This window comes from Dioscorea cayenensis, unplaced genomic scaffold, assembly GCF_009730915.1.
Source record: "Dioscorea cayenensis subsp. rotundata cultivar TDr96_F1 unplaced genomic scaffold, TDr96_F1_v2_PseudoChromosome.rev07_lg8_w22 25.fasta BLBR01001817.1, whole genome shotgun sequence".
Classification (NCBI taxonomy): Eukaryota; Viridiplantae; Streptophyta; class Magnoliopsida; order Dioscoreales; family Dioscoreaceae; genus Dioscorea; species Dioscorea cayenensis.
The window spans coordinates 4,651-127,008 of record NW_024088208.1 but is presented as its reverse complement, the minus strand read 5'-3'; the positions used below and the strand labels follow the sequence as shown (position 1 = coordinate 127,008).

The window sequence follows — 122,358 nt, the reverse complement described above, 5'->3', positions numbered from 1 at the left end:
AAACTCATGTGGCCTCGGAGACTTTAATTCCGCCCCACCTGATTTTCAAGGTTGTGCAAAGAGGCGCCAGACGCGGGCGTAGCCTCAATCGATTCAAACTGCAGACGGCAAGATTGAACAACCCAGCTGGGTGCTTCTAAATCCATCATCATTCGCTCCAAGCGAAATTGCCCACTTGAGGCTTGTTGTTAGCAGCTAAAACCCATGCACCCCATGGCCTTTTAAAGTGGGTCCTCTTTGGATTACTCCATGAAAAGTTGGGATGATTCTTCCAACTCCGAATTGTGGCATTGCTACATAGGGGTTCCCTTTGAGGTCTCATGCCATTACCTACAAAGTCAACACACATTGACGCACCCGGGAAACATCACCAATACCCATCGGGCAATCGAGGGAGCGATGTCCTCCACCACAACCGGTGCAATTGGTCAGCTGTCAACTCTATTCGCTATGAGGATCTAGCCTTTACTAAGACTCTCTACTATGCGCCGCCTGTTTCAATGAGGTTACTCGAGATCACTCTACATGGAGACCGCCACTTTTCTTTCTCCACAAGTACTCCCACTGGTAGCTATTTAACCTCATTTCCTCAATTAATCGACGAGCCTCATCGAGTTTTGCTACCTAAGGTACCTCCCCGCTGCAGTATTCAAGAGTTACTCTTGTACTTGGGTTCAAACCATTGTAAAAGGTTTGAACAATCATCCACTACGGGAATCCATGTTGCAGACACTTTCTCAGGAGCTCCTTGAACCTTTCACATGTCTCGAATAGAGACTCCAATTCCAACTGAACAAAGGACGGAGATTTCATTCCTAAGCTTTGCTCGATTTTTCCTCGGGAGGAAAAATAATGGGCTAGAAAAGCTTCTACCATCTCCTCCCATGTAGTGATTGATGCTCTAGGTAATGAGTGTAGCTATCGCTTCGCCTCCCCTTCAAGGAAAAATGGGAAAGGCTCTCAATTTGATGGCATCATCCGTCACCTCCCATTTATCTTCGAAGCATATCGCACACCTCGAGAAAGCTCTCTATGTATTGCTTGGATCCTCATTGGCCAAACCGCTTACCATTGTCGGATCTAGCTGCGAAAGATATGGATGAATGCCGGCTTTAGCTCAAAGTTCTGAGCTATAATCGGGGGATGCACAATACTCGATTGTGTCCCCAACACCAAAGGTCTGGCATAATCAGATAGTGTTCGGCCGTTGCTCATTCTATTCTCGCCATGTTTTCAGTTCTCTCCTTCCAAATCAGCCGAATTATGTTGTTCTTGCACAGGTTCTTTCCCTTTTCTTTTAAGTGTATGTTCAAGCTCAGGGTCTCCTTCAATCAATATTGATGGATTCCTCGGGTCATAACACGGAGCTTCACCAAAAAGAAAGATCGAATCGATGATAGAATAAGAAGACGTGAAATAGAATGTGTGGTGAAATAGCTAAGAAAACAAAGTTCAAAGTATTTCTAAACGCCTTGCTCCCCAGCAATGGCGCCAAAAACTTGATAAGGTCCCCTTGCGTATATCCCACAAGTGCACGGGTTTGTCGAAGTAATAATCCCTCGGTGAGCTGGGTATCGAATCCATAGGGAGTAGGGAATTAAAAATACTTAATTCGATTCTTAGCTATGTAAAAGATCAATGATAATGAGTGTGACAATGATTCAATTCCTCAACAAAAAAAGCAACAAGTAAGAGAGCAAAAAGTAAAGAAGGGGTAAGGCAATCGATAAAGATGGGGTACCCGAATAATGCTCCACCTAGGATAATTGTTTCAATTGCAAGAACCCTCTATTATGCTTCCTAATCAATGCAATGGTGAGTCATGGAAATCCTTAACTACATAGTCCCAAATCTAAGGTCAACTATGCCTAACTCTATACATGTCCCGGAGAAGAAATCGAACAATCTCAACAATCTCAAAAGCCCAAGGATCGTATTCCATGGGACTAAGGAGCTCCTATTACTCCTCCATCACTTACTTTCTAACTTTACCACTTAAGCATGGTACACTACTCTAATACATGCAAGAATGTAAATAAAACACAAGTATGACAATTCCAAGGCGAGCAAGAAAATCATAAGAGCAATGATGATAAGAATAGGCCTAGGGATGAGGATTCCCAAGAGGGGTCATCATGATGTATGGATGCATAATAATAAAATGGCAAGGGTGATTTAGACCGACGGTCCTCAACAATAGTTCAACCCCAATTTCTCGGCGGTTAAACCCTAACCCTGTACAAATGATGATAAGGGTCTCTCCCTAATCATATTCCTACGATTGCATTAAGTACATGGAGATCATACAATAAGGACGCTCTTAACCTAAGTTTATCCTCATGGTTCGGAGGGGCTACCTACATCCAATTTCTCAGTATGTTGGTCAAAGATGACCCCTTTTAGCTCATTAACGATCTAGTACACGCGAGTAGGTCACGTCTACGTGTACAACTCAAACAAGAACTAAGGATCTCTGCAACTAATAGTTCTAGGCATGAAACACAATGAGCCAAACCATAAATCACACCAATGCATTCCAAATATAAGTGTAGCATCCAAAATACATGATGAACCCCCCAAGGTTTACCTATATCCGGTGGCCTTGGGGGTCTAGTGTGCCATCATACAAGCAAGTATCTCAAACTCAACAAAAATAAGAAGTAAATGCATAAATGACACTCCCTAGTCCGAATGATGATGAGGATGGAGAATGTCGGTCGAATGACAATTCCTCTAACCCAAGGAAGGCCAAATGCTCCTCCTCCTTTGATGATGAAGCTCTCCCCTTGAAGTTGAAGCTCTTGATCTCTCCAAGCCTCAAAGCCAAAACACACCCAAGAATGATGTCTTCCGTGGTGTTTCCGTGCCCTACAAAGAAAATAACACGATTAAGCACAAAACGGGCATCAATTCTTACAAAAATACATGTTAGAAGCAACAAATACATATACTAAAAGCTTCCCCAACAACTATTGACAAGGTCCCCTTGCGTATATTCCACTAAGTGCAGGGTTTGTTGAAGTAATGATCCCGGATGAGCGGGGTATCGAATCCACGGGGAGTAGGGAATAAAAAAATACTTAATTTGATTCTTAGCTATGTAAAAGATCAATGATAATGAGGTGTGACAATGATTCAATTCTCAACGATGAAAAGCAACAAGTAAGAGAGCAAAAGTAAAGAAGGGGGTAAGGCAATCGATAAAGATGGGGTACCCGAATAATGCTCCACCTAGGATAATTGTTTCAATTGCAAAAACCCTCTATTATGCTTCCTAATCAATGCAATGGTGAGTCATGGAAATCCTTAACTACATAGTCCCAAATCTAAGGTCAACTATGCCTAACTCTATACATGTCCCGGAGAAGAAATCGAACAATCTCAACACCTTGCACTTGCATAGAGTTGCAATGAGCTCTAGGGATTCCAAGTGATAAATCTCTTCCTAATTATAGACCTAACCCTTTGGTCCAGGTGGAAGGTCCTTAACCACAATTGAGTCCTAGATACTAAGATCACCTCAACGCTTCACTCCATTGCACGCGCAACTAAGCCGCAGCGGAAGTTCATCCCTTAGACCATTTACTCTATTATGGTCGCAAAGAACTAAAGGAACGGAGGTAGAATCTATCACGCCGGAGGGAAAAGAGGACGCTCCTGTACCTCTCGACTCACCCTCTCAACCCTCTCCAACCAAGCTTTGTCTAACGCTCGTGGTGTGTCACTCACTCACAAGGTTACCAACAAGAACTCTCAACCCTAGTGTCATTCTAGGGGAAATGTTCATACAATCAAGCATTCAAGGTTGGAACTCACAATAAACATCAATTTATTGAAAGCATAATAAAGAGGTTCAAAGAAACAAGTACATCCTAGGGTTCACAATACCCGAGTACCCACTAAGGGTTTAGCTCTCCATGGAGCTAAGTATAATCAAAGAAATAGAATGTAAAAGCAATGAATCCATAAAGAAACCCCCTTGATAATCATGTCGATGGTTTTGTGGAAAGTCCTCTACTTGTCGTCCAAGGATTCCCTTGTCCGGTATAGGATACGCCTCGATGTAAGCTCCCCTACCAACCTTCTTCCTAAGGAATGACGATGTCGGAGTCGTAGAACCTCTCCAAAACCTTGGCCACTACCCCTCAAAACCCTAGCCGAAGCCCTCTCTCAAGTTGGGAAAAGATCGAGAAAAGAATACCAAAATCGAGGCTGATTCAGCTTTAAATAGGGCTGGAATCGGGCGACTACACGGTGGTGGAGCGCTTGTTCTATGTGCATAAGTCAGAATGCTCGAATGTGACTGCCTTTATGTCCCTCCAAATGGATGTGCCCACTCGAATACGAGGAGGTTGGTACACACCCTAGCATCTCACACCTGACCTATGTCTTCGCGTTTGAACCTTAGCAAGATTTCCTCCAAAATTGGTGCATTATGATCCACATTGGCCTATTTCCTTCATACTTGGCCTCACAACCCTACCTGTATAAAAGTAACATAAAAACACACATATTAGTGTAAAAACCCGAGAAAAGTAATGCTCAACATAAAGAATGAACGCTTTGCATTCGTATCGCACAAGCACTTATCAACTATCTTCCATGAGAAATGTGGTGTCGAATCCGTAGAACCACTCCAAAAGACTTGCCAATGCCTCTCTAAACCCTAGCCACTGGCCTCCCAAAAGTTGGAGAAAAGATAGAAAAAAGGATGAAAGGTGGATCCCAAAATCGGTACAAATTGCGGCTTTATAAAGGGCTGGAATCGGGCATCCAGACTAGCATGTGAATTTACACACGCCCGTGTGGATTTCTGGAAATCTTCTTTTCTGCGAGCTATGAACAGTAGATTACTACAGTGATTTACTGCAATAACCTGCTGTAGTACTCCACCAAAATACTCCCAAATCCACACTTTTCATCGAGGCAACATAAACGGGCACACGTCTATGCTGTATATTGCGTCGCTTCTTCAATAAAAGCACTTATTGGTGAAGATCTTGCTATCATTGCACAAGTCGTGATACGCAAATATGGCTACCTTTGTACCACTCCAAACCATTATAATTACATGAGCACATGAAGGTTGGCACACATTCAAGTATCTTGAATCACAACTTGTGTCTTCACATTTGTTCACTCCAAGACTTCATCAACAAAGTACAATCGCAATCCACTTTGGCTTCTTCCTTTCATATTTGACTTTACAATCCTTCATACACGAAGGTTCATAAATGCACATGCATTAGCGCTAAAACCTGATAAAATTAATCCTCATCATAAGTAAAGAATACTTCGTATTACTAACACACAAGCACTTATCAAACACCCCCACACTTAAGCTTTTGCTTGTCCTCAAGCAAAAATAAAGCATTGAATCATAGAAGAAGGAAATATTGAAAGTGCTTCGGCTTAGGTTCACCAAAACATGCAAGGGAAGCATTCTACAAGTAAGGGAAATTGACACGCGTCCGAATATGCGTGTAAACTGCAAGTGCACGGGTGTCGAAGTAATAATTACCCCGGTGAGTGGGTAGTCGAATCCACAGGGAACATGACTACTAGTACTAATTTCTTCTCTGCTTTCTATCCTAATCATAAATGGAAAGGTGTAATGGTGATCTAATGTGCGAAGAAATGAATACCGAAGACGAATATGCAAGGGTGAAATGGAGGGAGATCTCAATCAGTAAAAGTGGGGTATTCGGGCAATGCTTCCCCTAGGATTTAGGTATTAGATACCGGATAAGCAAAGTGTTTCTATGAAGAGTAAGTTAAGTCATGGATATCCAAATATAATCGGATCCGGCCTCCCGATCACCGATACTAGTCCCCTATGAGGTCCCAGTGGAGAAATTGCTCAATCTCAACACCTCACACCACATATGACCGCAAAGCACTCTAGGGAATCCAAGATGTGTATCCGATTCCTAAAGATTGATACAACCCTAATTCCCGGCGAATGATCCTAACCCCCTACAAGGTCCCGGCGGAGAAATCTCTCAAACTCACGCCTCACACCAAATATGGTTGCATAGAACTTAGGGAATGGAGACATAATACACTAATCGGAGGGGAAAGGGGATGCTCACTATCTCATGGCTCGCCCTCTCAACCCTCTTCAATCTTGAGGTTCTAACCCTAATGGAGACCTCTCTCTCACCAAGGTAACAAATCATGCAAACAAAATAACCAAAAGATCAATAAGGCAAGCAAGCATTAGACAATCAAGATTAAAACTTAATCAAACTCGGATTAAATAGAAACACTAAGCAAATCCACAAAAGATGAGAATCCTAGGGTTCACAAGTCCAAATACCTTCTAGGGTTTTAGCTCTCCATGGAGCAACATACAAAACACACCATCAATGAATGAAAGTACATTAAAACCATAGAAATAAAGCCCATTATATATGAACTGATCGCCTTGATGGAGAGCTTCGACGTCTTGAAGGACCCACTCCGAAGCTAGGTTCACCGGTGGCTTCCTTGATGCTATGACGGAGGAGGAATCGATCAAAGTTGGTGACGAAGCGCCTCCAAAGCCGCAAAGACCTTCTCTCCAAACGCTACCCGTCTCACCCCTTAAGAGCTGCATAAAAGATGAGAAATAATAGGGCAAAACAGCTATTTATAGGCCTTAGATCACGACTGTCACGTGCCCTCACGCGCCCGTGTGGATTTTCCATGCCGCCGGGTGGGCTGCAGAAATTGTTACAGTAAAATTGCTACAGTACTTTTCACAAAACGCGGTCCAAACACTCTTCTCTTGAGGCCACATGTCTGGGCAGACGTCCATGTGGTAGGCTATAAAACTTTTCTTCATCGACGTATCTTTGAGAGGTCTTGCAATCTCCACAAAGAGAAGGAACATGAAGATGTGGCTGCCTTTGTGCCCTTCCAACTCGTAAATTGACTTGAATCTTTTTAGAAGTTGGCACATATCTACACGTTTATGAACTCCTCTCGTGTCTTGGTCCTTGAATTGAATAAGAACTCCCAACATTGTGTCTTTATAGCCCATCTTTGCTTCCTTTTTACTCTTCAAGGCATTCACAACCTATATGCATAAAAGAACACCAAATACACAATATGAGACATAAACCATGGCAAAAATGATGCTCAATGCATGTAAAACATATATAAAAATATGTCTACTCAAGCTCTTATCAAACTCCCCCACACTTAAGTCTTTGCTTGTCCTTAAGCAAAATTAAACATTAAACTTATGGAAAGAAAAGAGAAGTGCTTGGCCTTAGGTTCACCAAATGAGTACAAGAATAAAATTCTACAGTCATGGAGAGAATCAAACACTAGACAAAACAATCAATGCTCTAGCAAACAATCCAATCAAAAATGAATGTTATAAAATCCGAATGCGTGTGTGTGTGTGAAAAACTCAACTCATGTCAACACTATGTCCACTACAAAGTTCTTATTAACATGGGACTTATTTATAAACAAAAAGAATAGGTAGTAGCTTAACACAATCCTCTAAGGTAGCCTTTTCCCAAGATGCCTCCCGAGTGGCTTTCACACTTTCGAGGTGGTAGCTCTTTCTACCAAAGATGGTAGCTTTCACACATCACATGAGATAGCTCTTTCTCTCATTAGGGCATAACAAGTATCCAACTTATGAGAGTAGCTACATACATCATGGGTGGTAGCTCTTTCCACCCCCTATGTACAAACAACAAACAATTTCCAATTCCTTTTTTTTTTCAAAATTTTCTGATTTTTCTTTTCAAATAAAAACTAGCACACTAAAGTCCCAAACATAATGAACTAGAGTCTTCATAGGTCTAATGAGTGAGAAAAGTGCACAAAGAGCAATCAGACAAAAATATTCAATAAAATTGGATGAACACTAGAGCATGATAAAATCCATGTTTATAACCTCCAAAAACTAAGAATTAAACTCTTAACTCTAAGGTGAACCTTCATTGGCAACAACAGCATGCTCATGAAAACACAAGTTAAAGTCATGTATAAGGTGAACCCTCCCCCACACTAAGATGTACATTGTCCTCAATGTATGCATGCAAGCACAATAAAAATAATAACAATGGTAGCATAATGTATGTGGGAATGCAATTAAAACAATAATCCCCTGAACTCCTCATTAATCATTTGGTGAAGTCTAACTTATGGGCTTGTTGTATGGGTTGTGAAGCTCACACGACCATGTGACAATATCACATGATCATGTCTATTACTAAAACACCATCAACATCACTCTCAAGGCCATCTGCACATAGACAAGGGGTTCAGTGAAGCTCAACAAAATAGAAAAGATGTACGAGTTCTTATAAGTAAACACATGAAGTACAAACTCACACAAACAAAACAAAACACAAAGTTAACTAAAGTCTAAAATAAAAAATAAAGAAAAACTTAAAAAAAATGAAAACAAAAGTAAAGGAAACTAAAGAATCATGAGTGGGACGCCTCAAGCATCGACATCCTCTTCTGGTGTTGTCGGTGTGCCAAAAGAATGTTCTTATCCAAGGTTAACCGTATGAAATCAAAGCATTTTGGAACAAGTTTTTTGGTCCTTGGTGCCATACCTGCAAATAAAGCTTCAAAAGAAGTCAGTTAAGCATGAATTTGATGAGTACAGGGCTCCACGCGAGCGTGGAGGGCAAGCCAAGCACTTTACTGGCCTTATTGGGTGCTTTTCCAGCCCACGCGGGCGTGTGGGGAAGCCACGCGCCTGCGTGGGCGTGTTCTGGTCTCGGCCAGGGCATCACCCGAGCGTGTGGCACCAGCCCACGCGGCCGCGTGGGCTGGCCGCGCGCCCGTGTGGGCGCACAGCCGAATGGCTGGCCAGCCCACGCTACATTCTAAAGTGGGACATGAAGAGTGTAAGTGATGAAGATAATGAAAAGTGACCCCTCATATTCTTATAAGCCACATGGGGGTGTGGAAATTCCACACCCCCGTGTGGGTATTGTACACGGCCGCGTTGAAATTCCACGGGACCGCGTGAGCTACAAAATTTCTGCAGACAGTCCACGCAAGGCTCCAAACTTCAAATTAACACTAATTATTCAACTATAAATATGAATGACACCCTAAACCATGCCACATACACAAAAATTCATCAAAGCACCCACTCATGAACTTATTACTGCAAAAATGAAAATCTAAACTAGTAAACATTTAAAAACTTGGGTTGCCTCCCAAGAAGCTCTTGTTTTACATCACTAAGCTTGACGTACCTCTTCCTTACCTTATGGGGGCTTGAAAAGAGTATGTTCCTTCCAACTAGACATTGCATAGCTACTTCCTTTAAACAAAGAATCTAGTTGTCGGGTTGGAATATTAATTGGAAAGTCCAACCATCTTACTTTTGGCTTCCAAGAATCTAGTTGTCGGGTTGGAATATTTTGCCAGCCCACGCTTCCAAAAATTTTCATTCCTTACATTCTAAAGTGTTTCTACAAAATTTTCCATGAAAAACAACACTTATAAACCAATAAAACTTCATGGATTGGCAAAATAATAGCATGGAGAAAATGGGAGAAGATGAAGCTTACCGGTGCAAATTGGTGAAGGAAACTTAATGCAAATGCCGGCAAAGCACTTTTAAATCTTAAAGGAGTTGAAGAAACTTAGTTTTGTGCTCAAAAGTTTGGATTCTTGAAGATGGAGAAGTGGGACATGAAGAGTGTAAGTGATGAAGATAATGAAAAGTGACCCCTCATATTCTTATAAGCCACATGGGGGTGTGGAAATTCCACAGCCCCGCGTGGGTACTGTACACGGCCGCGTGGAAATTCCACTGGACCGCGTGAGCTACAAAATTTCTGCAGACAGTCCATGCAAGGCTCCAAACTTCAAATTAACACTAATTCTTCAACTATAAACATGAATGACACCCTAAAGCATGCGACATACACAAAAATCAATTTAAATCACCAAAATTTTCCATGAAAACTTCAACACCAACAAAAATTCATCAAAGCACCCACTCATGAATTTATTACTGCAGAAATGAAAATCTAAACTAGTAAATATTTAAAAACTTGCGTTGCCTCCCAAGAAGCTCTTGTTTTACATCACTAAGCTTGACGTACCTCTTCCTTACCTTATGGAGGCTTGGAAAGAGTATGTTCCTCCCAACTAGACATTGCATAGCTACTTCCTTTAAACCAAGAATCTAGTTGTCGGGTTGGAATATTAATTGGAAAGTCCAACCATCTTACTTTTGGCCTCCAAGGAAACAATTTGGGTTGGGAATTGTCCAAGCTTAGCATAGGTGGGTCATTGGATGGCTTCAATCTCCTACCCACATCTTCTTCCTTTCCCAAAGTCTCTTTCTTGCATTGTAAGAGTTGATCAATCCTAAAGAAAGATGCTTGTTCCATAACCTTAGTGTTTGCTTCTTCTAATGTATTTTCAACTTGAGAGGAGCATGACACTAGCAAATCCCCTTGAAAATTTTCTTGCTCACAAGCACAATCTTCAGTCACACAATCCAAAATCTCAAGATGATATTCAACTTCTTGCTTTTCATTATCTGCCCCAATGTACTCAGTTTGCCCAATTTCTTCCATGTTGTTCATGGCCTCATCATGTCCCGGAGATACTTGCCTTGCTTGTTCAAATTCTTCTTTTTCTTTAGCAAGCATGTCCAAGATCTCTCCTAATTGATGCTCAATGTTTTTGATGGAGATCTAATGACAACTTAATGTGGCCTCAATATTTTGGAAACGGGCATCGGTTGCTTCAATAAATCTCGGTAACACTCTTTCCAACCAAAGTACATCTTCTTCAACTTTCTCATCCCATTGAGGTTCTTGTTGAGGTGCTTCCCATTGTTGTCCATCAATATCCCATAAGAGGTTTGGGTAGCTCCTTTGATTTGGATGATAGTTGATGCGATATGGATTGTGTTGTTGATGAACATTGATAAATTGATCAATTTTTCTAGTGAGAGCATCAACCTGAAAATATAAATCTACAACTGGATTAATCATCATTCAAGTTCCAAGCAAGAAAAAGTAAATAAGACAAAATAAAACAAAATAGAATGGTGGAAGAAGATAGAGTGAAAATGATGAAAACAAAATAAAAACCAATGAGAAAGATGGAAGAAAAAGAAAGTGTGGAATAGAAAAAATAAAATGAACAAGATAAATGTCTAGAGCAATAATGTCCTAGCATTCCTAGTATCGTGTTCCCCGGCAACGGCGCCAAAAACTTGACACGCGTCTGAATATGCATGTAAACCGCAAGTGCACGGGTGTCGAAGTAATAATTACCCCGTTGAGTAGGTAGTCGAATCCACAGGGAACATGGCTACTAGTACTAACTTCTTCTCTGCTTTCTAGCCTAATGATAAATGGAAAGGTGTGGTGATCTAATGTGCGAAGAAATGAATACCGGAGACGAATATGCAAGGGTAAAATGGATGGAGATCCCAATCAGGAAAAGTGGGGTATTCGGGCAATGCTCCCCCTAGGATTCAGGTATTAGGTACCGGATAAGCAAAGTGTTTCTATGATGAGTAAGTTAAGTCGTGGAAATCCAAATATAATCGGATCCGGCCTCCTGATCACCGATACTAGTCCCGTACAAGGTCCCGGTGGAGAAATCGCTCAATCTCAACACCTCACACCACATATGACTGCAAAGAACTCTAGGGAATCCAAGATGTGTATCCGATTCCTAAAGATTGATCCAACCCTAATTCATGGCGAAGGATCCTAACCCTCTACAAGGTCCCGGCGGAGAAATCTCTCAATCTCACGCCTCACACCAAATATTATTGCATAGAATACACCAATCGAAGGTGAAAGGAGATGCTCACTATCTCATGACTCTCATCTCAACCATCTTCAATCTTGAGGTTCTAACCCTAATGGAGACCTCTCTCTCACCAAGGTAACAAATCATGCAAACCAAATAAGAAAAAGATCAATAAGGCAAGCAAGCATTAGACAATCAAGATTAAAACTTAATCAAACTTGGATTAAATAGAAACACTAAGCAAATCCACAAAAGATGAGAATCCTAGGGTTCACAAGCCTAAATACCCTCTAGGGTTTTAGCTCTCCATGGAGCAACATACAAAACACACCATCAATGAATGAAAGTACATTAAAACCATAGAAATAAACCCCTTATATATGAACTGATGGCCTAGATGGAGAGCTTGGACGTCTTGAAGGACCCACTCCGAAGCTAGGTTCACTGGTGGCTTCCTTAATGCTATGATGGAAGAGGAATCGATCAAAGTTGGTGACAAAGTCCCTCCAAAGCCGCAAAGACCTCCCCTCCAAACCCTAGCCATCTCACCCCTCAAGAGCCGCACAAACGATGAGAAAGAAAAGGGCAAAACGGCTATTTATAGGCCTTAGATCGCGCCTGTTACGTGCCCTCCGCGCCCGTGTGGATTTTCCACGCCGCCGTGTGGGCTGCAGAAATTTCGTGTGAACAGTAATTTTGCTACAGTACTTTTCGCAAACCACGGTCCAAACACTCTTCTCTTGAGGCCACATGTCTGGGCAGACGTCCATGTGGTAGGCTATAAAACTTTTCCTCATCAACGTATCTTTGAGAGGTCTTGCAATCTCCACAAAGAGAAGGAACATGAAGATGTGGCTGCCTTTGTGCCCTTCCAACTCGTAAATTGACTTGAATCTTCTTGGAAGTTGGCACACATCTCCACGTTTATGAACTCCTCTCGTGTCTTGGTCCTTGAATTGAATAAGAACTACCAACATTGTGTCTTTATAGCCCATCTTTGCTTTCTTTTTACTCTTCAAGGCATTCACAACCTATATGCATAAAAGAACACCAAATACACAATATGACACATAAACCATGGTAAAAATGATGCTCAATGCATGTAAAACATATATAAAAATATGTCTAGTCAAGCACTTATTAGAAATTTCAACAATAAATACGAAAAAGTCATTACTCTAGCTAAAAACTCAAATAAAAAAGGACAACAAACCCGAAATAATGTAAGTGTGTGAACTCACTCAAATCAACCCAAAGTATACTCCTCAAAGTTCTAAGCATAAGGGGCTTATTTATATACAAAACAAAGTAAAGAGGTGGTAGTAGCTTCACACATCCTTAAAAGTAGCCCTTTCCAAAGCGGCCCATAAGATGACTTTCACATTTTCGAGGTGTACCTCTTTCTACCGGGGTAGTAGCTTTCACTCATCTTATGAAATAGCTCTTTGTCTCATTAGGGCATAACTACTATCCGACTTATGAGAGTAGCTTCATACTTCATAGGTGGTAGCTCTTTCCACCCCCCAATGCATAACTAAAACAAGTATTTTTCTCTTTTATCATTTTTTAAGCAAAATAAAACACAAGAAATAAGCTACTTAGTCCCTTAAATACTTACTTAAGTTTCCAAAAGAGTTTAATGAGTGAGTAGTGCAACAAGTGTGAATCGGGCAAAAATTCTTAGCACTTCAAGTAAAAACCAGAGCATGAGAACATTCAATGTTAAAAATTCCCCTAAACTCAAGAATACAAACATTGCAACTGAGGTGAACCGCCATTGGCTATATGAGCAAGCACAATCAAAGCATAAGTGTAGAATATGTGTACATTGCCCTCAATGTACACATGCAAGCACGATAAAAGATATAACAATCAAAATATATGTGGGAGTGGGAAATTGAAACAATACTCCCCTGAACTCCTAGTGGTACGTTTGATGGAGCTAAATTCCTTGGGAGTGGAGTTCCAACTGTAAAAATACATTGACCGTGCCCAGGACTAGTTCTCAATTTTCATACTAACAAGACCATCTGCATACATACGCAAGGGGTTCAGTGAAGCTCAACAAAAACAAAATAAACTTGAGTATATAAAAGATAGAGCAATGGAATAAAACTCGAGACAAAAATAAAAGATAAACTCAGAAGGAAGATCCCTTTTGAGTGTACAAGTCCAAAATGAAATGCAAAAGTAAAATACGAGAAACAGAAGAAATGAAAGACTAAAGATGTCTCAAGCATTAGTGTCATTAATAATCGGCTCTATTACTACTGCTAAGTTGAACGATGTTGGCGGATCTAGTGATGGTGATGCTGGCAGAGCCGGAGGGGTCAGGGGTCTCATAATGACTGGTGAGGCGACGTCGCGCTCAAGTAGCTGCTGAAGAATATTAAGATGTGACATTACCTCTGTGTGCTGTATGGCCTGTGTCACTCGAACCTCTGTAATCTCAGTCTGTAGGACCCCTACAGCATTCTCAAGGATCTCAAAGTGATCATATGCTCGAGATGGGGAGAACATGTGCAGTAGGGGTGGCTCCTGTGCTGCTGGTGGTGCGTTGGTCTCCATCGGCTCTGGCTATTGCTTGGGAGTAGGCTGAGAACCCTCTGTTGCAACTCTGTCATCCATCTATGGATTAGGTACAATCAGTATATACACTCGCGGCCCATACTTGTGAAGCATCCTTATCTGTATAATCGTCTCTATACCTAGGGGAGCAGGTATGATCTTCTTCTCGGTCCCTCTAATAGCGTCCCATAGACCCATTCCGATGATGAACCTAGTGATGTATGGGCCGGAGATGAGGTCACCGATCCTAGCAGACTGACCCTGATGCCTCAGGTATTATGCTAGTATGTGGCCAAGGTGAACTAGCTGGCGATGTACCATGGAATATAAGTAAAGAAGCTCATGCCGACTCAAAACACCTACTCAAGACGGCGTTCATGTATCTATAGCTCGGCCAAGACAAACAAGTCGCCTTTGACACCCTCAGCTCATACTGACCAGGGCCACATAATGCTCGATATGTGCACTGAGGAGTCAAGCTACCCTGATAAATTGTAGGGAGCTGCTCGTACTCCTCAGTGCCGTAAATTCCTCATCGTATAACCCCAAATGAATCGAGAACTGTGTGACGCTCATACTATAATGATGCCCAAAGACTCTAAACTATATGGCATTACCACTATCAAAACTGGAGTATGATCTATCAAACTCAAATGATGCCAGTACTTCCAGTGTCGGCATCCGGATTGCAGGGTCACGAATAGTCAGTAGTCTACGCCACTGCCCAAGACCAACATTTCTTCAATCTCATCTGCCATATGATCAGCCAACTATATCTCATGCACAACTCTCAAACCTGGGAACTGCATTAGACCAAACTTAAGTTTGGAAAAACGCTCAAACTGAGCTCGGTGCTTGGGTATAGTAAACTTTATATGCTCGGATTCTGGAGAGTCCTCTCGAGGACACTTGCCAACTAGTGTCTTTGTCCTAGGGGCTATGCCTGCAAGATTGGAAAGGAAATTTATCAAGCTTAGACACAAATCCATACTATAGTAATCCACACGGTCGTGTCGAAATTCCACACACCCGTGTGGATCCACCGGCCATGAAAACTGCACGACCACTATGCTAAAAATCCATAAATACACCAAAAATTCATTTTTAAAGTAATTCTAAACATGCATTAACCACTTTAGCATAGAAGCGAACCACATTCTCCAGTATAATCAAATAAAATCAAGTAATGGTGAAGAAAAGAGAGAATAAGGGTTTTACCGATGAGATGAAGAAGAATAACTTGAAATCGGCCAGAAAACTCGAGTAAAACCTCTCTAAATCGGCGGTGCAAGGTCGGGGAGAGTTAATGAGTGTGTTCTCTGGGCATTTGGAACTGTGACAATGAGAAAGGCCAAATAGATTTATAAAGGAAATCACGGCCAGTTGAATTTTGTACATTTACACGGGTGTGTGGAAATTACCCACGCCTTTGCGACTCCACAAGAGAGCTTCACAGGGGCAGACACACACCTTTGTGTGTTCTCAAAATAGCACACTTTATCTCTGAACACATCCACATGGTCATGTGGAAATTCCCCATGCCCGTGTGCCCACAGGAGTAGATGCACACCCCTGTGGCCTCTCTGTCCAACTGAAAAATTCTTCTTAGTGTTTCCCACGCCCTTACGGGAATTCCACATGGATGTGTGGATCATTCATAGGGTTACTAACAGGGGCACTGACACACCCTTGTGTCTTCTCAGCATGGAGGAGAACTCTCTGCAGAGATCCATACGGGCGTGTGGAATATACCCACGCCTGTGTGTTTGTCACAAGGTCTGACACAAGGGCAGACGCACGTCCTTGTGTCTTCTCTGGATAAATCTCTAAGTCTCTTCAAAGAAACACACGGCCGTGTGGAATTAACACACGGGCGTGTGACCATGATAAGGTCATTCATAGGAGCAAATGCACACCCCTGTGTCCTCTCGGGATGAGCTCTGAACAAAAACACACGCCCATGTGGAAATTCCACACGTCCATGTGCCTTCTTTGGTTAACTTAGAAAAATCTACAGGCTCTACAGAAAATTCTTGAACATGTATACACACTCAGAGCCTACTTCGACAATGCAAAATGAACCAGAGAATCATGAAACACATGCTCAAATGACCAATATACTCCGCCACACATATTCATGTACATTATAACACCAAATAATCTATGAGAAAGTCACAACAATAGCATGTAAACATCAAGACACCAACACTCTAGCCTTATTCATGAAAACACTAAACTAAGAACTACAAAACAGTAAAGAACTTGGGTTGCCTCCTAAGAAGCGCTTATTTAATGTCACTTAGCTTGGCATACCTTGCCTTACCTGACGGGGACTCATAGATGAAGGTTTCCATCTTACCCATAACCTGAAAGCATGATGAACATAGTCTCTTAAAGGTGGAGGGAGAGTTATCAAGTTTTTTTCTGCATAAGGGTTCTTAACCCTTATTCCATTCTTGCACATCCCCAACAGCCTTGGGGTGTTTGTTGTGGCGTCTCCTTGTGCGCTTCATGATCCTCGGAGTAGATGGTACCTTCTCCTCTAGACCAATCATCATCACATCTTTATTATCCACCTATTGGTCTAGTAACCCCTCGTATGGGTCTGGATTCAACATTTCCTGCACATATTCATCAATTAGTTCATCGATAGTGTCAAGAAAATAAAGGGTATCATCAAAGTCAAGAGAATGTCGCATGGCTTTTGCGAGGCGGTATGTAAGCTTGTCATCTCTAATCCTCAGTGTCAACTCCCTACCGTCTATGTCGATAAGTGCCTTGGAACTACGCAATAATGGCCTCCCAAGTATCAAAGGAACATCTACATCCTTACTGACATCCAACACTACGAGTCTACAGGAAATATGTACTTGTCAACCTTGACAAGCACGTCTTCAATGATGACCCTCGAATGTCTCACCGTTCGGTCCGCCAATTGCAATGTCATCCAAGTGGACCTAGGCTCTCCAAAGCCTAGCTTCTGAAAGAACGAGTATGGCATGACATTGATACTAGCCCCTGAATTTGCCAATGCCATCTCTTCACCCAAATCACCAATGTTACACGGGATGATTAAGCTTCCGGGGTCTTTCTTCTTATTTGGCATATTCTTTTACAAAACCACTGAACAAGAGGCATCTAAGATCACCGATGCACTCACCTCCAACTTGCTCTTGTTGGTCAAAAGATCCTTCAAAAACTTGGCATACCGAGGCATTTTGCTTAAATAGACAAAAGAATTTCTTGTATTGCTCATCATTTTTGTCATTCTTCAATCTCGAAGTGTAAGGGATTCTTGGCTTGTAAGGTGGGGCTGCCACCTCCTTCTCCTTGTTTGCTCTTTCCTCAACCTCCACGACCACGGGTGCTTCAACATTGGTCTTCTCACTAGGATATCTACCTTCAATTTCATGACCACTCCTCAAACTGGTTGCCTTCACATGTTCCCTCAAATTAGTTTCGGTGTTGCTAGGTAGACTCCCTTGAGGTCTCTCCGATAGAGACTTCGCAATTTGCCCCACTTGATTTTCTAGATTGTGCAAAGAAGTGGTGTGGTTGCCAAGTGTAGCTTCAATCAATTGAAACCGTGTATCCCATGATTGTACAAATCTTATCAAAGCTTTCTCTAGATCGCTCATCCAGGTCTCCAAGCCTGAAACTCGATTCTCCATGTTGAAGGCTTGTTGTTGTTGAAAACATGATGGTTCCATGGCCTTATGATGCCCTTGGTTACTCCATGAGAAATTGGAGTGGTTTCTCCACCCTTAGTTGTAGGTGTTGCTATAAGGATTGCCTTGTACTCTTCCCGAATTGCCCACAAAATCTACTTGTTCAGTAGGGGCTGAAGTAGCAATCGAAATAGGACAACCATATGGCATATGTGAACCCCCACAACCACCACAACTTGTGATAGCAGCTATCCTCGGTGAAGTTAATATATCCAATTTCTTGCTCAATACCTCTACTTGGGCTGCCAAAGATATAACCGCATCAATTTCATGGAGTCCGACCACTTTCTTCTTTTCTCTTACATTCCATTGGTAGCTATTCATGGCCATTTCTTCTACCAATTGTCAGGCTTCTTAAGGGGTCTAGTTCCCCATTGTACCTCCTACGGCGGCATCTAGAAGTTGTCTTGTACTTGGATTCAACCCGTTATAAAAAGTCTGAATGATCATCCATTCAGGGAACCCGTGTTGTGGACACTTCCACAAGAGGTCCTTAAATCGCTCCCAAGTCTCAAACAAGGATTCAAGTTCCATCTGAACAAATAAAGATATCTCATTGCAAAGCTTTCCCGACTTTCCCTTAGGGAAGTATCTTATAAGGAAGGCTTTGACTATTTTATTCCATGTTGTGATGGAAGCTCTTGGCAATGAATGGAGCCACTGTTTGGCTCTTCCTTTAAAAGAAAATGGGAAAGCCCTCAATCTTATAGCATCATCCATAACACCATTGATCTTCAGCATGTCACAAACCTCCAAGAAGTTTTCAATGTGATTATTTGGATCCTCATCGGCCAAACAATTAAATTGCACTTACTGCTGTATTATTTGGATGAATGCTGGCTTTAGCTCAAAATTTGGAGCTGTAATCGGGGGTCGTACGATATTTGGCTGCACACCCATAACTAAGGGTCTGGTATAGTCTGAAGTGTTCTCTGTTGTTCATTCTGTTCAGCCATATTTCGGACCCTTCTCCTTCTACTTCATCTAGATTTGAGACTTCTTGCACAGGTTCTTTACCCCTTCTTCTGACTGTACGTTCAAGTTCGGGATCACCTCCAACCAATATCAACAGGTTCCCTCTGGTCATAACCTGGAGCTGCACCAAAAGAAAGAAAACCAAATCAGAATGATGATAGAAAGAGAAAAGGTAAAATAGAATGAATGGTAAATAGCTAAAATAGCAAAGTGCAAAGTGTTTAAAAAATGCCTATTACCCGGCAACGACGCCAAAAACTTGACAACACCCCTTGCGTGTGACCCGCAAGTGCACCGGTTTATAGAAGTTATAAATCCCAGATGAGTGGGGATATCGTATCCATAGGGAATAAGGAATAAAAACACCAAGATTACTACTCAAATAAGTGGAGATGAAATAAAGATGGCGTGGATAAAGATTGATGCAAACAAACTAAAGGAAATAAGAACCAGAGGCACAATAAAATGAGGGGAAAGGCAATCGATAAAAGTGGGGTACTCGGATATTGTTTTTCCTAGGATTATTGCTTCAAGTACAAAACCAACTATTATGCTTCCTAGGTAATGCTTAATGAGTAGTGGACATCCTTAAACACAAGGTTCCAAACCTAAGGTCAACTATGATTTCCTTTACACTATGCCCCTTTAGAGAAATCAACCAATCTCAACACCTCACACTGTGTAAAGTTTCAAGAAGCTCTAGGGATTCCAAGTGATAAACCCTATTCCTATATATAGATCTAACCCTTTGGTCCAGGCAAAAGACCCCTAGTCACAATTAAGCCCAGGTGTTAAAGTCACTTCCACATTTCACTCTGTTGCTCATGCAACTAAGCCATAACGGGGTTCATCCCTTAACCTTTCACTCTACTGTGACCACAAAGATTTCTTTGAATGTGGAGGTAGGATAAATCACACTGGAAGGGAAAGGGGACACTCCGCTACCTATCGACTCACCCTCTCGACCCTCTCTAATCTTGCTTTGTATAAACCTCATGGTGTGGAAATCACTCACAAAGACTACCAAGATGAACTCTCAACCCCAGTGTCACTCTAAGGGAAAAAGCATTCAACAATCATTTAAGATTGGAACTCAGTTAAAGACATCAATTAAGGAAAACATAATAAAAGGTTAATGAAACAAATACATCCTAGGGTTCACAAATCCAAGTACCCACTAAGGAGTTTAGCTCTCCATGGAGCAAGATACAATTAATAATGAAACTGAAAGTAAAAACATATAATCTATAGGAAAACCCACTCGGTATTTGGGTCGATGGTCCTGTGAAGTAGCCTCATCCTCTCCAAAGGTCCCCTTGTTAAGCCTAGGACACACCTCGCCAGATCAGTGCCGATGAAAGTGATAAGTGCTTGTGCGATATGAATACCAAGTGTTCATTCTTTATGTTGAGCATTACTTTTCTCAGGTTTTTACACTAATATGTGTGTTTTTATGTTACTTTTGTGCAGGTAGGGTTGTGAGGTTAAGCATGAAGGAAATAAGCCAATGTGGATTACAATGCACCGATTTTGGAAGAAATCTTGCTAAGGTTCAAACGCGAAGACATACGTCGATGTGAGATGCTAGAGTGTGTGCCAACCTTCTCGTATTCGAGTTTAGCACATTCATTTGGAGGGGCACAAAGGAAGTCACACTCGATCATTCCGACTTATGCACATAGAACAAGAGCTCCACCAACGTGCCTATCATTGAAGAAGCAAGTGATCCACGATGTGAACATGTGCCTGTTTGTGTTACTCCGATGAAAGTATGGATTCGGGAAGCTATTCAGGCCGGATACTGTAGCAGAGCGCTGTAGCAACACGGTAGCAAGTACTGTAGCAGCACGGGCGTGTGGAAATTATCCACGCCCATGTGGAAATTCCGCACGGACGCTTGAAGCATCCACGCCGTTGTAGTCGCCCGATTCCTGCCTTATTTAAAGCCGAATCAGCCCTGCTTTTAGTATTCTTTTCTCCATCTTTTCCCAACTTGAGAGAGGGCTTCGGCTAGGGTTTTGAGGGGTATTGGCAAAGGTTTTGGAGAGGTTCTAAGGCTCCGACATCGTCATTCCTGAGGAAGAAGGTTGTTAGGGGAGCTTCCGTCGAGGCGTATCCTATACCAGACGAGGGAATCCTTGGACGATGAGTAGAGGACTTTCCACAAGACCATTGATACGACTATCGAGGGGGTTTCTTTATTCTATTTCTTTGATTGAACTTAGCTCCATGGAGAGCTAAACCCCTAGTGGGTACTTGGGTATTTGTGAACCCTAGGATGTATTCGTTTCTTTAAATCTCTTTATTATGATTTCAATAAATTGATGTTGATTGTGAGTTCCAACCTTGAATGCTTATTTGTATGAACATTTCCCCTAGAGTGACACTAGGGTTGAGAGTTCTCGTTGGTAACCTTGTGAGTGAGTGACACACCACGAGCGTTAGATACAACTAGGTTGGAGAGGGTTGAGAGGGTGAGTCGAGAGGTACAGGAGCGTCCCCTTTCCCCTCTAACGTGATAGATTCTACCTCCATTCCTCGAGTTCTTTGCCGCCATAATAGAGTGAATGGTCTAAGGGATGAACTTCCGTTGGGGCTTAGTTGCGCGTGCAACGCAGTGAAGTGTAGAGGTGATCTTAGTATCTAGGGCTTAATCATGGTTAGGGACCTTCCACCTGGACCAAAGGGTTAGGTCTATAATTAGGAAGAGATTTATCACTTGGAATCCCTAAATCTCATTGCAACTCTATACGAGTGTGAGGTTGAGAGGTTATCTAATCTCTTCTCCGGGACATGTATAGAGTTAGGCATAGTTGACCTTAGATTTGGGACTATGTAATTAAGGATTTCCACGACTCACCATTGCATTGATTAGGAAGCATAATAGAGGGTTCTTGCACTTGAAACAATTATCCTAGGTGGAGCATTATCCGAGTACCCCATCTTTATCGATTGCCTTACTCCCTTTCTTTATTTTTGCTCTCTTACTTGTTATTTTTATTGTTGAGAATTTAATCATTGTCACACTTATCATCATTGATCTTTCACATAGCTAAGAATCGAATTAAGTATTTTTATTCCCTATTCCATGTGGATTCAATACCCGCTCACCCAGGATTATTACTTCGACAAACCCTTGCACTTGCGGGATATACGCAAGGGGATCTTGTCAAGTTTTTGGTGCCGTTGCCGTGGAATAGGCATTTAGAGATACTTTGCACTTTGTTTTCTTAGCTATTTCACCATACATTCTATTTCTTATCTTCTTATTCTATCATCGTTCTGATTTCTTTTTCTTTCTTTTTGGTTGCAGCTACAAGTTATGACCCGAGGGAATCCCTCAATATTGATTGAATGGGATCCCGAGCTTGAACGTACACTTAGAAAAAAAGGGAAAGAGCCTGTGCAAGAACAGTCTAATCCAATTGATTTGGAAGTAGAAGAATCTGAAAACATGGCAGAACAGAATGAGCAACAACGAACATTATCCGATTATGCCAGACCTTCAGTGTTGGGGACACAATCGAGTATTGTGCGTCCCCCAATTATAGCTCAGAACTTTGAGTTGAAGCCGGCATTCATCCACATGTTGCAGCAGTCCGCACAATTCAATGGTTTGGCCGATGAGGATCCAAACAGTCACATAGAGAGCTTTCTCGAGGTGTGTGATATGCTGAAGATAAATGGGGTGACAGATGATGCCATCAAATTGAGAGCCTTCCCATTTTCACTAATGGGGAGAGCGAAGCAGTGGCTACACTCATTACCTAGAGCGTCAATCACCACGTGGGAGGAAATGGTGGAAGTTTTTCTAGCTCGTTATTTCCCTCCTGGAAAATTAACAAAGCTTAGAAACGAGATCTCATCTTTTGTTCAGTTGGAATTGGAGTCTCTATTCAAGACATGGGAAAGGTTCAAGGAGCTCCTGAGGAAGTGCCCGCAACACGGATTCCCGGAGTGGATGATTGTTCAAACCTTTTACAATGGTTTGAACCCGAGTACAAGGCATTTCTTGGATGCGGCAGCAGGAGGTACCTTAGGTAGCTAGACCCCTGATGAGGCCAATCAGTTGATTGAAGAAATGGGGTTAAACAGCTACCAATGGAATGCTAAGGAGAAGAAAAAGATGGCCGATCTCCATGAGAAAGATGCGGTAACTTCATTGGCGGCCCAAGTGGAAAATTTGAGTAAGAAGTTAGATCTTCTAACTTCAAATAGAGTGGCGGCCGTGACTAATTGCACCGGTTGTGGTGGAGAACATGTTCCCTCCGATTGCCCGATCACTATTGGTGATGTTTCTTCGATGGAGAATGTTGATTTTGTAGGTAATGGCGACCTCAAGGAAACCCATATAGCAATACCTACAATCCGGGTTGGAAGAATCATCCCAATTTCTCATGAAGTAATCAAGGTCCACAAAAGGTCATGGGCCCACCGGGTTTCCAACAACAACAACAAGCCCCTCAGGTTGAAAATAGAGTCTCAGGTTTGGAAATCCGAATGACTGACCTAGAGAAGCACTTGGCTAGATTTATGCAATCTGCAAATAGTAGGTTTGAATCAGTTGAGGCTACACTTCGCAACCACACCGTCTCTTTGCATAATCTTGAAAATCAAGTGAGGTAAATTGCGAAGTCTCCCTCTGAAAGGCCACATGGAAGCTTGCCGAGCAATACAGAGACCAATCCTAGAGAGCACATGAAGGTGATCACTTTGAGAAGTGGTCATGAGGTTGAAGGTAGGCTTCCGAGTGAGAAGCCAAAAGAACATGCACCCGAGGTTATAGAGGTAGAAGAGGGAACAAGCAAAGAGAAAGAGGTGGTACCCCCACCTTTCAAGCCAAGAATCCCTTATCCCTCTAGATTGAAAAATGACCAAGGGGATGAACAGTACAAGAATTTCCTGAGTTTGTTCAAGCAACTCCATATTAATATTCCTTTTGTTGAGGCATTAGCCCAAATGCCTAAGTATGTGAAGTTCTTGAAAGACTTGTTGACCAACAAAAGGAAGTTGGAGGAGAGTGCTTCAGTGATTTTAGATGCTTCATGCTCGGCGGTATTGCAAAAGAACATGCCGAACAAGAAGAAAAACCCGGGAAGCTTTATCATTCCCTGTAATATTGGCAATCTAGGTGAAGAAATGGCATTGGCAACTCAGGGGCAAGTATCAACGTCATGCCATACACCTTCTTTCAAAAGCTAGGCTTGGGCGAGCCTAGGCCTACCCGGATGACTTTGCAACTAGCGGACAGAACAGTGCGACATCCGAGAGGCATCATTGAAGACGTTCTTGTCAAGGTGGACAAGTACATTTTTCCGGTTGACTTGTAGTGCTAGATGTTGATGAGGATACGGATGTACCCTTTATACTTGGGAGACCATTCTTGTGGACTTCCAAAGCATTGATTGACATGGACGGCGGAGAGCTCACATTGAGAGTTGGAGATGACAAGCTCACATACCGCCTTGCTGAGGCCATGCAGTATTCTCTTGATTTCGATGATACTTTATATTTTTTTGACACTACTGATGAGATTATTGATGAATACATGCAGGAAATGTTCAATCCGGATTCATATGAAGGTTTGTTCGACCAAGAGGAGGGCAATGAAGAAGTAATGATGCTTAGATCGATGGAAGAAGTACCATCTACCCCGGAGATCTTGAAGAAAGTGCTCCAGAAAATGAAGAGGGCTAGGAGACGCCACCGGAAACACTCCAAGGCTGTTGGAGACGTACGTGAACCGAAGAAGTTGGACGTATCATTGTTAGGTGGTCCGAAGCCTGATAATACACCCTTTACTCTCAAGAGACTTTGCATATCATGCTTTCAAGCCATGGGTAAGAGGGCAACTTTCATTCATAAACCCCCGTGAGGTAAGACAAGGTACGTCAAGCTTAGAGACTTAAAACAAGCGCTTCTTGGGAGGCAACCCAAGTGTTTACTGTTTTCTTATCTTTTAGTTAGGTTGTTTGCATCAATAACTTGTTAAGTGTTGGTGTCTTGATTTTTAGATGCTTGTGCTGCGATTTCCTTGTGAACTTTGAATTTTAATCATGTGTTTTCATGTGGAATTGGCAAAGTTTGGTCGTTTGAGCTCTATTTCATGTTTTTCACTGGTAAAAATGTACATAATAGAGCAGGCTCTGAGTGTGTAAACAATTTCAGAAATTTTCCGCAGAGCCTGCAGATTTTTCTAAGGCATCCAGTGAAGACACATGGGCGTGTGAAATTTCTGCACGTCCGTGGATTTGTATTGCAAGCTCATCCAGAGAAGGCATAGGGGCGTGCGGCGGCCCCTGTGAACAACCATGCGATTGCCACACGCCCGTGGTAATTTCCGCACGGGCGTGTGAATTCCTGCAGAGTTTGGCGAGTTTTCCCGAGAGCACACAGGGGCGTGGACTCTCCCCTGTCAGCAATCTTGTGAACGGGCCAAAGGGTTAGGTCTATAATTAGGAAGAGATTTATCACTTGGAATCCCTAGAGCTCATTGCAACTCCATACGAGTGCGAGGTTGAGAGGTTATCTAATCTCTCCTCCGGGACATGTATAGAGTTAGGCATAGTTGACCTTAGATTTGGGACTATGTAATTAAGGATTTCCATGACTCACCATTGCATTGATTAGGAAGCATAATAGAGGGTTCTTGCACTTGAAAAAATTATCCTAGGCGGAGCATTATCCGAGTACCCCATCTTTATCGATTGCCTTACCCCCTTTCTTTACTTTTGCTCTCTTACTTGTTGTTTTTATTGTTGAAAATTGAATCATTGTGCCAGTCGCAGCTTTATAAAAGGCTAGAATTGGGCATCCACACGGGCGTGTAAAATTTCCACACACCCATGTGGATTTCTGGAAATCTACTTTTCTGCTAGCTGTGGACAGTAACTGCTACAGTAAATTACTGCATTGCTTGCTATAGTACCTGCTACAGTACTCCGCCAAAATACCCCGAATCCACACTTTTCATCGAGGTAACATAAACAGGCACACGTCTATGCCGTAGATCACGTCATTTCTTCAATAAAAGGTCTCATTGATGAAGATCTTGCTATCATTGAACGAGTCAGGATACGCAAATGGGACTACCTTTGTGCCCCTCCAAACCATTATAATTGCATGAGCACATGGAGTTTGGCACACATTCTCGTATCTTCAATCACAACTGGTGTCTTCATATTTGTTTACTCCAACACTTCATCAACAAAGTACAATCGCAATCCACTCTGGCTTCTTTTTTTCATATTTGGCTTCACAACCCTACATGCACGAAAGTTCGCAAATACACATGCATTAGCGATAAGACAAGATAAAAGTAATACTCATCGTAAGAAGAGAATACTTCGTATTACTAATACACAAGCACTTATCATGTCTTCTAGTGCTTGTTGGCTTAAATGGTCTTCAATGATTTTCACATTTTCTGTCTCACATATTTCTTATACTGCACTAGAAACTCTCAACGAGAAAATTTCATGCCTTTGTTCTTGACAAGTGATTCCAACTGAGAAAGAACCTTTTCCAAGCTCTCTTCCTGATGATAACTCACAGATGACAATGCTGACTTTTCAAACTAATCCAACACACTGACTAGTTCACAATTACGCTCTTGAACATCATTTATGTAATCATTTACCGATTCTTCTATAGAAAAACTAATTTTGAATTGCCCTTGTCTGAAACAACATGAAGTGGATTGCATTGCAAACAACTGCATCTTCTGTTCTATGTCCTCAACCATTACCATGATGGTATCAAATAATTCAGTTGTGTTAATCATCTTTCCTACGATTAAAGAAAGAAAACAAATCAGAATGATGGAAGAATAAAAAATTGTGAAATAGAATAAGTGATAAATAGCTAAAATAGCAAAAGTGCAAATGCTTCCAATATGCATATTCACTGGCAATGGCACCAAAAACTTGACACATCCCCTGCGTGTATGTACCGCAAATGCATGGCTCGTCAAAGTAATAAAATACATCAATTAGTGGGTAGTCAAAATACATAGGGAATAATTGTTCAGAAGTACAAAGTATTACTACCTAGCTAGAGTAAAAAAAATTGTGATGTTGCTTCAAAATATCAATGGAAAGAAAAGTAAAAGAGAAAAAAAAGCAAGAGGAGTAAGGAGAGGTAATCGATGGTAAAATGGGGTACTCGGAGGATGCTCACCCTAGGACTATTGTTTTAAGTGCAAGACTAATGTTATGTCTACAAATTGAGGTTTAATTAGTCATTGAGATCTAAAGACACATGGTCCTAAACCTAAGGTCAAACGTAACTAGCCTTTTACACAAAGGCCCGGCGGAAAGGGATACTCTCAATGCCTCACACTATGTAGGACTGCTTGAAGCTCTAGGGATACTCTCAATGCTTGAAGAAAGTGGTTGTACTACATGAAATAGATGCAGTCACTTCTTTGGCAGCCTGATAAATGCTTGTGTGATAAGAATGCGAAGTGTTCTTTACTTATGATGAGCATTACTTTTATTAGGTTTTAGTGCTGATATGTGTGCATTTATGTTACTTTCATGCATATAGGGTTGTGAAGTCGAATGCTAGAAAAAGAAGCCAATGTAGATCGTGAATGCACCATTTGGAATAAATCTTGAGAAGGATCAAACGCGAAGACATAATTCAGGTTCAAGATGTGAGAATGTGTGCCAACCTCCTTGTATTCAAGTTAGCACAATAATTTGGAGGAGCACAAATGCAGTTACATTCTAGTATTCTGGCTTGTGCATGTATAGCAAGATCTCCACCAATGTAGCCGTTTATGGAAAAAACAAAGCGATTTAGGACATAAACATGTGCCCATTTACGTTACCTCGATGAAAACATTGATTCGGGAGTATTTTAGGCCGGTACCGCAGCAAATACTATAGAAATTCACTGTAACAGGTACTGTTCACATCCGACCGAGAAAAGTGATTTCCAAAGAATCCACACGAGCGTGAGGAAATTCTACACGCCCATGTGTAAATTCCACAGGCGCGTACGGTGAATCCACAAGGGCGTGTGGATTCCCACTTCTAGCCCTATTTAGGGCCGATTTCAACCCCGATTTTTAGCATTCTTTACTCCATCTTTTCCCTAACTTGAGAGAAGGCTGTGGCTAGGGTTTTGAAAGGTATTGGCTAGGGATTGGGAGAGTTTCTATAGCTCTGAAATCATTCTCCATTTGGAAGAAGTTTAGTGGAGAGCTTTCGTCGGCACCGATCCGGTGAGGTGTATCCTAGGCCGGACAAAGGGAAACTTGCACGAGTAGATGCTTTTCCATAAGACCATTGTCACGACTATCGAGGGGGTTTTCTATGGATTACTTATTTTTCATTCAATTTTATTGATTGTAACTAGCTCCATGGAGAGCTAAACTCCCTAGTGGGTACTATATTTGTGAACCCTAGGATGTATTTGTTTCATTAAACCTTGTTATTATGCTGTCATTAATTGATGTGTTAATTAAATTCCAATCTTGTATGCTTGATTGTTTGAATACTCCCTTAGAGTGACATTAGGATTGAGGGTTCTTATTGGTAACACTTGTGAGTGAGTGACACACCATGAGAGTTAGACAAAGCTAGATTGGAGAGGGTTGAGAGGGTGAGTCAAGATGTAGCGGAGCGTCCCCTTCCCCCTCCGGTGTGATTTATCCTACCTCTATTTCCTCGAGTTCTTTGCGGTCATAGTAGAGTGAATGGGCTAAGGGATAACCTTTCGCTGGGGCTTAGTTGTAGAGGCAACGGAGTAAAGCGTTGAAGTGATTTTAGCACCTAGGGCTTAATTATGACTAGGGACTTTCCACCTGGGCCAAAGGGTTAGGTCTGCATCTAGGAAGAGGATTTATCACTAGGAATACCTAGAACTCATTATGATTTTATACAAGTGTGAGGTCGAGAGATTGTTCAATTTCTTCTCTGGGACATGTATAGAGTTAGGTATGGTTGGCCTTAGATTTGGGACCATGTATTGAAGGATCTCCATGACTTATTAATGCATTAGTTAGAAAGCATAATAGAGTGTTTTGCATTTGAAATGATTGTCCTAGGTGGAACAATATCCAGGTACCGCTATTTATATCGATTGCCTTACCTCCACTTTACTTGTGCTTTCTTTCTTGTCTCTTTTACTTTTGTTACATTACATCTTGTCACACAACTATTATTCACTTTTCACTTAGTTAAGAAACAAATTAAGTGTTTTTATTCCCCACTCCCTATGGATATGATACCCACTCATATGGGATTTATTACTTCGACAAACCCATGCACTTGCGGGACATACGCAAGGGCGTTGTCACTACGGCATAAACGTCTGCCCGTTTATGTTGCCTCAATGAAAAGTGGATTCGGGAGAGTTTTTAGCGGCTGTACCATAGTAAGGTACTGTAGATAACCGTTGTAGTAATGTACTGTAGCAATTACTATTCACAGCAGGCAAAAAATCAGAATTCTAGAGAATCCACAGGAGTGTGTGGAAATTCCACTGGGGCGTGTGGAAGATCCACAGACCTGTTTGGATGCCCGATTCTAGTCTATTTAAAGCCATTTTTCTGCGTGATTTCAGCATTCTTTTTCCCATCTTTTCTCCGTCTTTTGAGATGCCAGGAGCTATGGTTTAGATGTGTTTTGGCAAGGCTTTTGGAGTGGTTCTCCAGCGTTGACACTGTGATTCTCTTGGAAGATAGTTATTGGGGGAGCTTTCGTAGGCACCGATTCGGCGAGGTGTGCCCTAAGCATGACAAGGGGACCTTCGGAGAGGACGAGGCTACTCCACAAGATCATTGACATGAATACCAAGGGCTTTTTTACTATGGATTGCATGTTTTTACTTTCAATTTCATTATTTATTGTATCTTGTTCCATGGAGAGCTAAAACCCCAAGTGGGTACTTGGATTTTGTAAACCTAGGATGCTTTTGTTTCATTGACCTTTTATTTTGCTTCCCTTAATTGATGTTTCATTGACCTTTTATTTTGCATCCCTTGATTGTATCTTTCCTTTTATTTTGTAAACCTTAAATAGTATATCCAGATATTTCAATTGGGCAAATTCGAACCAATTTCATCTTCATTTTTTCCTTTTTCTTTTGATGAATACTCAAAAACTACTTCAAGTAACGAAAGAAATATTATTTAGATTTCGAGACGAGTCCCCCAATCCTTGGATTTTGTAAACCCTAGGATGCTTTTGTTTCATTGACATGCTTGTTGAATGATTTCACCCTTAGAGTGACATTAGGGTTGAGAGACCATCTTGGTAACCTTTCTAGATAAGTGACACACCATGAGGGTTAGACAAAGCAAAGTTGCAGAGGATTCAGAGGGTGAGTCGAGAGGTAGCGGAGCGTCCCCTTTCCCCTCCAATGTCATCTATCCTACCTCCACATTCCAAGAGTTCTTTGCAGTCATAGTAGAGTGAATGGGCTAAGGGATGACCTCCGCTGGGGCTTAGTTGCAAAGGCAACGGAGTGAAGTGTTGAAGTGACTTTAGAACCCAGGGCTTAATTGTGACTAGGGGTCTTTCTCCTGGACCAAAGGGTTAGATCTATACATTAGAATAGGGTTTATCACTTGGAATCCCTAGAGTGTCTTGCAACTTTACACAGTGTGAGGTGTTGAGATTGATCGATTTCTCCACCGGGACATAGTGTAGAGTTAGTCACGGTTGACCTTACGTTTAGGACCGTGTGTTTAAGGATTTCCATCATTAACCATCAATTAGGAGACATAATAGTTAGTCTTGCACTATAAACATTAGTCCTAGGGGAAGCATTGTCCTAGTACCCCACTTCTATATATTGCTTTTCCTCTCATTTTATAGTGCCTCTCTTTCTTATTTCTTTTGGTCTTTCAATATTAATCTTATTCACATCATCATTGATTCATTCTCATCATAGGTAAATAGCAATCGTTGTGTTTCTATTCACTATTCCTTGTGGATACGATACCCACTCACCTGGGATTTATCACTTCGACAAACCCGTGCACTTACGGGTCACACGCAAGGGGCGTTGTCAGAACAGTACAAAATCAACACTGAAATCAAAAGTAGGTGTAAGCAATTCATAGAGAAACCCCCCTTGTTGTCCATATCGATGGTCTTAAGAAGCCACCTCGTCTTTTCCAAGGACTCCTTTGTCAAGCGCAGGGCACACCTCACCGAATCGATGCTGACGAAAGCTCCCCCAATCGCTCTCCTCCAAAGGGAATCGATGTCGAATACCATAGAACCACTCCTAAAACCAAGCAAAAGCCTCTCCAAATTCTAGCTGTCCTGGCCCCAAAAGATAGGCAAAAGATAGGAAGAAGCTCCCCAAATAAAATTCTCAAAGCGGCAATTATATGGCTGCAATCGTGCATCCACATTTCCACATGGCCGTTTGGATTTCCAAATTCCTTTTCCTGCGCGCTATGAACAGTAACCACTACAGTGATTTTGCTACAATGATTTGCTTAATTAACTGCTATAGTACTTTACCGAAATACTCCCGAATTTACTTTCTTCATCCAGCCGCATGATTGGACACACATCCATGAGGTAGATAATGTCTCGTCTTCAATTAAGCACATTGACGAAACTTTTAACAATGTTGCATAAGTTGGAATATATGAGTGTGACTGTCTTTATGCCCCTCCACTTTGTTTATTCACTTGAGCATAATGGAGGTTGGCGCACACCCACATGTCTATGAGCATAACTTGTGCCTTAACTCTTGTTCGACCCAATAATTTCATCAACAATCGCGTCAATGATCTACTTTTGCTTCTTTTCTTCCAAACTTGTCTCCACAACCCTAAATGCACAAAAGAACACAAATACACACGAATGAGCCATAAAATCTGATAAAAGTGATGCTCAATATAAGAAAAGTATACTTTATATTACTTATACATAAGAACTTATCAGCCACCAACATCCAATTTCTCGGTATATCGATACAAGCAAACCCCTTTTACTTCATTAATGATCTAATACACGCGAGTAGGTCACATCTGCATGTATAACTCAAGAAAGAAATACAAATCTCTCCATTGTGTAGTTCATGGCAAGAAGAACAATGAACTAAATATGAAATAAACCCAAGCATTGTAATTAAGAAAAAATCATCCAAAATACATGATGAACCTCCCAAGGTTCACCAACAACCGGTAGCTTTGGGGGTCTAGTGTGCCATCATACGAGTTAAAACAATAAAGTAAAGAAAAGAATAAATATAGTTCACTAACACACCCCTTCCGTGTGACCCGCAAGTGCACGGGTTTGTCGAAGTAATAAATCCCAGGTGAGTGGGTATTGTATCCACAAGGAGTAGGGAATAAAAACACCAAGGTGGCTACTTAACCAAGTGAAGATGAAATAATGATTGTGTTGATGAGATGTAATGTAGATAAAAATAAAAGAAATAAGAAAGAGAGGCACAAATAAGTGAGAGGAAAGGCAATCGATTTGAAGTGGAGTACTCGGATATTGTTCCGCCTAGGATTATTGCTTCAAGTGCAAAACCAACGATTATGCTTTCTAACTAATGCTCAATGAGTCGTGGACACCCTAAGATACATGGTCACAAACCTAAGGTCAATCGTGACTAACTCTATACTATGCCCCAGAAGAGAAATCGATCAGTCTCAACACCTCATACTGTGCAAAGTTGCATGATGCTCTACAAATTCCAAATGGTAAACCCTATTACTATATGTAGATCTAACCCTTTGGTCCAGGCAAAAGGCCCCTAGTTATAATTAAGCCCAAGATACTAAGGATTACTTCAACGCTTGACTTTATTACTCATACAACTAAGCCCCAACAGAGTTCCTCTCTTAGTACTTCACTCTATTGTGACCGCAAAGAACTCTAGGAAATGGAGGTAGGATAAATCACACCGGAGGGGAAAGGAGACGCTCTGCTACATCTCGACTCACCCTCTTGACCCTCTTAATGTGTCACTCACTCACAAGGATTAAAAATGTGAATTCTCAACCCTAGTGTCACTCCAAGGGAGAAATCATTCAACAAGCATTTAAGATTGGAACTCAATTATAACATCAATTAAGGAAAGCATAATAAAAGGTTAATGAAACAAATACATCCTAGGGTTCACAAATCCAAGTACCCACTAAGGGTTTAGCTCTCCATGGAGCAAGATACAATTAATAGTAAAATCAAAAGTAAAAACAAGTAATCCATAGGAAAACCCCCTCGGTAGTCATGTTATTGGTGTTGTGGTGTAGCCTCATCCTCTTCAAAGGTCCCCTCATCAAGCCTAGGGTATACCTCGCCGGATCGGTGCCGATGAAAGCTCCCCTAATAGCTATCTTCCAAGAGAAATGCGGTTTTGAATACATAGAACCACTCCAAAAGCCTTGCTGATAACTCCATAAACCCTAGCCGCAAGCCTCGCAAGAGTTGGAGAAAAGATCGAAAAAAGGATCATAAAATTGGGCTGAATCGCGGCATCCACACGGCCCTGTAGATTTTCACACATGCCCCTGTGGAATTTCAACACGCCCTTGTGGAAATTACACACGAGCGTGTGGATTCTCTGGAATTCTGATTTTATGTGGGTGACACGACCTAATATGCGTGTAAACCGCAAGTGCACTAGTGTGGAAGCAATAAATCTCAGGTGAGTGGGTATCGTATCCACAGAGAATAGTGAATAGAAACACAACGATTGCCATCTAACTATGATGATTGATAAGATCCCCTTGCTTATATCCCGCAAGTGCACGGTCTTGTCGAAGTAATAATCCCGGGTGAGCGGGGTCGAATCCACAGGGAGTAGGCAGTAAAGACAATTAATTCGATTCTTAGCTATGTGAAGTATCAACAATGATAAGTGTGGTAATGATTCAATTCTCAGAAATTAAAAGCAACAAGTAAGAGAGCAAAAGTAAGGAGGAGGCAAGGTAATCAATAAAGATGGGGTACTCGGATGATGCTTCACCTAGGATAATCGCTTCAAGTGCAAGAACTCTCTATTATGCTTCCTAATCAATGCAATGGTGAGTCATGGAAATCCTTACATACATAGTCCCAAATCTAAGGTCAACTATGCCTAACTCTATACATGTCCCGGAGGAGAAATTGAACAATCTCAACACCTCGCACTCGCATAGAGTTGCAATTAGCTCTAGGGATTCCAATTGATAAATCTCTTCCTAGATTTAGACCTAACCCTTTGGTCCAGGCGGAAGGTCCCTAGCCACAATTAAGCCCTAGATTCTAAGATCACCTCAACGCTTCACTCCATTGCACGCGCAACTAGGCCCCAGCGGAGGTTCATCCCTTAGACCATTCACTCTATTATGGCCCCAAAGAACTCGAGGAATGGAGGTAGAATCTATCACGTCAGAGGGGAAATGTGACTCTCCTGTACCTCTCGACTCACCCTCTCAGCCCTCTCCAACCTAGCTTTGTCTAACGCTCGTGGTGTGTCACTCACTCACAAGGTTACCAACAAGAACTCTCAACCCTAGTGTCACTCTAGGGGAAATGTTCATAGAATCAAGCATTCAAGGTTGGAACTCACAATAAACATCAATTTATTGAAAGCATAATAAAGAAGTTCAATGAAACGAATATATCCTAGGGTTCACAATCACCCAAGTACCCACTAGGGGTTTAGCTCTCCATGGAGCTAAGTACAATCAAAGAAATTGAATGTAAAAGCAATGAATCCATAAAGAAACCCCCTCGATGGTCGTGTCGATGGTCTTGTGGAAAGTCCTCTACTCGTCGTCCAAGGATTCCTTCGTCCGGTATAGGATACGCCTCGATCGAAGCTCCCCTACCAACCTTCTTCCTAATGGAATCGCGATGTCGGAGCCATAGAACCTCTCCAAAACCTTGGCCAATACCCCTCAAAACCCTAGCCGAAGCCCTCTCGCAAGTTGGGGAAAAGATGGAGAAAAGAATACCAAAATCGGGGCTGAATCGGCTATAAATAGGGCTGGAATCGGGCAACTCCATGGGCGTGGATGGTACACGCGCCCGTGCGGAATTTCCACATGGGCGTGGATAATTTCCACACGCCCATGTGGATTCTCTGTCTCTCTGATTTCTCAGCCGGCTATGAACAGTGCTGCTACAGTAATTGCTATAGTGTTGCTACAATGCTCTGCTACAGTCTTCGACCCGAATATCTTCCCAATTCCATACTTTCATTGGGGTAACACAAATGGGCACACGTTCACGTCGTGAATCACTTGCTTCTTCAATGATATATATGTTGGTGGGGTTCTTGTTTTGTATGCATAAGACGGAATGCTCAAGTGTGCCTGCCTTTGTGCCCTTCCAAATGGATGTACTCACTCGAATGCGAGGAGGTTGGCACACACTCTAGCATCTCACACCTGTCCTATGTCTTCGTGTTTGAACCTTAGCAAGATCTCCTCCAAAATAGGTGCATTATGATCCACATTGGCCATTTCCTTCATATTCGGCCTCACAACCCTACCTGCATAAAAGTAACATAAAAACACACATACTAATGTAAAAAACTGAGAAAAGTAATGCTCAACATAAGGAATGAACGCTTCACATTCATATCGCACAAGCAATTATCAATGATATTAAATCGATGGTATGATGATTGAGATTTATATAAAAAGAGATAAAAAAAATAAGAACGAGAGGCAAAATAAAATTGAGAGATAAGGCAATCGATATAAATGGGGTACTCAGATATTGTTCCACATAGGACAATCATTTCAAGTACAGAACCAACTATTATGCTTCCTAATTAATGCATTAATGAGTCATGGAAATCCTTCAATACATGGTCCTAAATCTAATGTCAACCGTGACTAACTCTATACGATATCCCGGTAGAGAAATCGAATAATCTCAACACCTCGCACTAGTATAGAGTTGCATGGAGTTCTAGGGATTCCAAGTGATAAACCCTCTTCCTAGATGTAGACCTAACCCTTTGGTCTAGGTGAGAGGTCCCTAGTCACAATTAAGCACAAGGTGCTAAAATCATTTCAACACTTCACTCTGTTGCCTCTACAACTAAGCCACAGCGGAAGGTCATCCCTTAGCCCATTCACTCTACTATGATCGCAAAGAACTTGAGGAGATAGAGGTAGGATAAATCACACTAAAGGGGAAAGGTGATGCTCTGCTACCTCTCGACTCACCCTCTCCAATCTAGCTTTGTCTAACTCTCGTGTTGTATCACTCACTCACAACGGTTACCAATAAGAACTCTCAATCCTAGTGTCACTCTAAGGGAGTATTCATTTAATCAAGTATTCAAGATTGGAACTCAATTAAAACATCAGTTAATGAATGCAGAATAAAAGGTTTAATGAAACAAATACATCCTAGGGTTCACAAATCCAAATATCCACTAGGGGGTTTAGCTCTCCATGGAGTTAGTGACAATCAACAATGAAGTCGAATGTAAAAACAAGTAATCCATAAAAAAACCCCTCAGCTGTCTTGTCGATGGTCTTGTGGAGTGGCATCGTCTCCTCCAAAGGTCCTCTTGTCTGGCCTAGGGCATACCTCGCCAGATCGGTGCCAATGAAAGCTCCGCCAATAATCTTCTTCCAAGTGGAGTGCGATGTTGAAGTCATAGAACCACTAAAAAATCCTTGCCAATACCTCTCAAAATCTTAGCCACCGCCCTCTTGAAAGTTGGGGAAAAGTTAGAGAAAAGAATGCTAAAATTTGGGCTAAAATTGCCTTTAAATACGGCTAGAATCAGGCATCCACATGCCCCTGTGGATTCTCCATATGGGCCTGTGAAAATTCCGCACGGGCGTGGATAACCTTCTACAGTGTTTTGCTACAGTGTCCGCTGCAGTACAGTACCTGCTACAATGCCGGCCTGAAACATTCTCGAATTCATGCTTTCATCGAGGTAACGTAAACGGGCACACGTTTACGTCGTAGATCGCTTTGCTTTTTCAATAAATGGCTTCATTGGTGAAGATCTTGCTATCAATGCACAAGCCATGATACTCGAATGTGATTGCTTTTCTGCCCCTCTAAACCCTCGTGCTAACTTGAATACAAGGAGATCGGCACACATTCTTGCATCTTGAACTTGACTTATGTCTTTGCGTTTGAACCTTCTCAAGATTTCCTCCAAATTGTGCGTTCACGATCTGCATTGGCTTCTTTCTTTACCATTCACCTTCACAACCCTATATGTATGAAATTAACATAAATGCACACATATTAGCGCTAAAACCCGATAAAGGTAATGCTCATCATAAGGAAAAACACTTCGCATTCTTATCACACAAGCACTTATCAGCGGGGTTCTGAACAGTAAATGCTACAATGATTGCTACAGTACCTGCTACAGTGCTTGGCCAAAAACACTCCCGATTCACACTTTTCATCGAGACAACATAAATGGGCACATGTTTATACCATAGATCGCGTCACTTCTTCAATAAAAGGCTTCGTTGGTGAAGATCTTGATATCATTGCAAAAGTCGGGATACGCAAATAAGAATGCCTTCGTGCCCCTCCAACGCATTATAATTGCTTGAATACTTCGTATTACTAATACACAAGCCCTTATCAAACTCCTCCACACTTAAGTTTTTTCTTGTCCTCAAGCAAAAATAAAACATTGAAGCATAGAAGAAGAAAACATCGAAAGTGCTTGGCCCTAGGTTCACCAAAGCATGCAATAAGAGCATTCTATAAGTAAGTGAAATTTCAGTACTAAATATGAAAAATCAATGCTCTAGCTAAAAACTTGAATCAAAAAAGATAACAAACCTGAAATCGTGTAAGTGTGTGTAAACTCACTCAATTCAACGCAAAGTATACTCCTCAAAGTTCTAAGTAATAAGGGACTTATTTATCTAAAAAACACAACAAAATAAAGGAATGATAGTAGCTTCACACATCCTCTAAGGTAGCCCTTTCCAAAGTGGCCGCTAAGGTGGCTTTCACACTTTTGAGGTGGTAGCTCTTTCTATCGGGGTAGTAGCTTTCACTCTTCCCATGAGATAACTCTTTCTCTAATTAGGGCATAACTAGTATCCGACTTATGAGAGTAGCTTCACACTTCATAGGTGGTAGCTCTTTCCACCCCTAATGCACACAAACAAGTACAAATTTTTTCTCTTTTTCCATTTTTTTTCAACAACAAAACAAGAAACAAAACTAATTAGTCCATTAAACATCGAACTTGAGTTTCCAAAAGATTTTAATGAGGGAGATGTGCAACAAGTGTCAATCGGGTAAAAATTCCTATAAATTCAAGTAAAAACTAGAGCCTGAAAACATTCATTGTTAAAAATTCACCTAGACTAAAAAATACAATCGTTACAACTAAGGTGAACCACCATTGGCTATGTGAGCATGTACAATAAAAGTATAAGTATAAAGGACATGTGTAAAGCAAACTCCTCCCCACACTTAAGATGTACATTGCCCTCAATGTACACTTGCAAGCTCATTAACAAGTATAACAATCAAGAATATATGTGCAAGTGGCAATTGAAACAATACTCCCTTGACTCCTAGTGTTGCATTTGATGGAGCTAAATCATTGGGAGTGAAGTTCCAATGGGTTGTGAAGCACACACGGCCAAGTGTAAAACACCGTGGCCGTGTCCATGACTAGTTCTTAATTCCCATACTTACAAGGCCATCTGCACACATATACATGGGGGATTCAGTGAAGCTCAACAAAAACAAAAATAACTCGAGTATATAAAAGATAGAGCAATGGAATACAACTCGAGACAAAATAAAAGATAAACTCAGAAGGAGAATCCTTTCTGACTGTACAAGTCCAAAATAGTAATACTAAAATAAAATATGAAAACATAAAAGAAATAAAAGAAAAGACGCATCAAGAATCGGTGTCTTCTGGTATCGGCTCTGCTGCTGCTGGTGGTGCTAAATCGAACGGTGCTAGTGGAGATAGTGATGGTGATGCTGGTGGAGCCTGAGGGGTCCTCGATCTCATAGCAAATGGTGAAATTGCATCGCGCTCAAGTAGCTACTATAATATGTTAAGACGTGCCATCATCTCTATATGGTTCGCAGCCTGTATAGTGTGCACCTCAGCTAAGTTTCTCTTTAATACTTCCACTACACTATCGAGGCTCTCAAACCTATCATGGGCTTGAAATGGTGAAAAGATCCACATTGGAGGTGGCTTCCGTGCTGTAGGTGGTGCATCAGTCTCAATCTGCTCGGGCTGAGGTATGGAAGCCTATTGTGACCCCTCATCTACATCATCTTCTCCCCCTGCTATCTCTAGGTCAGGAACAATCAATACATTCACTCCCGGCAAATACCTACACAACACACCTGATTGTGTGCCCGTAAGTGTACGGGATCGTCAAGTAATATCCTGTGAGTGACACAGGGGTCGTAGTATTTCACGGGGCCAAGGAGCTCCTATTACTTGTCCATCACTTATTTTCTAACCTTAAAACTCCAACATGTTCTTACTCTAGTACGTGCAATAACGTAATTAAGAATACAAGTATAGCAGTCCCACAACAAGCAAGAAAATCACAAGAGCAATAATGATAAGAACATGCCTAGGGATGAGGATTCCCAAGAGGGATTCATCATGATGTACGGATGCATAAGAATAGATGACATGGGTGATTTAGGCCAACAGACCACAACAATAGTTCAACCCCGATTTCTCGGTAGTCAAACCCTAATCCCATACAAATGATGACAAGGATTTCTCCTTAGTCATATTCCTATGATTGCATTAAGCACATGGAGATCGAGAAATAAAGACGCACTTAACTTAAGTTCATCCTCATGGTTCAGAGGGGCAACCTACATCCAATTTCTCGGCATGTTGGTCAAGGATCTCCCCTTTTAGCTCAATGATGATCTAGTACACGTGAGTAGGTTACGTCTACATATACAACTCAAATAAGAACTAAGGATTTCTCCATATTATAGTTCTAGGCATGAAACAACATGAGCTAAACCACAAATCACACCAATGTATTCCAAATAAAAGTGAAGCATCCAAAATACATGATGAACCCCCCAAGGTTCACCTACATCCGGTGGCCTTGGTGGTCTAGTGTGCCATCATACAAATAAATGTCTCAAACACAACAAAAGCAAGAAGTGAATGCATAAATGACACTCCCTAGTCCGAATGATGAAGAGGAGGGAGAATGCCGGCCGAATGACGCTTCTTATAGCCCTAAAGGTGCCTAATGCTTCTCCTGCCTTGATGATAAAGCTTCCCCTTGAAGTTCAAGCCCTTGATCTTCCCAAGCTTCAAGCCAAATCTCCCAAGAATATGATGTCTTCGTTTCTCTCCTTCCTCCCAAGTGGTGGTTGCCAAGAACCCTCCAAGTCTCTCCCAAAAGTCCTCATTTCTTTTCCCAAAAATGCCTTTTATACCCCTCATAATCAACGCCAAGATCCCTCGATCCCGGCTGGAATCCCAACCTCAATGAGGACCTCATTGAGGTGGTATACTGGCTCAATGAGGACCTCATTGACACTGTTCGGGGCAAGGAAACTCCTCAAATGCACTCCAAACAGTATCCATACTGGCTCAATGAGCACCTCATTGAGCCAGAATGCCTTCAATCAATCAACTTCCTTTGTGCTACAGTGATCATCCCGGTCTCTATACTGGGCAGCATTGAGGCCGTATGCCATGATTCGATTTCTATCTTGGAAACTCTCCAGGTGCTATAGTGGTAGCTACAACGATCTTGCTACAGTACCGGTGCTGCATTACCACTGCTACAGTACTGCGACCTGGTTTTCTTCTCCTTTTTGGACAAATTATATCTTCGTGTCCTCCATGGCATTCCCGTGCCCTGCAAAGCAAATAATACACGATTAAGCACAAAACGGGCATCAATTCTAGTAAAAATACATGCTAGAAGCGACAAATACATATATACAGAAATATGTACATTTAGACTCTTATCAAATATCCCCACACCTAAGCATTTGCTTGTCCCCAAGCAAACACATCATGAAAAACAAAGATAAAGATAAGTGGCTAAATGTATTACCTCCGGCTCAAATAAATACAAGACTCTACAAGCATTGGGAAATGATAACAGATAATGAGTTACAAACATTAAGCACAAAAGAAAGATCCTGTCTCACCTCTTTCCACCCCTAATCACTCCACAGGTAAGAGTACTAAGTCTTAAAATACTAAGTGCTGCTCCAATGAGCAAGTAAGATCCTTCCAAGTCTTGAACTCGAACTAACTCCCTATTCTTCTCAAAGCCTCTAGTAGGCAGCCAAAAAGATCACTAGGGTTTTTATTTTCATTTCATTTCATTTTTTTTTCTTCTTTCTTTTTCGAGTCCGACTAACATAGACTATACCAAAAAATCTTTCTGGATGGTGCACATGCTGGTTAGGCACAAGAGCCACCCAACTACTCGATTACAGTCTACATAGATGCATTCATGCTTCATTAGCAGAGGAATACTGACATAGACTCATTTTTGTTTTCTTTTTTTGTTTTTTTTTTCATCATTTTCTTTTTCACATTCATCCTAGATCATGTCTTCAGACTACTCTACATGTCACAAAACTAGGGCTAGCTCAACAAGACTCAGAAGTTCTTAAGAGTTCATTGAATGAAAGAACTTAGTACTCTAAGACCAAATACTCAAAGTTGTGTGTTAAGAATACAAGAGAGTTAGAGTAGTCATGTTGGCTATTCCCAGGGTATCAACACAAGATTCAGTGCACAAGACAATACTATAGGTGAAACAAGATTCAATAGAGTACAACAACAAGTATGTAACTCAAATCGATCATTAAACCATGCTAGAAGAGTCTTACAATAATGAACAAGCCATCATGGGTACACTAGCATGTAAATAATCACCCTAATACATATAATACACCCATCCCCACACTTAGTGTTGTACATTGTCCCCAATGCACACTAATCATGAAAAACATAATAATATGTGCAATGAAAATAATGGAGGAGGGTGGAATGAACTTCCCCGGTTAAATCTTGTGCACACGGCAAGAGGTGACCCGAACAAAAGGTGTTGCAAGCGTTGCATGTCGGGTCCGGCTTCCATGAAATATGGGAAGGCTCACCAAGCTCCCTTAATGCCCTGCACGGCATAAAGGGGCATCATCATTCCAAACAAAAATTTAAGATTGCAAAAATAAATACTAGAGAGTAGTCCAAACACATAAGTACTAGATAAAGAGTAGCAAATTTGTACACAATGTTGGTAGGGTATCCCCTCCCCAACTTATTCAAGGCAAACAAACACACTTGCATCAAAATTAAAGCAAAGAAATAAACTAAAGAAGTAAAGCAAATGTCCATGCTCAAATGTCCAACTAGTCATCACAAGATGTTGAAGATGTGGTTGTCTTGGTGTGCTTCGAAATTGCTCAAAACCTCCAAAGTATGTTGGTGAAAGGTTGGATCATCAATTGAGAATAGAGTCACCAAAAACCATGTGAAAGTAATTCCTTGAATTGTTCATGCATCCCAAATATTTCCAAAATACCCCATTCTATGTGATGAAGTGTGCCACATGGTTTGGTCTTCAAAACTTCACACTTCGCCTTATGATAAGCATACTTAAAGTGTGGTTCTTCGGGGTTGGCATTGTGTTTCTTGGACGTTTGGAGTCAAATTTCTTGACTTGTGGCATTCCTACATCAATAAAAATTCAAATAAGAATGAAAGGAATCAAAAAGCATGTATCATATGGCATGAGAAGGGCTAAAACATGAAGAATATGATGTGAATAGTGTCCATACGGGTCTCAATGAGGAGCTCATTGAGACAGTATGGGCACTATTCATTTTGCAAGAGTTTCCCCCAATTCATGAATTCGAAAAAATTTATACAAAAATTCAAGATCATACAAAGACATGATGTTCATACCATAAAATACAAGCTCAAGAACGCAATAAGAAAAGAAAAGAAAAGATTGCATCAACCAAGCTTCATACCAACTAAGATCTTCAAAACACTTGAGTGGATCTTGAAGAGAAACACTAGATCTACTTCCCAAAGAGATTTGGAGATGATTTAGAGCATAATCTAGTGAGATCCGGCCATGGAAAGAGAGCTCATGGAGGTTAGGGCTCGGTTGGAGAAGAAGAACAATGAAGAGATGAGAGAAAATGGCCAAGTTCACATGCAAAAAGTGGGTCATACGGTCTCAATGAGGAGCTCAATGAGACCGTATGCCCTAGTGTAATGTTGCTGGAATTTCTTGAGGACCTCAATGAGCAACTCATTGAGGTCCTCATGGCTTCTAAAATCAAGTGTTAAAGTCATCCTAGCTTCTCCAAACACATGGCCATGTCTACAATATGTTCTAAAATCATCTCCAGCATAAAATAATGGTTCAAATGCTTGATCTAATGCATGAAATGATAACCAAATCAAGTGTTACTCCACAATAAAAATTAAGTAAACAACCACATGAACAATGATCATGATGAACAAACTAGTTAGGACATGGACTTATTAAAATTCACAACTCTAAGAAAATACGAAAAATGACAATAACATGAACATGAACGCAAAGAACTAACAAACATGAAAATAAACCCCCGAATGCTTGGGTTGCTTCCCAAGAAGCGCTTGTTTAACGTCACGAGCCTAACGTACCTTCTCACTTACCTTACGGGGGCTCTTACAACTTGAAATTTCACCCGGTTATCTTTGAATTGTTGTTGTTACTTCCTGGTAAATTCAAGGACATCAATGAATAAACGTCACATTTTTCATGAGCAAAAGGAGGTGAAGATTTTACCTTCTTTTCTTGTGGTGTTTGTTGAGAATGAGTAATACCTTTCTTCTTCTTTCCCCAAACCTCCCTCCAAATTTTCTTCAACATTGAATCTTTTTTCTCTTTTTCTTTGGCATTGGTACACATAACTTTCTCCTTTGGGTTCTTTAAATTGGGACTTGGAAGAGGAGAGTGAGGTTCTTCTTGATCCTCATTTTCTATATCTCTCAAGTACTCATCTAATGGGTTCAATGATAGCACCTCCTGCATACAATCAGAAATTAAAAGTTCAGTTTCATCAACAAAATAAAGCATGTCATCATGGTCTAAAGAGTGTTTCATGGCCTCCGGTAGAGTGTACACCGCTTCTTCCTCACCAAATCTTAATGTGAACTTTCCTCCTTTAAGGTCAATTAGAGCACCGGAGGTAATGAGGAATGGCCGACCAAGAATCAATGGTGTCTCCACATCTTCATCAATATCCATGATGACAAAATCCACAGGAAACACAAATTCGTCTACCCGGACAATCACATCTTCAACAATTCCACGAGGCTTCCTTGTTGATCGATTCGCCAATTGTAAAATCATTCTCGTGGGTCTAAGTTCATCAAGACCAAGTTTCGAATACATGGTATAGGGCATAACATTAATGCTTGCTCTGGAGTCCGCTAGAGCATTTTCTTGAATTCCACCCTCAAGCACACATGGAATTATGAAACTTCCCGGATCCTTCAATTTTTGTGGGAGCTTTTTCTCCAAAATGGCCGAACAATTTCCCGTGAGTGCAACTGTGCCCTCTTCTTCAAATTTTCTCTTGTTTGTTAGCAATTCCTTTAAGAACTTGGCATACTTGGGCATTTGAGTTAAAGCGTCTACAATCGGGATGTTTATGTGCAGTTGCTTGAAGATGTTGATAAATTTTCGAAATTGAGCATCCTCCTTATCTTGCTTCAATCTAGCCGGATAAGGAATTGGAGGTTTGTATTCAGATGGCTTAGATGAACCCTTTTTGGAATTTCCTTATCTTCACTTTGCTTGCTTTTCTCAATAACTTTCTCTACTATGTTAGGGTCTTCCACATCGGCTACCCTAGTCTCCTTGACACTTGGGTCAGCTCCGACCCTTGTCTCAATCTGTTTTCCACTTCTAAGGGCGATGGCCTTCAAGTGTTCTCTTGGGTTCTCCTCAGTGTTGCTAGGAAGACTGACTGAAGGTCGCTCAGAAGTTGCTTTAGCAAGCTGCCCCACTTGGTGTTCAAGGGACTGCACTGAGGCTTGGAGATTCCGCAAGATTGAGCCTATTTCGTTGAATTGCCCGGCGTGTTGAGTAAGCTGAGCATTCACCTTACTTAACTGATTCTCCATACTGCTAGTTATGCTGTTGAACTTGGATTCAGTGTTAATCATGAACTTGGCAAGCACATCTGCAGTAGTGAACCTCTTCTCCAAAATTGGTTGTTGCATTTGGGAATTTTGTTGAGGTGGGGCGGCTTTTTGTTGTTGCCCTTGATTCCAAGAAAGGTTTGGGTGGTATTTCCACCCCGGATTATAAGTCGAGCTGTACAAATTCCCTTGTGGCCTTTGTCCCACAATATAATCAACATTCTCAATTGGGGCGACGGAGTAAATAGCAATTGGATAATGAGCAACTTCATGCCCTCCACGACAAGTGCTACAACTCATCACCGACTCCGACTTCGAGCTACTCCCCATGAGCAAATCCAACTTTCGAGACAAAACATCAACCTTCGCTGCAAGAGCATCATTAGCACTGAATTCATAGATTCCGGCACCTTTTTGTGGTGCACCTCTTGAGGCCCAAGGAGAATCATTGCTTGCCATCGATTCAAGTAGTTGCTCGACTTCATCGGGGTACTTGTTGCTAAGGGATCCACCCACTGCGGCATCAATTAATTGACAGGTTGCATAGTTTAATGCATTGTAGATGATCTGAACTCGCATCCAAGAAGCAAAGCTATGATGGGGACATCTTCGAAGAAGATCCTTGAATCTCTCATAAGCTTCAAAAAGTGTTTCCGACTCCCCTTGTTTGAATGTTGAAATTTCTTGCCTTAGCTTCGCCGCCTTGCTAGGAGGAATATACCTTCCCAAGAATTTTTCCACCATATCTTTCCATGTTTTGATCGATCCCGGTGGTAAGGATGTGAGCCAATGGTATGCTCCATCTCTCAAACTGAAAGGGAACAATCGTAGCCGGATTGCGTCGTCAGTCACCCCGTTTATCTTGAAGGTAGAACAAATTTGAAGGAAACAGGAGAGATGATCATGGTCATCTTCATTTGCAAGACCATTAAATTGGACTGAGTTTTGGATCATGCCGATGGTGCTTGCCTTGATCTCAAAATTATTTGTGGCGATGGATGGAGCTTGCACACTAAATTCTTCACCCGTAAATTGCGGCCTTTCATACTCAGACAAAGTACGTCTTTCTTCGGCCATGACTACAGATACTCTGTCCTCAATTTCAATGTTTCTTTCACTAGTGCTTTCACTCACTTCTCTAAGTCTTCGACGCAAGTTTCTCTCTATTTCACTGTCTTGTGCGACTAGGTTTGATGGGTTTGCTCGTGTCATGCACAGTACCTTGCAAAGTCAATAAAGATAAAGAAAGTTAAGCTCAAAAAAGAAGTAAGACAAAAGAAAAGAAGAAATGAAAGAAAAGAAAAATGGTTAGAGCAATAAGCTAGAAGTTTCCTAGAATTCCTTAAGTCCCCGGCAACGACGCCAAAAACTTGATTATGTGCCTGCAAGTGTACAGGATCGTCAAGCAATACCCTGTGAGTGACACAGGGGACGTAGTATTCCACGGGGCCAAGGAGCTCCTATTACTCCTCCATCACTTATTTTCTAACCTTAAAACTCCAACATGTTCTTAGTCTAGTACATGCAATAACGTAATTAAGAATACATGTATAGCAATCCCACAACAAGCAAGAAAAACACAAGAGCAATAATGATAAGAACAGGCCTAGGGATGAGGATTCCCAAGAGGGATTCATCATGATGTACTGATGCATAAGAATAGATGACATGGGTGATTTAGGCCGACGGACCACAACAATAGTTCAATCCCGATTTCTCGGTAGTCAAACCCTAATCTCATACAAATGATGACAAGGATTTCTCCTTAGTCATATTCCTATGATTGCATTAAGCACATGGAGATCGCGAAATAAAGACGCACTTAACTTAAGTTCATCCTCATGGTTCAGAGGGGCAACCTACATCCAATTTCTCGGCATGTTGGTCAAGGATCTCCCCTTTTAGCTCAATGATGATCTAGTACACGTGAGTAGGTCACGTCTACGTATACAACTCAAATAAGAACTAAGGATTTCTCCATATTATAGTTCTAGGCATGAAACAACATGAGCTAAACCACAAATCACACCAATGCATTCCAAATAAAAGTGAAGCATCCAAAATACATGATGAACCCCCCAAGGTTCACCTACATCCGGTGGCCTTGGGGGTCTAGTGTGCCATCATACAAATAAATGTCTCAAACACAACAAAAGCAAGAACTGAATGCATAAATGACACTCCCTAGTCCGAATGATGAAGAGGAGGGAGAATGCCGGCCGAATGACGCTTCTTATAGCCCTAAAGGTGCCTAATGCTTCTCCTGCCTTGATGATGAAGCTTCCCCTTGAAGTTCAAGCCCTTGATCTTCCCAAGCTTCAAGCCAAATCTCCCAAGAATATGATGTCTTCGTTTCTCTGCTTCCTTCCAAGTGGTGGTTGCCAAGAACCCTCCAAGTCTCTCCCAAAAGTCCTTATTTCTTTTCCCAAAAATGCCTTTTATACCCCTCATAATCAACGCCAAGATCACTCAATCCCGGCTGGAATCCCAAGCTCAATGAGGACCTCATTGAGGTTGTATACTAGCTCAATGAGGACCTCATTGAGCTCCTCATTGACACTGTTCGGGGCAAGGAAACTCCTCAAATGCACTCCAAATAGTATCCATACTGGCTCAATGAGCACCTCAATAAGCCAGTATGCCTTCAAACAATCAACTTCCTTTGTGTTATAGTGATTATCCCGGGCTCTATACCGGGCAGCATTGAGGCCGTATGCCATGATTTGATTTCTGTCTTGGAAACTCTCCAGGTGCTACAGTGGTATCTACAGTGATCTTGCTGTAGTGTTGGTACTGCAGTACCACTGCTACAGTACTGCGACCTGGTTTTCTTCTCTTTTTTGCCCAAATTATATCTTCGTGTCCTCCATGGCGTTCCCGTGCCCTGCAAAGCAAATAATACACGATTAAGCATAAAACGGGCATCAATTCTTGTAAAAATACATGCTAGAAGTGACAAATACATATACAGAAATATGTACATTTAGACACTTATCAACACCCATCTGTCTGATCATCTCTTTACAAAAAGGGGTAGGTATGATTGTCTTCTCCGCCCTTCTAATAGTATCTAATAGGCCCATACCCACGATAAGCCTCATAATGTAGGGTCTAGAGAAGAGGGCACTGATCCTAGCATACTATCCCTAATGTCTCAGATACTCTGCTAGGACATGTCCTAAGTGAAGTGGCTCGCTCTGCAATATGGAGTACAGATATAACAACTCCTGCCTGCTCAGAATTCCAGTGCTGTCTCCACGACCATTCACTGATCTGCTCAAAACGACGTACATGTACTTATAACTCGGCCTAGATAGACAAGTCACCTTTGACAACCCTGGGTCATATTGACAACGACCACATAATACTCGACAAGTGCGCTGAGGAGTCAAGCTACTGGGATAATCTGTAGGAAGCTGCTCGTACACCTCTGTGGCAGTGAATTTGTCATCGTAGAGATAAAATCCAGTTGAAAACTGTGTGACGCTCATACTATAATGATGCCCAAATACTCTAAACTATATGGCATCACCACTGCTAAAACTGGAGTATGATCTGCCAAACTCAAATGATGCGAGTACTTCCAGTGTCAACAAACGAATAACAGGGTCACGAATAGATAACAATCTAGGCCAACTGCCCACGGCTAGGATCTCCTCAAGATCATCTGCCATATCATCAGCCATCTATATCTCTCGCACAGTGTCAAAATCCAAGAACTGCGTCTGACCAAACTTACGCTTGGATACACTCAAACTGAGCCTAGTGCTTGGGAATAGCAAATTCAATATGCTCGAGCTTGGGGAAGTACTCTCGAGGGCACTTACCAGCATCTTCCTTTGTTCACGGGGCTATACCTGCAAGTATCGAAAAGAAAATGATCAAATTCATTCATAAAATAACACTACAGGGATCCACACGGTCGTGCGGAAATTTCACATGCCCGTGTGGATTCGTGTGATATGAAAACCGCAAGGCCGCATAACAAAATTACAAAAATACACCACAACTTCATCTCTAAAGTTATTCTAAGCATGTATGGACCATCTATTCATAGAAATGAAGCAACATTTTACCATTTGAACTAATTAAAATAGAGTACGGTAAAGAAATAACAGAAAGAAAGTTTACCAAAGAGAAGGAGATGAAAACTATAAAAATTGGCTGGGAAACTCATGTAAAACCTTGCTAAATTGACAGTGAAAGACCTGGGGAATGAAAATGTGTATTCTCTAAGCCATTTGGGGTGTGAAGATGAAGACACACAAAGTGATTTTAAGGAAAACCCACATCTCTTGTAATTCTGCACATCCACACGGGCGTGTGGAAATTACCCACGCTGGTGTGACTCCACAGGAGTGCTTCATAGCGGTAGACACACGCCCTTCTGTGCTCTCGAGATAGCACACTGTCTCTGAACGCATCCACACGGGCATGTGGAAATTACCCTCGCCCGTGTAACTCAACAGGAGGACTTCACATGGACAGATGCACGCCCTTCTGCACTATCGAGATAGCTGATAGGTGCTTGTGTGATAAGAATACGAAGTGTTTTTCCTTGTGTTGAGGATTACGTTTCTCGGGTTTTAACGCTAATATGTGTGTATTTATCTTACTTTCATGTAGGTAGGGCCAAATATGAAAGAAAGAAGCCAATGTGGGTCTTAAATACACTGATTTAGAGGAAATCTTGCTAAGGTTCAAACGCGAAGACATAGGTCGGGTTCGAAATGCGGGAATGTGTGGCTACCTCCTCGTATTCTTGCACAATGGCAGTCACATTCAAGCATTCTGACTTGTGCATATAGAACAAGATCTCTACCAATATGTCCGTTATTGAAGAATCAAAGCGATCCACGACATAAACGTGTGCCTGTTTGCGTTAACTCGATGAAAGCATGGATTCGGTAGTATTTCGGGCCAATACTGTAGTAGGGTACTGTAGGAAAACTGTATCAAGAATACTGTACCAGCAATGTTCACAGCCGGCCGAGAAAATAGGAAAACAGAGAATCCACACGGGCGTGTGGAAATTCCACTTGCCTGTGTGAAAAATACATAGGGGCGCTCATACGGGCGTGTGGATTCTTGATTCTAGCCCTTTAAAAGCCGATTTTAGCCCTGATTTCAGTATTCTTTTCTCCATCTTTTCCCCAACTTGAGAGAGGGTTGCGGCTAGGGTTTTGAAAGGTATTGGCTAGGGCTTTGGAGAGGTTCTACGGCCCCAACATCGCGTGCCATTTAGAAGAAGGTTAGTGGGAGAGCTTTCGTCGGCACCGATTTGCGAGGTGTATCCTAGGCCGGAGAAAGGGACCCTTGCGATGAGAGAGGACTCTCCATAAGACAATCGCCATGACTAACGAGGGAGTTTTCTATGGATGCTTTGTTTTTACATTCAATTTAATTGATTGTATCTAGCTCCATGGAGAGCTAAACCCCTAGTGGGTACTTGGGTATTTATGAACACTAGGATGTATTTGTTTCATTGAATCTCTTTATTATGTTTTCAATTAATTGATGTTTATTGTGAGTTTCAATCTCGTATGCTTGATTGTATGAATATTCACCTAGAGTGACACTAGGGTTGAGAGTTCTTCTTGGTAACTCTTGTGAGTGAGTGACATACCATGAGAGTTAGACAAAGCAAGATTGGAGAGGGTTGAGAGGGTGAGTCGAGAGGTAGCGGAGCATCCCTTTTCCCCTATGATGTGATCTATCCTACCTCCATGTTCCAAGAGTTTTTTGCGGCCATAGTAGAGTGAATGGGCTAAGGGATGAGCTTCCGCTGGGGCTTAGTTGCGAGTGCAAAGGAGTGAAGTATTCAAGTGATTTTAGCATCTAGGTCTTGATTGTGGTTAGGGATCTTTCACCTGGACCAAAGGGTTAGGTCTATACCTAGTAATAGGGTTTATCATTTGGAATCCCTAGAGCTCATTGCAATTCTATACGAGTGCGAGGTGTTGAGATTGTTAGATTTATCCTCCGGGACATATATAGAGTTAGGCATGGTTGACCTTAGATTTGGGACAATACAATTAAGAATTTCCACGACTCACTATTGTATTAATTAGGAAGCATAATAAAGGTTTCTTGCACTTGAAACGATTATCCTAGGTGGAACAATATCCGGGTAGCCCATCTTTATCGATTGCCTTATCTTCTCCTTTACTTGTGCTCTTTTTCTTGTTATTTTTACTCTTAAGAATTGAATCTTGTCATACATATCACTATTCATCTTCCACATTAGTTAAGAAACAATTTAAGTGTCTTTATTCCCTACTCTCTGTTGATACGATACCCACTCATCTGGGATTATTACTTTGACACCCGTGCACTTGCGGTGTACACGCATATACGGATGTGTCAATAGCACACTGTCTCTGAACGCATCCATACAGGTGTGGAAATTCCCCACACCCGTGCACCTAGCCCACAGGGGAGCCCACACGCCCTTGTGACTTCTCTATCCATCCAAGAAAATTCTCAAAGTGTTCCACATGCCCCTGTGGAAATTACAAACAGGCATGTGGAACTTTCACAGAGTTACTCACAGGGACACTCACACATCCCTGTGCCTTCTAGGGATGGAGGAGAACTCTCTGCAGAGATCCACACGGGCGTGTGGAATTTACCCACGCCCCTTCGTTTGTCACAGCGTCAGACACATGGGCAGACGCAAGCCCTTGTGTCTTCTCTGGGTAAATCTCTAAGTGTCTATAGAGAAACACACGCCCGTGTGGAATTACCACATGGGTGTGTGACCTTGACAAGGTCGTTCACAGGGGCAAATACACGCCCATGTGTCCTCTCAAGATGAGCTTTGAATGAAAATACACTCCCATGTGGGAATTCCACACGGCCGTATGCCTTCTCTGGTTAACTTAGAAAAATCTGCTGGCTCTGCAGAAAATTCCTGAACATGTATCCACACTCAAAGCTTACCTTATAATGCAACATTAACCAGAGAAAACATTTTAAACACGCTCAAACGACAAAGAACTTCACCACACACATTAAAGCACACGATAACACCGAACAATCCATGAGAAAAATCATAGCAATAGCATCTAAAAGATCAAGACACCAACACTCAAGCCTTATTCATGAAAACACTAAACTAAGAACTAGAAAATACTTAACAACTTGGGTTGCCTCTCAAGAAGCGTTTTTTTAACATTACTATGCTTGACGTACCTTACCGTACCTCACGGGAGCTCATAGATGAAGGTTTTCCTCTTACCCATGACTTGAAAACACAATGAACAAAGTTTCTTGAAGGTAGAGGGGGAGTTATCGAGCTTGTTACCACAAGAAGGTTCATCACCCTTGTTCCATTCTTATGTATCCCCAACAAACTTGGAGCATTTCTTGTGGCGTCTCCTTGCTTGCTTCATCTTCTGGAGCACCTTCTTCACAATCTCCGGGGTAGATGGTACTTTCTCCTCTATACCAAGTATCATTACTTCTTCCTCCTCCACTTCTTGGTCTAGCACCCACTCGTACGGGTCTAGATTCAAGATTTCTAGCACATATTCATCGATTAGTTCATCAATAGTGTTAAGATAGTAGAGAGTATCATCAGAGTCAAGAGAATATCGCATGGCTTCGACGAGGCGGTAGGTCAACTTGTTGTTGCCCACCCTCAGTGTCAACCCCCCACCGTCCATGTTGATTAGTGCCTTGGAATTGCGCAAGAATGGCCTCCCATGTATCAAAGAAACATTCGCATCCTCATCGATGTCCAACAGTATGAAGTCTATAGGAAATATATACTTGTCAATTTGATCAAGCACATCTTCAATGATGCCCCTTGGATGGCTCACCGCTTGGTCTGCCATTTGTAATGTCATTCAAGTAGGCCTAGGCTCTCCCAAGCCTAGCTTCTGAAGGAAAGAATATGGCATGACATTGATACTAGCCCCTTTTCCGCCAATGCCATTTCTTTACCCAAATTGCTAACGTTGCATGGGATGATGAAGCTTCCGGGGTCTTTCTTCTTGTTTGGCATATTCTTTTGCAACATCGCCGAACAAGAGGCATCTAGGATCACCGATGCACTCTCTTCCAACTTCCTCTTGTTAGTCAAAAGATCTTTCAAGAACTTAGCATATAGAGGCATTTGAAACAACGCCTTCACAAAAAGAATGTTGATGTGCAATTGCTTGAATAGACCCAAGAACTTCTTGTATTGCTCATCATTTTGGTCGTTCTTCAATCTCGAAGGATAAGGGATTCTTTTCTTCTAAGGTGGGGATGCCACCTCCTTCTCCTTGTTTGCTCTTTCCTCAACCTCCATGACCTCGGATGCTTCAACATTGGTCTTCTCACTTGGAAGCCTACCCTCGACCTCATGACCACTTCTCAAAGTGATTGCCTTCACATGTTTCCATGGATTGGTCTCAATGTTACTCGGCAAGCTTCCTTGTGATCTCTCTGATAGAGACTTCATAATTTACCCCACTTGATTCTCTAAATTGTGCAATGAAGCGGTGTGGTTGCGAAGTGTAGCCTCAACCGATTGAACTGTGTATCTGATGATTGCACAAATTTTGGTCAAGGCTTTCTCTAAATCGGTCATCCAGGTCTCCAAGCCTGAAACTCTATTCTCCGGGTTTGGGGCTTGTTGTTGTTGAAAACCCGGTGGTGCTATGGCCTTTTGCTACCCTTGGTTACTCTATGAGAAATTGGGGTGGTTCCTCCACCCGTGGTTGCAAGTGTTGCTATAAGCATTACCTTGTACTCTTCCCGAATTACCCACAAAGTCTACTTGTTCAGTCGGGGCTGAAGTAGCAATCGAAATAGGACAATCAGATGGCATATGTGAACCCTCACAGCCATCAAAACTCGTGATAGTGGCCAGCCTCGGTGAAGTCAATGTATCCAATTTTTTGCTCAATGTCTCTACATGGGCAACCAAAGATGTAACCGCATCGATCTCATGGAGACGGGCCACTTTCTTCCTTTCCCTTGCATGAAATTGGTAGCTATTCATGGCCATTTCTTCTACCAATTGTCAGGCTTCATTAGGGGTCTTGTTCCCCATTGTACTTCCTGAGGCGGCATCTAGAAGTTATCTTGCATGTGGATTCAACCCATTGTGAAAAGTTTGAATGATCATCGATTCAGGAAATCCATGTTATGGACACTTCCACAAGAAATCCTTTAATCGCTCCCACATCTCAAACAAGGATTCAAGGTTCATCTGAACAAATGATGATATATCATTATGAAGCCTTGCCGACTTTCCCTGAGGGAAATATCTTGTAAGGAAAGCTTTGACCATCTCATTCCAAGTCATGATGGATCCTTTTGGCAAGGAATGAAGCCACTGCTTGGCTCTTCCTTTGAGAGATAATGGGAAAGCCCTCAATCTTATAGCATGTCACAAACTTCTAAGAAGTTTTCGATGTGATTTTTTGGATCCTTGTCGGCCAAACCACTGAACTGAGCTGACTGCTTAATCATCTAGATGAATGACGACTTTAACTCAAAATTTGGAGCTGTAATCGGGAGTCACACAATACTAGATTGTCTCCCTATAACTAAGGGTCTGGTAAAGTCAGAAAGTGTTCTCTGTTGTTCATTCTGCGCTGCCATATTGTCTAACCTTTCAACTTCTATTTCAGCTTGATTGGACGGTTCTTGCACAAGTTCTTTACCCCTTCTTCTGAGTGTACATTCAAGTTCTAGATCACCTTCAATGAATATCGAAGGATTCCCTCGGGTCAGAACCTAGAGCTGCACCAAAAGAAAGAAAACAAATCAGAATGATGATAGAATAAGGAGATGTGAAATAGAATAAATGAATAAATAACTAAGATAGCAAAAAGCAAAGTATCTCTAAACGTCTACTCCCCGGCAATGGCGCCAAAAACTTGACACACCCGTTGTGTGTGACCCGCAAGAACATGGGTTTATCGAAGTAATAAATCCCAGGTAAGTGGATATCATATCCACTGGAAGTTGGGAATAAAAACACCAAGATTGCTATTTAAAAAAGTGAAGATGAAACAATGATTGTGTTGATAAGATGTAATGTAGATAAAAATAAAAGAAATAAGAAAGAGAATCACAGATAAGTGAGAGGAAAGGCAATCTATATGAAGTGGGTACTCAGATATTGTTCCGCCTATGATTCTCGCTTTAAGTGCAAAAGCAAGTATTATGCTTCCTAACTAACGCTTAATGAGTTGTGGAAATCCTAAGATACACGGTCCCAAACCTAAGGTCAACCGTGACTAAATCTACACTATACCCCGACAGAGAAATCGATCAGTCTCAACACCTCACATTGTGCAAAGTTGCAAGACCCTCTAGGGATTCCAAGTGATAAACGCTATTCCTATATGTAGACCTAATTATTTGGTCCATGGAAAAAGGCCACTCACAATTAAGCCCCAGATACTAAGGATTACTTCAACGCTTCACTCTGTTGCTCGCACAACTAAGCTCCAGAGGAGTTTCTCTCTTAGTACTTCACTTTATTGTAACCACAAAGAACGCTAGGAAACGGAGGTAGGATAAATCACACCGGAGGAAAAAGGGGACGCTCTGCTAGCTCTCAACTCACCCTCTGGAACCTCTCCAATTTATCTTTATCTAACCCTCTTGGTGTGTCACTCACTCACAAGGATTACCAATGTGAATTCTCAACCATAGTGTCACTCTAATGGAGAAATAATTTAACAAGCATTCAAGGATGGAACTCAATTAAAACATCAATTAAGGAAAGCATAATAAAAGGTTAATGAAACAAATACATCCTAGGGTTCACAAATCCAAGTATCCACTAGCGGTTTAGCTCTCTATGGAGCAAGATACAATCAATATTAAAATCGAAAGTAAAAACAAGTAATCGATAGGAAAAACCCCTTGGTAGTCATGTCGATGGTCTTGTGGAGTAGCCTCATCCTCTCCAAAGGTCCACTCGTTAAGCCTAGGGTACACCTCACTGGAGCGGTGTCGACAAAATCTCCCCCAATTGCTATCTTCCAAGAGAAATGTGGTGTTAAAGTTGTAGAACCACTCCAAAAGCCTTGCCAATACCTCTTTAAACCCTAGCCGCAGTCCTCTCAAGAGTTGGAGATAAAATAGAAAGAAGGATCCTCAAATCAGGATGAATCACGGCTTTAAATAGGCTGGAATCGGGCATCCACAAGGCCTTGTGGATTTTCACACGCCCCTGTAGAAATTTCACATGGGCGTGTGGATTCTCTGGAATTCTAATTTTCTGTAGGCTGTGAACAGTAATAGCTATAGTAACTACTACAGTGATTTGCTAAAGTAGTGCATCAGTCTCAATCTGCTTGGGCTGAGGCATGGAAGCCTGATGTGACCCCTTGTCTGCATCAGCTTCTCCCCTTGCTATCTCTTGGTCAGTCACAATCAATACATTCACTCCCGGGCCATACCTACACAACATACCCATCTGTCTGATCATCTCTATACCCAATGGGGTCGGTATGAAATTATCATTGTAGAGCCCCAATCAAGTCAAAAACTTTGTGACTCTCATACTATAATAATGCCCGAATACTCTAAACTATATGGCGTCACCACTATTAAAAATTGGAGTATAATCTGTCAAAATCAAATGATGCGAGTACTTCCAGTGTCTGTAAATGAATAGCAGGGTAACGAATAGATAACAGTTTGTCCCAACTGTGCACGGCTAGCATCTCCTCAAGCTCATTTGCCATATCATCAGCCAACTGTATCTCTCCCACAGTGTCCAAATTCAAGACCGTGTATGACCAAACTTAAGCTTGGACAAACGCTCAAACCGAGCCTGGTGCTCGGGAATACCAAATTCTATATGCTCGGGATCGAGGGAGTGCTCTCGGGGGCGCTTGCCAGTGGCTTTCTTTGTTCTGGGGGCCATACCTGTAAGTATCGAAAAGAAAACGATCAAATTCATTCATTAAACAACACTGCAGGGATCCACACGGTCGAATGGAAATTTCACATGCCCGTGTGGATTTGCAGGATGTGAAAACCGCACAGCCGCATGCCAAAATTCCAAAAATACACCGTAACTTCATCTCTAAACATATTTTAAGCATGCATGGACCATCTATTCATAGAAATGAAGCAGCATTAACCATTATAACAAATTAAAATCAAGTATGGCGAAGAAACTAGAGAAAGAAAGTTTACCAACAAGAAGGAGATCAAAACTCTTATAATCGGCCAGAATGGAGGAGAACTCACACGCCCCTATGTCTTCTCACGATGGAGGAGAACTATCTGCAGAGATCCACACGGGGGTGTGGAATTTACCCATGCTAGTGTGTTTGTCACATTGTTAGACACAAGGGCAGACGCAAGCCCTTGTGTCTTCTCAGGATAAATCACGAAGTCTCTACAGAGAAACACACACTGGTGATGAATTACCACACAGGCGTGTGACCTTGACAAGGTCATTCACAGGGCCAAACACACGCCCTTGTGTCCTCTCGGGATGAGCTCTGAACAAAAACACACGCTCGTGTGGAAATTCCACACGGCCGTATACCTTCTCTGGTTAACTTAGAAAAATCTGCTAGCTCTGCAGAAAATTCCTGAACATGTATACACAGTCAGAGTCTATCTTATAATGCAACATTAACAAGTGAAAACTTTTAAAACACGCTCAAATGACCAAGAGCTTCACCACACACATTAAAGCACATGATAACACCGAACAATCAACGAGAAAAATCATAGCAATAGCATCTAAAAGATGAAGACACCAACACTCAAGCCTTATTCATGAAAACAGTAAACTAAGAACTAGAAAATAGTGAAGAACTTGGGTTGCCTCCAAAGAAGCGCTTATTTAATGTCACTAAGCTTGACGTACCTTGCCTTACCTCACTGGGGCTCATAGATGAAGGTTTCCCTCTTACCCATTACTTGAAAACATGATGAACAAAGTCTCTTGAAGGTAGAGGGGGAGTTATTGAACTTGTTACCACATGAGGATTCATCACCCTTGTTTCGTTCTTGTGCATCCCCAACAAACTTGGGGCATTTCTTGTGGCGTCTCCTTCTCTCTTCATCTTCTAGAGCACCTTCTTCAGAATCCTCTTGGTAGATGGTACTTTCTCCTCTAGACCAAGTATCATTATTTCTTCCTCCTCCACTTCTTGGTCTAGCAACCCCTCGTACGGGTCAAATGATGTACAAGTCTGACTATGTAACCATGCCTGTACTATCCTTTCAGCCTCTAATAGAACGAGCAATAAGGGCTTGAATGTATCTGTGCACTAGTTTTTTGAAGCATGTGGCTTCCCTAAAGTCTTCACTATTGCTAACTGTAAGAGTGGTCCAATAGTAGTTGACATTCGTGTATGATGAGAAACTTACTTTCAACAGGCCAAATGGCACCGTGTAGATTAACTCATTATCATAGATCCCTAAGTGCTTCACAAACTCCATATGGTTTATCTCATGGGATTTCCCAAAAGCTTGAAAATGAATAGCCCCTTGTTTTCTGGCTTCCACAGTTCTTTCATCATGGCAAGCTTCAAAAGTACTTAGCACTTCCAAAGTTAGTTGGGAATGGGTAGGGTCATCGATCGAGAACAACCTATCCCAACGATCATATGAAATGAAACTCTGGACTTGTTATCTACCCCAAGGGTTTCTAAGATGCGCCAATCAATATAACAAAATGTGCCAAATGGTTTTGTCTTTAAAAGTTCATATTTTTCTTGATGATGAGCATGCCTGAAATGAGGTTTCTTGGGGAGTGTTGTTGCCTTTTTTGGGTGTTTGTAGGCGAGCCTTTTGAAGTTTGGCAACCCTACAACCAAAATAAACTCCATCAAGCTTCAAGGAATCCAAACTAATTCAAAATGTGGTGTAAAAGATGAAGAAAAAGTGGGGGAAAAATATGGAAAATGAGCATGCGGCCGTGTGGTGGCTGTAGTCACTATTTATTTTGCAAGAGTTTCCCCAAAAACATGGATGTCAAAAAATTTGTAGATAAATTCGATGGAAACCTTAACCACAAGATTCACAACATCAAAAGGAAGAAAAATTCTTGAAAACATTCAAAACAAAAGCTCCAATATTACAAGACATATGAGAAACATCAAGCTAGGGCATCAAAGAGCTTACAGACAAAAACTTGAGAAAACTTGCGTTAAACCTTTGGCAAACTAGTAGATCTATGTTCCAATAAGGTGAGGAGGAGTTTTAGAAGAAAGAATAAAGTGGTTTACTTGAGAAATGAGTGAGAAAAATGAGGGGAAATCGACAAGAAGTGGGTGGAAAAGAAGAGAGAGAGAGAGAGAGAGAGAGTAAGAGAATAGGGGCTATAAGCCCGTAACCCACTACATGCAGCCTCTATGCGGCCGCATGGTGGCTACATGGCATAGGAAAACCTCTCAGGTTTGCTGTATGTGGCCTTCATGCAGCCCACATGAAGGCCATTTAGCCTAGTTATTCTCCTCTGTTTTGAACCCTTTTGCTACCAAACGACTAAATGAACTTAGGCAATGGTTTGGGACTCTTTCTAACATGAATGAGATGATTAAAACTTTGATCTAATGCATGAAATACATCAAAAATATGCTTCTCAAGATGGTTATTGATTAAAACACATGAAATATTATGAGAAAAAATGCACAAGGCATGTGAGCATGGACTTATTCACATATAATATGAATAAAGAAAATAATGATGAGAATAGTAAAATGGACACCTAGAATATAAAAAATGAAATGTACACCCCTGAATGCTTGGGTTGCCTCCAAAGAAGCACTTGTTTAACGTCATGAGCCTGACGTACCTCATGGCGGTTCGAAGAGCTTGATGCTACCCCTGATCATCTTTCGAGAAATGTTCCCTCCCAGTAAATTCAATGACAATAACGAATGAACTTCAAATTTTTCATGAGTAAAGAGAGGTGAGAGTTGTATCTTCCCTACTTCAGGTGTTGGATGATGAGGGTTGATACCTTTCTTTTTCTTTAATGAACTTCCGTCCAAATTTTCTTCAACATTGACTATTTTTTATCTTTTTCTTTTGCATTAGTGCATTTCACTTTCTTCTTTGGTTGCTTTAAATTGTGACTTGGAAGAGGAGGATGGGATTCTTCTTGTTCTTCATTTCCCTGTTAATCTAAGTACCCATCTAAGGGATTTAATGACAACACTTCCTGTACACGATCAAAAATCAAGATATCAGTTTCATCAATAAAATAAAGTGTGTAATCATCGTCTAGTGAGTGTTTTATGGTAGTAGGTAAAGTGTACACTGCTTCTTCCTCTCTGATGCTCAACATTAATTTTTCTCCTTTAGGGTTATTAGGGCACCTGAGGTACTACGGAATGGCTAATAAAAAATCAACGGTGTCTCCACATCTTCATCGATATCCATGATGACAAAATCTATAGGAAAGACAAATTTGTCTTCCTAGATGATCACATCCTCCACAATCCCACAAGGCTTTCTTGTTGATCGATCCACTAATTGTAAAGTTATCCTTATGGGTCTAAGCTTATCTAGACCAAGCTTCAAATACGTGGTGTAGGGAATGACATTAATGCTAGCCCCCGAATCCACTAAGGAATCCTCTTGAACTCCTCCTGCAAGCACGCGAGAAATTATGAAGCTCCCTGATAAGTGCTTATGCAATAGTAATACGAAGTATTCATTTCTTACATTGAGCATTGCTTTTCTTAGGTTTTAACACTTATGCATGTGTATTTGTGTTTTTCTGCGCATGTAGGGTTGTGGAGACAAGTATGAAAGAAAGAAACCAAAAGTAGATCGTGGGTGCATTTTTTAGATGAAATCTTGGAGTAAACAAACATGAAGACACAAGTTGTGCTCAAAGGCATGTGAGTGTGTGCCAACCTCCAGCGAATACATAGTTTGGAGGGGCACAAGGGCAGTCACACTCATATGTTTCGACTTATGCATTACTAGCAAGATCTTCATTAATGTGACTTTTATTGAAGACGTAACGTGATCTACCGCATGGATGTGTGCCCATTCATGTGGCCTCGATGAAGAGTGTGGATTCAGGAGTTTTTTTATGAAGTACTATAGCAAATCACTGTACTAAATTACTGTAGCATTTTACTGTTTACAGATCGAAGAAATTCATTTCCTCAAAATTCACATAGGAGTGTGGAAATTCCACGCACCCATGCGGATGCCAGATTCCAATACTATTTAAGTCATGATTTCAGGCATTTTGAAGAATGTTTTTCCCATCTTCTCCCAACATTGCAGGCGCTCGCGGCTAGGGTTTGGAGAGGCTTTGGCAAGCTTTTTAGAGTGGTTCTACGGCCTCGATTCAGCGAGGTGAGCCCTAGGCTTTCATGGCATCGATTCAGCGAAGTGTGCCCTAGGCTTGATGAGGCAACCTTTGATGAAGATGAGGCTACTCAACAAGACCATCGATACGAACTACAAGGGGTTTTACTTATGGATTGCATGTTTTTACTTTCAATTTCATTATTGATTATATCTTGCTCTATGGAGAGGTAAACCCCTACTGGGTGCTTGGATTTATAAACCCTAGGATGATTTTGTTTTATTGACCTTTCATTATGTTTTTCTTTAATTGATGTTCTAATTAAGTTCCAATCTTGAATGCTTGTTGAAGTGATTTTCCCTTAGAGTGACACTAGGGTTAAGAATCCATCTTGGTAATCCTTGTGGATGAGTGACACACCATGAGGGTTAGACAAAGCTAGATTGGATAGGGTTGAGAGTGTGAGTCGAAAGGTAGCGGAACTTTCCCTTTCCCTTCCAGTGTGATTTATCCTACCTCCACGTTCGAAGAGTTTTTTGCGGTCACAATAGGGTGAAGTGCTAAGAGAGGAACTCCGCTGGGGCTTAGTTACACAAGCAACAGAGTAAAGCATTGAAGTAATCCTTAGTGCTGGGGCTTAATTGTGACTAGCGGTCTTTGGCCTGGACCAAAGGGTTAGATATAGATTAGGAAAAGGGTTTATCACTTGGAGTCCCTAGAACTTTATGCAACCTTGCACTGTGTGAGGTGTCAAGAGGATTCCTTTCCGCTAGGGCATAGTGTAGGGTTAGTCATGGTTGACCTTAGGTTTGAGACCATGTGTTTAAGGATCTCCATGACTCATTAAACATCAGTTAGGAGATTTAATGATCTGTCCTACACTTGAAGCAATAGTCCTAGGGTGAGCAATGTCCGGGTGCCCCACTTTCTATTGATTGCCTCTCCTATCATTTTATTACGTCTCCTTCTTGTTCTTTTTATTTCTATTTGCATAGATATTGTTCATTCCACTTTGGATCATCTTCACCATTGTTAAATAGCAATTATTGTGCTTCATGATCACTATTCCCTATGGATGCGACTACCCATTCACCAAGGTACTTTATTATTTCAATAACTCATGCACTTGTTGTACGCACTCACAAGGGGTGTGTCACTCCCTGAATCTTTCAACTTTTGTTGGAGTTTATTTTCTAATATGGCTGATAAACGTCTAAATGTATGTATTTTATACTTACCAATGCACATGTTTATTGTATTTTATCGAGAACTCGATGCCTTCCTTATGGTTTAATCGTTTTATTTCTTGTTTCAGGCACAAAGGAGGCCTAGGTGAGCTCAACGACAGAATGTAAGAAGAAATCGACATCGAAAACATCATTTTTGGACCCCAGGCACTGTACATGACTGTAGCAGCCCGGAACATGAAAATTTCAGAAAAAGTCTAAGTCTGGATTTTCTTACAGGCAGTACTATGACCATCCTCACGGGCAGTAATGTGAGTGTGAGGCCACCCACAGGGAAGCCCGAGGGGTTGCTTTTGAGGGGAGGAAGCCTTCTTCTTGGAGCTCACCACCACCACACCAAATCAGAGCTAGAAGTAAGGTTTTGAGGGAATTTCCACAGAGGATTCAATGAGGAGAGCGCAATTTTGGGTGAGATCTACTCCTAGGGCTTATGTAGAGGAGGTTGAAGACAAGGGAAGCCACCTCTTGTGTGGTGTCTTTGGAAGCTTCTCCGGCGTTCATTCTTTGAGGGAGTATTTCTTATGTTTTGTTTGGTTGTTTGCATGGATTTCTTGTTGTATTTGATGACTATGAATAATTAAACCCCAAGGTCACCGGATGTAGGTGAACCTTGGGGGTAAACTTGTGCTTGTAAGGATGCTTGGGTCTTTCTATTGTATTTTGGCTTGTTTGTGATTCTTGCTTGGTGTATTTGAATGCTTTGGTATGCATGAGAACTCAGTGTATCCATTCTTAGGTAATGCTAGGTTGCATGAAGATTGCTCTAGTGTTAGACTCACCAAGTTTGGAAGGGAAACACGTATAAATATGCCGTGACCATCGGATATTTATACCCCTCCATTTCTAGGGTTAAGTATTATCTTGTATTCTAACCCTAACTTGAGAAAACCACCTTTCCCATTGCAATGGTAGGAGGATTTGGGCGGAAGAGATTCTGTATCCAATACTCATACCGAATTATGGGTTAATTGCCGTGACCATCGGGTTGACCTAATATAGTGTTTTCTCGGTCCAACTAGCCAATTGCATGTTAGTTCTGGCATCCTGCACACTTTAGTAGCCCCTGAGAGGATCCTCATCTGGGACCGCTTTCTTTTCTTGATTATCCCCCGTATCTTGCCTTCATTGTTAGCATTTTATTTGCATTTTACTTATTTATTTGTTTTATCACTATCATATTCAAACTTGGAGGTTAAACAACATAGCGAAGAGGAAGTAAGAGTAGCTTCTCAGGCCCTTGGGAATATGACCTCCTCGTGCTCGCTCAAGGGGTAATACTTGGCCATCCCGTACACTTGCGGGGAAGCGATCAATGGCCAAGCAATTTCCCATGAGTGCCATGGTGCCTTCATCCTTAAATTTTCTCTTCTTGGTGATGACTTCTTTTAGAAACATGGCATATTTATGCATTTGAGTCAAAGCTTCTATAATCGGGTTGTTTATGTGGAGTTGCTTGAAGATGTTGATGAACTTTCTGAATTGAACATCCTTCTTGTCTTGCTTCAGCCTAGCTGGATAGAGAATTGGGGGTTTGTACTCGGATGGTTTTTATGGTCCTCGTGGCTGAGGCTCTTTGTTTCCTCTAAGATTATCATTTCCAATGACTTTTTCAGCTTAATTGGGGTCTTTCTCAATGGCTACCCCAGTTTCCTTGACACTTGGTTTAACTTTGACCCTTGTCTCAACTTGTCTTCTGCTTCTAAGGGCGATGTCCTTCAAGTGTTCCCTTAGATTCTCCTCGGTGTTGCTAGTCAGATTGCCAGAAGGTCGCTCAGAATTTGCCTTGGCAAGTTGACTTGGGGTCTGGTGTCCATCATACAAGTAATGAAAACAAAGTAAAGAAAGAATAAATAGAGTTCACAGATGACACTTCCTAGTCAAAAAATGAAGAAGGAGATGGAGATCCGTCCGAATGATGCTTTCCTCTTCCAAGAACTGCCGAATGACGCTTTCCCTAGCCGAAGGACACTTCCCGGTCCTTGATCCTTCCTTCCTTGGTGATAGATCTCTCCCTTTGATGATGAAGCTATTGCCTCCTTCTTTAGCCCTAGAATGTCACCTTCAAAATATTTTTTCATTCTTCTTCTTCTTTTCTCCAAGTGGTGGCTAAAAGACTCCTTTTCTTGCCCTAAAATTGTGCTTTTATACCCAGGGGTAAATGAGCTGTATGGGGGTCATATAGGGCATGAACTAGGCTAATAACTTGGATAAATTGTGGCTTGACAGGGCACATATGGCTTTATGCGGCCCCTATGGAATCTGCATGAGTGATAAGTGCTTGTGCGATAGGAATCCGAAGAGTTCTTTCCTTATGTTGAGCATTAATTTTCTCGGGTTTTAACGCTAATATGGGTGTATTTATGTTACTTTTATGCAAGTAGGGCTGTGAGGCCGATTATGAGAGAAAGTAACCAATGTGGGTCATAATGCACTAATTTGTAGGAAATCTTCCTAAGGTTCAAACGTGAAGACATAAGTCGGGTGCAGATGAAGGAATGTGTGCCAACCTCCTCGTACTCGAGTTAGCACAACTATTTGGAGAGGCACAAGGGCAGTCATATTCAAGCATTCCGACTTGTGCATATAGAACAAGATCACCACCAACATGTCCGTTATTGAAGAAGCAAGGCGATCCACGACGTAACGTGTGCTCGTTTGCGTTACCTCGATGAAAGTATGGATTCGGGAGTATTTCAGGCCAGTGCTGTAGCAAAAATACTGCAGCAGCACTGTTTACAGTCGGCCGAGAAAACAGCAAAACAGAGAATCTACACCGGCATGTGGAAATGTGAAAAATCCACAGGGGCGCCCACACGGGCGTGCGGATTCCCGATTCCAGCTCTTTAAAACCCGATTTTAGACCCGATTTTAGCATTTTTTTTTCATCTTTTCCCCAACTGGAGAGAGGGTGGCGGCTAGGGTTTTGAGAGGTATTGGCTAGGTCTTTAGAGAGGTTCTACGGCTTCAACATCACGTGCCATTTGGAAGAAGGTTAGTGGGAGAGCTTTCGTAGGCACCGATCCGGTAAGGTGTATCCTAGGCCAAACAAAGGGACCCTTGCGACGAGTAGAGGACTCTCCACAAGACTATGGCCACGACTAACAAGGGGGTTTTCTATAGATGCTTTTTTTTTATATTTGATTTCATTGATTGTATCTAGCTCCATGAAGAGCTAAACCGCTAGTGGGTACTTTGGTATTGTGAACCCTAGGATGTATTTGTTTCATTGAATCTCTTTATTATGCTTTCAATTAATTAATGTTTATTGTGAGTTCCAATCTTGGAGACTTGATTGTATGAATACTCCCTTAGAGTGACACTAGGGTTGAGAGTTCTTATTGGTAACTCTTGTGAGTGAGTGACACACCATGAGACTTAGACAAAGCTAGATTGGAGAGTGTTGAGAGGGTGGGTCGAGAGGTAGCGGAGCGCCCCCTTTCCCCTCCGGTGTGATCTATCCTACCTCCACATTCCAAGAGTTCTTTGCCGCCATAGTAGAGTGAATTGCTAAGGGATAACCTTCCGCTGGGGCTTAGTTGCGAGTGCAACGGAGTGAAGCGTTGAAGTGATTTTAGCACCTAGGGCTTAATTGTGCTAGGGATCTTGTACCTGAACCAAAGGGCTAGGTCTATACATAGGAATAGGGTTTATTATTTGGAATCCCTAGGGCTCATTGCAATTCTATGCGAGTGTGAGGTTGAGAGGTTATTCAATCTCTCCTCTGGGACATGTATAGAGTTAGGCATGGTTGACCTTAGATTTGGGATCATGTAATTAAGGATTTCCATGACTCATTGTTGCATCAATTAGGAAGTATAATAGTGTGTTCTTACACTTGAAATGATTGTTCTAGGCAGATCAATATCCGGGTACCTCATCTTTATCGATAGCCTTACCTTCTCCTTTACATGTGCTCTCTATCTTGTTGCTTTTATCTTCGTTATTTCATATTTTGTCACACTTATCACTATTCATCTTCCACATTACTTAAGAAACAACTTAAATGTCTTTATTCCCTACTCTTTTTGGATACGATACCCACTCATCTCGGATTATTACTTTGACACCAGTGCACTTGCGGTTTACACGCATATACGGACGTGTCAAGTTTTTCATGCCATTGCCGGGGAGTAGGCGTTTATAGATACTTTGCACTTTGTTTTCTTAGCTATTTATTCATTCTATCTTATATTTTCTTATTCTATCATCGTTCTGATTTGTTTTTCTTTCTTTTTGGGTACAGCTCCAGGTTATGACCCAAGGGAACTGACAAGGTCCCCTTGCGTATATCCTGCAAGTGCACGGGTTTGTCGAAGTAATAATCCCAGATGAGCGGCTATCGAATCCACAGGGAGTAGGGAATAAAAACACTTAATCCACTTCTTAGCTATGTGAAAGATCAACAGTGATAAGTATGACAATGATTCAATTCTCAAAAGTAAAAACAACGAGTAAGAAATCCTTTATTACATAGTTCCAAAAACAACGATGTAAGGCAATCGATAAAGATGGGGTACTCAGATAATGCTCCGTCTAGGACAATCATTTCATTTGCAAGAACCCTCTATTATGCTTTCTAATCGATGCAATGGTGAGTCGTGGAAATCCTTTATTACATAGTCCCAAATCTAAGGTCAAGCATGCCTAACTCTATACATGTCCCGGAGGAGAGATTAGATAACCTCTCAACCTCGCACTTGCATAGAGTTGCAATGAGCTCTAGGGATTCCAAGTGATAAATCTCTTCCTAATTATAGACCCAACCCTTTGGTCCACGTGGAAGGTCCCTAACCATGATTAAGACCTAGATACTAAGATCACCTCAATGCTTCACTCCGTTGCACGCGCAACTAAGCCCCAACGGAAGGTCATCCCTTAGACCATTCACTCTATTATGGCCGCAAAGAACTCGAGGAACGGAGGTAGAATCTATCACGTCGGAGGGGAAAGGGGACACTCATGTACCTCTCGACTAACCCTCTCAACCCTCTCCAACCTCGCTTTGTCTAACGCTCATGGTGTGTCACTCACTCACAAGGTTACCAACAAGAACTCTCAACCCTAGTGTCAATCTAGGGGAAATGTTCATAAAATCAAGCATTCAAGGTTGGAACTCACAACAAACATCAATTAATTGAAAGCATAATAAAGAGATTCAATGAAACAAATACATCCTAGGGTTTACAAATACCCAAGAGAAACCCCCTCGATAGTCGTGTCGATGGTCTTGTGGAAAGTCCTCTACTCGTCGTCCAATGATTCCCTCGTCCAGTATAGGATACACCTCGACGGAAGCTTCACTACCAATCTTCTTCCTAAGGAATGACGATGTCGGAGCCATTGAACCTCTCCAAAACCTTAGCCAATACCCCTCAAAACCCTAGCCGAAGTCCTCTCTCAAGTTGGGGAAAAGAATGCTGAAATCGGGGCTGAATCAGCTTTAAATAGGGCTGGAATTGGACAACCACACGGGCCTATGGATCTTTCAGACACCCATGTGGAATTTCAACACGGGCGTGGATAATTTCCAGACACCCGTGTGGGTTCTCTGAATTCCTGGTTTCTCGGCCGGCTGTGAACAGTGTTGCTATAGTACTTTGCTACAGTATCAGGGCTGAATAGCTTCCCGAATCCATGTTTTCATCGGGGTAACACAAACGGGCACACGTTCACATCGTGGGTCACTTGCTTCTTCAATGATAGACAAGTTGGTGGAGCTCTTGTTCTATGTGCATAAGTCAGAATGCTCGAGTGTGACTGCCCTTGTGCCCCTCCAAATGGATGTGCCAACTCGAATACGAGAAGGTTGGCACACACTCTAGCATCTCACACCCGACCTATGTCTTCGTCTTTGAACTTTAGCAAGATTTCCTTCATAATCGTCCTCACAACCCTATCTGCACGAAAGTAACATAAAAACAAACATATTAGTGTAAAAACCCTAGAAGAGTAATGCTCAACATAAGGAAAGAATGCTTCACATTAATATCACACAAGCACTTATCAAACTCCCCCACACTTAAGCTTTTGCTTATCCCCAAGTAAAAATTAAACATTCGGTGAATAGATGAAGGAAATTTTGGAAGTGCTTGGCCTTAGGTTCACCAAAGTGTACAGAGAGAGCATTCTACAAGTAAGGGAAATTTCAACAATAAATACAAAAAAAATCAAAACTCTAGCTAAAAACTTGAATCAAAAAGGACAATAAACCCGAAATCGTGTACATGTGTGAACTCACTCAAAACAACCCAAGGTATTCTGCTCAAAGTTCTAAGTACAAGGGACTTATTTATCTACAAAAGTGACAACAATTTCAAAGATGGTAGTAGCTTCACACATCCTCTAAGGTAGCCCTTTCTAAAGCGGCCGCTAAGGTGGCTTTCACACTTTCGAGGTGGTAGCTCTTTCTACCGGAGTGGTAGCTTTCACTCATCCTATGAGATAGCTCTTTCTCTCATTAGGGCATAGCTAGTATCTGACTTATGAGAGTAGCTTCATACTTCATAGGTGGTAGCTCTTTCCACCCGACAAGCACAAATAAACAATAAAACTATTTTGTTCCTTCTTTTCATTTTCCATTTTTTTCAGAATTTAACACAAGAAACAACTATAACTAGTCCCTTTAACATCAAACTTGAGTTTCCAAAAGAGTCTAATAAGTGAGTAGTGTAACAAGTATAAATCACGTAAAAATTCCTAGACATTCAAGAAAAACTAGAGCATGAAAATATTCAATGTTAAAATTTTTCATAAACTCGAGAATACAATCAATACAACTAGGGTGAACCGCCATTAGCTATGTGAGAATATATCAATCAAGAACAATAGAAAAGATGTATGCACTATGAAATTCCTCCGCACACTTAAGTTGTACATTGTCCCTAATGTACACATGCAAGCTCACTTAGAATGTATATCAATAAAGAATATATGTGGGAGAAGCAATCAAAACAATACTCCCCTGAATCCTAGTGTCGCGTTTGATGGAGCTAAGTCCTTGGGAGTAATGTTCCAACGGGTTGTGAAGCTCACACGGGCAATTGCCGAAGCACCTTGGCCATGCCCATGACAAAGTCTCAATTCCCAAGATGACAAGACCATCTGCACGCATACACGAGGGGGTTCAGTGAAGCTCAATAAAAACAAAATCAACCCGAGTATATAAAAGATAAAGCAATGAATACAAATCAAGAATCAACATGCGAATAAACTCAGAAGGAAAGTCTTTTCTGAGAATACAAGTCTAAAATAAAATGCAAAAAAATATAGTCAAATGTCGGTGTCACGCTCTGTCGGCTCTTCTGCTGCTGGTGGTGGTGGAGAAGCACATGGTGGATCTTGTGGTGCTAGAATAGGTGATGGGGATGCTGGCGGTGCCGAGGGAGCCTGAGGAGTCCTCGGACATAAGACAAATGAGGAGGCGATGTTTCGCTCTAAGATCTGCTGTAATACGTCAAAACATGCCATGAACTCTGTGTACTGAGTGGTGTGCGTGGCCCTGATCTCGGAGACCTCTGTCCTCACCACTCCTAAAGCATTCTCGAGCCTCTCAAAGTGATCATGGGCTCGAGATGGTGTAAACAAACGTACAAGGGGTACATTCTCCACCGCTGAAGATGCCTTAGTCTCCATTGGTACTTACTGAGGCTCGTCACCTGTATCCTCAAATGGTATATTCAACACATAATCACCATTTGGTTATTTATTGACCAATCCCATGAGCCTCATTGTCTCTAACCCGAGTGGTGCTGGTATTATCGTCTTCTCGGCTCCGCTGATTGTGTCTCGCAAACCCATTCCCAAAATGAATCTAGTAAAGTATGGACCCGAGAAAATGACACCTAGTCTGGGATACCGTCCTTGATGCTTCAAATACTCTGCTAAAATGTGCCCCAGATGGACCGGCTCGTTCTGAACCATGGAGTATAAATACAGAAGTTCTTGCTTGTTTATGACTCCCGTGCTATCACTGCGACCATTCACTGACCTGCTTATGATGGCGTGAAGATATTCGTAACTAGGTCGAGATAAACATGAGGCCTTAGACACTCCTGGTTCATATCACCCCTTACCACCTAGTATTTTATACGCCTCCTTGGGAGATAAACCCGACATGTCAATTGGAAGACTCTCATACTCCTCAGTTTCAGTATACTCCTCATCATATAAACCAAGTCTAGTGGAGAACTGTGTGACGCTCATACTATGATGTTGCGCAAAAGCTCTGAACTGAATAGCGCCGACAATATCAAAATGAGCATAAGAGTGGTCGAACTCAAATGAAGCAAGCACCTCTAAAGTGAGTGAGCAGATAGTGGGGTCATGAATATTCAATAACTTGTGCCAACTACCGACCAATAATAGTTTCTCAACCTCATCAGCCATGTCATCTGCTAGTTGTACCTTCCTGAGTGACCCAACATCTGTGATTCGCGTTTGACCAAACTTAAGCTTCGCTAACCGCTCAAATCGAGCTTGATGCACAGGAAGTGTGAATTCCATGACTTCCGGCTCAGGGGCAGGTCCTCTAGGACATTTAGCAACTGCCTTCTTAGATTTGGTGGCCATACCTGCATGTATTAGAAAAAGAAAATCAATAAGTTTCATTCAGATTGCAGGAAAATAACAACACACGGCCGTGCGGAAATTCCACACGCCCGTGTACTTTCACGGGGCGTGGAAAATGCACGGCCCTTGTATCTATTCTTCTAGCTACACCCCTATCTCACTTCCAGATCTTCTCAAAAACAAATCATAACCATTTTAGTAAGGAATCGATATGCATTATCCATTTTAATCGCAAGTAATCAGCTAGACTCAAAGGAAATCGGTGACGAGAGAAAACAAAGACTTACCGACGAGTTGAAGCTAAACACCCATACAATCCGCAAAATGCACAATCAATTGATTCAAAGACAACAGTAGGAGGACAGGAGAATGTCGGAAAATGTTCTTTGGGCAGCTTAGGGTTAGCTTAAGAACAAGGTGTGACCAATGTATTGGGAGAGCAGACAGTCTTTTAATTCCTGGAGATCCACATGGGCGTGCGGGAATCACCCACGCTCGTGCGCCCTCAAAATGAAGGTCTCACAGGGCCAAATGCACGCCCCTGTGCCTTCGCTGGATATCCGAGAAAAAATCGCTAAGTGTTCAACACGCCCGTGCGGAATTTCCTCACGCCGGTGGGTATTTACAGGCCCAGCTCACAGGGGCACCCACACGCCCCTGTGTCTTCTCGGGATGGGGAGAGCTCCTCTACAGAGATTCGCATGGGCGTGAAAATTACCCACGCCCATGCGGTTTTCACAAGGTCGCCCACAGGTGCGAGTTCACGCCCTTGTGCGCTCTCGGGATAATTTAACAAACTCTGTAGGAAATCACACGCCCGTGCGGAAATTACCCACGGGCGTGCGATATTCGCATGGTCGTTCACAGGGGCAGCCGCACGCCCCTATGCCTTCTCTGGATGTGCTCGCAATACAAATGCACGTTGGTGCGGAAATTCCACACACCCGTGCGTTTTCACTGGATGCCTTAGAAAAACCTGCAGGCTCTACAGAAAGTTTCTGAACATGTTTACACACTCAGAGCCTGCCCTAGTATGCATGTTTTACCAGTGAAAAACATAGAATAAAGCTCAAACGACACAACTTTGCCAGTTCCCCATGAAAACACACGATGAATTCACAAAGCTTGCAAGAAGATCTCAGCAAAAGCATCTAAACATCAAGACACCAACACTTAACAAGTTATTCATGAAAACAAACTAAACTAGAAGATAAGAAACAGTAAACACTTGGGTTGCCTCCCAAGAAGCGCTTGTTTAACGTTACTAAGCTTGACGTACCTTGCCTTACCTCATGGGGGTTCATGGAGGAAAAATACTTCTCTATTGTCACTACAAATCTCTCCGACATAGTATGGTTTCAACCTATGTCCATTCAACTTGAATGTGCCCTTCTCCGGATGGTCAATTTCAATGGCTCCATGAGGTGAAACTGTGGTTATGGTATACGGACCCGACCACCTTGGTTTGAGTTTCCCCGGGAATAAACGTAGGCGAGAGTTGAATAATAACACCTGATCGCCTGCTTTGAAGTCCTTCGGAGTCTTAATATGCTTGTCATGCCACTTCCGAATTCTTTCCTTATATATCCTTGCGTTCTCATATGCCTTCATCCTCCATTCATCTAACTCGTTGAGATATAATATTCGTTGCTCTCTAGATTTGTGCAAGTTGAAATTCATCACTTTAATTTCTCAATATGCTTTGTCCTCTAATTCCACTGGTAAATGGAAAGATTTTCCATACACTAAATTATAGGGAGTGGTCCCTATTGGGGTTTTGTATGCTGTTCTATGAGCCCAAAGTGTGTCATCTAACCTTTCAGACCAATCTCGTTTCCCTTGTTCCACTGATTTAATTAAGATTCTCTTGATCTCTCTGTTTGTAACCTCCACTTACCCACTCATTTGCGGATGGTAAGTAGTAGCAAGACAATGATGAACTCCATAACTCTTTAACATTTTAGCCAATTGTGTGTTACAAAAATGAGTTCCCCGATTGCTAATGATAATTCTTGGAGTTCCAAATCGAGTAAATAACTTCTTCAAAAACTTCACAACAGTTCTTGCCTCATTAGTTGGAAGAGCCTGGGCTTCCACCCACTTGGAAACATAATCAACCGCTACCAGAATGTATTGATTGCCATTAGATTTTGGAAATGGTCCCATGAAATCAATTCCCCATACATCAAACACGTCGCAAAATTGCATAGGATTTTGAGGCATCTCGTCCCTTCGTGATAAGTTTCCAGCCCATTGACAACTATCACATCGTAAAACGAATTGATGAATGATAAGTGTCTAAATGTACGTATTTGAGTGTATGTATTTGTTACCTCTAGCATGTATTTCCATTAGAATTGATGCCCGTTTTGTGCTTAATCGTGTATTATTTGCTTTGCAGGGCACGGGAACACCATGGATGACACGAGGATATGATTCGGGTGAAAAAGAGAAGAAAACCAGGGCACGGTACTGTAGGGGTTATTCACTGTATCAAAGTACTGTAGCATCAACCCTGTAGCACAATTACTGTAGATGTCACTGTAGCACATGGAGAGTTTCAAGTCAGGATTTGGATCATGGCATAATGCCTCAATGCTGCCCGGTATAGAGCCCGGGATGATCACTGTAGCTATAATAGAAGATATTTACTTGATGGAGTTTGCCTACCCCAAATAGTGTCAATGTTGAGCTCCATAGCGAGTGGTATAGCACTCAGGATGGAGGCCATAGGGAGTGGTATAGCACTTGGTATAGCACTCATGATGGGGGCCATAGGGAGTGGTATAGCACTCGGGATGGAGGCCATCAAGGGGGTATGATGAGTGGTATATAGAGGGATTTTTGGGACTTTTGGCTAGACTTCTTCTTGGCCTCTTGGGCCGCCGCCACCACACACTCTTGAGGTCTTCCGGCCATCTTCTGGCGATGATCCTTGTGGGAAACGAGCACACATCATCACCAAGAGGGAGAGGAGCATAGGAGAAGGAGTTTGATTGAAGATCTAGACCACCATTGCATCACCATTCGAAGCTTCATCGATTCAAGGAGATCAAGATCATAGAGGTAGTTTTCTTGCTTCTTTATTGTATTTCTTTTCCTTGTATGTTGTATAAGTATCCCTTGTCATGAGGGATTAACTTATTGTTGTGTTTGGATTTGGATGAACCCTAGGGCTAATCTTGTGTATGAACTTGGAATGTTGTTCTTCATTGATTTTGATGGTTGTTTGAGATTCAATATTTCATGCTTTCATGTCTAGAATTACATGTATGGAAAGATCCGTAATTCTACTATGAGTTGTATGCGTAGATGTGACCTACTCACATGTACTAGATCTAGGAGAGATTGAAAGGGGATGCTTGTGCCTACACGCCGAGAGATCGGGTGTTGGTAGCCCTCCATTGCTAGGTTTAAGCCGAAGGATAGTAGGTTTACTCCTATTAGAGAACTCCAAGAACATAATGCGATCATAGGTGTGTTAATCCGGAAGAGATTCCGATTGACATTCGTATGGGATCGAGGGGTTAGTCACCGAGAGATTGGGGCTAATCTACTCACGAGGTCTCTTGGTCTCAATTATCATCACTGCATCTTTTAACTCATCTTAGTTCGGGACTCAATGACAACCCTAGGTGGATTCCTTGTCCAAACACTACCTTCTCATGCTTGATACTCCCTTGTTTATTTACATCTGTGTGCTAGTTACCCGGCCATAGATTAGTTATTTTATTTTATTTTATTTCATTTTGTCCTTCATACCAAGAATTGTAGGCTAGATAATAGATGAAGGGTGAGTAATAATACTTCCTTGGCCCCGTGGAATACTACGACCCCTGTGTCACTCACAGGGTATTACTTGGCGATCCCGTACACTTGCGGGCGATCAATCAATGAACATCTTGGAATAAGGTCGGCCAATAGAACCCAGCGGCTAAAACCTTCTTTGTAGTTCGATTTGATGCATAATGCCCCCCACCCCCACTAGGTCTGAATGACAATGCGCAATGATATTCCAACCTTCCTCCCTAGAAACACACCTTCGCACCACCTGATCTGCACAAATACGGAATAGGTAAGGATCTTCCCAGAAAAAATTCTTAACGTCATTGAAAAATTTCTTCTTCTGTTGAAAGCTTAAACCCTGCTTCAATACCCTTCCTGACAGATAATTCACAAAAATCTGTGAACCATGGAGTATCTCTTGATTCTGAATTCTGTACTGCATACAGATGCTCTTCAGGGAAAAAATCATTAATTTCCTTCCTTGCCGGTTCTTGCCCCTCACAATCTTCTAATCTCGACAGATGATCTGCAACCACATTCTGTCCCCTTCTTATCTTTTATTTCCATATCAAATTCTTGCAACAACAATATCCACCGAATTAATCTCGGCTTCGGATCTGCCTTGTTCATGAGATAACGGAGTGCAGAATGATCTGTGAACATTGTGACATTAGATAGGATGAGATATGGTCTTAATTTATCAAAAGCAAACACTACTGCTAATAATTCCTTTTCAGTAGTGGTGTAATTCTCTTGTGCACTTGTGAGAGTCTTGCTAGCATAATAGATCGGTTGAAATTGCTTATTTCTCCTCTGACCCAATACCGCTCCCACTGCATAATCACTAGCATCACACATTACTTCGAACGGTTCATCCCACTTCGGTGTTATCAGGATTGGTGCTTGCACTAACTTTTCTTTCAGCACATTAAATGCATTTAGACAGTTGTTTCCGAAATCAAAAGGAGTATCCTTCTCCAAGAGTTTGGTCAACGGTTGGGAGATCTTCGAAAAGTCCTTAATGAACCTTATGTAAAAACCTGCATGACCCAAGAAACTGTGGATCCCTTTCACATTTGTTGGTGGAGGAAGCTTTTCAATTACCTCAATCTTTGCCTTATCGACCTCCATACCTGCCTGGGAAATCTTATGTCCAAGGACAATGCCTTCTTGCACCATAAAGTGACACTTTTCCCAGTTCAGGATGAGATTCATCTCTTCACATCTCACTATTACTCTTTCAAAATTATTTCAGCAAGCATCGAAAGAGTCCCCGAACACTGAAAAATCATCCATGAAAACTGAGTCGGGTGTGAGATGCTAGAGTATGTGCCAACCTTCCCATATTTGAGTTAGAACAACCATTTGGAGGGGCACAAGGGCAGTCACACTCAAGCATTCTGACTTATGCACATAGAACAAGATCTCCATCAACTTATCCGTCGTTGAAGAAGCAAAGTGATCCACGGCATAAACGTGTGCCCGTTTATGTTACCTCGATGAAAAGTGGATTCGGCAGTATTTTTTTGGTAGAGTTACTGTAGCAGGTACTGTACCAAACAATGTAGCGATTCATCGTTCACGCACGCCGAAAATGAGCGGTTTCGGAGAATCCGCGAGGCGTGTGGAAATTACCCACGCCCGTGCGGAAATTCCACAGAGGCGCCCACAGGGGCGTGTGGATTCCTAATTCCAGCTCTATTTTAAGCCGATTCAACACCGATTTCAAGATTCTTTTCTCCATCTTTTCCCCAACTTGAGAGAGGGTTTCGGCATGGGTTTTAAGAGGTATTGGCTAGGGTTTTGGAGCGGTTCTATGGCTCCGACATCGTCATTCCTTTGGAAGAAGATTGGTAGGGGAGCTTCCATCGAGGCGTATCTTATACCGAACAAGAGAATCCTTGGACGACAAGTAGAGGACTTTCCACAATACCATCGACACGACTATCGAGGGGGTTTCTCTATGGATTCATTGCTTTTTACATTCTATTTCTTTTGATTGTACTTAGCTCCATGGAGAGCTAAACCCCTAGTGGGTAATTGGGTATTCGTGAACCCTAGGATGTATTTGTTTCATTGAATCTCTTTATTATGCTTTCAATTAATTGATGTTTATTGTGAGTTCCAACCTTGAATGCTTGATTGTATGAACATTTCCCCTAGAGTGACACTAGGGTTGAGAGTTCTTGTTGGTAACCTTGTGAGTGAGTGACACACCGCGAGCGTTAGAAAAAGCTAGGTTGGAGAGGGTTGAGAGGGTGAATCGAGAGGTACAGGAGCGTCCTCTTTCCCATTCGACGTGATAGATTCTACCTCCGTTCCTCGAGTTCTTTGCGGCCATAATAGAGTGAATGGTCTAAGGGATGACCCTCCACTGGGGCTTAGTTGCGTGTGCAACAGAGTGAAGCATTGAGGTGATCTTAGTATCTAGGGCTTAATCGTGGTTAGGGTCCTTCCACCTGGACCAAAGTGTTAGGTCTATAATTAGGAAGAGGTTTATCACTTGGAATCCCTAGAGCTCATTGCAACTCTATTCGAGTGCGAGGTTGAGAGGTTATCTAATCTCTCCTTCGGGACATGTATAGAGTTAGGCATAGTTGACCTTAGATTTGGGACTATGTATTTAAGGATTTCCACGACTCACCATTGCGTTAATTAGGAAGCATAATAGAGGGTTCTTGCACTTGAAATGATTGTCCTAGGCGGAGCATTATCCGAGTACCCCATCTTTATTGATTGCCTTACCTCCTCCTTTACTCGTGCTCTCTTATTTGTTGTTTTTACTTTTGAGAATTGAATCATTGTCACACTTATCACTACTGATCTTTCACATAGCTAAGAAGCGGATTAAGTGTTTTTATTCCCTACTCCCTGTGGATTCGATACCCGCTCATCCAGGATTATTACTTCGACAAACCCGTGCACTTGTGGGATATACGCAAGGTGACCTTGTCAAGTTTTTGGCGCCGTTGCCGGGGAGTAGGCGTTTAGAGATACTTTGCACTTTGTTTTCTTAGCTATTTCACCATACATTCTATTTCATATCTTCTTATTCTATCATCGTTCTGATTTCTTTTTCTTTCTTTTTTGGTGCAGCTCCAGGTTATGACCGAGGGAATCCCTCAATATTGATTAAAGAGATCCTGAGCTTGAACGTACACTTAGAAGAAAATGGAAAGAGCCTATGCAAGAATAGTCTAATTTAGCTGATTTGGAAGTGGAAGAATCTGAAAACATGGTAGAACAGAATGAGCAACAGCAAACATTTCCGATTAAGCCAGACCTTCAGTGTTGGGGACACAGTCGAGTATTGTGCGTCCCCCGATTATAAAGCTCAGAATTTCGAACTGAAGCCAGCATTTATCCACATGTTGCAGTAATCTGCACAATTCAATGTTTTGGCCGATTAAGATCCAAACAGTCATATAGAGAGCTTTTTTGAGGTGTGTGATATGCTGAAGATAAACGGGGTGACGGATGATGCAATCAAGTTGCGAGACTTCCCATTTTCCCTAAAGGGGAGAGTGAAGCAGTGGCTACACTCATTACCTAGAGCGTCAATTACCACGTGGGAGGAGATGGTAGAAGCTTTTCTGGCCCGTTATTTTCCTCCCAGAAAATCAGCAAAGCTTAGGAACGAGATCTCATCCTTCGTTCAGTTAGAATTGGACTCTCTATTCGAGACATGGGAAAGGTTCAAGGAGCTCCTGAGAAAGTGCCCGCAACACAGATTCCCGAAGTGGAAGATCGTTCAGACCTTTTATAATGGTTTGAACCCGAGTACAAGGCAACTCTTGGATGCGGCAGCAGGAAGTACCTTAGGTAGCAAGACCCCCGATGAGGCCCATCAGTTAATTGAAGAAATATGGTTAAACAACTACCAATGGAATGCTAGGGAGAAGAAAAAAGTGCCCGGTCTCCATGAAATAGATGCGGTAACTTCATTAGCGGCTCAAGTGGAAAATTTGAGTAAGAAGTTAGATCTTCTAACTTCAAATAGAGTGTTGGCCATGACTAATTGCACCGGGTGTAGTGGAGGACATGCTCCCTCCGATTGCCCAATCTCTATCGGTGATGTTTCTTCGGTGGAGAACGTTGATTTTGTAGGTAATGGCATGAGACCTCAAGGAAACCCATATAGAAATACCTACAATCCGGGTTGGAAGAATCATACCAATTTCTCATGGAGTAATCAGGGTTCACAAAAGGCCATGGGGCCACCGGGTTTCCAACAACAACAACAAGCCCCTCAGGTGGAAAACAGAGTCTCAGGTTTGAAAACCCGAATGAATGACTTAGAGAAGCACTTGACTAGATTTGTGCAATCTGCAAATACAAGGTTTGAATCAGTCGAGGCTGCACTTCGCAACCACACAGCCTCTTTGCATAACCTTGAAAATCAGGTGGGGCAAATTGCGAAGTCTCTCTCTAAAAGGCCATATGGAAGCTTGCCGAGCAATACAGAGACCAACCCTAGAGAGCACGTGAAGGTGATCACTTTGAGAAGTGGTCATGAGGTTGAAGGTAGGCTTACGAGTGAGAAGGCAAAAGAACACACACCCGAGGTTATAGAGGTAGAAAAAGGAACAAGCAAAGAGAAAGAGGTGGCACCCCCACCTTTCAAGCCAAGAATCCCTTATCCCTCTAGATTGAAAAATGACCAAGGGGATGAACAGTACAAGAAGTTCCTGAGTTTGTTCAAGCAACTCCACATCAATATTCCTTTTGTTGAGGCATTGGCCTAAATGCCTAAGTATGCGAAGTTCTTGAAAGACTTGTTGACTAACAAGAGGAAGTTGGAGGAAAGTGCTTCAATGATTTTAGATGCTTCATGCTCGGCGGTATTGCAAAAGAACATGCCAAACAAGAAGAAAGACCTGGGAAGCTTCATCATTCCGTGTAATATTGGCAATCTAGGTGAGGAAATGGCATTGGTGGACTCAGGGGCCAACATCAACGTTATGCCATACACCTTCTTTCAAAAGCTAGGCTTTGGCGAGCCTAGGCCTACTCAGATGACTTTGCAACTAGCGGACCGAACAGTGCGACATCCGAGATTCATCATTGAAGACGTGCTTGTCAAGGTGGACAAGTATATTTTTCCGGTTGACTTTGTAGTGCTAGACATCGATGAGGATGCGGATGTACTTTTGATACTTGGGAGACCGTTCTTGCGGACTTCCAAGACATTGATTGACATGAACGGCGGAGAGCTAACTTTGAGGGTTGGAGATGACAAGCTCACATACCACCTTTCTGAAGCCATGCGGCTTTCTCTTGATTTCGATGATACTTTATACTTTCTAGACACTACTGATGAGATTGTTGATGAATACATGCAGGAAATGTTCAATCCGGACCCATACGAGGGATTGTTCAACCAAGAGGAGAATTATGAAGAAGTAATGATGCTTGGTTCGATGGAAGAAGTACCATCTACCCCGGGGATCTTGAAGAAGGTGCTCCGGAAAATGAAAAGGGCTAGGAGATGCCACCGGAAACACTCCAAGGCTATTGGTGACATCCGTAAACCAAAGGAGTTGGATGAACCATCCCTAGGTGGTCTAAAGCCTGATAATTCACCCTCTATCATCAAGAGACTTTGCACATCATGCTTTCAAGTCATGGGTAAGAGTGCGACCTTCATCTATGAACCCCCGTGAGGTAAGACAAGATACATCAAGGTTAGTGACGTTAAACAAGCGCTTCTTTGGAGGCAACCCAAGTGTTTACTGTTTTCTTATCTTCTAGTTTAGTTTGTTTGCATGAATAATTTGTTAAGTGTTGGTGTCTTAATTTTTAGATGCTTGTGCTGAGATTTTCTTGTGGGCTTTGAGTATTCATCGTCTGTTTTCATGTGGAATTGGCGAAGTTATGTCGTTTGAACCTTATTCCATGTTTTTCGCTGGTAAAACATGCATACTAGGACAGGCTCTGAGTGTGTAAACATGTTCAGAAACTTTCTGCAGAGCCTGCAGGTTTTTCTAAGGCATCCAGTGAAAACGCACGGGCGTGTGGAATTTTCGCACGCCTGTGGATTTGTATTGCGAGCTCATCCAGAAAAGGCACAAGGGCGTGCGGCTGCCCTTGTGAACAACCATGCGAATATCGCACGCCCGTGGGTAATTTCCGCACGGGCGTGTGATTTCCTGCAGAGTTTGTCAAATTATCCCCAGAGCGCACAGGGGCGTGAACTCGCACCTGTGGGCGACCTTGTGAAAACCGCACGGGCGTGGGTAATTTCCGCACGCCCGTTCGAATCTCTATAGAGGAGCTCTCACCATCCTGAGAAGACACAGGGGCGTGCGCTTGCCCCTGTGAGTTGAGATTGTGAATGTCCACGCCCGTGCGTAATTGCCGCACGGGCTTGCGAAACACTTAGGAGATTTTCTCGGATGTCCAGAGCAGTCACAGGGGCGTGCATCTGCCCCTGTTGGTCTGGCGCAAGGGCGTGCGTAATTTCCGTATGCCTGTGGAGGTGCGTTCAGAGACTGTGTGAGTTTCTCCCGAGAGCGCACAGGGGCGTGCATCTGCCCCTGTGGTGCTCTCTTAATGAGGCACACGGGCGTGGGTAATTTCCGCACGCCTGTGTGAATGCGCAGAACACCAAGGGGCGCGACTTCTTTTTAAAGAGGAGTTGTTTCTTTCTTTGTTCACATCCTCTATTCCTTTGAGAATGCCCTCACATCATTCCCTGACTTCCTTGTGTCAATTTGGTGGAGTAATTGCAAGGTTTTATGGCCGAATCTTAAGTTTCTCATCTCAATTCGTCGGTGAGCCCTCTTTTTCTATTTTCTTGATTTCTTCGTCAATTCATGATTTAATTAGATGAATCCTGTCAGACATTCTTTGTTTCTTCCATGAGGGGGATTAGTCATGTTTAGAACAAAGTTCGAAGTAGTTTTAAGATTTATTTTTGGATTTTTCAAGCAGGGCCGTACGGGTTTTTCACGCCCGTGGATCCACACGGGCGTACGGAAATTCCGCACGACCGTGTGGAATTCTACAGTAATGCTTTATCATCTTGTTTGACCGATTTCTTCTCAAATTTTTCAGGCGCGCCCGTGCAGGTTTTTCACGCCCGTGGATCCACACGGGCGTACGAAAATTCCGTACAACCGTGTGGAATTCTGCAGTAATGCTTTATTATCATGTTTGACCGATTTCTTCTCAAATTTTACAGATTATGGCACCTCGGTCGAAGAAGCAAGCTGATAAGCAGTCATCTTCTGAGTCTGAGGACATGAGTTTCACCATTCCGGAGCACAGGGTTCGTTTTAAGCGGCTGTCAAGAGTTCATTTTGGACAGACTCGATTCTTTGATACGAGTATACTGACATATCTACAGCAGGGAGACGAGTTGGCAGACGAGGTTGAGGATCTCGTATTAGTAGGTGGTTGGAGGCAGTTATTGACTATTAGAGAGCCAGCCATACGAGAGCTCGCACTAGAGGTCTTGTCATCATTTGATTTCGACAGATCCTATTCGAGCTTTGACAGTATTAATACCATTCAGTTCAGAGTATTCGGACACCACCATAGCTTGAGCGTTACTCAGTTTTCAGTTCTACTTAGATTGTATGAGGAGGCATTCACAGACACTGAGGAGTACTCTCAGTTACCGACTGATTATCCTGGAACCATGACCCCGCAGAGAGCGTACAGAGTGCTATATGGTCAGTGTCAGTACGAGCAGGGGGTGTCCAAGGCTACGTGCCTTTCCTGACCTACATACAGATATTTACATGCCATCAGGAACTTTTGTACTTGTAATCGATGGTCAGGGTGCTATGTGGTCAGGGTCAGAGCTTACAGAGTGCTATGGTGTTCGGAGCCGACAGGAACATCTGTACTTGTACTCGATGGTGCAGCACGTACCGATTCACTTAGGACAAATCATGGCAGAGTACATAAGACATCTGGGGCATTATGCTAGACTAGGATCGATCTTCTCGGGCCCCTACATTATGAGATTAGTGATGGGCATCGGTCTCTTGGATGCGATTCGTGGGGCTGAGAAGACTAGTATAACTACCCATCTGGGTTTAGAGACACTAAGATTGATGGGCATGGTCCATAGAGTTTGGACAGGGGTTTATACGTTGGTGCTACCAGCTCTAGACATAGCTGAGGGTGAGGTTGATCATGCCGAGGCTTCCCAGCCTGCTCCCCAGCCTCAGTCAGCACCGATGGAAACAGAGGCACCTTCGGCGGTAGAGGACTCTCCTCCCGTATGTATATTTTCACCATCTCGAGCACATGATCGCTTCGAGAGGCTCGAGAGTGCGGTGGGAGTGATACAGACCGAGGTGGCTGAGGCTCGAGCAGAGATTACCGAGATTAGGGCTACACAGGCCACTCAGTACACAGAGTTCATGGCACGATTCGATGTATTACAACAGATCTTAGAGCGAGACGTCACCTTCTCATTTGTCTTGCGACCGAGGACTCCTCAGCCCCCCCTCTCCCCCCGGCATCTCCAGCACCCCCATCCTCTGTACTAGCACCGGTGGGTCCACCTTATGTTTCCCCACCACCAGCAGTAACAGAGGAGCCGACAGAGCGTGACACCGACATTTGACTTTATTTTTTCTACATTTTCTTTATTCTGCATTTTATTTTAGACTTGTTCACTCAGAAAGGATTCTCCTTCTGAGTTTATTTTCATTTTGCAGTTCGAGTTGTATTCATTGTCTATCTTTTATATATACTTGAGTTATTTTGTTTTTATTGAGCTTCGCTGAATCCCCTCGTATATGCGTGCAGATGGTCTTGTCATTTGGGAATTGAGACTTTGTCATGGGCACGGCGAAGGTGCTTTGGCACATGACCGTGTGAGCTTCACAACCCGTTGGAACACTACTCCCAAGCATTTGGCTTCATCAAACACAACACTAGGAATCAGGGGAGTATTGTTTTAAGTGCTTCTCCCACATTTTCTTTTGATTGATATCCATTATGAGTGAGCTTGCATGTGTACATTGGGGACAATGTACAACTTAAGTGTGGGGGGTGGGGGAGTTTCATAGTGTACACATCCTTTTTATCGTTCTTCATTGATATACATTCTCACATAGCTAATGGCGGTTCACCTTAGTTGCATTGATTGTATTCTTGAGTTTAAGAGAATTTTTAACATTCAATATCTTCATGCTCTAGTTTTATTTGAATTTGTAGGAATTTTTGCCCTATTTACACTCAGTACACTGCTCACTCTTTAAAACTCTATTGGAAACTCATGTTCGATGTTAAAAGGACTAGTTATAGTTGTTTCTTGTGTTAAATTCTAAAAAAAATGATGAAAAGAAGGAACAAAAATAGTTTTCTTGTTTGTTTCGCATTTTGGGTGGAAAGAGCTACCACCTATGTAGTATGAAGCTACTCTCATAAGTCATATACTAGTTATGCCCTAATGAGAGAAAGAGCTATCTCATAGGATGAGTGAAAGCTACCACTCCGGAAGAAAGAGCTACCACCTCGAAAAGTATGAAAGCCACCTTAGCGGCCGCTTGGGAAAGGGCTACCTTAGAGAATGTGTGAAGCTACTACCATTTTTAAAATTTTTATTACTTTCTTGTTGTAGATAAATAAGTTCCTTATACTTAGAGCTTTGAGGAGTATACCTTGGGTTGACTTGAGTGAGTCCACACACTTTCACGATTTCGGGTTTGTTTCTTTTTTTTTCTTTTTATTCAAGTTTTTAACTAGAGTTTCGATTTTTCATATTTAGTGTTGAGATTTCCCTTACTTGTAGAATGCTCTCTTTGTATACTTTGGTGAACCTAAGGCCAAGCACTTTCAATATTTTCTTCATTGATACACAGAATGTTTAATTTTTGCTTGAGGATAAGCAAAAGTTTAAGTGCGGGGGAGTTTGATAAGTGCTTGTGCGATATGAATGAGAAGCATTCTTTTCTTATGTTGAGCATTACTTTTCTCAGGTTTTTACACTAATATGTATGTTTTTATGTTACTTTTATGCAGGTTGGGTTGTGAAATCAATTATCAAGGAAAGAAGCCAATGTGGATCATAATGCACCGATTTTGGAGGAAATCTTGCTAAAGTTCAAATGCGAAGTTATGAGTCAGGTGCGAGATGCTAGAGTGTGTGCCAACCTCCTCCTATTTGAGGTAGCACAACCATTTGGAGGGGCACAAGGGCAGTCACACTCAAGCATTCCGACTTATGCACATAGAACAAGATCTTCATCAATTTATCCGTCATTGAAGAAGCAAAGCGATCCAGGGCATAAACATGTGCCCGTTTATGTTAACTCGATGAAAAGTGGGTTCGGGAGTATTTTTGGTAGAGTTACTGTTCACAGCCGGCCGAAAATGACAGTTTCAGAGAATCAGCATGAGCGTGTGGAAATTACCCACGCCCGTGCAAAAATTCCACAGGGGCGTCCACAGGGGCGTGTGGATTCCTGATTCCAGCCCTATTTAAAGCCGATTCAGCCCCGATTTCAGGATTCTTTTCTCCATCTTTTCCCCAACTTGATAGAGGGTTTCGGCTTGGGTTTTGAGAGGTATTGGCTAGGGTTTTGGAGCGGTTCTACGGCTCCGACATCGTCATTCCTTTGGAAGAAGCTTGGTAGGGGAGCTTCCGTCGAGGCGTATCCTATACCGGACAAGGGAATCCTTGTACGATGAGTAGAGGACTTTTCACAATACCATCGACACGACTATCGAGGGGGTTTCTCTATGGATTCATTGCTTTTATATTCTATTTCTTTGATTGTACTTAGCTCCATGGAGAGCTAAACCCCTAGTGGGTAATTGGGTATTTGTGAACCCTAGGATGTATTTGTTTCATTGAATCTCTTTATTATGCTTTCAATTAATTGATGTTTATTGTGAGTTCCAACCTTGAATGCTTGATTGTATGAACATTTCCCCTAGAGTGACACTAGGATTGAGAGTTCTTGTTGGTAACCTTGTGAGTGAGTGACAAACCGCGAGCGTTTGAGAGGGTGAATCGAGAGGTACAGGAGCGTCCCCTTTCCCATTCGACGTGTTGGATTCTACCTCCGTTCCTCGAGTTTTTTGCGGCCATAATAGAGTGAATTATCTAAGGGATGACCCTCCACTGGGGCTTAGTTGTGCGTGCAACGGAGAGAAGCATTGAGGTGATCTTAGTATCTAGGGCTTAATCGTGGTTAGGGACCTTCCACCTAGTCCAAAGTGTTAGGTCTATAATTAGGAAGGGATTTATCACTTGGAATCCCTAGAGCTCATTGCAACTCTATTCGAGTGCGAGGTTGAGAGGTTATCTAATCTCTCCTTCGGGACATGTATAGAGTTAGGTATAGTTGACCTTAGATTTGGGATTATGTATTTAAGGATTTCCATGACTCACCATTGCATTAATTAGAAAGCATAATATAGGGTTATTGCACTTGAAACGATTGTCCTAGGCAGAGCATTATCCGAGTACCGCATCTTTATCGATTGCCTTACCTCTTCCTTTACTCGTGCTCTCTTACTTGTTGTTTTTACTTTTGAGAATTGAATCATTGTCATACTTATCACTACTGATCTTTCACATAGCTAAGAAGCGGATTAAGTTTTTTTATTCTCTACTCCCTATGGATTTGATACCCGCTCATCCAGGATTATTACTTTGACAAACCCGTGCACTTGCGGGATATACGCAAGGGGACCTTGTCAATATACATAAAATAAAATAAAATAGTTGTGTGCAGTCTCTTAATGGCTAGAGTTTTATCTAGAAAATGAAGGACTCTTGACTGATTGTTGAGAGTGTTTTTAGCATTTCTAATGCTAGTTATCATCGTGTGTGGGATGAATGGACATCTTGGGGTAACTTAGGGTATGGAGAATGAGGTTGGAAGTTTACACACACTCACATGATCACTTTAGGTGAAACAAGATTATTTTTCTACTTGGTTACTCATAGAACAATTCACTATCTTCATATCTTTTCATCTGTGATTGTGGAGTTCTTTACTTTGAGCTTGAGGTCATTCATTTAGCCGTTTATCTTCTTGCCCATGTTCTTCATGGTTGTTTGCTTGGGGACAAGGAAACGCTTAGGTGTGGGGATGTTTGATAAACACATAAATGAGTGTATTCTATACATATATTTGTTATACTATTCACATTAATTGATAAATTGATGTCATTTTTGTGGTTTAATTAGTCTTATTTATGTTACAGGACTCAATGATGCCTATGTGAGCTGGATGACGCATGTGAGTAAAAAAATTGACACTGAAAATGACATTTTAGAGCCTCGTGCATTATAATAGGCACTGTATCAGGCACTATAGCTCAAAGAAGTTAGGAAATGGTGAAGTCTCGGGTTTTGTCAAAAGGCTTTTTGATGGCCACAACCGTTAACCAACTGAAAATGCGCAGTTAACTGTAGGAATTTTACTGTAGGAATTTTTAGGCACTTCACAGAAAGTATCATAGAAATCCTGAGGCTATTACGGGCTCCTTCTATCCATGAACGAGACCATGAAGCTAACCCAAAATTGATTTTAAAAGGGTTTTTACGGCTTTTTTAAGGATCATTCATCCCTTTCCTTAAAGCCTTAACTCCATAATTCAGATCCAATGTGAAAGAAGGTGATTGAAGACATTTTTGAAGAGGAAATCGATGGGAGAAGCATAATCTTCAAAGATTCACCCTTGATCCTACTTATAGAAACTTGGAGACGACAAGGGAAGCCGCCCCCATTGTGGCCTATGTGGAAACTTTTCGTGTAATCCGAAGTGTCATTCGGCTTCTAACCTTTGATGGAGTTTTTCTTATGATTGTTTTAGTTGTTTTCATCATGATTAACTTTGTATTTTCTTTTATGGATGGCTAAACCCCAAGGTCATCAGTTGTCTGTGAATCTTGCGGTGAACTTGGTTGTATGATTGTTTACTTTACTTTGAATGCATGTGGTTTGATTTTATGATTTAAGCTTGCTGTTCTTTGATGTGTTGAATTGCATGAGAACTTTATGGTTTGACTACTAGGTTGTACTTGGATATGCGGGATGTGCCCTCATACTAAACTCACTTAGCTTGAAAGGGATCCATGTACAAATACACTGAGGGATTTACGTATTTTGTACCCCTCTAACCATTAGGGATGAACCTAGATGTGTGTTTGACACTAATTAGAAAATTCCATGTCCCCATTGCAATCGTAGGAGAATTTGGTTGGTAGAAATTCTGGACCAACACCCCTACTGGATTAGAAGTAATCACCGAAGGATTCAGGATTACCTATTTTAGGAATCGCTTGGTACAAAATCACCACTGCTTTGTAACCTTAGCATTCTTTAAGCATAAGTAGCCCCTAGGGAATCTGCATTCGTGACCGTCCTTTCCTCTAGATTTCCACTCTTTCATCCTGGCATATTTGCATCTTCCTTTAGTTGTTTGTATTCCATTTTGCTAGTTTAGGATACTTGCACTCCGATTTGTAGGCTAAACAACAAGTAAAGTGGACGTAATTGGCACCATTGAATTTGACCCCTGTGTCCCTCACAGGGTATTACTTGATGACCCTGTGCACTTGCAAGTGTTCACACCACTAGTGTAATCGACTACAGTGATCCACCTATACTAACCATGAGGCCTGCAGCCAAGCTCTTATGGCTTCGAATAATCACTCTACTTCAGTATTTGCTATTTGACTGGAACATTCATGTAGGCATATGGAGCCAGTGCAAAATTTTCCAATGAGCTTCATGGACATTCATGCAGGCATATACAGCTCGTGAGGCTTGCAGCCAAGCTCTTGTACCTTTGAATAATCAATCTTTTCGTCTTGGCTTTTATAAGGTATGTAGCATAAATAAAATGAATTTAAACACAAAACAAGCATCAATTGATCCAATAATGCATGGTAACATACAACAAATGTATATATATAAATATATACATTTAGACACTTATCAACAGGATGCATCCTTGTATTACACTCGCATAGTTTGAAAGGGATTTATGTAGTAATACGATGAGGGATTTGGGTATTTGGCACTAGTCTGACAATTAGGTTTGAACCTATATGTTGTGTTTGTCCCTAATTAAAGATTTCCATAAGCGTAGTGTAATCATAGGGTTAAATGGTCAGAAGAGATTCCGGTTAATACCAGTATGGGATTAAGAGTTAATCACTAAGGGATTTAGGATTAACCTACTCTAGAAATCTTTTGGCCCAAAGCAACTTTGCTACCTTAACCCCAGCATCCTTGATAAGTGCTTGTGTGATAAGAATACGAAGTGTTCTTTCCATATGATGAGCATTACTTTTCTCGGGTTTTAATGCTAATATGTGTGCATTTATGTTACTTTCATGCATATAGGGTTATGAAGTTGAAGGTTAGAGAAGGAAGCCAATGTAGATCGTGAATGCACTATTTGGAGGAAGTCTTGAGAATGTTTAAACACGAATACATAAGTCAGGTTTAAGATGCGAGAACGTGTGCCAGCCTCCTTATATTCAAGTTAGCACAATGATTTAGAGGAGCACAAGGGTAGTCACATTCAAGCATTCCAGTTTGTGTATGTATAGCAAGATCTCCACCAACGTGTCCGTATATTGAAGAAACATTGTAGTAAACACTGTAGCAAACACTGTTTTTATTCCCTACTGCAGCGAGCACTATAGGAAACACTGTAACAGGTACTATTTACAGCCGGCCGAAGAAGGAGTAAAACAGAGAATCCACATGGGCGTGTGGAAATTCCACACGCCCGTGCGAAAAATCCAAAGGGGCACCCACATCAGCGTGTGGATTCCCGATTCCAGCCCTATTTAAGGCCGATTTCAGCCCCGATTTTAGCATTCTTTTTCTATCTTTTTCCCAACTTTGGAGAGGGTGGCGGCTAGGGTTTTGAGAGATATTGTCTAGGGATTTGAGAGATATTGTCTAGGGATTTGAAGAGGTTCTACAACTCGACATCACATTCTATTTTAAACAAAGTTAGTGGGAGAGCTTTCATCAGTACCGATCCGGCGAGGTGTATCCTAAATCGAACAAAGGGACCCTTGGACGAGTAGAGAACTCTCCATAAGACCATCGCCATGACTATCGAGGGGGTTTTCTATGGATTCTTTGCTTTTACATTTGATATTATTGATTGTAATTAGCTCCATGGAGAGCTAAACCCCATAGTGGGTACTTGGATATTTGTGAACCCTAGGATGTATTCATTTCATTGAAACTTTTTATTATGCTTTCAATTAATTGATGTTTTATTTGAGTTCAAATCTTGTTGCTTGATTGTGTGAATACTCCCTTAGAGTGACACTAGGGTTGAGAGTTCTTGTTGGTAACTCTTGTGAGTGAGTGACACACCATGAGAGTTAGACAAAGCTAGATTGGAGAGGGTTGAGATGGTGGGTCGAGACGTAGCGGATTGTCCCCTTTCCCCTCCGTTGTGTATTTCCTCGAGCTTTTTGCGGTCATAGAAGAGTGAATGGGCAAAGGGATGACCTTCCGCTGGGGCTTAGTTGCAGGGGCAATGGAGTGAAGCGTTGAAGTGATTTTAGCACCTAGGGCTTAATTGTGGCTAGGGACCTTCCACCTGCATCAAAGGGTTAGGTCTATATCTAGGAAAAGGATTTATCACTTGGAATCGCTAGAACTCATTACGATTCTATACGAGTGCGAGGTTGAGAGGTTATTTAATTTCTCCTCTAGGACATGTATAGAGTTAGGCATGGTTGACCAAAGATTTGGGACCATGTATTTAAGGATCTCCACGACTCATTAATCATTAGTTAGAAAGCATAATAGAGGATTTATGCACTTGAAATGATTGTCCTAGGCAGAATAATACTCGGGTACCCCACTTATATCGATTGCCTTACCTCCCCTTTACCTGCAGTCTTTCTCTTGTTTCTTTTACTTTTGTTACGTCACATTTTGTCACACAAATCACTATTCACTTTTTATTTAGCTCAGAAACAATTTAAGTGTTTTTATTCCCTACTCTCTGTGGATACGATACCCACTCATCTAAGATTTATTACTTCGACAAATCCGTGCACTTGCAGAACATATGCAAGAGGCGTTGTCAATCCTTCTAGCGTTACTACTCCTGAGGGGATCTGCATCCATGGCCATTCCTTTCACTGATATTTCACCTCAATCTTATTATGCATTGTGGTCCTGTTTTAGATTCTTTTAAAATATTTTTAATATTTTGCAACACTTGAAATCGAACTTGTTGGTTATACAATAAGTAAAGAGGAAGTAAGGGTAGATCCTTGGCCCGTAGAATATAACCCTTGTGTCACACATAGGGTATGACTTGACGACCCTGTACACTTGCTGGAGACCCATCAATCATACAAGAAGATATTGCAAAATTAATTCTCAAAAACCTTCATCATCCACAAGCCCTAGATACATTCTAGGAAAGAAAACATGAATAAGCAAGGAAGGTGAAAATCATACCTTCATGATTTTTAGATGAAGAAGTGCATGATGATCCTTCAATCCACAATCAAACAAGGATGAAGAGGGTTAGGGAGACTCTCATCAAACTAGAATTGAAGAAGACATGGAAGAAATGGATAAAAAGGAAGGAAAAAAAGATATAAGAGCATTATACCCTTGCCTAAATACCTTGGAAAAAGCCTCACACGAGTGTGTGAAACGTCTACACGGTCGTGTGCAATGTTCACACATGCATGTGGCATTTTCACAATGCCTTGTGTTTTTTTGCTAATTACTACAGTAATGCTGCTACAGTAATACCGCTGCATTATGCTGCTATAATACCATCAAACCCAAAAAAGATACGAGGGCACCTAGACGGCTGTGTGCATGCTAGTGTGAATTTCTGGTCATGCATTCTGTAGAAAACACAAAAATGACCACTCTACAACCAAGAATTCCTTAAACTACACTACTACACATGCCCAAAAATACAGAACACTACTGAATGAAAGGTCTTTAATACTACAAGATCCAACTAATAACGCAACCCCAGCCATTGTTGGAGGGGAAAAGTTGAAAAAACTGCGCACCATAGGATAGAATATTACATAGGTTGAATATAACATTGCATAAGAAACATAAATAATACACAAAAAGAGTATAAAATTACACAGGAAGCACAAATCATTACACAGAAAGAGAAACTAATAAACATAAAATAACATCATACATAAAAATAGTAGAAATACACAAGAATGAATAAATATACTTTTTCCCCTTTTAGGGATTTCAACTAATGCCCGATAGATGTCATTTTTATAAAACTGCTGTCTCCATAGCACATGAACTATGGCATCTATCCCAAGCATAGTTTCTTGACACTTCTAGTTAATTCTTAGAGCCAAATATTTAGGGTAATGGTGCACCATTTCAAGTATCCGACAGTTGTTGACTTTCCTTTGCACACAAGATGCACACCAGCCGCCATTGTTGGGATGTCAAACATCAGCGACCTATGTGTGGCATGAGCCTATGTGTAACGGTTAAGTGAGCTCAAGTCATCAATATAGTGTACAACCCATGTTGATGTGTTCAATGAAGTAGTAGGGAAGAGGATAGTGGTCATGAGATAGACGTCAAGTAGCTTAATAAATGTCTCCTCCTCAATATCTTTACTATTCACAAGTCTGAGAAGATTTGCTTTTATTGTATATCTTAATATCTATTGTGTAACTTGCGAAGATATCTTTGCTTAAAGATAAATTGAAATTTTCGGGCTTTTAAAGGAGATAATATCCCCCTCACACCATCGACCGGTAATAAATGCACTATCCTCTGCATTGAAATCAAGTGTGCTCTCACCTATCTTGAAACGTTGGATGTGATTATCATACATTAGCATAAGCACGTCCAGCACCCCCTCTATTGTATTATGTATTCCCTTTCCATTAAATGGGCAAAAGGTGTTCCTTGAAGGATTTCCCATTACCGGCGATTGATGCGAGGCTTCAACTTAATGAGCATTGTCACAATGAGGGTCAAAAACATCTCATGTTTATGAGAATGGTACCATATCCTGTTTGAACATACAAGTTCATTCAAAATGGTGCACAGAATAAGTTCAACGTGAACGAAGGCAGAGTAACATACACTAACTAACATAGAAACAATCCACAGTAAGGAACATGTAATACATTAAAACCACAAAGAAATAAACATGAAAAACCCCAAACTCAAGTGGAAAATCAAAAAATTTTGCGTTTACACAAATTGATAAGTGCTTGACAGAACATATTTCTTTGTATGCTTTACATGCATTGAGCATCACTTTTGTCATGTTTTATGTCTCATAAATTATATTTTGCATTCCTTTGTGCAAATACGGTTGTGAAGGCTTTGTGTGAAGAAAATGAAGCAAAGATAGGCTATTAATGCATATTTTGGGAGTTTTTGTGCAATATAATTATCAAGACACGAGTGGAGCTCATATACATGGGGGTGTGTGTCAACTTCCAAGGAGGATTCAAGTTAAATTTTTTAGTTGGAAGGGCACAAAGGTAGCCACATTTCCATGTCTCTACTTGTGTGAAGTCTTCAAGAACCTTCCCAATGATGATTAGATGACAAGAAGCCTCATAGCCTACCACGCGGACGTGTGCTTGACACACCCCTTGCGTGTGACCAGCAAGTGCACGGGTTCGTCGAAGTAATAAATCCCAGGTGAGTGGGTATCGTATCCACAGGGAGTAAGGAATAAAAACACTAAGATTCCTACTTAATGAAGCGAAGATGAAACAATGATTATGTTGATAAGATGTAATGTATACAAAAAAAATAAAAGAAATAAGAAAGAGAGGCACAAATAAGTGAGAAGAAAGGCAATCGATATGAAGTTGGGTACTTGGATATTGTTCCGCCTAGGATTATTGCTTCAAGTGCAAAATCAACTATTATGCTTCCTGACTAATTCTCGATGAGTCATGGACATCCTAAGATATACAGTCCCAAACCTAAGGCCAACCGTAACTAACTCTACACTGTGCCTCGGCAGAGAAATCGATTAGTCTCAGCACCTCATACTGTGCAAAGTTGCAAGACGCTCTAGGGATTCCAAGTGATAAACCCTATTCCTATATGTAAACCTAACCCTTTGGTCCAGGCGAAATGCCTCTAGTCATAATTAAGCGCCAGATACTAAGGATTACTTCAATGCTTCACTCTGTTGCTCACGCAACTAAGCCCCACCGGAGTTCCTCTCTTAGTACTTTACTCTATTGTGACCACAAAGAACTCTAGGAAATAGAGGTAGGATAAATCACACTGGAGGGGAAAGGGGATGCTCCGCCATCTCTCGACTCACCCTCTTGACCCTCTCCAATCTAGCTTTGTCTAACCCTCGTGGTGTGTCACTCACTCACAAAAATTACCAATGTGAACTCTCAACCCTAGTATTACTCTAAGGGAGAAATCATTCAACAAGCATTCAAGATTAGAACTCAATTTAAACATCAATTAAGGAAAGCATAATAAAAGTTTAATGAAACAAATACATCCTAGGGTTCACAAATCCAACTACCCACTAGGTGTTTAGCTCTCCATGGAGCAAGATAAAATCAATAGTAAACTCGAAAGTAAAAACAAGTAATCCATAAGAAAACCACCTCGATAGTTATGTCGATGGTCTTGTAGAGTAGCCTCGTCCTTTTCCAAAGGTCCCCTTGTCAAGCCTAAGGCACACCTCACCGGATCGGTGCTGACGAAAGCTCCCCCAATAGCTATCTTCCAAGTGAAATGCGGTGTTGAAGCCATAGAACCACTCCAAAAGCTTGGCCAATCCCTCTCTAAACCCTACCAACAAGCCTCTCAAGATTTAGAGAAAAGATGGAAAGAAGGATCCTGAAATCGTGCTGAATCGCGGCTTTAAATAGGCTGGAATCGGATATCCACATGGCCCTATGGATTTTTCCACATGCCCCTATGAAATTTCCACACGCCCTTGTGGAAATTCCACACGGGCATGTGGATTCTATGGAATTATGATTTTGTGCAGGTTATGAATAGTAACTACTACAATAACTGCTAAAGTGATTTGTTGTAGTAACCTGCTACAATACCTGGCCAAAAAATACTCTTGATTCACACTTTTCATCGAGGCAACATAAATGGGCACATGTTTATGTCGTCGATCACGTCATTTCTTCAATAAAAGGCCTCATTGGTGAAGATCTTGATATCATTGCACAAGTCGGGATACAGAAATGTGACTGCCTTCATGCCCCTATAACTCATTGTAATTGCTTGAATATATGGAGGTTGCCACGCATTCTCGTATCTTTGAGCCCAACATGTGTCTTCGCATTTGTTCTTTCTAAGATTTCACCAAATAGTACATTCACGATACACATTATCTTCTTTCTTACATATTTAGCTCCACAACCCTACATGCACCAAAGTAACACAAATACAAGAACTTATTAGATAAAAGTAAAACCTGATAAAAGTAATGCTCAACGTAAGAAAAGAATACTTTGAATTACTAATACACAAGCACTTATTAGTGCTCGTCCATGTGGCGTCAAAAGAAGAGTGTTGGAGACTTGCTTTTGAAGAGTATTGTAGCAAATGTGGTGGTACTTTAGAAAAACACTATTCACCCAACAGGGTCAAAATTTGACCCAGGTGGGTGAATGAATCTACAGCTCACCCGGGGGGGGTGGAAGTTGACCTGAGTGGGTCAAGGCATGTGACAGGCATGAACTGGTTATTATAAATTGCCATTTTGAGCTATTCTTTGGGGACTTTTTCACAACGTTTGAGAGGCAAATCGGCTAGGGTTTATGTAACCATATTTGGTGTGAGGCGTGGGATTGAGAGATTTATCAGTTGAGACCATGCAGGAGTTTGGGGATCTTTCACCTAGAAGTAGGGTTAGGTCTATCCTTACAAATCGGATGTACTCTTAGGAATCCCTAGAGTTTATTGTAGTCATATGTGGTGTGAGGTGTTGAGATTGAGTGATTTCTCCACCGGGGCCTCAAAGGGGACTGGTATCGGTGGTATGGAGGTAAGGATCGATTATTCTTTGATTTCCTTGACTTGATTGACTCGGTTTAAAAACACTTGGTAAATCTTGAACTTAATGATAGATCCTAGGCGGAGCATTGCCCAAGTACCTCATCTTCATTGTTTGTGATCTCCCTTATTTCTACTCTACTTTTCTTGCTTGCAACATACATATTCTTGTGATTGAGTTCATTTTACCTTATTATTGATTCTCACTATATAGCTTAGAAGTAGTTACTACTAATATTTTTATTCCCTGTGAATTTGACTACCCGATTCATTGGGTACTTTATTACTTCGACACCAGTGCACTTGCGGTACATGAAAGGAAGAGGTGAGTCAAGTTTTTTGCGCCATTGCTAAGGAATGGGATATTAAGAATGCTAGGACTTTGTTACTTTAGTCATTCACTTTTTTATTGTTTTTCTACTCGATATTTCTTTCTTTCACCATACTCACTTTTTCTTTTCTTGATTTCAGCTATTGGTTATCACTCGAGGGAATCTTTCGACATTGGTTGAAGAAGGTTCTGAAACTAAACGTAGACTTCATAGAAGGGGCAAGAATAGAATTTTCCAACTGAAATAGAGGTTGAAGAATATGAAAACATGGTAGAAATAGAGGGGGTAGCATAGAACACTTTCAGATTTTGCCCAACTTACAGTTCGTGGGACACAATGGAGCATTGTTCAGGTATTAATTGGGGTCCATAATTTTTAGTTAAAGCCAGGTTTTATTCAGATTGTTCAGCAGTCCACACAGTTCAATGGATTAGTCGATGAGGATCCAGACAACCATACTTGCAGCTTTCTAGAAGTGTGCGATATTGGCACACCCTTTGCGTCTGTACCGCAAGTGTACGGGTTGTCAAAGTAATAAAAGCACCCTGATGAGTGAGTAGTTCTATCCATAGGGAATAGTGATAAAAAACATAAGAATTACTATTTAACTACGGTGAAGATGAATCAATAGTGGTGCAATTAATATCAATGCAAATAAAAATAAAGAAAACAAGAGAAAGACGAAATAAAATGATAGGGGAGGCAATCGATAGAAAATGGGGCCCCCAGACATTGCTCCCCCTAGGACTATTGTTTCAAGTGTAACACCAACCATTATGTCTCTTAACTAATATTTAATTACTCTTGGAAATCCTACATTATATGGTCCCAAACCTGAGGTCAATTGTGACTAACCCTACACTATGCCCCGGCGGAGAAATTGCTCAATCTCAACACCTCACATTGTGTAGGGTTGCTTAAAGCTCTATGAACTCCAAATGATAAACCCTATTTCCTAATATAGATTTAACCCTTTAGTCTAGGCGAAAGACCCCTAGTGATAATTAAGCCCCAACACTACGGATTACTTCAATGATTCACTCTGTTGCTTGCGTAACTAAGCCCCAGCGGAGTTTCTCTCTTAGCACTTAACTCTATTGTGATTGCAAAGAACTCTTGGAAGACAAAGGTAGGATAAATCACACCAAAAGGGAAAGGGGACGTTCCGCTACCTCTCGACTCACCCTCTCGACCCTCTCCAATCTTGCTTTCTCTAATCATTATGGTGTGTCACTCACTCACGAAGATTGCCAATGTAGATTCTCAACCCTAGTGTCACTATAAGGGAAAATTAATTCAACAAGTATTCAAGGTTGGAAATCAATTAAAAACATCAATTAAAGGAACATAATAAAAGGTCAATGAAACAATATCATCCTAGGGTTTACAAGTCCAAGCACCCACTAGGAGTTTAGTCTCTATGGAGCAAGATACAATAAATAATGAAATCGAGTGTAAAAGCATGCAATCCATAAGTAAAATCCCTTGTAGTCTGTATCAATTGTCTTGTGGAGTAGCCTCGTCTTCTCAAAGGGTTCCCTCGTCAAGTGTAGGGTACACCTCGCCGAATCAACACCGATGAAAGCTCCCCCAATAACTATCTTCTAAAAGAATGCGATGTTTAAGGCCGTAGAACCACTCCCAAAACCTTGCCAAAGTCTCTCCAAACTCTAGCCACAAGCGGCTCCAAAGATGGGGAAAAGATAGGAAAAAGCTCCCTCAAAATGGTAGAAATCGTGACTTAAATAGGGTTGGAATCTGGCATCCACACTGGCATGTGAAATTTTCAAACGGCCGTGTGAATTTCTAGGAAATGCATTTTGTGCGATCTGTGAACAGTAACTGCTACATTGATTTGTTGCAGTAAACTGCTACAGTACTTCGCCAAAATATTCCCTAATCAATACTTTTCATTGAGGCCATATGAATGGGCACAAATCCATGCGGTAAATCACGTTACTTCTTCAATAATAATCACATTAACTAAAATATTGCTAGCCTTAAACAAGTCAAAACACTCGAATGTGACTGCCTTTGTGCCCCTCCAATCCATATATTTGCTTGAGCACAATTGAGATTGGCACACATTCACCTATCTTTGAGCACAACTTGTGTCTTCGCGTTTGTGCACTCCAAGATTTCATCAACAAGGTGCATCCACGATCTACTTTTGGCTCCATTCTTCCACTATTATCTCCATAACTCTATATGCACAAAAGAACACAAATACACATGTATAAGTGATAAAATTTGAGAAAAGTAATGCTCAATGTAAGAAAATATTTCTTCATATTACTAATACACAAGCACTTATTAGACATGTTGAAAATTAATGGGGTTTTAGATGATGCAATTCGCTTGAGGACTTTCCCATTCTTATTGAAAGGAAGAGCCAAACAATAGCTTCACTCATGGCTTAGAGCTTCCATCACAACATGGAATAAAATGGTAGAAGCTTTCCTTGCAAGGTATTTCCCTCCGGTAAAATTGATGAAGCTTCAAAATGAGATCTCTTCATATGTTCAGATAGAGATAAAATTGTTATTTCAAACATGGGAACAATTCAAGGATCTCTTGTGGAAATATCCTCAACATGGGTTCCCAAAGTGGATGATCATTCACACATTCTATAATGGATTGATTTTAAGAACTAAATGGCTTCTTCATTCTGTCGCTGGAGGAACAATAGGAAACAAGACCCCAGTAAAGGCCCGATAGCTGATTAAAGAAACGCCCTTGAATAATCAATGGAATGTAAGAGAGAAGAAGAAAGTGGCCGGTATTCATGAGATTGATGCAGTCACATCAAGTAGAGGCATTGGGAAAGAAATTAGACACTTTAACCTCACAAAGAATGGCCGTGATCACAAGTTGCAATAGTTGTGGGGCTCACATATTTTAGCCAATTGTCCCATCTTGATTACTACAACCAAGGATGGAGGAACCCTTATAGCAATACCTACAACCAAGGGTGGAGGAACCACCCAAATCTCTCATGTAGTAACCAAGGGCAACAAAAGCCCGCTGCCTAACCAAGATTTCAGCAAACACATTTGATTCTAGAGAGAGTTTCAAAGGTGGAGAGGGTTTTGTCAAAGTTATTCAGTCAACTGACACAAGATCCCAAAATATAGAAGAAACACATAGCAATCACACCGCTTCCTTACATAATTTGGAGAATCAATTGGGTCAGATAGTGAAGTCATTAGTGGAGAGGCCCCAAGGAAGCTTGCCAAGCAACACCGAGACCAACCCTTGGGAGTATGTGAAAGTAATCACTTTGAGGAGTGGTTGAGAGCTTGAAGTGAAGCTCCCTGCCGCAAAGAATTCTAAAATTTCTCAAAGAAGATCCCCCACTAAGAAAGTCGTTGAAACGCCTCAAGAAAATCGAAGAGATAAGGTGCAAGACAAGGAAAATGGGACAACTGTGTCACCCCTTTCATATGCTGCAAGAATTCACTATCCGGCATGTTTAAAGAAGAACCAAATGGATGAGTAAATAATAAGTGCTTGTGCGATATGAATGCGAAGCGTTCATTCCTTATGTTGAGCATTACTTTTCTTGAGATTTTACACTAATATGTGTGTTTTTATGTTACTTTCATGCAGGTGGGCCTGTGAGGCCGAGTATATAGGAAAGAAGCCAATGTGGAACACAATGCACTGATTTTGGAGGAAATCTTGCTAAGGTTTAAACGTGAAGACATAGGTCGGGTGTGAGATGCTAGAGTGTGTGCCAACCTCCTCGTATTCTAGTTAGCACATCCATTTGGAGTGGCACAAGGGCAGTCACACTCGAGCATTCCGACTTATGCACATTAAACAAGAGCTCCACCAACTTGTCTATCATTGAAGAAGCAAGTGATCCACGATGTGAACGTGTGTCCGTTTGTGTTACCCCGATGAAAACATAGATTCAGGAAGCTATTCAGGCCGAATACCGTAGCAGAGTACTGTAGCAGAGGACTATGCATAGCCGGCCGAGAAACCAGGAAATCAGAGAACCCACACGAGCGTGTCGAAATTATACACGCCCGTGTGGAAATTCCACATGGGCATGTGAAAGATCCACAGGCCCGTGTAGTCACCCTATTCCAGCCCTATTTAAAGCCGATTCAGCCACGATTTCAGCATCCTTTTCTCCATCTTTTCCCAAACTTGAGAGAGGGCTTTGGCTAGGGTTTTGAGGGGTATTGGCTAGGGTTTTTGAGAGGTTCTATGGCTCCAACATCGCGCGTCATTTGGAAGAAGGTTATTGGGAGAGCTTTCGTCGGCACCGATCCGGCGAGGTGTATCCTAGGCCGGACAAAGGATCCCTTGAGACGAGTAGAGGACTCTCCATAAGACCATCAACACGACCATCGAGTGGGTTTTTCTATGGATTCATTACTTTTACATTCAATTTCTTTGATTTTACTTAGCTCCATGGAGAGCTAAACCCCTAGTGGGTACTTGGGTATTTGTGAACCCTAGGATGTATTTGTTTCATTGAATCTCTTTATTATGCTTTCAATTAATTGATGTTTATTATGAGTTCCAACCTTGAATGCTTGATTGTATGAACATTTCCCCTAGAGTGACACTAGGGTTGAGAGTTCTTATTGGTAACCTTGTGAGTGAGTGACACACCACGAGCGTTAGAAAAAGCTAGGTTGGAGAGGGTTGAGAGGGTGAGTCAAGAGGTATAGGAGCGTCCCCTTTCTCCTTCGACGTGATAGATTCTACCTCCGTTCCTCGAGTTCTTTGCGGCCATAATAGAGTGAATGGTCTAAGGGATGAACTTCCGGTGGGGCTTAGTTGCGCGTGCAACGGAGTGAAGCATTGAGGTGATCTTAGTATCTAGGGCTTAATCGTGGTTAGGGATCTTCCATCTTTACCAAAGGGTTAAGTCTATAATTAGGAAGAGATTTATCACTTTGAATCACTAGAGCTCATTTCAACTCTATGGGAGTGCGAGGTTGAGAGGTTAACTAATCTCTCCTCTGGGACATGTATAGAGTTAGGCATAGTTGACCTTATATTTGGGACTATGTAATTAAGGATTTCCACGACTCACCATTGCATTGATTAGGAAGCATAATAGAGGATTCTTGCACTTGAAACAATTATCCTAGGTGGAGCATTATCCGAGAACCCCATTTTTATCGATTGCCTTACCTCCTCTTTTACTCGTGCTCTCTTACTTGTTGCTTTTACTTTTGAGAATTGAATCATTGTCACAATTATCACTACTGATCTTTCACATAGTTAAGAAGTAAATTAAGTGTTTTTGTTCCCTGCTCCCTGTGGATTCGATACCCGCTCAGCCGGGATTATTACTTCGACAAACCCGTGCACTTACGGGATATACGCAAGGGGACCTTGTCAAGTTTTTGGCGTCGTTGCCGGGGAGTAGGCGTTTAGAGATACTTTGCACTTTGTTTTCTTAGCTATTTCACCATACATTCTATTTCCTATCTTCTTATTCTATCATCGTTTTGATTTCTTTTTCTTTCTTTTTGGGTGCAGCTCCAGGTTATGACCTGAGCGAATCCTTCAATATTGATTGAAGGAGATCCTGAGCTTAAACGTACACTTAGAAGAAAAGGTAAAGAGCCTGTGCAAGAACAGTCTAATTTAGCTGATTTGGAAGTGGAAGGATCTGAAAACATGGTAGAACAGAACGAGCAATAGCGAACATTATCCGATTATGCCAGACCTTCAGTGTTGGGGACATAATCGAGTATCGTGCGTCCCCCGATTACACCTCAGAACTTTGAGTTGAAGCCAGCATTCATCCACATGTTGCAGCAATCTGCACAGTTATATAGAGAGTTTTCTCGAGGTGTGTGATATGCTGAAGATAAACGGAGTGACGGATGATGCCATCAAGTTGAGAGCCTTCCCATTTTCCCTAAAGGGGAGAGTGAAGCAGTGGTTACACTCATTACCTAGAGCATCGATCACCACATGGGAGGAGATGGTAGAAGCTTTTCTTGCCCGTTATTTCCCTCTTGGAAAATCTGCAAAGCTTAGGAATGAGATCTCATCCTTTGTTCAGTTGGAATTGGAGTCTCTATTTGAGACATGGGAAAGGTTCAAGGAGCTCCTGAGAAAGTGCCCGAAACACGGATTCCCGGAGTGGATGATTGTTCAAACCTTTTACATTGGTTTGAACCTGAGTACAAGGCAACTCTTGGATGCGGCAGCAGGAGGTACCTTAGGTAGCAAGACCCCCGATGAAGCTCGACAGTTAATTGAAAAATGGGGTTAAACAGCTACCAATGGAATGCTAGGGAGAAGAAAAAAGTGGCCGGTCTCCATGAAATAGATGCGGTAACTTCATTGGCGGCTTAAGTGGAGAGTTTGAGTAAGAAGTTAGATCTTCTAACTTCAAATAGAGTGGCGGCCGTGACTAATTGCAACGGGTGTGGTGGAGGACATGCTCCCTCTGATTGCCCAATTTCTATTTGTGATGATTCTTCGGTAGAGAATGTTGATTTTGTAGGTAATGGTATGAGACCTCAAGGAAACCCATATAGCAATACCTACAATTCGGGTTGGAAGAATCATCCCAATTTCTCATGGAGTAATCAGGGTCCACAAAAGGCCATGGGGCCACCGAGTTTCCAACAACAACAACAACAAGCCCCTCAGGTGGAAAACAGAGTCTTAGGTTTGGAAACCCGAATGACAGACTTAGAGAAGCACTTGGCTAGATTTGTACAATCTGCAAATACAAGGTTTGAATCAGTGGAGACTACATTTCACAACCACACCGCCTCTTTGCATAACCTTGAAAATCTGGTGGGGCAAATTGCGAAGTCTTTCTCCGAAAGGCCACATGGAAGCTTGCCGAGCAATACAGAGACCAACCCTACAGAGCATGTGAAGGTGATCACTTTGAGAAGTGGTCGTGAGGTTGAAGGTAGGCTTCCGAGCGAGAAGCCAAAAAAACACGCACCCGAGGTTATAGAGGTAGAAGAGGAGACAAGCAAAGAGAAAGAAGTGGCATCCCCACCTTTCAAGCCAAGAATCCCTTATCCCTCTAGATTGAAAAATGACCAAGGGGATGAACAGTACAAGAAGTTCCTACGTTTGCTCAAGCAGCTCCACATTAATATTCCTTTTGTTGAGGCATTGGCCCAAATGCCTAGGTATGCGAAGTTCTTGAAAGACTTGTTGACCAACAAAAGAAAGTTGGAGGAGAGTGCTTCAGTGATTTTAGATGCTTCATGCTCGGCGGTATTGCAAAAGAACATGTCGAACAAGAAGAAAGACCCGGGAAGCTTCATCATTCCGTGCAATATTGGCAATTTAGGTGAGGAAATGGCATTGGCGGATTCAGGGGCTAGTATCAACGTCATGCCATACACTTTCTTTCAAAAGCTAGGCTTGGGTGAGCCTAGGCCTACTTGGATGACTTTGCAACTAGCGGACCGAACAGTGCGACGTCCGAAAGGCATCATTGAAGACGTACTTGACAAGGTGGACAAGTACATTTTTTCGGTTGACTTTGTAGTGCTAGATGTCGATGAGGATGTAGATATACCCTTGATACTTGGGAGATCGTTCTTGCAGACTTCCAAAGCATTGATTGACATGGACGGCGGAGAGCTGACATTGAGAGTTGGAGATGACAAGCTCACATACCGCCTTGCTGAAGCCATGCGGCATTCTCCTGATTTCGATGATACTTTATATTTTCTAGACACTACTGATGAGATTGTTGATGAATACATGCAGGAGATGTTCAATCCGGCTCCGTATGAAGGTTTATTCGACCAAGAGGAGGATTATAAAGAAGTAATGATGCTTGGTTCGACAGAAGAAGTACAATCTACCCCAGGGATCTTAAAGAAAGTGCACCGGAAACACTTCAAGGGTGTTGGAGACTCCAAGGGTGTTGGATACGTACGTGATCCGAAGAAGTTGGACGAATCCTTGTTAGATGGTCCGAAGCCCGATAATTCACCTTCTACCCTCAAGAGACTTTGCACATCATGCTTTCAAGCCATGGGTAAGAGGGCAACTTTCATTCATGAACCCCCGTGAGGTAAGACAAGGTACGTCAAGCTTAGTGACGTTAAACAAGCGCTTCTTGGGAGGCAACTGATAAGTGCTTGTGTGATATGAATGCGAAGCATTCTTTCCTTATGTTGAGCATTACTTTTCTCAGGTTTTTACATTAATATGTGTGTTTTTATGTTACTTATATGCAGGTAGGGTTGTGAAACCAATTATGAAGGAAAGAAGCCAATGTGGATCACAATGCACCGATTTTGGAAGAAATCTTGCTAAGGTTAAAACGCGAAGATATAAGTCGGGTGCGAGATGCTAGAGTGTGTGGTAACCTCCCCGTATTTGAGTTTGCACAACCATTTGGAGGGGCACAAGGGCAGTCACACTCAAGCATTCTGACTTATGCACATAGAACAAGATCTCCATCAACTTATCCGTCATTGAAGAAGCAAAGCGATCCACGGCATAAACATGTGCCTGTTTATGTTACCTCGATGAAAAGTGGATTCGGGAGTATTTTTTGGCATAGTACTATAGCAGGTATTATAGTAATCACTGTAGTAGTTACTGTTCACAGCCGGCCGAAAATGACAGTTTCAGAGAATCCACACGGGCGTGTGGAAATTACCCACGCCCGTGTGGAAATTCCGCACGGGCACGTGAAGCATCCATGCCCGTGTAGTCGCCCGATTCCAGCCCTATTTAAAGCCGATTCAGCCCTGATTTTGGTATTCTTTTCTCCATCTTTTCCCCAGCTTGAGAGAAGGCTTCGGCTAGGGTTTTGAGAGGTATTGGCTAGGTTTTTGGAGTGGTTCTATGGCTCCGACATAGCGCATCATTTGGAAGAAGGTTATTGGGAGAGCTTTCGTCGGCATCAAACCGGCGAGGTGTATCCTAGGCCGGACAAAGGATCCCTTGCGATGAGTAGAGGACTCTCCACAAGACCATCGATACGACTATCGAGGGGGTATCTTTATGGATTCATTGCTTTTACATTCGATTTCTTTGATTGTACTTAGCTCCATGGAGAGCTAAACCCCTAGTGGGTACTTGGGTGATTGTGAACCCTAGGATGTATTCGTTTTATTGAACTTCTTTATTATGCTTTCAATAAGTTGATGTTTATTGTGAGTTCCAACCTTGAATGCTTGATTGTATGAACATTTCCCCTAGAGTGACACTAGGGTTGAGAGTTCTTGTTGGTAACCTTGTGAGTGAGTGACACACCACGAGCGTTAGACAAAAGCTAGGTTGGAGAGGGTTGAGAGTGTGAGTCGAGAGGTGCAGGGAGGCGTCCCCTTTCCCCTCCGACGTGATAGATTCTACCTCCGTTCCTCGAGTTCTTTGCGGCCATAATAGAGTGAATGGTCTAAGTGATGAACCTCCGCTGGGGCCTAGTTGCGCGTGCAATGGAGTGAAGCGTTGAGGGGATCTTAGTATCTTGGGCTTAATTGTGGCTAGGGACCTTCCGCCTGGACCAAAGGGTTAGGTCTATAATTAAAAAGCGATTTATCACTTGGAATCCCTAGAGCTCATTGCAACTTTATTCGAGTGTGAGGTTGAGAGGTTATTTAATCTCTCCTCCGGGACATGAATAGAGTTAGGCATAGTTGACCTTAGATTTGGGACTATGTATGTAAGGATTTCAACGACTCACCATTGCATTGATTAGGAAGCATAATAGAGAGTTCTTGCACTTGAAACGATTTTCCTAGGTGAAGCATCATCTGAGTACTCTATCTTTATCGATTGCCTTGCCTCCTCCTTACTTTTGCTCTCTTACTTGTTGTTTTTAATTGTTGAGAATTGAATCATTACCACACTTATCATTGTTGATACTCCACATAGCTAAGAATCGAATTAAGTGTCTTTACTCCCTACTCCCTGTGGATTCGACCCCGCTCACCCGGGATTATTACTTCGACAAACCCGTGCACTTGCGGGATATAAGCAAGGGGAACTTGTCAGTAACCTTACACAGTGTGAGGTGTCGAGACTAAGCGATTTCTGTAACGGGGCATAATGTAGGATTAGTCATGGTTGAAATTATTTTTGGAACCGTGTGTTTTAGGATTTCCATGACTCATTAATCATTAGTTAAGAAACATAATGGTTGGTCTTGCACTTGAAACAATAGTCCTAGGGTGAACAATATCTGGGTGCCTCAATTTTTGTCGATTGCCCCTCCTATATTTTATTTGTGCCTCCTCCTTCTTCTTCTTTCCTTGTTTCTATTTTCATTTATTTTGTTCACAACACTATCAATTCATCTTTATTCTAGTTAAATAGCAATATTTGTGTTTTTGATCACTATTCTCTGTGGATATGACTATCTACTCACCAAGGTATTATTACTTTAACAAACCCGTGCACTTGCAGTTCACACGCAAAAGGGCTTTGTCAGTACTTATGTCATCAAGGACAATATACCAGGATTGGCATCCTCTTCTCCGGTCCATATATCACTAAACTCATTATGGAGATGAGTTTGTTAGACGTGATCAGAGGGCCCGAGAAGACTATCGTACCGGCGCCCCTCGGCTTGGAGACTATGAGGCTCATGTGCATGATACGATGATATAGAGATGGGGTGTATGTACTAAAATGCCCTCACTAGAGCCAACTGAGGCCAAGGGAGAGGTAGCATAGGGTTCTTAGCCTGTGCAGGAGCCACAACAGGAACTGATATTGACCGATGCACCCCCGCAATATAGGAGCCACCTCCACTGCGTATGTTTTCTCCATCTCGAGGTTATAATCGCTTTGATAGGCTTGAGAGTGCAGTGGGGGTGCTACAGACTGAGCTCGCTGAGGTTCGCGTGACACAGATCATAAACCATACTGAGATGATGGCACGACTTGATATCCTACAATAGTTAGTTGAGAGAGATGTGACCTCATCGTTTATTATGAGACCCCGGGCTCTACCGACTCCACCAACATCACTAGCACCAGTTGATCCACCAACGGTATCCTCACCACCACCACCACCACCAGAGCCAATTGAGCCTGACACCAACGCTTGAGGCGTCCTTTACTTTACTTGTTTTCATATTTTATTTTTGCATCTTATTTAGACTTGTACTACTCAGAAAGGATCTTCCTTCTGAGTTTATCATTTATTTTCAGTTGTATCGAATTGTATTTTATTGCTTTATATTTATATACTCTAGTTTACACTATTTTTGATTGAGCTTCACTAAACCCCTTGTGTATACATGCATATGGTCTTGTGAATATGGAATTTGAGGACTAGTCATGAAAACAGTCAATGTGATCTTCACATGGCTGTGTGTGCTCCATAACCTATTCAAACTCAACTCTCAATGAATGTAGCTCCATCAAATTTATTATTAGGAGTTCAGGGGAGTATTATTCCAATTGCCCACCTCCACATATGTTTCTTTTGATTGCTTTATATTTTATTGTGCTTTCATGCGTACATTGAGGCAATGTACATCTTAACTGTGGGAGGGAGTTCACATTACACATGCTCTGTACTTATGCTTTTATTGTACATGCTCATGTAGCCAATGGTAGTTCACTTTAGTTGCAACAGTTGTATTCTTAAGTTTAGGAGAATTTTTTAACATTGAATGTTCTCATGCTCTAGTTTTACTTGAATTTTTAGGAATTTTTGCCCGATTGACACTTTGTTGCACTACTCATTCATTAAACCTTGTGGAAACTCAAGTTTGACATTTAAATGACTAGTTCTAGTTTGTTTCTTACTTTAGTTTCTTTGAAAAAAAGGTAAATAGTTATGTTTGTGCATTGGGGTGTGGAAAGAGCTACCACCTATGAAGTATCAAACTACTCTCATAAGTCGGATACCAGTTATGCCCTAATGAGAGAAAAAGCTATCTTATGGGATGATTGAAAGCTACCACCCTGGTAGAAAGAGCTATCACCTTGAAAGTGTGAAAGCCACCTTTGCGGGCGCTTAGGAAAGGGCTACCTTAGTGGATGTGTGAAGCTACTACCTTCTTCTTTCTTTTTGTACATAAATAAGTCCTTTACACTTAGACCTTTGAGGAGTACACGTTGGGTTGACTTCAGTGAGTTTACACACACTTACACAATTTCGGGTTTGTTGTACTTTTTGATTTGAGTTTTTAGCTAGAGCATTGATTTTATTATTCGGTGTAAAAATTTTCCTTACTTGAAGAATGCTTCCCTAGCATGCTTTGGTAAACCTAAGGCCAAGCGCTTTCAAGATTTCCTACTTTTATACTTTAATGTGTTATTTTTCTTGTGGACAAGAAAAAGCTTAAGTGTGGGGGAGTTTGATAAGTACTTGTGTAATAGTAATACGAAGTACTCTATTCTTACATTGAGCATTATTTTTCTTAGATTTTATCGCTTATACATGCGTATTGGTGTTCTTTCGTGCCTGTAGGGTTGTGGAGATGATTATGAAAGAAAGAAACCAAAGGTAGATAATGGATGCACTTTGTTGATGAAATCTTGGAGTGAACAAACATGAAGACACAAGTTGTGCTCAAAGACACGTGAATGTGTGTCAACCTCTACTGTGCTAAAGAAAATACATGGTTTAGAGGGGCACAAAGGCAGTCACATTCACATGTTCTGACTTGTGCAAGGCTAGCAAGATCTCTGTCAATGTGATTTTTATTTAAGACGCAACATGATCTACTACATGGATGTGTGCCCATTCATGTGGCATCGATGAAAAGTGTGGATTCTTGAACATTTTGGCGAAGTATTATAGCAGTTTACTATAGAAAAGTACTGTAATTTACTATCCACAGCACACAGAAAACTGAAATTCCAAAAATTCCACATGCCCGCATGGATACCTGATTCCTGCCTATTTAAAACCATTGTTTCAGCCGTTTTAGGGATCCTTTTCCAATCCTTTTTTCCGTCTTTTGCCCATCTTTGGAGTCACTCGCAGCTAGGGTTTGATGAGGCTTTGGCAAGGTTTTTGGAGTGGTTCTACGGCCTTCAACACTGAGTTCCTTCGGAAGATAGTTATTGGGAGAGCTTTCATTGGCATCGATTCGGGGAGGTGTGCCCTATACTTGATGAGGGAACCCTTGGAGAAAACAAGGCTACTCCACAAGACCATTGATACGGACTATAAGGGGTTTTACTTATGGATTGCATGTTTTTACTTTTGATTTCATTATTGATTGTATCTTGCTCCATGGAGAGCTAAACCCATAGTGGGTGCTTGGACTTGTAAACCCTAGGATGATTTCGTTTAATTAAACTTTTATTATGTTTTCTTTAAATAATTTTCTAATTGAGTTCCAATCTTGAACGCTTGTTAAGTTGATTTTCCCTTAGAGTGACACTAGGGTTGAGAATCCATCTTGGTAATCCTTGTGGATGAGGGACACACCATGAGGATTAGACAAAGGTAGGTTGCAGAGGGTTGAGATGGTGAGTCGAGAGGTAGCTAAACGTCCCCTTTCCCTTCCGGTGTGATTCATAATACCTCTGTGTTCATAGAATTAGATCTAAGAGAGGAACACCGCTAGGGCTTGGTTGTACAAGCAACAGAGTGAAGCGTTGAAGTAATCCTTAGTGCTAGTCTTAATTGTGAGTAGGTGTCTTTCGCGTAGATCAAAGGGTTATATCTAGATTAGGGAATAAGGTTTATCACTTGGAGTCCCTAGAGCTTTAAGCAACTTTACACAGTATGAGATATTGAGTCTGAGCGATTTCTCCACCGGGGCATAGTATAGGGTTAGTCACGGTTGACCTTAGATTTGGCACCGTGTGTTTAAGGATTTCCATAGCTCATTAGACATCAGTTGGGAGACATAATGATTGGTCTTGCACTTAAAGAAATAGTCCTAGGATGAGCAATGTCCGGGTGCCCCATTTTCTATCGATTTCCTCTCCTCTAATTTTATTGCGTCTCTCAATCTTATTTTCTTTATTTCTTTTCTTTTACACATTGATATTGTTCGCACCACTATTGATTCATCTTCACCATAGTTAAATAGCAAATCTTGTGTTTCTGATCACTATTCCCTATGCATATGACTACTCACTCACCAGGGTACTTTTATTACTTTGACAACCCGTGCACTAGGGGTACACATGCAAAAAGGGTGTTGTCAAAAAGGCTTTAGCTAATTCTGGGGCCACCATTAATGTAATGTCGTACACTTTATTTTAGAAATTGGGGCTATGAGATCCTAGGCCAACCCGAATGACACTATAGCTGGCCGATCGTTTAGTCCATCATCCAAGAGGTATAGGTGAAGATGTTTTTCTAAAGATTGACAAGTATATTTTTTCTTCAGATTTTGTGGTACTCGATGTGGATCAAGATGTGGAGATTCTACTAATTTTAGGGAGACCATTCCTACAAACTTCCAAGGCACTCATCGACATGGATGGTGGCGAGATGACACTACGCATAGGAGAAGAGAAGATCACATACCATCTGACATAATTAATGAAGTATTCTCTTGACTTTGATTATACAAGCTATTTCTTAGATGTCAATGATGAAATTGCTAATGAGTATTTGTAAGATTTTTTACATTCGGATCCACATGACGAGTGGCCGGACATTGAGGAGGACAAGATGGTAAACATGTGGAACAAGTTCTCGAAGAGCAACCAAAAGGAGGATTTCTGAAATAGATTTTTTGTCAAATGAAGAGGTTGAGATGTCGCAATAAAAAGCATCCCAATACACTTGGAGATGAGCATACCCAAGTAGAGAGTGACACTCCCTCATTTGGTAACATGTTTAGTCAATTCTCTTTAGATGTGCAGAAATTGTCCCTCATGTGTGCAAGTTGCAAAGAAGGAGATTTTCCATCTCCATGAGCCATCGTGAGGTATGGACAGGTATGTCAAGCTTAGTGACATAAAACAAGCACTTCTTGGGAGGCAACCCATGCTTTTAGTAGTTTTCTAGCTTAGTTGTAAATTTCTGCAGTAATAATTATTCATGAATGGTAGCCTTTGTTAATTTTTCATTGTTGTTGAGTTTTTCATTACAAATTTTGATGAATTGTGACACAATCCTTGCGTATGACACGTAAGTGCATGGGTTTGTCAAAGTACTAAATCCCAGGTGAGTGGGGTATCGTATTCACAGGGAATAAGGAATAGAAACACCAAGATTGTTACTTAACAAAGCAAAGATGAAACAATGAATATGTTGATAAGATGTAATGTAGAAAAAAATAAAAGAAATAAGAAAGAGAGGCACAAATAAGTGAGAGGCAAGGCAATCGATAAGAAGTGGGGTAGTCGGATATTGTTCCGCCTAGGATTATCTCTTCAAATGCAAAACCATCTATTATGCTTCCTAACTAATGCTCAATGAGTCATGGACATCCTAAGATACACGGTCCCAAACCTAAGGCCAACCATGAGTAACTCTACACTATGCCCCGGCGGAGAAATCGATCAGTCCCAACACCTGACACTGTGCAAAGTCGCAAGAAGCTCTAGGGATTCCAAGTGATAAACCCTATTCCTATATGTAGACCTAACCCTTTGGTCCAGGCGAAATGCTCCTAGTCACAATTAAGCCCCAGATACTAAAGTTAACTAAAAGCTTCACTCTGTCGGTCACCCAACTAAGCCCTAAAGGAGTTCATCCTTTAGCACTTCACTCTATTGTGACTGCAAAAAACTCTAGGAAATAGAGGTAGGATATATCACATTGGAAGGAAAAATGGACTCTCTGCTACCTCTCGACTAACCCTCTTGACCCTCTCCAATCTAGCTTTGTCTAGCCCACATGGTGTGTCACTCATCCACAAAGGCTACTAAGATGGACTCTCAACCCTAGTGTTACTCTAATGGAGAAATAATTCAACAAGCATTCAAGATTGGAACTCACTTAAAGACATCAGTTAATGAAAGCATAATAAAAGGTCAATGAAACAAATACATCCTATGGTTCACAAATCTAAGTACCCACTAGAGGTTTATCCCTCCATAGAGCAAGATATAATCAATAGTAAAATCAAAAGTAAAACCAAGTAATCCATAGAAAAACCCCCTCGGTAGTCGTGTCAGTGGCCTTGTGGAGCAGCCTCATCGTCTCCAAAGGTCCCCTCATCAAACCTAGGGCACACCTCACCGGATTGGTGCCGACGAAAGCTCCCCAAAGCTATCTTCCAAGAAAAACACGCTGTTGAAGCCGTAGAACCACTCTAAAAGCCTTGACAATACTTCTCTAAACCCTAGCCGCAAGCCTCTCAAGAGTTGGATAAAAGATGGGGAAAATGATCCTCAAATCAGGCTCAATAGCGGCTTTAAATCGGCTGGAATCGGGCATCCACACATCCCTGTGGATATTCCACACGCCCCTGTGGAATTTCCACATGCCCTTGTGGAAATTCCACACGGGCGTGTGGATTCTCTGGAATCCAGATTTTCTAGGAGTTGTAAACAGTAGCATCTACAGTGTATTGCTGTAGTATTTTTCTACAGTATTTTACAGTACCGCGCCAAAATACTCCCGATTCCACATTTTTTATCGATGTAACATAAACGGGCACATGATTATGTCATAGATCGCATCACTTCTTCAATAAATAGACTCATTGTTGAAGATCTTACTATCATTGTACGAGGTGGAATATCCAAATATGACTGCCTTTATGCCCCTCTAAACCTTGTGATTGCTTCAATACATGGAGATTGGCACACATTTATGTATCTTTGAATCTAACTTGTGTTTTTGCGTTTGTTCCTTCCAAGATTTCATCAAATAGTCCATTCACGATCTACATTAGCTTCTTTCCTACATATTTGGCTCCACAACCCTACATTCACCAAAGTAACACAAATACATATGTACTAGTGCTAAAACCTGATAAAAGTAATCCTCAACGCAAGAAAAGAATACTTTGCATTCTTAACACACAAGCACTTATCAAATTGAATTATTTTCATGTGCGTGGCATGGTTTAGGATGCAATTCATGGTTTTAATTGGAATAATTGTGTCAATTTGGAGATCTCATTCTCGGGTGCACTGTCTGCAGAAATTCTGAAGCTCACTCGGGCAGGTGGAAATCCCTCTCCCCTCTCCTCATGTACAGTAACCACCCTGGGGGTGGACTCTCCACCCCGCCCTTGTGCTTTATATTGTGATGAGGGGCCAGTATTCATCTTCTCTAACCTTGAAACCCTTCATCTTCTCATTTCTCCACTTTATATATCTCAACTCTTGGGCTGCCAAACTAATTTTCCTTGGTTACTTAGGTGACTAGGACTGTTTTTCTATCCATTCTACAAAGTTTTTTTCATTGATTCGCATCGGTAAGCTTTCCTCTTCTCCATGCCTTTCCATGCCTCCATTGTAAGATTTTTTTTGTGGATTTCTTTGTTTTTATGTGCTAATATTTATGGAAAATCTTTGCAAATACTTAAAAAAAAAGGTTTTGTGGCTTTTAGGGTGAGAAAAAAGGCCCAACCATGGCAATTTTTCCATGGTTGGTGTCCAACCTGCCAGGTGGGTTAGGCGTGCGTACGCCCTCGCCCACCAGGGTTGATGGGCTAGCTGGGCGTCCCGCCCAGCCTGCCCGGGTTGGTGGAAACTCAGGGCACACAGAGCACCACCGGGCCAAGTGGCTCACCCACCGATTGGGTTGGCTGTACCTACGCCCTCGCACCCCACCTGGGTAAGTGACTCACCCACGCGCCAAGTGGATTCCTCTACTTCACCAGAACTTACTAATTTGATTTTCCTTGAGTGTAGCTTGTGAATATGGCACCAAGGACCAAGAAAATTGCTTAGAAGCATTCTCATGAGGACTAGGAGGCCACCCCACAACCAAAAGTGGTCTTTAATGCCCCTGAACAGTAGTAAAGGTTTTAGCGCCTCTAGCGATTGAAATTTGGGCAAACAAGGTTTATTGATTGGGACACTCTTGGAGAAATTGGTCTTACTAAGGATATTCGAGAGCTTGTTCAGGTGGGTGATAAGTGCTTGTGCGATAAGAATGTGAAGTATTTTTTCCTTATGTTGAGCATTACTTTTATCCGGTTTTAGCGCTAATACTTGTGCATTTGTGTTACTTTCATGCATATAGGGTTGTGAAGCCGAATGATAAAAAAAGAAGCCAATATAGATCGTGAACGCACTATTTGGAGGAAATCTTGAGAAGGATCAAACGTGAAGACATAAGTCGGGTTCAAGATGCGAAAATGTGTGCCAACCTCCTTGTATTCAAGCTAGCACAATGATTTGGAGGGGCACAAAGGCAGTCACATTCGAGTATCCCGATTTGTGCATTGATAGCAAGAGCTTCACCAATAAGGCCGTTTACTAAAGAAGCAAAATAGTCTACTAAGTAAATGTGTGCCCGTTTATGTTCCCACGATGAAAACATGGATTCGGGAATGTTTCGGGTACTGTGGCAATATACTGTATAAAAACATTGTAGTAACATACTGTAGCAGATACTATTTACGATCGGCCGAGAAATTGAATTTGAGAGAATCCACACGGGTGTGTGGAAATTACCCATGCCCGTGCGAAAAATCCACAGGGGCACCGACAGGGGCGTGTGGATGCCTGATTCCAGCCCCTTTAAAAGCCGATTTTCAGCCCGATTTCAACATTCTTTTCCCCATCTTTTCCGCAACTTTCAAGAGGGCGGCAGCTAGGGTTTTGATAGGTATTGGCAAGGGTTTTACGGCTTCAACATCACGCTTCACTTGGAAGAAGGTTATTAGTTGAGCTTTCGTCGGCACCGATCCGGCGAGGTGTGCCCTAGGCCGGACAATGGGACCTTTAGAGAAGACGAGGCAATCCACAAGACCATCGACATAACTACTGAGGGGGTTTTTCTTACTTGTTTTTACATTCCATTCATTTGTTGATTGTAACCAGCTCCATGGAGCGCTAAACCCCCTAGTTGGTACTTGGATTTGTGAACCCTAGGATGTATTTGTTTCATTAAACATTTTATTATGCTTTCCTTAATTGGTGTTTTAATTGAGATCCAATCTTGAATGTTTGATTGATTGAATGCTTCCTTAGAGTGACACTAGGGTTGAGAGTTCACCTTGGTAATTCTTGTGAGTGAGTAACACACCACGAGAGATAAACAAATCTAGATTGGAGAGGGTTGAGAGGGTGAGTCGAGAGTTAGCGGAGCGTCCCTTTTCCCCTTCGATATGATTTATCCTACCTCCATTTCCTTAACTTCTTTGCGATCATAGTAGAGTGAACGGGTTAAGGGATGACCTTCCGCTGTTGCTTAGTTGCAAAGGCAACAGAATGAAGCGTTGAAGTGATTTTAGCACCTAGGGCTTAATTGTGACTAGGGACCTTTCACCTGGACCAAAGGGTTAGGTCTACATCTAGGAAGAGGGTTTATCACTTGGAATCTCTGGAACTCCATGCAATTCTATACAAGTACGAGGTGTTCAGATTGTTCGATTTCTCTAGTGGGACATCTTATAGAGTTAGTCACGGTTGACCCTAGATTTGGGACCATGTATTGAAGGATTTCCACAACTCATTAATTCATTAATTAGGAAGCATAATAATTGGTTCTACACTTGAAATGATTGTCGTAGGCAAAATAATATCCGAGTACCCCATTTATATCGATTGCCTTATCTCTCATTTACTTGTGCTTATCTTTCTTATTTCTTCTATTCTTGTTTACACTACATCTTATCAACACAATCATTGTTCATTTTCACTTGGTTAAGTAGCAATTTAAGTATTCTTATTCCTTACTCCCTGTGGATATGATACCCACTCACCTGGGATTATTACTTCAACAAACTCGTGCACTTATGGGTCACACTTAAGGGGCGTTGTCAGTGGGGGCTGGGATCGACTTCTATCCATTCAAGACCCCACCCACCGAGATATCACACTTGAGGTTCTTGCTACTTTCTCCTGCTACCATTCATATAATGATTTTGATAGGTCGCACACCATTGGATTTTGAACTCTTTGTCAGCACCATAGCATGACTCTAACTCAGTTTTCAGTACTTCTGAGCTTGTATGATGAAGACTATGTTGGCACAGAGGAGTATGCCCAACTCCCACCGATTATCCTTGATAAGTGCTTGTGTATTAGTAATATGAAGTATTATTTTCTTACAATGAGCATTATTTTTTAAGATTTTATCTCTTATACATGTGTATTCGTGTTCTTTTGTGCATGTAGGGTTGTAGAGACAAGTATGGAAGAATGTAAGAAAGAAGCCAAAGTAGATCATGAATGCATTTTACTAATGAAATCTTGGAGTGAATAAACGTGAAAACACAAGTTGTGCTCAAAGACATATGAGTGTATGCCAACCTCCATTGTGCTCGAGTGAACATGAAAATTGGAGGGGCACAAAGACAGTCATACTCATGTGTTCTGATTTGTGCAATGCTAGCAAGATTGTCGTCAAGCATGATTTTATTGAAGATGCAACGAGATCTATCGCATGGATGTGTGCTCATTCATGTGGTCTCGATGAAAGTGTGGATTTGGGAGTATTTTGGTGTAGTACTGTAGCAGTTACTATAGCAAATTGCTGTAATAGTTACTATTTATAGTCCACTGAAAAATTGATTCTTGTAGATTCATATGGACATGTGGAAATTTTACACGGCCGTGTGGATCCCGATTCCAGCCTATTTAACTCGCGACTTCAGCCCGTTTTAAGAATCCTTTTTCCTATCTTTTTCTCATCTTTTCTCCATCTTTGGAGGTGCTCACAGCTTGAATTTGGAGAGTCTTTGGGAAGGTTTTTGGAGTGGTTCTATGGTCTTCAAAACCACGTTCCTTCGGAAGATGGTTATTGGGGGAGCTTTCATTGACATCGATTCGGCGAAGTGTGCCCAAGGCTTGATGAGGTAACCTCCGGAGAAGACGTGGCCACTCCACAAGACCATCGACACGAATGCCAAGGAGGTTTTACTTATGGATTGCATGCTTTTACTTCCGATTTCATTACTGATTGTATCTTGCTCCATGGAGATGTAAACCCCTAGTGGGTACTTGAACTTGTAAACCCTAGGATGATATTGTTTCTTTGACCTTTCTATTATGTTTCTTTAATTGATGCCTTTAATTGAGTTCCAATCTTGAATGCTTGTTAAATGGGTTTTCCCTTAGAGTGACACTAGGGATGAGAGCCTACATTGGTAATCCTTGTGAGTGAGTGACACACCACTAAGGTTAGACAAAGCAAGATTAGAGAGTGTCGAGAGGTAGCAGAACGTCCCCTTTCCCCTTCAGTGTGATTTATCCTACCTCCGTGTTCCAAGAGTTCTTTACGGTTACAATAGAGTGAAGTGCTAAGAGAAGAACTCTGCTAGGGCTTAGTTGCGCAAGCAACAGAGTGAAGTGTTGAAGTAATCCTTAGTGCCGGGGCTTAATTATAACTAGGGGTGTTTCGCCTAGACCAAAGGGTTAGATCTATGTTAGGGAATAGGGTTTATCACTTGGAGCCCCTAAAGCTTTAAGCAACTTTACACAATGTGAGGTGTTGAGACTGAGCGATTTCTCTACAGGGTTATTTTAGCATTGCCATAACTCATTATGCATTAGTTAGAAGACATAATAGTTGGTTTTGCACTTGAATCAATAGTCCTAGTGAGAGCAATGCCCGAGTGCCCCACTTTCTATCGATTGCCTTTCCTCTCATTTTTTATAGTATCTCCGATTCTTATTCTGTTTATCTCTTATCATATTAAAGTTGTTCACAACACTATAAATCCATCTTCACTTTAGTTAAATAGCAATCGTCTACTCCAGGGATCCTGAAGAAGATGCTTCAGAAGATGAAGAGGGCGAGGAGACGCTGCCGGAAACGCTCCAAGGCTGTTGGAGATGTGCGTGAACCGAACAAGTTGGATGAAACATTACTAGGTGATCCTAAGCCCGATAACTCTCCCTCTACCTTCAAGAGACTCTGTTCATCATACTTTTAAGCTATGGGTAAGAGGGCAACCTTCATCTATAAACCCTTGTGAGGTGAGACAAGGTACGTCAAGCTTAGTGACATAAAAAAAGCACTTCTTGGGAGGCAACCCGAGTGTTTACTGTTTTCTTAGCTAGTAGTTTAGTTTTTGTGCGAATAAAGTGTTGAGTGTTGGTGACTTGATTTTTAAATGTTTCTGCTGTGTATTGTATTCTGGATTTTGATGTCATCATGTGTATTCATGTGGATTTGGTGAAGTTTAGGTCGTTTGAGTTTTTTTTTTTTTGTGTTTTCTCTGGTTTAAGTTGCCGTGTAAAGCAGGCTCTGAGTATTTAGTTGTGTTCAGAAATTTTCTGCAGAGCTTGTAAATTTTTCTAAGTGTATAGAGAAAACACACACCCGTGTGTAATTTTTGCACGGACGTGTGTCTTGTTCAGAGCTCATCCAGAGAAGACACAGGGGCATGGACTCGCCCCTATAAGCGACCTTGTGATGATCCACGCCTGTGGGTAATTTCCGTATGGTCGTGCATCTTCCTGCAGAGATTTGGCAAATTATCTAGAGAGCACACAGGGGCGTGGACTCACCCCTGTGGGCCAACCTGTGAAAAACGCATGGGCATGGGTATTTTCCACACACCCGTGCGAATCTCTGCAAACGAGCTCTCTCCATTCCTAGAAGACACAGGGGCGTGCGCCTGTCCCCATGAGTCAGGCCTATGACTATCCACGCCCGTGTGGAATTTCCAAACGGGCATGCGAAACACTTAGTGATTCTTCTCGGTTGGACAGAGAAGCCATAGGGGCATGAGGCTGCCCCTGTAGGTCAAGCACACGGGCGTGAGTATTTTCCGCACGCCTATGTGGATGCATTCAGAGGAAGTGAGGGTTTTCCCGAGAGTCACAGGGGCGTGCATTAGCCCCTGTGAAGCTCTCCTGTCGAGGTGCACGGGTGTGGGTAATTTCCACACGCCCGTGTCGATGTACAGAACGCCAAGAGACACGAGTCCTTTTAAAAAGGATCATCGTTTCTTGTCATTTTCACACTTTCCATTTGTCTAAAATCACACTCACACCTTCTCTCGATTTCGACTTGTTAATTTGGAGGGATTTTTGTTTGGTTTTCTGGTCGTTTCAAGTTTTCCCCATTTCACATAGTCGGTAACCTTATCTTTTGTTTTCTTCATCAATTCTTGATTTTAATCAATGAAACTGGTGAAGAATGCTTCGTCTTTGAAATTAGAATAATTATACATGTTTAGAACGAAGTTAGAAGCAATCTAACGGTGTATTTTCCTATTTTTGAGGGGCGGCCGTGTGTTTTTCAAGCCCCGTGGATCCACACGACCGTGTGGATTTTTGTAGCATTGTTTAATTAATTGGTTTAATCGATTTTCTTTCAAATCTTGCAGCTAATGGCACCTCGTTCTAAGAAGCAAGCCGAGAAACGGCCGCGTGAGTCATACCCCGAGTCCAAGAGCATGAGATTTGCTAATCCCGAGCACTAGGCACGTTTTGAGAGTTTGTCGAGACTTCATTTCGGACATACTTGATTCCTGGACACGAGCATATTAAGAGATCTATATCAGGGAGATGAGTTCGCAGATGAGGTCGATGATCTCGTTTCAGTGGGAGATTGGAGGCAGTTATTGTCGACTAGGGAGCCAGCCATTCGTGAGCTTCTAACCCAGATCACAGAGCTTCAGGCTATACAGACTACACAGTATACTGAGATGGTGGCCCGTTTCGACGTGTTATATCAGTTATTGATTAGCAGATCTCCATCCCCTTCAGTATCACCAATACCACCTCCACCAGCACCCTTTGACCAAGCACCAACATCAGCAGCAGAGGAGCCAGAACGTGGCACCGACACTTGATTTATTTTCTTTCATTTTTATTACTTTTTACAATTTATTTTGGACTTGTATACTTAGAAAGGACTTTCCTTCTGAGTTTATTTTAGTTTTGTTGTCTCAAGTTGTATTCATTTCTCTATCTTTTAGATAATCGACCTATTTTTGTTTTATTGAGCTTCACTAAACCCCCTCGTGTATGCGTGCAGATGGTCTTGTCATCGTGGGAATTGAGAACTTGTCATAGACACGGCGAAGGTGTTTCGGCACTTGGCCGTGTGTGCTTCACAACCCATTGGAACACCACTCCTAACGATTAGCTCTGTCAAATGCAACACTAGGAGTCAGGGGAGTATTGTTTTGATTGCTTCTCCTGTATTTATTCTTGATTTATATACATCCTGAGTGAGCTTGAATGTGTACATTGGGGACAATGTACAACTTAAGTGTGTTGGGGGGTTTTCATAGTGCACACATCTCTTTTATATTAGTCTTGCTTGTTATACATGCTCACATAGCCAATGGTGGTTCACCTTAGTTCCACTAATTGTATTCTGGAGTTTAGGAGAATTTCTAAAATTGAATGTCTTCATGCTCTGGTTTTTTGTTTGAATTTGTAGGAATTTTTGCCCGATTGACACTTGTTGCACTACTCACTCTTTAAACTCTTTTGGAAACTCATGTTCGATGTTAAAGGGACTAGTTATTGTTGTTTCTTTAGTTATTTGTGAAAAAGAATGGAAAAATGAAAAGAAAGAACAAAATAGTTTTGTTGTTTAGTTGTGCTTGTTGGGTGGAAAGAGCTACCACCTTTAATGTATGAAGCTACTCTTATAAGTCAGATACTAGTTATGCCCTAATGAGAGAAAGAGCTATCTTATGGGATGTGTGAAAGCTACCACCCCGGTAGAAAGAGCTACCACCTCGAAAGTGTAAAAGCCATCTTATTGGCCGCTTTGGAAAAAGGCTACCTTAGAGGATGTGTGAAGCTACTACCCTTTTTGAATTTTTGTTGTTACTTTTTGTAGATAAATAAGTCCATTATACGTAGAACTTTGAGGAGTATACTTTGGGTTGACTTGAGTGAGTTCACACACTTACACTATTTCGGGTTTGTTGTCCTTTTTGATTCAAGTTTTTAGCTAGAGCGTTGATTTTCGTATTTAGTGTTGAAATCTCCCTTACTTGTAGAATGCTCTATTTGCATGCTTTGGTGAACCTAAGGCCAAGCACTTCCAATATTTCCTTCATCTATGCATACAATGTTTTAATTTTTGCTTGAGGACAAGCAAAAGTTTAAGTATGGAGGAGTTTGATAAATGCTTATATGATAAGAATACGAAGTGTTTTTTCCTTATGATGATCATTACTTTTATCGGGTTTTAATGCTAATATGTGTGTATTTATGTTACTCTCGTGTATATAGTGTTGTGAAGCCGAATCTTAGAGAATGAAGCCAATGTAGATCGTGAGTGCACCATTTGGAGGAAATCTTGAGAAGGTTCAAATGTGAAGACATAAGTCGGGTTCAAGATTCTAGAATGTGTGCCAACCTCCTTGTATTCAAGCTAGCACAATGATTTGGAGGGGCACAGAGTCATTCACATTCTAAGTATTCCGGCTTGTGCATGTGTAACACGATCTCCACCAATGAGGCCATTCATTGAAGAAGCAAAGCGATCTATAACGTAAACGTGTGTCCATTTACGTTACCTCGACGAAAGCATGGTTTCAGGAGTGTTTCAGACCGGTATTGTAGCAAGGCACTGTAGCAAAATACTGTAGCAGATAATGTTCATGGCCGGCCAAAGAAGGAGTTATCTAGACAAGCCATACGAGCTTGTGGAAATTCCAAACGCACGTGCGTTAATTCCACATGGGCCGTGTGAAATATTCACATGGGCGTGTGGATTCCCGATTCCAGCCCCGATTTCAAAATCTTTTTCTCCATCTTTTCCCCAACTTGAGAGAGGGTTGCGGCTAGGGTTTTGAGAGGTATTGGCTAGGGATTGGGAGAGTTTCTACAGCTTTGACATCGTGCTCTGTTTGGAAGAAGGTTAGTGGGACAGCTTTCGTCAGCACCGATCTAGTGAGGTGTATCCTAGGCCGGACAAAGGGACCTTTGGACGAGTAGAGGACTCTCCACAAGACCATCGTCACAACTATCGAGGGGGTTTTCTATGGATTCATTACTTTTACATTCGATGTCATTGATTGTACTTAGCTCCATGGAGAGCTAAACCCCCTAGTGGGTACTTGGATTGTGAACCCTAGGATGTATTCGTTTCATTGAACC

The 122,358-nt window shown here is 41.7% G+C and overlaps 1 protein-coding gene and 8 non-coding genes across 9 annotated transcripts; 4 read left to right on the top strand and 5 right to left on the bottom strand.

Annotated features, from left to right (window-relative positions):
- The first annotated feature begins 715 nt into the window (after positions 1-715).
- On the top strand, positions 716-823 carry LOC120257048. Its single transcript, XR_005535496.1, has one exon. It is a non-coding gene; the product is annotated as a small nucleolar RNA R71 (small nucleolar RNA).
- Positions 824-18,510: 17,687 nt separating this feature from the next.
- On the top strand, positions 18,511-18,617 carry LOC120257049. The gene has a single exon (XR_005535497.1). It is a non-coding gene; the product is annotated as a small nucleolar RNA R71 (small nucleolar RNA).
- A 482-nt stretch (positions 18,618-19,099) lies between these two features.
- Positions 19,100-45,881, bottom strand: LOC120257043. Its single transcript, XM_039264686.1, has 4 exons — positions 45,319-45,881; positions 44,844-45,132; positions 43,896-44,016; positions 19,100-19,146 (listed from the first exon to the last, which is right to left on the bottom strand). Exons 1-4 carry the CDS (start codon positions 45,879-45,881, stop codon positions 19,100-19,102), a joined length of 1,020 nt encoding a protein of 339 aa, XP_039120620.1.
- LOC120257051 lies at positions 22,870-22,976 on the bottom strand. The gene has a single exon (XR_005535499.1). It is a non-coding gene; the product is annotated as a small nucleolar RNA R71 (small nucleolar RNA).
- Positions 45,727-45,833, top strand: LOC120257045. The gene has a single exon (XR_005535493.1). It is a non-coding gene; the product is annotated as a small nucleolar RNA R71 (small nucleolar RNA).
- An 8,384-nt stretch (positions 45,882-54,265) lies between the features above and the next one.
- On the top strand, positions 54,266-54,372 carry LOC120257046. Its single transcript, XR_005535494.1, has one exon. It is a non-coding gene; the product is annotated as a small nucleolar RNA R71 (small nucleolar RNA).
- Positions 54,373-78,616: 24,244 nt separating this feature from the next.
- LOC120257052 lies at positions 78,617-78,723 on the bottom strand. Its single transcript, XR_005535500.1, has one exon. It is a non-coding gene; the product is annotated as a small nucleolar RNA R71 (small nucleolar RNA).
- Positions 78,724-98,803: 20,080 nt separating this feature from the next.
- On the bottom strand, positions 98,804-98,909 carry LOC120257047. Its single transcript, XR_005535495.1, has one exon. It is a non-coding gene; the product is annotated as a small nucleolar RNA R71 (small nucleolar RNA).
- A 3,407-nt stretch (positions 98,910-102,316) lies between these two features.
- On the bottom strand, positions 102,317-102,423 carry LOC120257050. The gene has a single exon (XR_005535498.1). It is a non-coding gene; the product is annotated as a small nucleolar RNA R71 (small nucleolar RNA).
- Positions 102,424-122,358: the final 19,935 nt, after the last annotated feature.

Excerpts from the sequence above, each read along its gene's own strand:
- LOC120257043 (XM_039264686.1), bottom strand. The coding sequence starts at position 45,881 with ATGGTGGAAAAATTCTTGGGAAGGTATATTCCTCCTAGCAAGGCGGCG. Across the intron at positions 44,017-44,843 it reads CAAGTGTCAAGGAGACTAGG|GAGGTGCTATCATTGAACCC; the intron begins GTAGCCGATGTG and ends GATTGTATGCAG. Across the intron at positions 19,147-43,895 it reads CCCAAAGGAGAAAGTTATGT|CTCCAGGTTATGACCAGAGG; the intron begins GTACCAATGCCA and ends CTTTTGGTGCAG.